Source organism: Periophthalmus magnuspinnatus, chromosome 12 (genome assembly GCF_009829125.3).
Source record: "Periophthalmus magnuspinnatus isolate fPerMag1 chromosome 12, fPerMag1.2.pri, whole genome shotgun sequence".
Classification (NCBI taxonomy): domain Eukaryota; kingdom Metazoa; phylum Chordata; class Actinopteri; order Gobiiformes; family Gobiidae; genus Periophthalmus; species Periophthalmus magnuspinnatus.
In genome coordinates, this window is record NC_047137.1 from 9026570 (window position 1) to 9170748 (window position 144179).

The 144179-nt window shown below is 38.4% G+C and overlaps 6 protein-coding genes across 6 annotated transcripts; 4 read left to right on the forward strand and 2 right to left on the reverse strand.

The window, feature by feature from the left end:
- The first annotated feature begins 27425 nt into the window (after positions 1-27425).
- skor2 (SKI family transcriptional corepressor 2) lies at positions 27426-38655 on the forward strand. Its single transcript, XM_033976270.2, has 8 exons — positions 27426-27576; positions 28728-30612; positions 31038-31101; positions 31622-31699; positions 34625-34690; positions 35533-35631; positions 36905-36972; positions 38592-38655. Exons 2-8 carry the CDS (start codon positions 28756-28758, stop codon positions 38646-38648), a joined length of 2289 nt encoding a protein of 762 aa, XP_033832161.1. The 5' UTR covers positions 27426-27576; positions 28728-28755; the 3' UTR covers positions 38649-38655.
- A 1848-nt stretch (positions 38656-40503) lies between these two features.
- ier3ip1 (immediate early response 3 interacting protein 1) lies at positions 40504-41865 on the forward strand. The gene is made up of 3 exons (XM_033976269.2): positions 40504-40654; positions 41274-41375; positions 41472-41865. The coding sequence occupies exons 1-3, from the start codon at positions 40564-40566 to the stop codon at positions 41525-41527; spliced, it is 249 nt and encodes an 82-aa protein (XP_033832160.1). The 5' UTR covers positions 40504-40563; the 3' UTR covers positions 41528-41865.
- Positions 41866-44314: 2449 nt separating this feature from the next.
- hdhd2 (haloacid dehalogenase-like hydrolase domain containing 2) lies at positions 44315-51938 on the forward strand. The gene is made up of 10 exons (XM_055225614.1): positions 44315-44373; positions 46677-46787; positions 47423-47525; positions 48543-48648; positions 49494-49578; positions 49663-49828; positions 49913-49963; positions 50303-50366; positions 50445-50605; positions 51610-51938. The coding sequence occupies exons 2-9, from the start codon at positions 46687-46689 to the stop codon at positions 50546-50548; spliced, it is 780 nt and encodes a 259-aa protein (XP_055081589.1). The 5' UTR covers positions 44315-44373; positions 46677-46686; the 3' UTR covers positions 50549-50605; positions 51610-51938.
- Positions 51582-60918, reverse strand: katnal2 (katanin p60 subunit A-like 2). The gene is made up of 16 exons (XM_033975901.1): positions 60865-60918; positions 60331-60401; positions 59422-59588; positions 58745-58781; positions 58166-58259; positions 57997-58050; positions 57113-57217; positions 56953-57039; positions 55414-55512; positions 54139-54202; positions 53937-54055; positions 53651-53742; positions 53194-53304; positions 52634-52799; positions 51792-51894; positions 51582-51721 (listed from the first exon to the last, which is right to left on the reverse strand). Exons 1-16 carry the CDS (start codon positions 60916-60918, stop codon positions 51582-51584), a joined length of 1563 nt encoding a protein of 520 aa, XP_033831792.1.
- Positions 60919-61875: 957 nt separating this feature from the next.
- On the reverse strand, positions 61876-65714 carry sigmar1 (sigma non-opioid intracellular receptor 1). The gene is made up of 5 exons (XM_033976326.2): positions 65464-65714; positions 65288-65339; positions 64111-64259; positions 63926-64018; positions 61876-63230 (listed from the first exon to the last, which is right to left on the reverse strand). Exons 1-5 carry the CDS (start codon positions 65606-65608, stop codon positions 63001-63003), a joined length of 669 nt encoding a protein of 222 aa, XP_033832217.1. The 5' UTR covers positions 65609-65714; the 3' UTR covers positions 61876-63000.
- Positions 65715-66023: 309 nt separating this feature from the next.
- On the forward strand, positions 66024-117378 carry galt (galactose-1-phosphate uridylyltransferase). Its single transcript, XM_033976320.2, has 11 exons — positions 66024-66199; positions 67099-67268; positions 67730-67805; positions 67883-67931; positions 72274-72403; positions 74451-74507; positions 86905-87027; positions 95461-95593; positions 97617-97700; positions 115727-115881; positions 116457-117378. Exons 1-11 carry the CDS (start codon positions 66169-66171, stop codon positions 116541-116543), a joined length of 1095 nt encoding a protein of 364 aa, XP_033832211.1. The 5' UTR covers positions 66024-66168; the 3' UTR covers positions 116544-117378.
- The last annotated feature ends 26801 nt before the right edge of the window (positions 117379-144179 follow it).

The following is a 144179-nucleotide window of genomic DNA, read 5'->3' on the forward strand; positions in this document are numbered from 1 at the left end:
GGAAAACACAGTGATTTAGGAAAAAAATATGTTGCGCTTTTTAATGCTATAACTATAGTTCAAATGTAATTATACACAAGTAAATGGACAGTGACATGTAAACCACATCTGGTAGCAGGGTCTTGTCTTAGTATTGTAACAAAAACAGTCAATATACTGTAAATATTAAAGTTACATTCTCTAGGGCAGTTTATATAGTAGTATTTGTACACCATAGACTCATACAGATCAGTAGGGCTGTAAAATCTATCACAACTGAATCAAAAACACAATTCAAATGGCCACAATTAGTCTCTAATTATTAACTTCCTCAGAAAACAAACAAAACATCCTATCTTACTATGTATAAAACCTGCAATACCTGTAGTTTCAGCCTCTACAAACATCTTCTGAAATGCATGTACAGTAGTTTTGCAGTATATTTTTAAAATGTAAACTTGCGATATAAATGTAAACAGAATCTTTATATTAAAACATGAATCTCAAATCTTATCACAACTGCCCTGCTTGTCATAAAATTCCAATTACATAATTTTCCAATATGTTCAGCCCTAATCAACAGGTACCTTTCTTAGCCACTTTCACTTGACTGAGTATTATCAAAACTAAAAACCTAACCTGAATCATATTAAACTGAAGCCATAGGAGGAGAAGGTAAAGAAATATTAAAGCTACGGGTTGGGGTCAACTCTAATCCCTCTCTCTCTTAATGTAAATAAGGTCTAAGCATCTTATCCTGCTCATTTGTGTAATGGGTGACTTAAAGGAGGCCTTCTGTAATCTGCTTAGCACATTGGTTTTAAAAATATAATAGAAATGTGTTTCTGTTTTTACAACAAAATGTAACATTCTGGATTCATAAGAGTCAGTTTAAATCTATGTGATAATAGGTTGCATTTGTATTTAACACTGAGCTGGAGGACAGGACAAAAGTCTATGGTGGAACTTGCTGTTGAACTGTCAGAACTGTCAACGTCTTCTCTGTCAGCATAAATAAAAGTTTTTCACAATAGCCTCAGAAAGTGTGGTCATTATTCAACTAAAAGTGTGATTGTTGTCAGTTGAAATGACTTTAAAATGTGGAGCCCATCCCAAACAAAGGGTTCATTTTTCTTTCATATTTGTCTGTAGGAGATTCAGTAAATCTCCCATAGAGTTACATAGACACACCATCTGAGATTATGACATTATCAAATTCTAAAACGTGAACTTGACCTGCTGTTTAAATTTAAGCCATCCCTTAATTCCTTCCACCGGATGCGTTCTCAAGGTCCCCTTCAGTACTTACCTCCACAATAACTGTAACTGTGCTTTTTAATTCCAAGTGATGGTAAGTAAAAATAACCTTAGCCTAATATCTGGAGATTAAATACATCTTTCACAGAGTGGCTTAGTCCTGCTGGGCCGATTTAAGTTCCCTGTAAACAAAAGCAATACACGCATACGGATCTTTCCAATGCACTTATAATTACAGTGGCATAAGAGTACTTCAAATGATTGAATGTGGCTTAGAAAATACTTCTAGCTGGGTCAGAAGTATCTTCTGATCCAGCTTTTTTGGCCCGCCTGACCAAAAATTACTTCGCTTGATGAGAAAAATGTGCTTTGGTATGCGCACATTGTTCATAAAATCTGAGCGGTTCTCCTGAAATCACAAGTAAATGTTGTTAGATTAATCCTAATGGAGAAGAGATTAACGAGAATAATTTATCTTACTTTAATTATGCAGTGCAAATTAATATTATCCAAAGAACTGAGCATAAAGGATGATAAGAGATTTAGAAAGAAATGAAAGAAACATTATAAAGAGGGGAAAGGGAAATCAGGTGTCAAATGTATGATTTTTTTTTTCTCCTTAATTTTGTCTTCCAGATGGTCGATACTGTTCATCAGAGATTTACTCCAATAAAAACAAATTGACGTTATGGAACTAGTGGGGTCGGTAAGAAATATGAAGATTTGAACCAAAATTATAAGTCCGATCATTATTGGGGTGCAGACAAAAGCACTAAAAAGTTTTATGGCATGCCCTAATTTCCGTCTCTTGTCAATCTTTTTATTTCAAATCAAGTCTTTTTGCCACCTTGCTCACTGATTTTTTTTTAAATCTTTTTTTCTTTTCATGAGGCTCAACGGTGACCACCCACCACAAACTAATGACCGCAAGATCGATCATTTCATTTAAAATCTGTTTCTGAAAATTTATAAACTGCTAAATTTGACAAAATTAAAGTTTTAAAACCACTATCTGTTTTTATTAACCAGGAGATGACAGATGTGAAACCGCTTCCCCCCCTTCTGTCACCTGGCCTTTGTTCTGGCTCACCCGTAATCTCTGTTCTTCTTCTGTCAAACCAAAGCTGGCACACCATCAGACAGCATAGCAAAAGACGAAATTTAAATCTGTGGACACTGCCTTATATTTATCTGAAGGGAGGGGCCAGCTACAATTTTGTCTTTTGCTGTGGATCAGACCTGTGAGGGATTACACAGATATCAGACAGCAGTAACCTAGATAACTTCTAGTGGTGAAGTTTGAGAATGCAACAGGGGTGGGCCGGCCAATCTAAAACAGCTTTAAATGTGTTTTTGAACAGAAAACCACTGCGTCATGCACCAATAAATCGTAAATTTACTTCCACAGCAGGCTTCATTTTAGGTATCATACTTACTTTTAACTATCAGTCAAAACTATACAAACTTCCGCCTGCTCATCTAACAACATCATCCAACATTAATTCTACTGCAGCAGCACATTTAAACACAGCACAGTTGTTAAATAAGTACACCAATGGTCTTGAACAGGTCAGTTTTTTGAAGGTCCACAAAGAACATTCAATGACATGCAAATGACTGATATTATGGACAAGTAATCTATAATTTGTATGATTTAAACTGAAAATAAAAACAGGGAGAAGAAACCTGGAAAAATGATAAAACGTTGATGACTAAACGCCTTTGTTTGCATTCTACGTGCACTGGTGTGATTGCAAAGTGAACCAGCAAAGGCAGCTCAGTTAGTTAGTTAGTTAGCAGGGGAATCGGTGAGTACTTAGGCCCCAATTATCCACTAAATCTGCCTCTCTCTCTAAATGAGATTATTGCCACACGCCGAAGCTGTGGCTCCCATTGGGTTCCATTAACTTTGATTACTCCTCATTATTTACTTACAGCTCTGCCACTGTTATTGGTCTCACACAGTAAGGAAAGAAGGGAGAGCGCAAGGGGGTAATGCAAACATACGGAGATACGCATGTGTACACAGTTACAGCCAAGTGTAAGTAATAAAGACTACAATCATAAAACAGTGCTGCTATGCATTCCAATTAAATGCAGCTAAATGCATGTTTGGAGAAAGATAAAGAAAATATGTGGTAGGAATAAGACTGGAACAGACAGTGTGAGAAATGAGACAATTACTTTGAAAGAACCAAATGAACTGCCAGAATATTAAAACCACAGTGTGTAAGTTTTTAGCCAAAAAAACAACAAAAATAACAGTATATTTTTAATATTTTGATTTGTTTTTATTCCACTGAAAAACATGCATCTTTACTGTGAGCAGACCTGCATGAAAATGTTGTACCTTTGGCTATAACTTTCACAGTAAGGCATAAAACATATCTATGTCCATGGAGAATATTCCAAAGTGTGGTTTTAACTTTCTGCTTCCATGAAATCAAGCAGGTTATGTTCCATCTCCAGCAAATTACACCATGTACCTTTAAATTTCAAGTCAACACCCAAAAAGTTATGGAATGTTAATTTTTATTTTGCTTTTGAGAGATACATATGTGCTTCGTCTGTAAGTTCACACTCCACTGTTATTGGTTATTGGCCTCATGTCACTCATTTTGAGCATGACAATGGTTGACCAATAGGTGGAGTGTATGTGGAAAGTAAGCAGTACTGCATGTGCCTAGTTGACCACAGAGCTACAGTTAACTGAAAAGTACAGGTTAATGTGACTATTTGATAGTTGACATCATTACATCATCCACAATAGCTTCCACACAGAGAGAGGCATCACAGGAACACATCATGTCCTGGAGTGGAGTTTGTTGTGTGACTGGAGAGCCATTCAGTTTGTTTGCTGGGGCCATGCCTAGTGCTTTGTATGCTCTAATGCCACTCATATTGTACACCTCTCCAGAAGCCAAATCCATGTATACTACGTAATGTTTTATGCAAAGATTTTACAATATCAGAGATCACTGTTTGAAAATACCTTTAAAACTTTCCAACACCAAGAAGAAATACCAGGAGAACAAAATCTTTTGAGGAAGAAGTGTGCTCTAAGGCCTAATTTCACTGACATTGTCCCTCACCTAATTGCAAAAATCCCTCCATCTCTCCTTTGCTCCCTGTTGTGCAGCTCTGTAGCGCTCCAAGGTAAAAACCAAGTCGGGTGCTAATTTCATTTCGGTTTGTCTTAGGACAACTCTTAGATGTTTAATTCTATCCCAATTTCATGTAATCAGGCGAAAGGCTTCCCTAGAGGGAGGCTGCGCAGACCAGGGCTAACCGTGTGCTATTTGCAAATGTAATTGGTCCACCTCTATTCTCCACATTGTCACTCTTTCATTTTATATTTCTTTATCCTTCATTATCAGCGCACCTTTCTTCACATATCCTTCCTCTGCCCGCCCCTTTAGGCGACGCTGGTGTGGTTGTTATTGTGATTTCATATTTTCTTCTCATCTCTACCTCTGCAGCCTCTGGACATTGACTACAAAATCCATTATCATTTGTATATTTTAATTATGCAAATGAGGATAGCTCAGCTGGCCTGTTGGAAGCTGCAGGGGAGGAAGCAGGAACTCCATTGCGGGTGATTACAATTCATCCGCTCGTCTCGCTTTAATTGTAACAAGCTAATTACCTTGTTTCCATTTAGTTTGAACAATGCCAAAAAGAAAAGGGTGCAGTGATAGCTTTGGCTAACTGCTGGAACGAAGCTAGCTGGCAGGCAGTGGATAAAGGAGGGGTGTACGAAAAAGGGAGTGATGACTTCAATGTGAACTAAAGACTCAAATAATTTCACATTAACTTGTATGGGTATATATATATATATATATATATATATATATATATATATATATATATATATATATATATATATATATATATATATATAAAATTTGTGTGTGTGCGTGTGTAATCACATACAATACATAATACATTTTGACTGCAATTAATTGAGATCAAAATTCAGTCATCTGAAATCATCCATGATCAGCTTGACTCTTTTTAATCAAGAGGCTCAGTGTCAGTAAAAGCATGTTGTTTGGAACTAAGAAGTCAGTGGAATAAACTTGACTATTTATTTGTTTTAAATGGCAGTTATTAAAGTGTATTTTATGTTTATAACACATTTTTTTTATTAAATCAAATAAAAAAAATGTGATCAATTAAGAGAGAAAAAAATAAAAATAAAATCTTTGTCATAATGTCCAGCCCTGATGTTGACTCAAGATATAAAAAACAGGTTGCATTTGTCTTCATAGTAACTACTAACTACTACTTTACCGTGTAATGTAACTGGTAAATAAATATAAATACCTTTCAGAATCAGAATCAGAAGACTTTTATTGCCATTGTCAGTGAACACAACTCACAAATTAGGAACTTGCTTGGGTGATAAAGTGCAACATAAAAACACTGAATAATAATAATACAAAAAAGTAGAAATATAGCTATTATAATAAAAAATACATGCAACAACACTCTCACCTTTCACTCGCACCTATATTCACTTGATAATTTTCTCCTAAAGACTCTATTTTAACACATGAAAGGGGATGCAGAGAGACTGTGAGCAAGCAAAGCTGTGGTCAAACGTTTCTGATCAGCAATTCAAGCAATATATTCTAGCTATAAGCAACCAGATGTGCAAACAGGGAACATACCCTTACCTACCACACCACAATCTGTAACACCTTGTCAAACATTGTCCCACATTGTTACCTATTCTTGCATGGCACATACTTTTCGTCCAGCTTTAAAGGCTTAAGCTGTGTTCAAATCCGTCTGCTTTTCACCGGGTTTGCGTTTTTGCCAGAGGTGCTCATATTGGCTCTGTTCAGCGGTTTCTCACTGAAATGAGTCCAGGGCTTCTGGGGATCAAGACCAGGCCTCGGCTGAGCAAGATCTCATTATCTCTGCGTGTTCCTTTGCGTGTTCGGCCTTGTACATATGAAGGCTCCACACACGCACAGATGTATTCACACATGCACATAGCTTGTCATGGCACGCTGAGCAGCAGGAAGACCCCATGTATGTCACAATGAATACCACACCGAGCGGGACTATATTACGCCTGTTTAAATTAGATTAGCTATTTCGCTATTCAAGTTAAAAGGCGCTAAATGGTTACGCTCCAAGGGTTACACCAATGAAAGCCAAATGTATAAACTCTAATAATGTTTATATGAACTCATTATAAACCAGGTATACAGTGGGAAAGGGAAATCAAACCATTTAACATAATTAAGTTCCAAAAATACTCTAAGACCGACTTACTTCCAATATATACAAAAACAAAATACAAAACTGTAGAGCTACCAATAAAAATGAGTCTGTGGCACATTTGAGTGATTTCACGTTGATTTGATGTTTTTACATGAAAAATCTTTGTCAAGGGACAACACATTTTTATGGTTGATGAGCACCTTATTATGAGATATTTGCAGACCCAGAGTTTAGACCTGTCACAATAATTACTGTATCGACTTATCGTTCAGTAAATGAAGGATGGAACTATACATTTTGGAGCTCAGTATTTGTACATGTATTCATTTTTGTTGCAAGGAGGGGTTTCTTTTGCTATTTTTATACAGTACAGCTGCAACTGCAGAGGGTTGAATAAGTAACTTCTATGGCTAATTATCAGTTAATTTTGCTATTTATTTGTTGCAGCTCATGTCTTGATACTGTCTATTGAAAAAATGTTTACTGGGATTATTTATTTTTATTGTGTATGTTGCATTAAGTAGTTTCAATATTATTGTTAATCGCGAATCAATCTTCTGGTCAGTTTTTATTTTATATCAGTAGACCTCATATTTCTATTTTTTGGGTAATTTTTAAATAATTGAAAAAAAATTTCAATTTTTGATGCTGTGTGCATCAAAAATAATTTTGATGCACACAGCGTCTTACGTGATTTCAGCAAAGAAGCAAAAGCTATTCTCTTTGAAAGTGACAAAAACATGAGTTTAGATGTCCTGACACAAGTGTGTGGAGCCTGTGGTGTTCAGGGGCCACTTCAGACCACTGCACTGTCCACTGCTGAACTCAGACTGTGACTCTGCGCTCTGAGCACCAGGGGCATGCACAATAAGCACACTCTGTGTCCAACAGGGGGGACCTGTTAAACTTATTTATTTTAATATAATAAATGATTTAATTTGTAACAATTGTCATTCACTGTTGATTAAAAAAACAACAACATTTAATTACTATTAACAACACTGGCTTATTAAAAATAGCCAAAACCATTAGGGTTTGTGCAGCAAATAAATGTTAATAAAAACAGACCAGCAACAATGCCATAATATTATTAAGACAATCTAAAAATAAAAATGTTTTGGATAAAATCATCCCAGTTATAAAATGACTTCAATAAATTATCATCAAATCTTTGAATCATTGTGAAAGAATACTGCCTTGAAAATGCCTCTGAGCTTTTAAAAGTGACCTACTGAAACCTATACCTGCCTGTCAATGAGCAGCTGCTGGAATCTTCTCCCACCTTGTTCTTTCACACCCACTTTGGCTGCCATCAGGGACAGAGATGAAAGGTATTTGAAACTGTCTTCCTTAATCATTTCCCTGATCCCGTAGGACATGCTGTGACATGACAGACGGAAGAGGAAGGAAGGAACGAAAGTAGGAAAGAGGGAGGGACCAATGAAGAGGAGGAAGACGGACGAGAGAGAATCATGTCACACATCTGTCACATGATCTCTGTCACACCCACTGACACAGGTAAAGGGACACCAAAAGTACCAAACGGTTTAGTTACCAAATCAATTACTTTTTGAACTTGCAGTGTCTTTTTCTTCGTGTGACAGATTACGTAGTTTTGGAAATTATCCTGACATACAGTAACAAATGCAGGTTTCCTATGAAACTTGGTCTAACCTTTTTACACCCACGAAGTAATGAGAGACTCTGTCCTATGTCACTGTCCATGGTACTGAAAACTCACAACACAATGTGAGTTACAGAGTCTCTGATTTACATAACATTTTAATTGAACAAATAGCAGGTTCTATTATGTTTTATTTAATCTTGAGTTGCTTGTTTTGTTTTACTTAATGAATAAAATTTCTATATTTTGTGGCTGCAATAACAATCAGATGATAATTGTGAAACACACAAAAATAATTTTTCACAGATCCCATTTCTCATTTAACAGACTGTTGTTTAGCAAGGTTTATAACTTTAATCTGGAACTGTTCAGACACATAAACTAGCTAAAGTTTGATCATGTACTGTATATAACACAATTGGATTTACAATTCAACATTTTGGGACATATACGGTTTTATAGAACAGTTCCAGTGAAAAGTGCTAACCTATACCAATGATCATACTTTCTGACCCAAGCATTACTTACATCTGAAAAGGTCAAGGAATGGTTAACTCTATACATTAAAGCCGGGGCCAGTAGATCTTGTTATACGCGTGGATTACAGATTACACTGTGCAAATGTCCCTCTTTAGCTGTAAATACCATAAGGTCCTAATGTACCGACACTAAAGGAGACTAAACGAGACTGAGTCCATGTCGCTTAAACACATCGCAGTCACACATCCTCATCTGGGAACAGCTGTTGTGGATTCAAGCCTATTTGACCTATATGGACAGCATTACAGCAAATCACCACTTGTGTACTTGTGTTTTATACTGCTCTCTTTTTACTTTCAAAATGCACTGCCATGTAGGGGTAGGCAATGCTGACAAAAAATAATATTGTTTTTTGGGTTTTTTTTGCTTATCACGAAGCAAATATTCACATTGCATTTCATCAAAATTGTGCTAAAATATGTGCCTTTTGTTAAGGTTCAAGTGTCACAAATAACTGTAAACCACAAAACTTGAAAAATATCTCCTAACCGTTTGTGCGCAATACGATAACTAACACCAGGACCAAACTTCAGTCAGATCATTAACAAGATATTACACTTGTACGAGACATTAATTAACACATGATATTCAGATCACCATGTTACCTTTTATTGTTTTGCTATATTCGCCGAAAACAATGTATTTAAATGTTTCATTAATTTCACTTTCTTCTTTGACACTCTCAGTCACCCCACTCTTTGCTCCCTGCGCTACGTCACTTCCCCTTCTGAGAAACTACTGCATTGTATCAGGTTTGTGAAGTTGTAGTATAGGCTTGTGAGCTTTGGATAGGATTGTGCTGCTAACCTTAAGTGGGGTTTGAATACGGCCCAAGAGAGATTGCAAGATTGCTCAAACATGCATGAATATAAAAGCTCTTCATACATTTTTTTGATGAGGGAACAATGTTATAACATGGTCAGTTTTGCATGACACCCCCTTTTAGTTAACTTTCTTTGCTTTGCTTTTAAGCTGCTTTGGCTGTCCAGACCAAATCCTTGCTTTATTGTTATAAAAATGTATGTATGCTTCTCTTCATTTGTCCTTGTGAATGGAAATATGTTGTAATAGACTCCATATTACCAGATAATAGGAAGAGATTATCTGTGACGCTTCAGTGTTCACAAAGTGTATGTGCTCCTCAGTGTGTCCCTGGATTAATTGGGGGCAAAGTATGAAGAGGAAGACACAGTTAATAATGAGGCAATATTTCACACTCAGGAGCATTAATCAACTCTGATGTAATGGGAAATTAAATGTTTGTCGTTTGATTAAAAAGGTTTTGACTGAACTAACTCCCAATCAAGGCACTAACTGAGAATATTAATTTATGTTAAGTGTATTATCGAATCAGTAAAATGGTTTGGACCAATATCAGCAGAATATATTTCAGCCCTCATGAACCAAGTGTTTCAAGCACATTAGAGAGGCTTAAAGGTGTTATCAGGACAGGCCCATATGGAACTAATCCCACATCTCTGACAGAGGCGTGGAGTCAAGTCTACTTTCTGACTGTAAGCTAAATGGTATGATGAATTTCTTAACATAATGCTGATATGTGTCTTGCTGCTGTGGCCAATAACCAAGACTTGCAGATGTCTTGAACAATATTCTAAAAGTAAAGTTGTAGTAAAGTTCACAAATTAACTTTTTAACTTTTGTAGAAGTAATTAGAAATGCATTTTCTTTAAACCCACAATATGTGACCTTTTAACCACAAATATAATAATAATAAAAAAATAATAATAATACAATAAAGAAAGAAAAACAAAAGCATGTTTTTTTGTTGTTGTTTTTTTTTTCCAGACATGTGTCCTTACTGTCAGCAGACTTCCATCTCCACAAACCTCACTCTTATTTGACCTGGACGAGGGCTTGCTAACTTTGCTTGCTAACTTTATTTTTTGTGTAACCTCATATTGTGCTGTGTAGAAGGTGCAAAAGCTCAGAAATTTAACATCTGTTTGAGCGACTGATACATAGAAAATACATGTGCATCACTAAAGCCAGAGAAAATCACAACATTTACTTTACTTAATCTTGTACTCTTGTATCTTGTAAGTGTACTAACTGACAGCTATCAGTATATCCAATTCAATGCCAGATTATTCTCATAAAATGTGATGATGAAATAATAAGTCTTCAAATCTTGGTATGTGGAGGGCATTTCAAATCGCAGAGATGAAAGAATTAATATCCTTTGAAAGACCGGGTGGGGTTTAGAGGCTGGGTGGGATAAAAGGGTGAGTAAGGTTTTTAAAAGGAGGAAGAGATTTAAATGTGTCATTTAGAGATCAGACTATCAGCGGATCATCTTAAAACGCTGACTTTGTACTATAATATATGTGCTCTAAACAAACACATCACGCAAAAAGCCACCTAAAAAATGTTATTCTCTTCTCAATTGGATGCAATTGTGTACAAATAAATATATTCACTTACTAAAAACATACCTACTTCATTAAACAGCATCTAATACGATATAACCAGACCCTCAAAGACTGCCTAACCCATACTGACATCTAAAACTAAAATCAAACTCAATGGCACCTTGACCAAGTGCCTTCAACAGAACACATGAAGTAGTTACACAGCCACTATTCCAACACGGAGCAGATCTGCATTCACTGCCTTATTGTCCAGCGTCTTTGGCCTGGACTTCATCTCAGGGCCATCTTTGAGTTTAGTTTTGTGCCAGAGAAATGTACAACACCAGCTTGATACTGCAAACTGTTGCTTTATTTGCCCAGGAACTGAACACTGATAGATTTGGTAGGCTTGAATCCTTAATACACACTTGGGATATCTAAAATATTATGTAGAAAAAGACGTGTTAATAATGTAGCATTATGGTAAAATGTTGAGAAGTAAAAGCTACCTTTCTGACTTTTTGGAGCACACTGTCCAGGAACTGACCCGAGTTGCCCTGGTTGCCCTACATCTGACTCCTAAACTACAGCTGCCTTCACTTTAAAAGATGGATTAAAGTGAGCTGAGATCATAAATATGTTTGTGCCTGGGTGGTTAGTGCTTGCTTTTCTGAAATCCCTGCAGCGCGTTACACTTACTGAAGCTGTGCGCTAAGTAAGAAGCACAGAGTGTAAAATTGACAGATGGGGCTGTTTGGGCATTCTTAAGTGCTCAGGGACTTGGCTTTAGTTTGGGTGGGTCTCCTGTCATCAGTGCTACTTTGGGTAATGATGACAGCTGCACTCACTTATGATTTACTTTTTAAAAACAGTTATCCTCTGCTGCCCAGCCGTTTTGTGGCCTCAGTCACCCTCATTCGCTCTGAGAGATCTGATAACGAGCAACATGTCGATGTCTAAATCTAAACCTTAAAAACATATGTCGCCAATTAGTGTCGTACCCAGAGGTTGCTGCAGTAATCCCAGTTTTTGGGCTGTTCTGATTGGCTGAAAAGTTTAATCATGGGGGCATTAATACAGCACAAAAAATACCAAAAATGCACTTCAATCTGCAAGAGGCACACAGACAAAGATACACCACGGCTTTTAAAAAACAGATTAATATCCCCAAATTACCAAAAGCATTTCCACATGAGTAAACAGGAAGTGGTTAGTTTGAATGTTTGTGAATATGGATGTAATGCATTGAAGCTGTTTTTCTATCCTCCGTAAACTATGCAGCATATTTTTAGCGTTTCTGTGGCATCAAAAAAAAAAAGTTATAATCTCATCATGATGAAAATTAGGATGCTAGGAATGTGTTGGGAAAGTGAGGAATGCACTTGAATCAGTTTAAAATCTGCCCACAAGTCTAAATGAATGGTACGGTATTCCTAATAATAAAATAAATGATAGTTGTATATTTTGAATTACTATAACGTGCTTGAATCCCAATGAACGACACAGAAGTTTCAGGTGAAAACAGCCTGACTGAAATTTAAACCAGCCTTTAAGCTGATTTTTGTCCTTTGCCTGTGCCTGAACCTTTACCACAAAGAGGAACTGTATAACATTGATTTGAAAGACCTGTATTGTGTTCTCAATGTGGTCTGATATCTGTGCTACAACATTATTCCTCACAATTAAATCCCTTAATGATGCCCCTAAATGTAATCAAAATAAGAAATAAGCATGGTTGGCTGAATACTGTGTGAACTGAACAGTGAGTGGCTGATGAGGTTACACTAAAACATGTTTTTACTTTTATGATCATGAAACATCTGGCGTTTGGTTGAGAAAAATAGATTTAAACTAATCCAACCAATGCATCAGAAATTCTTATGTTTATATTTTTATTTGACTAAGTCTTGTGTCGTCACCATCAAACACAAACCAACGCTTGGTTTAAGTCCATTATCAGCCTCAGATCATGTCTTTTGCAGCCTGCTGCTAATCCTTTGGTTCACACAATACACAGAGGGGTATTTAGTATCACTGGGTCAGAGCTGTGGCACCAGGCTGAAAAATAACAACTGTACCAGAGGAGCTGTTTTCATGTCAAGGATTATCACATCACAAACAATACAGATGCCACACTCTGATCAGTGCTGCTGGCACTCATCCTGTTTAAGATAACACCAGGCGTGCGTGTGCTGTTTGTTCGGATTAACAATGCAATGTTTGATTTGAAAGGCCTTTCAAAAGTAGCAAAAGAGATAAATAGGACTTGTTTTGCCCTAAAACAAGTGCAATTTAGAATTGTCAATAAAGGAACCATTAAACCATTAAGAAATAACAACATCAAGTAATAAAAGTAATAGTGCCTTACAATTGTATTGCGCTTCATAAGCTTGAAAGCTTCTCAAAGTCATTATTCACACACTTCACTGGTGGTAAGATATTTATGTAGCCACAGCTGCCCTCAGGCAGACTGACGAAAGCAAGGTTGCCAATTTGTACCATTGGCCCATTCCATCTCCCAACCAATTACTTGCTTACTTATAGCACACTTATAGCTTATAGCTAAAGCTGTGCTGTGCAAATATTGAAATCCAATACATTTATTTTTAGATTAAACTTCACTTTGATTCACTAATCCTACTATTTCTGATATGCAAAATACAGTGAGCCATAGAGTGATTGCAATGAGATGGCATCCCAGCTCCCTTCCTCTTGAGTCTCCCCCTGCCACTGTGATCCAACTAAACCTCTCAGACAAACACACACTACACAGAGCTTAAGTCCACACTCTTCTGCCAAACAGACCGCTAATATCTTTGTTATTTACACACCAGAGCAGATAGGCAGCTGAGCAATAATTATTTTCTGGAACAATAATTATTACCATTTAATTGTGTTGTTTACCATTTTGCCGGTGGCCCCTCTTTGAAAGCCAGCCTCTATCTAAAATGGCAAGCCCTTGAGCAGAACCACATTTAACACAAATATCAAATAATTAAAAACCTAATAATTGAAAAATAAAAGTGAGGCAATTATTTGAACAGTAATTGCTAGGAAAAGATATGAGTTAGTTTTATTTCACAGACAGTGTTGAATAGGGAAAATCACATGTTTCTAGATAACAGTTTATTGAGACACAAAAAATGTAATTGCAAAATATGCTATGTGCTATTGTAATGGATATAATAGCTATAGACCGTAGCAGTAGTAGGACGAGTAGTAGCAGAAATAGTTGTAGCAGCAGCAGCAGTTAGCAATATACTATGACAACAGCATGGGTCATTGGGCTAGGACCTGAAGACTAAGGACGTTTTGTACAGAGAGTGGCAGTGGTGAGACTGCATGTTGCTTTACCATATTCTGAATAATATTAAGTGGATGAACAAGACAAAAAGTTAGACATACTATACTAATGAGTGGCCATTTAAAAAAGTTCATCGAGTGGTTCACAGTGATTTTGCACAATCCGACTAGTTCAATTCAAATAACTCACAACCTCCCACAGTTCAGTTGCGACCAGTTTAATAGAGTCCAAATATGCAAATAGTTTAGAAATACGTTGAGGTAGACGAAAAAAAAGTGAGGTGCGAGGCAAAAGAGGTTGGCTACAGTGAGCTACCAACCCTGCCTGACCAAACCAGGTGCAGTCTTCAGATTAAGGCTCGAGGATTATTCCATAGTTCGCTACCAAGGAACCAGGGCCATAGATTCAGTCAGTGTGCACATAAATCTAAGTTTAGGTAGGAATCAATCATTAGCTATTGTGACTCAGTAATAGTAATACTAGCTGTATCATCAATGAATAATTACCACAATCTCAATATCATGTGACATATAGTGCAATAGTAACTACCGGTACTTGCACGAAACAAGTTCATAAAAGTGGCACAGTGCTAGCCCTATAGTGCACAAAGGCATTGGAGCACCAAATTCATTAGCACTCATAAATACTGAATAAAGGCTTTAAAATGCCTCACAACAGTGTTGATATCAAGATACAAGTTAGACAAAGACTCGACAAAAGTTTTGTATCATTTCAGTAAAAAGTCCAATATTAACCAGCCATTGAAAATGAATGGAACTAGGCAAGTGTTAGCATAACAATCAAACTCAACAATTCAGCTTCACATCCCAGAACCAAATCTCATTCTCGATGCGGCAAGAATCTGATAACAGGTAACTATGGTTAAACAGTGAGTTTAACAAAGCTGTTAAAGCAAAATTCTTCTTCTTCTAATGAGTTCCGGCAGGCAGTACACTGGTGTGCATAATACTGTCCTCCACCGACCTTGTGCTTGTGGAATTTTACAGTGATCTTTATAGTGGTGAAATGTTATCCCCTACAATGACAACCCCAATACCGTTCAACTTTATTAACTTCAACTTTATACTTCACACACTCCTTGCACCAGCCCCATAACTACTGTGTGTTGCTGCTGGGGAATACTGGGCCCTGATTAGACACACCGAGTCATGTGAGCATTGAACACAGAGGAGAGGAGAGATAGAAACAATAGAGCATCTGCGTTTTTCACCCGGGTTACACTCTTCTGTTTACTGGTTCTACAAGTAAACAATAAAATAATGGATTATAATCAGGGCAGTAGCTGATATGTTGTTGTGGCTATTGTGTGTATAGTATAACTGATCTCTGTAGGTTTGAGGGGATTACATACCAGATCCCAGGATTACACAATTAAAGCGTGGCCAGCTTAAACTGCTCAGGACTATAGCAACATGGAGGCGCTGATATGCAGCATATTCAGATAATCTATGACATAACAATAAATAGCTTTCTGCATGAAAGCAAAAAACATATTGTGAAGTGCTGTCTATGCTCTGTGGTCATGTAGCCTAAGTAACAGGCCAGACGTCAAATTCTCTATGGCCCTGTCCCAATAATCACACTTACACACTTGCACATTTCAAAAGTGCATTCATGTGAAGTGTCTAAGGTATCCCAATTGTTTAGAATGTTTTGATCCACACTTCCAGCAAGTGTGGAGTGGTGCAGACTTCAGGTAAGTGTATTCCCCTTAATGCGTTTCACTGGAATTTTTTCCAGTGAAACGCATTAAGGGTAGCCTACCTGCTTGTAGCCTACCTCAGGTATTATTAGCAACTTAACAGAGAGCACTAACTGGATATGATAGAAAAACTGATAATATTTTGAATAAATATCTATAAAACATTAACACAGTTCTTATTTGTTTACAGCCAATTTAGCAAATGATTAAAACAGGGCTGGGGCTAGAGCTGTGGCTTTCAGATTAACTGAACTGTAGTTTTAGCAGCATCTCTGATAGCTGTTTTGTGCTACTTGGATGTTTACTCTACCATGCACAGTACATGACTCATCTCAAGTGTGGACTGTCCCAGTTCTCATGTTATTCACCCCTGCATACTTGTGCACTCACACACTTCATGCTCTTTGAGAAAATGGACACTTCATTGAAGTGTGTAGTGCACAGTGAGGGTACTGGGACAGGGCCTATGATAGCAGGTGAAATATCAGTTGGAGGAAGAAAAAAAAAATAGATTTTCCTACCATATCGCCCAGTCCTAACTTTTAGTAGTGATTAGTGATGTTCTCCACTGAACTGAAGTATCCACCTATCAACATGTAGCACCAAAACATGCATTAGATCAGGTAAATATGGAGAAAATAGCCTTAAAACACTTCTGATATACTGTTCACGTGTTGGGCTTTAGGTTATGTTTAATAACATTGCTTTACAAGACCTATAACTCACTGTTTACGCTGAAAAAAGTTCCAACCACCAAGTTATTTAAAAATTTAAATTGTGTTAGTATGTGATATTTAAAGTGCAGAAATGCCATCCATCAGGGGCAGACTGGATACAAGTAACATTAAGTTAGACTTTATTTTCAGCTATAGATTAGTCAAACATTATTCTTCACTAATGGGGCGATATTTAGTTTTAACCAATCATCACAGGGGCAATTACACATCCATATTGCGATGATTAAGATCTTGTTTAGTGCGGTTATTGATGTCCATCCCTCTCTCTCTCCCTCATAGACTTCCTCTGTCGACTCCATCCAAAAACTCCACTCTTTTTCCATTCTTTCCCCAGCCCTCTTCTCACTCCCTGTGCAGCCTGGTGATTAAGCAGTAGATTAACCTCCAGTGCTCATTAATAATGGAAGCATAGAAAAAGCTCTGGTTGTTCTGTTTCCTGTCTGTTGCACTAATAGAGCCCTTTTACATGCACATTAACATACTCTGTGTTTACTCACTCAAATGGGGAGTGATGCTGCACAAACAACATAGACAGACATTTCTATGTGTGTTAAGATCACTAAAGTATGTTTACTTTGAAAAACTTAAAGAGCGGGTATTACACTTCTATGGGGTGTTAATTGCTAGCACATAACATATTTATATCACCGTGTTACCTTTTATTGTTTAGTAAATGCTGTATTCGCTGAAAATAACATATTAACACTTTGACCCCCTCACCCCCCACCCTCGCTCTCCACACTAAGACACCCCCTTCAGAGCAATACCACGTAATAATTGATGTGATTTCTGCTAGTGAAAATACGGCAACTTCAGGTCTGTGAAGTTGTAGTGTATTGTTTTGTATCCTGACTTTGCTTGTGGGTTGAGTTTTGGACAGAATTGTATTGCTAACTGTAAGGAGGGTTTGAATAGGATCCGTGGCACATTACTAAATTACTCAAACATGCATGGATGACATCTAAAACCTCTTCGGGCATGTTTTTGATGATCGTTTTGATGATCGTTTTGATGATTGTGATAACATGGTAGAAAGCTCAAGAAATCTATCCCTAAAAATCCCCTTAAAATCAAAGATGGATCAGAGATAGAATGATTAGTTTCTGGTGTGGCTCTGGTACATTGGCTGCTACTGTTATATGAAGTACTTTTTCCTGAACCAGAAGGGATTAAACTTCTGTCCTACAATCAGTAGTGTTGCCTCTATTTAAAGGTTCTATAACAGATTTTTACTGTCTTAAAAACATGAAAAAAGTTTGCAGTGGTCCAAAGTTATTCCTGACTTACCTTATGGATTCTGAGTTTCCTAATTATTTATACGTTTACAAGTGCTTTTCACAACTCTCAGAGACCAGAGCGGAGTTTTGCCGTGACGGTGAAGCTAACATCAATTATATGTTAATGCACACTTCCTAATTATCAGACAATAAAATGCTCAAATACATGGGGTAAATTGGGTGCAGGGCCTTTGACAATGAGATGCCAGTGCCATAGCTGGAGTTCATTGACAGGATTTTATGCTGGATGCCCTTACTGTTAAAACGAGCTCCTTTAGATCTATAGGAGCAGAATTCCTGACCTCCCACATCTATAAAACCACATTTGGATTTGAGCTACACTGATGGCTGTGCTTTGTAGGTGTACTGCACATTTAATATAATACTATTTAGTTTTATATAAGTGATAAGTGACAACGCAAAAAATCTCCAGAGATTATAGATTTGAGCCCACCAGTCAGAGGAGCTTGTACCTTATTCATTTAGATGAGTCACCTACAGGTTCAATTGTGGGAAATGGCAAGAAACTAATCGCCCATTCAAAATCACTGTACAAAGTATATGGGCACTTTTCAAACTACACACAATGTTGCATCAAATGTTGTTTATAAGACGTAGCTCTTCAAATATTCTTTCTACATTAATAACAATAAAGATAAGAAGTCTTTTTTCCGATGGTCCTTAAAATGCGTGCGCACAACCCAAACAGTCAGGGTTTATGGGAAAGCATTTGTGGTAATTCGTTCAGAAACCATTTGAAGATGTACAGTCGGCTTAAGTGCCAATCGGATTTTTTTGGTGACTTTCCATGATTTTATGTGCCATATAAAAGGCTGCAGTTTGCTCCACAATGGCCTATTTAAGTTACATTACCAGCAAATATTCCCCAGTAAAGTAAATTAAGCTGTGATACTGTGAGATCATCTGGGTTAGTTATCTTCTCCCCGCCGTGATGTGCAGTGCGTCCCCCCACAGAGAGACCAATGATTCAGACGGACCAGACGTAATAGACTTTTACAGAGCGCCGCCCCAATGAAAATACAAAAATATAACAAAAAAAAAAAACCCAAAAAAACAAAAAACAGCTGCAGTGTTTGATAGTACTGTCAACTGATCCTAGAATATGCACAGCTGATTTTAGAAATATTAAAGAGGGGGGATTTTATTTCTATGGGGGATTAATTTCTAACACATAACATATTTAGATCAATGCTATATTTGCTGAAAACAACATATTACCTTGTTTTATAAGTTTTGTTTTTGAAGCTCTAAGTCCCTCCTTTGCTCTCTGCACTAAGTCACTCCCCCTTCAGAGCGCTATCACAACACAATCGGCGTACTAATAAAACTACTGCACATCGCATCAGGGTTGTCAAATTGTCGTGTACAGTTTTCTACCATGCTTTTGTATATTTATGGAGAATTGTCGGGTGGGAGCGATGACGTAGGCTTATGGGTGAGTAGTGCACGGGAGAGATCGCTAAATTACTGAAACATCTGAAACCTCAAGTATGTTTTTGATGGACAACGTTATATCCAGAATTGTTACCAGACTGTACATATTATTAAACAAATGCATCATAGCTATGAGTTAATAACAGCATTTCTAAGCTTTCAGAGGCCAAATTGAAGGTTTTCTGTCACGCAACTGCTACAACAATTAGCATGCTAACAGTGCACCAGCATCACTTTCTGGTTTTCGGACAACAAAAACACTTATAACTTGATGTAGACAGCAGACAAAACACAGTGGTCCCATTTTGACGTTAACAGCTGCATTAGCAATATATCTGTATAAGCAATGTTAACCCTTGGAACCATAAAAATGTTTAGTGTAGACATTTGATTGACATTTTACATAAAGGTCAAAAACAATGTACTGTATAAATATATTTTAAATGAACATTGGTATAGAAGCAGTTATTTCAATTGCACAAAAAATTCCAGTTGCTTGTTTTTATCTATATCTATATATGTCCTTGTAGAAAAGTGTAAATTCACTCTGGATACTTATAGAAAAGTCAGACAAGAGACAAGAGACAAGCAGACAAGACTGAGAAACTATTGTGTGAAGACCATGGAGATGTTATTGATTTGCCAAGAATCTTCCACAGTTTGTCATTTTTTATCAATCTTGCATTAATTCTATGACATGTTTTTATTGCTCAAAACTACCTTAAAATACATTCAGCTCTTATTATATGCGGGCTTGCCTCTCCACTGATCTGATTTATGACGTGGTCTGGGGGCATCACCAGTGGCATGTCCAGACCTTTTTCACTGGAGTGGCCCAGGGGTGGCACCAGAGCTGGTCAAATTTTTTAAAGACATAATATTGAAAATTCAACTCTCATATAAATATATTTATCATGAATAAATTATCTCCATGGAGAAAAGCAGGTGGCAAACCCTCCATCAGAAAAGTTACATAGCACCTTTATTATGATCTGTGTTTTTCTTACTTCATATAAAGCATTGAAATCAACATCCACCAAAGGGCTTTCCCATACTCTATCACCTATTTTTTGTTTGGTCCGGAAGCTTTTATGGACTTAAACATTTTAATGAACCACTTTACATGTTTAAGTCCATCAGGGTGGTTTCCAGAAAGATATCCGGGCCTTCCCACCACAGCACTCGGGCACATAAATAAGACGCTGTACCGCTGTACGCTCAGCCATCAGCTCCATTATAATGAGACAATAAGTACTCGCACCACAATTGAAATGGGCTTCCACTTTACATACAGCTTAGTGTCTATATTTGACTGTTTCTCAAGTCATAACTGCCTAACTAGACTTAAGAGTTTGCAGATCACTGTAAAAGCACATGGTGGTACATGTTTGATGGAGCTATTGAAAATGTGTAGCAATCAGTATTTTCTAGCAAAATTACAGAAATTGTTATCTGTAATAAATATCGACAGGCATAAATATCCACAAATAATTACATGTATATCTGTATTTATTATTATTGATGTCTCTGTTTTAATATGATCTGAAATACAGCATTATTAGGTATGTTGTGTTGGTCATACTAGTGTTTCTCAAAAGTATCAAAAAAAAAAACAAATCTAAAACTTATATAGAATCTATATACCCATTAAAGCAAGTATTAATATTGAAAATAATTTTTTTTTTAAAATCACATAACAGGATAAAATATGACCTTTCATGAGCAGTTTCATCTTGAGCTTTATCAGAACTCGCATAAGACCACATGGTGTAATAAACAAATACTATTATTTTGTGCTGAAAATTACAATACTGTCTAAAAAAAAGAGCTTTTTAAAATTATTGCATGTATCCATTTTGGTATTCAGTGTTCTTTAGTATTGAAACCAAATTTTAATATGGTGACACTAGGTCATTTAAAGCTTTACCATCCAACTTTTCCAGTGGAGGGTCTGTCGCCTGCTTTCTCTGTTATTGCTTGGAATGTTCCACAGTGTGACTTCTAAATATTAATCAGTTCACAATAAAAATACATGTTTTGTTTTTTTCTAGGAATGTAATACAATTAAAATGACTGTAACTGAATATATGCAGTATATCATGTTTAATGCCCTACTGTCAATTCCAGATAAAACAATGCAGTTTCCATGGAGACGGACAGGTGGCATATCCTCCATTGTGCCTTTAAATAAACTTCATAGTCATCATATTAAGCAAAAACAATCCAAGTAACACAACAATATCAGGGGGTCATATCAAACTGACAATATTTGACCGATATCATTTGAACTCTAAATCTAAGCCATTACTGCTCCATTCCTCTGTTACACTGGAGTAGTCAATGATGATGGCTGTGACACATGGTCGATGCACAATGGATTTTAGCCATGATCCATTGAATATGCACAAACAAGCACACAGTAGCCTCTGACCCTGGCTGCATTTAAAGTAGACTGTAGCGCCCAGCAGTCTGTCTGCACCAGCGCTAATTGACTATAGCTGCGTGTTCACTGTTAGCGTCTCATTACTCATTCCACTTAGAATAACTTCCACAAGTTTGCTTGAATTCTGGGGTCATTATGAGTCAAGCAAGCCTTTAATTACAAAGCTGATCAAAAGTAAGTAAAGCTGATGGCCTGGGTTGAGTCTACAGTAGTTTTTCATTCAATTCTTCACCCCATTCCATTTCATTTGTCTCTATACACTAATGGTTTATATTTCCATCATTTCTTTCATTATTTCCCAAATGGATTAACAATGAACAAAATGACATGACTTTTTTATTCAACGGTTCCCAAACTTTTCTTGATATCACTTTAAGCTACAAAAAATGTATTTGCCTTAATAAAGCATGAACAATTAGAAAGCTTAGTATCGTCTTAATTAAGGGATTAGTGTGTTACTCAGCCTGAATCATTCTTAATAAACTGTCTGTTCATATGAATTAAGTCTTTGTTCATTCTTTATTTAGACATGTTTATGACACCTTTATATAGTGCTTTTCCACATTCAAGGCACTCAAAGCGCTTTACATGAAGGAACCACCCATTCACACACACATTCACACACACATTCACACTCACAATCATTCACCAGTGTACGCAGACACTAGAGGCGAGGTGGGTTAAGTGTCTTGCCCAAGGACACAACCACAACATTCATCTGTGTGAGCTGGAATTGCACCGCCAACCTGTGGGTCAGTGGATCCGACAGCTCAAACAATGACATTTACATCGAGAGTTGGATGTGAACCGCCAATCTTCGGATCAGTGGACAAAAGCTCTACCAACTACTTATGTGTCCAAAATCATTAAAAACATAACATTTACCTTAGAGAACTTTATATTCAAATGCTATTCAGTTTGACCTTCTTTTAAATCTTATATTCCAAGTACTCCCTGGTAATTCATTCACTCATTTACCCTCAGAGGTCTTGACACCCCTGTTTGGGAAACACTGTTCTAGAAGTACAACACAGACAAAATAGTTAGCGCCCTTATAATTTATTTCCGTTAGGTTTTGGACTCACCAGCAGTGTTTGTGTCTTGTGTTTCTGTTTCCAATGGTTACTTGATCATGGAATTTTTGCTTTTGATTAGAAAAAGAAACCAGGACAATTATTTTTTCTCCCACCATCGATACACTTGTGTAATAGCTATGTAAATTGGTCAAACTGAAATGAACCAAATGACAGATGGTTGTGAAAACTAAGTTGAAGCTTTTGAACCAAACTACTTCTCTGTATAAATTGAATCAGATTACAAGTTGCATGTTAGTTTAGCCAATCAAATAGGCTGTTACACCCACCTCCAGAGGACTTATCCTTTCTAAACCTTTGCTTATTTATCATTATTTATTTTTTTCTGTATTTTAACCAATCACAGCATTCGTTTATTTCATCTTTAATCGTCTTAATTAGAAAAAAACAAACAAACATATTGGCCTACAAATAAAATTAAGCAATGGTCCACCAGGTTCCCATTGTATTCAAGAGGTAATTAAGTGATTACAAGAATTTCCTCCTTCGTGGTTTTACACACAATAAAAAAAAAAGTATTATAATATATGGGGAGACATAGCCTACTTTAATGAATACAGAAATGCAATCTCAAGGGAGCATTTTAGGACGCGGAGGGCCTATGCTAAGCAGCCTGCACGAAGAAAACACCAAGCTTATCCAAACATTGCATCACGTGATTTGTCCAAAGCGATCCTTTTTTTAATAATTCACTCTGGCTAATGTTCCACATCTTGATGAAATATGGGAGTCTTTATTGGTCGGTCTGCTGTGCTAATTGGTACAAGCGCCGCGGGCAAACTCACATCCAGCCAAACGGAGCACTGCGTCGTTCACAGCTCTGGCACAGGCACAAGGAGGAGTTAAATGTACGTGTGACAAGCAAAGAGACACTATTACGTCGGCATAAAGATATTCTCTATCTCGTGGCATTTGAATACGAAGTTGCTGTAAGTTAAACGAAATCAAAACGGCAGATTTGAGCACGTGGTTGTCTCGCGCTATCGTTTTGGCCCGCAGCTGACAGCATTAACCCTGTCGTGTCACACACTGCTTAAATCACACTCAAATCGATCTTTTGCATTGTTTGACTTTAACAATAACCAATAACAAAAATAGCTATCCACCCGAACAGCAGTTTGGAAGCTTAGTGCGTAACGGATTTCGTGCGCTTTTACGCAAACATCTCCAAAGCCAGTTTTTTGTATATTGACCTTTTTTCCCTAATTAAAATGATGGGAAATTCGTGTTCTTATTCTATCAATTGGGTTGAATTGTGTGTTAATTTGAGTAATGCACTGTAAATCTTGATGAACTTAAGGCTACATTCGGCCGCAGACATTAAGTAAGGATTAAATCTGGGGAAATTCAGGGCGACTCCGCACCATATTGCAGCCTACATCTGCTTTTAAATCCACAATAAATGAATACGAGCGCTGATAACTGTCCAGGATTGGCTTATATTTCTAGGCCTATAGACAAACACGATTTGACACACATTTTAGCAAATAGTTTTCATTTCGGACTCAAAGTTGTAAATCTAGTAATCCACGAAATACCCTCTATCCATATGCCCAATATTAAAATACGAATGCGGTTGAGATGAGGTAGATGGGGTCTGTATTGCGCGTTTTCCAAAAGCAGCTGATGCATTTCAATAAGGCAGCCTAATCACTCACCCAGGGCATGTTTCATTTATTGACAGATTTGATGTTAAATGTCTCAAGCTCACTTAGTGTTGTAGCTCTTAATTTATTATGTTTGGAGCTACGTCTCTCTCTCGTTTGACCCCGCCAGGTCACACAAGCAATTCTTTTTTCAAACGCATGATTAATTTCTCAGTAGGGCAAGTGTCTAATGCGTTATGAAAAGAGAGAAATCGGTTCCAAAGGGAGCTAGTAGTTCCATTGTACTGCGATAAAAACGTCTTCTTGATTTGCCTTGGATAACGTCCCTTAAACGTTTACGCGCACTGTATTTCCAAAAATTACATATTGGGGACAGGAAGGTGCTTGGATCCTTGACCAGTGCTCGTGCATGGATGGGGACACTTAATTTAGAAAAAATAATAATAATAATAAATAGATAAGACGCTCTTGATAAGTTTTTTTTAAAGTCTTTATTTAATGAGAGCAGAACATTAAATACAAGGATTTTACGCATTTTTCAAACTAAGTGATTAGCCTATGATACCTGTATTTTTAAATCACAATTTTTTCAGTTGTCTTTTATTAGCCATTTACGTCCATTATGTAGGCTACATTTAATAAATCCTGGGATTAACCTATATGCCCATATTTGTCTCTATTGTGACGTAACAGAGCCGTGCGCGCGTTGTAAGTGTGTGTGTCTGTTTGTGTCTCGGTGTGTGTGTGTGTTTGAGAGAGAGAGAGAGACATCGGCACGGCTCGTGTCCCACTGCCGCGTGCGCTCCGGTGGCAAAACAAAAGCACTGCACGCACTGACTGACAGGCTAAATTGGTTTTAAAAGGGAGCAGATGGGGCTCACTCCTGCCTCCGCGCTGTTACGCACACGCACGAGCATCCACGCAGACTCACCCGCCGATTGAGACGTTCAAAGCGTTATCAAGTTTATGGACAAAGTTAAGCAAAGAGTAAATAAAATGTGCCTTTTCGTGGATACACAAAATTAAGAATCATCCTGTTTTACGCACAGTTTGCACAAATCCATATGACACCTATTATATGCTAATTACAGACATTTTTTTCTTCTTCAAAACAAACCGAATAAAAAAAGGTTTACATTTTCAATCATTACGCAGGCCTGTATTGCTTTGCTAAGTTCCAGAAAAATATATTTTTAAAAATTCAAAGTGAAAAGTGACATTTGAATGTGATGATAAAAGAAATAGTTCTCACAGATGTCATTAACCAAACTGATGTTGGTGATAATAGATACGAGAAGCTAGACATATATTTATTATTTCATAGGCTACATCTTTTTTTTTCTCTAAAATTTGGACATTTATCATAATTCAGAACAACCCCTGAAATGAATATCCTGTTGTATTTGAAGCATTCGTTCTGAAAATACCGTGAAATCATTTCCTCTTTGACTTCTGTTTTTAAAGAAGAGTCATCTCAGGAGACCATGCCCACACCGCCTCTCGGGACACCTGGCTGGACTCTCATTTTGTGGGATAAAATTTTTTTATTGGTGGGCCCTCTTCAGGTGGATTTGAGCGGCTGGCTGGGAGCTCCTCTGACCCTCAATTACATCGGACCATGGGGGGGCTCCGGTGCGCCTCCCGTTGCCTTTTCTCTCCTGGGAACAAGCTGCATGTGTGGTCATAGAGTCGGGTTTCCTCCAGAAGCAGCAGCAGCAGCAGCAGCCTTCTTTTCCTGTGCGTGCTCTGTCAGACAGTCACATCATACTGTCTGCTGCCTTTGCATCTTTAGCTCCATGCTGAGTTTGTGCAAGTCCTATTTTAATTAACAATAGTTTTTACATTGCACGAGTTTTTTATTTAAACATGCACATGGACTTTTTATTAATTTGGCCTCAATTTTACAATCATGTTTGGTCCTGTGCTGCAATATTTAAACACTTACAAGTCAAACTCAATGTCATAATAGCCGTTTTTGTCTCTATAGCCTTAACAATTTCAGTTTGGGTCTACTTTTTCATGAATTTGACAGCCTTACGTGACAGTTGAAAACCAAAATAACAGCGTATTATAGGTATTTATTCTGATAGTCTATGTATTTTTTTTTTCTATGTGGTGTTCATATACATTTTGAGGACTCTTGCTTGATATTTTGTTGTGAATTGTTAAGTCCTATGGCAACAGTGGTGATTTTTCACTCTAAAACCTATGGATATGTCCTCCATTTTAGTGTAATTCGTCAAATGTCAAATTAACATTGGATTATTGTGTCTCCAAAATGGATATTGGAACATTTCATTCAATCAAACAACATAACAAAACATTTCATAGGCCATCGTATTTTTTTCTTATCATTTTGTCACGATGTTATCCAATTACAACTAAAATGTAATGGAACTTCTAGTGTGTGCCCCACTTTGTACGTGCGTCAGATTCCCTTCCCCACAGTCCAAAGCCAAACAGTCCGGTTTGGATGGGTCAGGCGTAGGGCAGTCTCGTACATAAAGAGAAGAGGTCGAATTAAAAAAAAAAAAAAAAAAAGTGGAACAAAAGTGTCCGTTCGTGCGCCCTGTAGCTGGTGGGCTGAGCTCGTGCACGCCAATCAAAGTGAAGACGCGGGGGCAGGTGAGCGCGCATGGAGGAGAGGGAGGGATTAGTGCGCACTCGGTTCCTCTCACAGGCGAATAAAGGCTCGGGAGCGCGCCACTTTACTCACATCTCACACGCAGCTCAGAGCGCGGACCAGAGCGAGCCCGGCGCCCCGTTCACTTTCCTCAGCTTTATCTCGATATTTGGGCGAAGTTTGATCACTTTGTTGCGCGCGTAAAGATGAGTTTGCGGCCGCAGCTTTGGATACGTGGGACGCGCTCTTGACCGGGACCGTTATAACGAGGCTGTGACACTTCTCAACACTTCTCTGGAGTTAACAAAGGTTCGTACCTCAGCCTTCTGCAATGTATTGTCATTTATTGCGATGTCTTTTTTTATTTTGAAGCCTACGTGCATTGATTTTATGAATAAACCTCAAATTGCGCCACGTGTTTTCAAAGTGTGTGCGTAACCGCCAATAAAAAAAGAAAGAAAGAAAGAAAGAAAAATGTAATTGAAGGCCCTCTCCGGACAGCGCGATCCAAAACTGCTACACTACGCAGTTTTATTTGGCAGCATTTTATCGCAAATTATTCCATCTTCATTATTAATGAAATGGCCGATTTATTTTAAAATGTAGCCTAGTGCTCAAAGTAAAAAGGCGTCGAAGCAGCAAGAGCACTGTCATAAAAATACTGTACTGCGTATTTGGATGGTTCAAGAACAAATATTATATTACGCATTACGCAAAGTTTTAAAGTGTTCCAGGTTCGGCTCGGTTTTACGCAGATAAAATTAATTACGCAGATATAAGACAAAAATATAAGTATTTTGTAGACCTGAATTATATTTGATATGAAAATATGGGACAATTTCCAAGATTTTTAGTGGGTCTATAAATAAAATAGATTTACAGCTGTTAAATATTGCAGTAGGCCCATAGATCTGGGATAAGCATTCGACATAGATAAATATAGTTTAATAAAATTTTGCACGCACGCTACATATTGCTATTATCAAATGGATTTTAAAATGTGGGCACTTGTAAGAGTAAAAACCTACATAAATAAATAACAAAACATCCCTGAAATAATTTTGATTACACATGTGTTAGGTTTTTGTAATTGCTTTATATTCTTTTACATATATTAGGCCTATTTAAACTAGATCTGTTGAATTATCTGAATTCAACTTTGATTTAAAGAGAATGTAATAAGTCCACTTTTAAATCTGATTAAATATGTGACTGTTTTAATACAAAATATTTTATATTTATTGTACTTAAGTTTTTCATGTGTATATTTATTTTTTTAGTATTATTATTTTTTGGTATGTTAAAATCCTTGCATATTGTTCAAATATAATCAGACTTTCAACAAGTGTTTCATGCTGACAATTATAAACACTTTTGTAATGTACAGAAGTGTTTCTTAAAATGTGTGTATGTGTTCAGTATATACATTTTTATATTCATATTCTGTCTGTTTTGTCCAGGCTGCTCTTCACGTCGTCCCTGTCTGATATGGATAAGACGCACTTATCCAGCCCAAACGAACTAATTATGACGACTGCAACAGGCCCATATCAACCGGAGCCCCTAACCCCACCCCGTGGCACCCACATGCACTCTTCCTCCTCTTCTCCCCCATCCTCCTCACCTCTCAAGCCCAACCAGGTGGGACAGGTCATCCTCTACGGCGTCCCAATCGTATCACTCGTAATAGACAACAACGAGAGACTTTGCTTGGCACAGATCTCCAACACCCTCCTTAAGAACTACAGCTACAACGAAATCCACAATCGGCGCGTGGCCCTGGGTATCACGTGCGTGCAGTGTACCCCAGTCCAGCTAGAGATACTGCGACGAGCGGGTGCCATGCCCATCTCATCACGCCGCTGTGGCATGATCACCAAGAGAGAAGCCGAGCGCCTCTGCAAGTCCTTCCTGGGGGAAAACTCTCCACCCAAACTCCCAGACAACTTCGCCTTCGACGTGAGTCATGAATGCGCCTGGGGTTGCCGTGGTAACTTCATTCCGGCACGGTACAACAGCTCCCGGGCCAAGTGCATCAAGTGCTCGTTGTGTAACATGTACTTCTCCCCCAATAAGTTTATCTTTCATTCCCACCGCACTCCAGAGTCCAAGTACATGCAGCCAGATGCAGCCAACTTCAACTCGTGGAGGAGGCACCTGAAGCTGAGTGAGAAGCACCCGCCCGAGGAGCTGGTGTACGCCTGGGAGGACGTCAAAGCCATGTTCAACGGGGGCAGCCGCAAACGCGCTCTCCCGCCCTCCGCCCATTGCTCCTCCATGGGCCCGGTCAAGTCTCTACCTGCCTCTGTCATGCCACACATGATGGGGCCAGACCTGTCTCAGAAAAGGGCCCGCTTCGACGATGACGAGGACTTGGACAGTGATAGTCTGTCTCCTCGTAAGACGCCTCGTAGTTACCCCGTTATCCCTGTGCCCAGTAAAAGCTTTGGCATGCTTCAAAAGTTCCCTCCAACTTCATTGTTTCCCTCACCCTACCCATTCCCTGCGTTTGGCCTGTGTCAGCAGAAGAAAGAGGACAGTGATGTGTCAGTGGGTCAGAAAGGAGCGGGCCTGTCTGGTCTATTGTGGCCGGGGCGTAAGGACACGTTCTACCCTCCTTTCTGTATGTTCTGGCCCCCCAGAGCAGCAGGAGGGATCCCTGTGCCCACATACCTGCAGTCTCAGCCCAGTGCCCTCTCTCTGACAGAGAACCCCTCTCTCAGACAGGCCTTTTTAGACCTGTCTGATCCCTCTGAGCCTGGTACAGGGGTGGGCTCCACCAACGCTGTCACTGCCTCTATCAGCAGCAGCAGTGGCACCAACACACCCAGGTCTGGACTCTTTGACCCTGACTGCCCAACGGTGACCTCTGACCTTCGACCTGTAACATCAGAGGGTTGGCTCAAACTTCTAGACACTCCTACACTACAGAGCCGAAAGCCGAGTTATGGTTCTGCGTTCCGGCCTGTGGTAAAAGACGCTGAGAGTATTGCGAAGCTCCACAGCGGAGGAGGTGGTACAGAGGAGGAGTTTGGAGCAGTGAGTGGGTCGGAGCGCCTGCACAGACTTTCTCCCAGCAGCAGCTGCAGCTACGGCAGTGAGAGCGCCGCAGAGCCCGGAGAGAGCGAGGAGGAGGGGGAGGTGGATGTGGAGTCATCCAAACAGGACGAAGAGGAGCAAAGAGGCGCTCCGTACCTCCCTGTGGCCCAGGACAGAGGGAAGGACAGGGGCATGAGCGCGGTTTATCCCAGCTCCTCCCCTCTATCGTCCTCTGAGCCTGGCCTGCCCGCCTCCCCTCCCGCCAGCTCTTCCCCTCCCCACCGAGAGGACCCTGCATACAAAAACGTAAATATACCCCCAGGCCACTTGAGCTAATTATTATTTAAATGGTGCTGCAGTCAGGCAGTGATATGATCTGCATAAGCAGATTGATAGGCCGCGTGCTCCCTGTAGAAATGAAACAGTCACCCCACTTTGATCCCAGCTAATAGGCCCTGTGCAGCACGGTGTGTTTGTTCTTTCTCTGTCACTGGAGCCTGTTAGGGCAACTCTAATCTTTAACCTGTCGACTCCCCATTAGCAGCACAACTACTGCAGTGCTGAACAACAGTTTAGACAACAGCAGGTTTAATTGTCCATGGAAACACTTGAGTGAAGCTATTCAGGAAATACATTAACAAACGTATGCACCAACATTATAATTACGTTTTTACAGCTTTGTAGATTTAAATGTGGCAATGCAATATTAAGCTTTTACTGTTTCCTTACAGGTACATAAAAACAGAGACGAAGGACTCCCTGCATATGCTACCAAAGACAACTCCAGCATCACAGGTAAACACATGATTCTCCATTTTATTTTTAATAAAACCAATCGAGACAACTCTTATGAAATCATTACCAAAAATATTACTTCATACCAAATCATTTATGTCTTATTCAAAATGCATGCAAGCCGTACACTTTTAAAGTTTAAAGTTTTGTTCAATCTCCCATTTATACAATTTTACAGCATATTCAAATTTCATAAACTATTTCAGAATGTCCTCTTTTCATGCCCTTTTCATGTTTTCATCAAATGTTTGCACAGTTTTTTACTCGGTGTCATCAGACAGCATTACAAAACCTATCCGGGCAGTTACACACTATCTGTTCCATCAGATAGTGCTTCATATTCCTGTGACATTTCATTTGCCGACGTGTGTATGTGTGTGTGTATGTGTGTGTGTGTGTTGCGCCGTACATAAATGGTTTTCTCATAGCAGCGGGCACACTTAGTTATCTCTACTTGTGCGGATAACCGGCTCACCAATGGGCCTTACTGATTCACTCTGTGCTGTTTGCGTTTTTGCAGATGAAAACAAAGACAAGAGTAGTTTTTTTGTGACTGAGAGTGAAACTACAGCGCCGGACTACTGGAGAGAGTCGTCTGGTAGGACTTTTTTCAAAATGTGTTTTCATGGTATTTCAAATTCAAGTCCACTTTTTTATATAGCGCATTTTATAAACACGCAGATTCCAAATATTGCACAGAAACAGTAAACAGTACGACAGCAAAATAATAAAAATAGTAATAATTTGATCTCTCTAGTTCTAAAAAAAAATTAATAAAACCAATAAAATCTTATAGCAAAAAAATCCCTAAAAAACCCTAAAATATCAATTAATAAAAGTAATCTATGCATTAAGTAAATAATAATAAAAATAAATAGATTGTGTATATGTTGACCGTATGGTGGAATCAAACAAGGTTGTCGCTGCATATGAGAAATGGATGAAGAAATGGATACTTGGATAAATATAAGTTGACAAAAAAAGATAATAATAATAATAATAATAATAATAATAATAATAACATAAAAATAAAACTGCAAAAAAAAAAATAATAATAATAATTTTGAACTGACTAATCATCATTATATCTTGCTTTTTCATCCAAAGTTTGAAAAAAAAAAAGTATGTGGTTAAGTGTGAAGTTAGTTAAGTAAACAGCTGATGGCGACTAAAACCCCATTGCTAATAATTATTCTATTTATTCAAGCTTGATTACCTTGATCTGAAATATGTATAACATTTGGAAGTTTTTTCAACAGTTACACCTCATATTGATTAAACAATCCCTGTATATTGACGAACGCCGGTGGCTAACAGGATCAATTACTTTGACTAATTCATAGCTTCAACATAAACAGCATTACCTGTACCTTTCACAAATGATACTTTCTTCCTCCAGAACAGGTAAAAGTGTGCGGGGTTTAAAGTGTAGAGACAGATGAAGCTCCAGGAGGACGGTGTGTACACTGTGGCAGCGCTGTTACTCTTCAGGGGGCCGTTAGAGTTCAACTAGCAAACATCATCTCATCTCCATCTTAGACCCGTATCACCACAAACATAATAATTGGCTTTCTCTCCTGTTCGCCGCCAAACAAGCCTTCCTCGTTTGAAAAAGATCGCCGCTTATTGCCTTTTTATATCTGTCAGGAAGACATTAAAAGTGCTTTATGACATCTGTGCCAACATTTATATCTACACCCCCCCCCTCCTCTTCCTCCGACACGCGCCGCAATGATCCCCGCGCATAATGTATTTCGAAAAATTACACGAAACAAATTAAATGAGACCACCTTTTCCCCTGATTGCCAAACGTCTCCCTGGGCGGTGGGAAGCTCTACGTGATTAGAAGGCCTTATTCCTCCGAGTGGTACCCCCCTCCTCTTCCTCCTACCCCCAGCCACTGTCTTTAAACTCTCCCTCTGTTTCTAGGGAGGAAAAATAATCTAATTTTCCATTTATGTAATGCAAACCGCCTTGGCTTTGACTATTCACGGTTAATTGACTGTCAAACGAGGTTGTTATCCTCGGGCACTGTCTGCAAATTTGCTTGTCAAATGAGACAGAGAGAGAGGAGAGAGAGGAGAGCTGCTCGAAATGAGAGAGGGAGGGAAAGAGAGATGCATAGGCAGACTGAGGGAGGTATAGAAAGAGCAGAGGAGCGGCACTCATTCGAATAAAATAAACAAACAGCAAAGACCCTACACATCCAACTGTGTGAAAAGACGAGACGACACATTTAAAATAACTTGTTCTGTGATTGTCGCTTTATTCAGATTGATAAGACTATGCAGGACTTGCTGAATTCTGGATGCATTGATAATAATAATAATAATAATAAATAAATAAATAATAATAATAATAGTAGTAGTAGTAGTAGTAGTAGTAGTAGTAGTAATAATAATAATAATAATAATAATAATAATAATAATGATAATAATAATAATGATAATGATAATGATAATAATAATAATAATAATAGCACTAGGTAATGTGGTGAAGTGTCTTGCCTAAGGACACAACAATAAAACTTGGTCTTCGGGTTGGGAGACTACTGCTCTAACCAGTGCAACAATTGATCAATAATATTGCAATAAAAAATAAATTTAAATAAATAATAAAATTCAAATTAAACCTTATGTATCATCACTTTTTCACTTTGATTATGTATTTATTTTTATTTACTTTCAAATATGGGGCTGCAGTGGTTATAGTGGGAACTGTTGTTGTGTCCTTAGGCAAGACACTTCCTCCACCTTGTCTAGTATGAATGTGGTGAGTGAGCGTTGGTAGTAGTCGGAGGGGCCAATGGCACAGATTGGCAGCCTCGCTTCCGTCAGTTTGCCCCAGAGTCGGGTTGTCAAATGTATCAAAAATCTGAAATTAAAATAAGTATTGAAACTAGATACTTATTTGAGCTGGTATCAACACTAAAAATTTTACTTTTAGTTTTAAAATAAATAAAATGTTAGCTTTACTGAGTTTTAGTGTCATTTTGAGCTTTATCAGGACTAGTATTAGATCTCATGGTAACATAAAGAAAGTGCTATTATTTTGTGTATGAAAAAAGAAGCATTAAAAAAAAAAAAATCATTATGATATCGTAATCGGTACACAGTATTGAGTCAATTGCTTAGTGTCAAAATCAAGTTTGACATTTTAGTATTGTGACAACACTACCACCGTCAAGTGTGGACTGAAGGAATAATACAATCTAAGCCGCTTTGGGTGTCTTGAAAGGGGCTATATAAATCCACTGCATTTGTTATCATTATTTAATTATTTGCAGAAATCTGCTTTTACCATGAAGCACATATTTAGGTCCAAACAACATGTTCATTTACAAAAGCTCTAACCGGACACATTCTCTGATATGTTGTGGAAATGTACTGACACCTACTGGACACAACGGGAACTGACAAAACTGTAACGAGCATTTATCTTTAACTGTGTAGTATGGATAATGTTCGTGATAAATGCTTGTTGAGATAATGAGTCTAATATTCATGTTCGTATGTATTTGCAGGTGATCAAAGCCAAGGAGCCTCATCTCCTGCCTCGATGAAAAAGGATGTGGAGCATATGGAGAAAGGTACAAGATGACGTGTAGTAGTTTTCAGATTTTTAAACGTGATGATGTTATACTCCCAGATGAGAGGCAGGAGCCAGTTTTCCCAATTGATTACACTGTACTTTGACATAAACTATCCAAAAGGCAAATTCACAAATGTTGAACCTGATCATTTCTGTTATTCACTAGACCCAAGAAATTGCTGTATTACAACAAAAATCTGCATTCGAACAACATTAATTTTAGCTGTCTCCATCTATAGTAAATATTATTGGCCTATAGAATGTTGCGATATCATCTGAAACCCAGCAATACTTTTAAATAAAGCTGTTGAAATGTTTTGTTCATTGATAAAATGCAGATAACTGAGCTAGTTTATCTCTGTAATTACTGGGCCTTTCCACGTAAAACAAAAACTTCAATATAAAGTTCAGTATTTATTGTCACAACTGAAATTATTTTGCACTATACTATTCTTTGATAATTGATTTTATATCAAAATGTAAAAAGATGAATAATGAATTTAAACATTTGTACATTTTCTGTTTAGATTAATATTGCCCTCTATCTCACATTTTGACATCAATTTCAGGAGCATGAACCTTATTTTTCTTAGTGACTACATGATGATTTTCAGAAAAAAAGTTAGAACTTATCGTTGTGTTTGTATAGCGCAATTTGTACACAAAGCACAGAATAAGAAATGCATTAAAATCACAACACAAAGAAAAAACATTCAGTCATATGCACAGCTAAACAGAACCGTTTTGAGTGTGAATTTAAACATTGTCAAAGTAGAGGCCTGTCTCACATCTTCAGGAAGACTAAAGTACTGGAAGACTAATACCCTTGTGTCCTTTTAGAGGAGCTTCAGAAAGTTCTTCTGGAGCAGATCGACTTCAGACGCAGACTGGAGCAGGAGTTTCACGCGCTCAAGGGCACTTCACCTTTCCCTGTGTTCCGTAAGTCCCTCTCTCCTTGGACACTACGTTCTAAGGGCACTCTCTTTTGTCTAGTGTACTTAACAGGGACTTTGAGATTGATAATAATAATTTTTCAGGTCACAGAAGTCCATCTATACTATAAAAAGTAACCACAAATGTAGTGTGTCTTTTTATATGGCTGTTTATGTCATATTATTTGTGTTTAAAGGGCCTGTACCTGATTTAAATTTATTCTAGTCAAGATAAATGCTCGTGCACTGCATTTTACATAGTGTTTTCTCAGGTTCCAATACTATGGCTTTAAATATATGTATATGTATGTATGTATTAAATGTGTTATGTAGCTGTTATTCATATATCAAGTAGCTATAATATTTGTATTAAAATCTCAAACATTCTGAGACTTTCTGGACCAGTAAATAGTCTTACTACATCAATTTATATGCCAAACCAAGATATCGGCAGAAACAACATTGTAGGGCCAATACCTGATACAGCAAATTTTCAGAGATTGGCACCTATATTTGATACCACCATCTGTATTAGTCCATCCCACAGACTGTATAAAGAAGTGGACTAAGTGAGTGTGATGCCACCCATAGCGTTTGGCTAGCAATAACAGTGCCGAATTTGGAGCCAAGGTTTAGCAGGGGCCTGTTTCTAACGCCAGCGGGAGCGACCTTCCTGGTTGTTCTGTTATTAATGTTCATATCTCAATTTATGGATAAAATAGCCAAATAAAAACACCAGGATCATATAGGTTAATATGAACATTTTAAAACCAAAATGATGAGCCTGACAGCAGCAGTTATGGAGAGAGGGGGTAACAGTTTTTCAATAGAAAGTGAATTGGAACTAGAGTCAATGGAGCCGTAACACAGAGTCCCAGACACATGATTTTCAGTCATGGTGCAATATTGGTAGTAACAGAAATACTAGTAGTTGTTTGTGTCTCATGGTGCTATATCCAAATTGCATAAATGACTAACTGGGCTGCAACGGTTCAAACTAAAACACGTTCCTGATTCGTGGTTGAAAATCAGGTACAGGCCCCTTAAGCATTCAGAAAGTTTGATTTAATAAAACTGGTTACATAATAAAGAAGTGACAATGAAGGCTTTCGCTGTTGTTTGTCAGTAATCGTACAATTGTCATTTTTCTTCTCACAATAATACTAACACTAGTATGATACGGCGAGATCCCTTTGTGCTAAATGTGTCTTTTTCCCCTTTTCTATATATAAGCAATCCTGCGCAGAAGAATAAACTAACTTTGTAATCTATAATTTCAGATAATTTCCAAGACCAGATGAAAAGGGAGCTCGCCTACAGAGAGGAGATGGTCCAGCAGTTACAGATGGTGAGACGGCTGCGCTAATGATGTGTTGAATGCGCACAAATATTCTCGATCTCTTTAAATGCCAATTAAAGCACTAGTTTATGGACGTGTGAAATAGAGACAGTTTGCCTCAATAACCAGCCCAATAATGATTTTAGTCAAGAGCATAACAGCACCTAATTATGAAGCACATTTCACATAATTGTCCAGAATCACCGGATGAAAAAGGAAGATGGGAAAATGTGGGATAATGTTATACACTTTAATAAGCTATTTAAAGAATAGCACATTTGTGTAAAAAAAAAAAAAAATGTTTATAGAAATACCTTAAAAACATGCTTTCTTATTGTGATCTGATTTATAACTTGACCTGGCATCACCTGATTGTTCCCATGGTGATAGATAATTTTAATCCCATAACATCCCAGACAAAGCAATAGCAATTCCATGAAGACAAGCAAGAGCAGGTAGCAACACTCGATAAGAAAAGTTACATAGTGCATAAGTACATAAGTGTCGTGTTTTTTTCTTCAGATATTTTAAGAACTTATTGATATTTTCATTATTGACATTATACTAGATGTTCTAACTTGCATATCTTTAAATTTTCACTATGATCTTATATGATACATCACTCACCTCTACTCAAAGTCCTTATTGTTTATATGTCTATCGGTACAGTGGTAGAGGCATTCCTAGTTTGTCTTTCACGGGTGAGAGGCTTGTCCACAGCTTTGTGAATGTTTGGGTCCACATCAATCACAGGAGCAGCTGCAGACGGGCTGTTTGTCTTCACTCTGCGACACATGCCACCATGGCTCCTTTTACGCATATGACCACATCTGGAAAACAAGCATGCACATACTCCCAAAATAAACACAAACTGTCATACCATTTGTTTCTATTCAAGTTGATTTGCATGATTTTTTCATATAAACGATAAGGACTTTGAGTAGAAGTAATGCATATATATCTACAGGATGATATTAAAATTATTGTTGAATGAAAAAGTCAATGAAAAGTATTGTACAGAGTGATATCTTTCCACTTTGCTGGTTAGAGGTACACTATAACTTTTCTGATGGACGTCGCTACCTGCTTGTCTTCGTGCTAATACTATTGCTTTGCCCGGAATATTCCACACTATGGCATTAAACTTATCAGTCTCCATGGGAACTATGAGGTGATGCCAGCAGGTCAAGTTACAAGTCAGATCGCAGTAAGAAATCAGGTATACTGAACAATAGAAACACATGTACATGAATACAAGCAAGATAGCAGACAAGCACGAGTCAAGCAGGTGAAGAAAGGTACACAGTGAAGCTTTAATTACAGACTTTCACTATTAGTGCGATACATGGCACAGGCACATTTTTGATGGATTTCGAAAATATAATCTGATTATTACTGCAGAAAATAAAAATAAAATTAAACATGCAAACACACACTTAGTTTACCAAACCATACCAAAAATGAAATGTGTAAATTGGTGATTGCGTTAACAAAATGCCCAAAATGTGCATATAGTGTAAAAATGTATTGTAAAATGTATTCTCATGGGATTGAATGTGCCAGATAAGCACTTGAAATATACATTTTATATAGGCACTTTTTAACTTTCATATCTCTGCTCTTTTCAGATTCCCTACGCAAATATGATCAGGAAAGAAAAGATTACTTCACATTTGAGCAAATAAGTATAAGGTATATATATATTTGTTTATTCAACAGGTTACACTCATGTCCTAGAATTTGAATATTTGATTTCAGATAAAGGACGATTCTGTCCAATGCTCTGCCCACAAGCTTACATCATGCTACCATGTGACAGTTTTCCATAATAATACAAAACTGTATACAACTTGACAAATCTGATGCAGTGTGTAGTAGTTTTATTAGAGGGATTCATGCTGATTGTGTTATGATAGCGCTCTGAAAGGGGAGTGGTTTAGTGTGGAGAACAAAGCGTGGGGTGAGAGCGACAAAAATATTTAGTGATAAAACGTTTTTGGCAAATAGAGCATTTTCAAAATAATAAAAGGTAACATGATGATCTAAATATGCTATGTGTTAGCAATAATACCCCATAAAAGTAAAATACCCCCTTTTTAAACTATGGGGATTATAGAATGTTGTAATATCAAATAAACGAAACCTACCCATCAGTTTCAGAATGATAAAAAAAATTAAGACCGCTGCCATAGCAATTAACTTTTTTTTTTAATGAAATATATCTTTTGAATGGGATAACAGGAAGCTGAAACCCATGATTACACAGCCTTAAATCCTGTAGTGCCATAAATGTTGATAAAACAATTGATTCTGATCATCCATTCATTCCATCCTTTTTATTATATTTTTACAGACTGAGGAGGACACATTTAACAAAGATGGCTCAACACTGCAAGATTTGTGTCCAGTGACTTCAAATGAGATCATTATTCATTATTTGAACTATACAGATTTTATACTTCGATATACTTTGTTAATAGCCCTGTACATAGCCCTGACATTTTGGTCTAAGGCTTGTGGATTGAGATTCAAAGCTTTACCAAAGCAGGACCAAAGTGTTACAGATAGTTGAATACAGACTACAAAAGAGACCCACAGCTAGAGGGACTTGGAGGGTTGTATTGCCCCCGGACTGCTGCTAACTCTGCTGTTCAGTATCGGGACCGTGGATTGACTTAAAATAAATGACAAACTTTGACTTTTGCGATCCGTGGGTGGAGACACATCGACTTTGAAATGCCAGATGAAGAACAAAACAAATCCAGAAGAATCAAAGAGCAGAGTAATCTGGGACATCTCCATGTTACAGTGCAATAAAAGCTGTTTGTATAGTGTTACATGATAAAATAATGTTTTATCATCACAGCCAGTATTAATATTATCAGTGCATGTTTAAACAACTCATGGCTTTATCTGTCTCAACATCACTGTTTGAGTTTTGTAAAATAGTATTGCTCCTGTAAATATTTCAGTGTACAAAATGTCTCCTGTGAAATGAAACTGTAGACCACTATGTGTTAGGTTGTTTGTTTATGTATCAGGGCTCAAAACCCTGATTGTGAAGAATTATTTATTATTATTTATTCAATGAAAAAGACATGGTGCTGCTGCTAATGATGTTAATAATGTTAATAATGGTACAGGCATATTTGTCAGAAAGAATAAAAAGATAAATCTCATGTTTAAAGCTGAGTCAAATGTCTTTTCTGACACTGCCCATGCATATGTATTATGTTCTTGTATTTTCTAATTCTTTATGTGGATACATTAAATGTCTACAATAACCATACTGGTTTACATGATTTATTAAGTGAAGAGTTTACTTATTAATTGCATAGAAAAATAAAGCTGACAGACTCAACAAATAAATAAATAAATATCATAATGTTCATTTCAAGCGAATTAAAAGTTATAGTATATGCAGAAATTATCTTTTTTTTTTTTTTTTTTACTAAATCAGGCATTGCGACCTCCATTGCTGGTTTACGGCAGGCACTTCTAGATCAGTCAGTGGGAGGGCCGCCATCGTTACGACCTCCATCGCTGGTTTACGGCAGGCGCTTCATCGGGAGTGGCGGAGACAGGAGCAGATTTGCCAGCATGGCGTTTACATTGTACACTCTGATCCAAACCGCTATTCTCTGCACTAATGCTATCGCCGTCCTGCACGAGGAGAGGTTTCTCAGTAAGAGTAAGTACAATTTTAGTTGTTTTTTATGGAACAGAAACGATGCACAAAGCTAAACGCTAGCTTACTTACCCTGTGGACAGACAGCTGCTGAGGTTGCTGCTGATGTGGCTACAATCTAGCACCACAAATATCAAAGATGTAACTCTTTCTTTTGTATTTTAACTTCTGTGTTGTTTTCTTTCTGATAAGTTTTACTTTGCTGAAAAATAAAATGTTAGCTGGTCCAAGGAAAAAAGACTGGATGAATGCATTGAAGCCATGAATAGCAAAAGAAATACACTGATACTTTTTTGTGATCAGTGTTGTCTTATTAAGAATTTATGCTTGAAGTGAAAAGCGTCTTGTTTTTTTTTTTTGTTTTTTTTTTTTTTTTAAATCAGTTTAGGATGAGAGACAGTAGTAACATCTTTTTATAAACATTTTGCTTGACTCTTGTGTATGCAGTGGATCGCATCATTAATACATGATGGACAAAATGTTGCTTAAATGAACTTAACTGCATTTCTTGTCATTTGTATCTCATTTATGATTTTATCAGGGTTTACATACAGGGTTTAAATACGTGTTACCCTGTATACAGTGTAAAGTGCTTGAATTAGTGTTATGTCTCTGTGTGCAGTCGGCTGGGGAGTGGACCAGGGAGTCGGAGGATTTGGGGATGACCCGGGAGTCAAAGCCCAAGTCCTGAATCTAATCCGCTCTGTCCGGACTGTCATGAGAGGTGTGGTTACAGTGTTATTTTTTTGTACTGAGCCCTGTGTAATACAGAATTCTGCCAACATAAAAGACTAATAGTTTGTATGTGCTTTCTTCACAGTGCCTCTAATTATAGTGAATTCTGTATCCATCGTTCTCTTGCTGCTGTTTGGTTGACAGCAGTACAAAATGGAAGATCTTATTACCCAAGACAGCTGTCCATTCGATTACCTCATGGAGCTATGAACTTTGTGGGCACAATACTGCACATCTGTACCTAACGAACTATGAAATGTATTTTGGACACTCTGGACTCTTGCTGTTGTCTTAGAAATAAGAGTGAAAGAGTGAAAAGGGAACAAGAGTGTCTCACAGAACGGCTTATTATCCAGATTTTGAAGGCAAACATCGGAGTGACACAGTTATGGAAATGAGCAATACTGTCATACATTTCCACAGTATTTTACCTGTTTTGTTTTATTTTTATAACCAAAATTAAACATGTTTACATTTAATCAAGTCATTTCTACTAAATACTAAATTGTTGTAGTGTTATACAGGTAGAACAAGTACTAAATGCACCATATGGAGTCAAATGCAAAAAATAACACATGATATGAATTGGGGGGAGTGGGGATTACACATGCTTTTAAATGCATACTTCACAAATATTTATTAACATTTTGGTTCTAAAGCTAAAGGGTTAGAGGGGTGAAGGTAAATCTGCTAGAATGAAAGCATATGTTTAGCAGAGAGATTATTTGTATTAAGCCACAATGAGCTGCCAGTTTGGAAAGCAAAACAAACAGACAGAATAAATGCACTGAATTTCCCCCAGACAACATTTAAATCTGACTTGGGTAGAAGATGTTTTGGGACACAACTCACTAAATAAATAAAAAAAACAAAAAACTTCAAAATAAATAAAATGTTATAATAGATAATTGATTCCCATATTTTGTTTAAGTTAAGAAAATATTAAGTAATCTGTCCATATCCATCCAAAAGCAAGCAAAAGTGTAATTGAATTTTGGGATGTGATGAAACATTTAGCCCTGCTGTCTTAAAAAGAACTTGGATTTGGACTGGCTGCATAACCAGTATTAAAGGACTAGCACTAACTTTTCTGGTGGAAGGTCACTGTGGAGTGTTGCTTTGCCTGGAATGGAAAATTCATTGTATGGCTATCTCATTAACATATCTGTCTCAGTGGACAAGCAGGTGGCGCCAACAGGCCAAGTTATGGGACAGATCTGTGGAGAGGTGACTGCTCATAGTAAGAATGCATGTTTTTCAAAGTATGTTTGAGCAAATAAAACAAATGTAATTGAACAAATGGAAAATAGAAAAGATCAGTGGTCTCCAAACTTTTCACCAAGGGTCACATATAGAAACCATTCAGTTCAATTTAATTATATAGCACACTTAAATATAACTTCAGCTGACCAAAGTGGTTCACATAAAAAGTCAATAAAAAACAAATATACAGATAATACAATACACAGGTAAAGAACAATAACACCAATAAAATGCCAATAAAACACCCAGATATCCTGTGTAACTAGTATTAAATGCCAGGGAGAAGAGGTGGGTTTTCAGTAGCCTGAAATTGCATTAAAAACTGAGATGATCTGACAGGAAGAGGGAGGCTGTTGCATAGTCTGGGGGCTGCCACAGAGAAGGCTCTGTCACCTTTGTTCTTGAGCTTGGCTTTAGACACAGTCAGCAGGAGCTGGTCAGCTGACCTCAAGGCTCTGGGTGGAGTATAGGGTTCCAGTAACATATTCAAAGTGGAGGGCCCAAGGTGGTCAATACAGTCAGTCAAACAGATGGATGCATTTTACATAGTTCTGACAGACTTTCCACACTTTTAATAATGGTTGGAACTTCAATTTCAGCCATATATCACAGTGCAGTGTGGTGTCATTGAGGTTACTGGGGTAGAATTACTCTACCACTGCTAAAACGACTACTTATGATCAATTGGGCAGTTCAGTACAAGGTCACATTTGGCTCCTGGGCCGGTTTGGACAAGCTTGGAAAAGATGGTATAATGCCATACTGTAAACATACAAACAAAGGTCACCTTTACATTTTTTATAATGATCCCTACCTACATTATGTTAGTAATTTGCACTGACTGTGTCTATTTAAAGCAAGCAGTAAACAGAGGACTTTGATCTTATCTAGGTTTTTTGATGTCTTAAAATAAATATGTTGGACACAAGCATATGCAAACTAAATACCAAATATGTTAGGAGCAAAAACAAAAAAGGAGATTATCAAATGTTTTTCCTCCATAAATCACAGACAGTGCATAATATTTTGTCAAACCCAAAAGTCCACACAGTGTTATTCACAAGGAGCATGCAAAGAGGATTGGCCTTGTGTAGTCTGGCTGCAGGTCTGAGCAGGTTATCATCAGTTTGATAATACCCCTCCTCTATATTAAATCTATTTGCCCTCGCAGACCTGCTAATGCTCCACAGCTGCTGCTTGTTAGTGCAATGGGACACATATGTTTTCTATTTGTATAACAAGTGATTATTACAGTCACTAACCCTCTTATCTGATTAATATAATAAATGAATCATAAAAATGCAGAAGAGAAAGTGAAACATTTTTCTTGTGGTATATAGTCTTCTAGTCTTAAAAAAAAAAAAAAAAAACTCAAACAAGAAAAAAGTATGTTTGAAAAATACCACTAAATTTTAGATTGGTATTTTATATGAATTGAACATTTTAATTACAAGTAAAAGTACAGGTTTCAAAATCTACTCAAAAAAGAACAACCTTCCCAAAAAACTACTCAATTACAGTAACGTAAGTGCTTGTAATTAGTTACTTTCTACCTCTGATAATACTAATAATTTTACAAGAATCATGAACAGTACATGTTTCCAAAGAAGAGGCATAGGGGGCGTTGCAAGACGTTTTGCTTCTAATCCACAAGAAGAAGAAGAAGAAGAAGAAGAAGAAGGTGTAAACAGGAAGTAAAAGGAGCTGTGCAGCTGCTGATAAAGGTGAGTTTTTTTTAGGTTTTAATTGACCAAATCTTTAAATGCATTTTATTAAAACATGCAAACGATGATATTATTAACTGTTTATCTATCCACCGTCAAACTGAGATACGATTCACTCAATAGGTTTAGAAATCATTGTGTTTTAACCTAATATCAAAGAGCCATAGCGTTCAGTTATTTTATTAATTTTATTTATTGCATTATTATTATTATAATTATTAATTGATTATCAGTAATGTATTATAGTGTAGCTCTATTCCCCTGACATTATGAAGAAATAATAATTGCATTGCTTTGCCTCCAAAGCTAAGTGTCTGAATTAAACAATACAGCAAAATGCAACATATATCCCACTGTTAAATCCTGTAGGCTCCATATTGGCTTACTTACTTTCTGTTGACAAAGAACGAAATGGTTACAAATTGTGAGGTGAAGGGATTCTAGTCAACATTACTATTAGTACGACTACAACAACTGCTAAAAACTCTTTTGCCTGAATGTAGAGTTGAAAAATACAGATGGCTGTTGGTGTCATTTCATGGGGTCACAGAATTATTTCAGATGCCCTTGACTCACATATATCAAACTCAGGCCCAGGGGCCAAATCTGACACGTGTTGTAATTATATTTGGCCCGTGATATCATATCGAATGTGCATTAGAGCTGGCCCACCGGTATATAGCACTTGCACCATTAATACTAATAATCCCAGAATGCTTTGCTAGTACACTGGCGCACAGTCGAGACCAGCAAGCGCCCTCCTTTTCTGATGACACTCATTAGCAACCAAGCTACTAGACACCTCGGCCAAATGAATTACTGCAGAGAGAAACATAATTTATTTTATGTATTTAAATAATAAATGCATACTACTGAAGTGTCTGTTATTTCAAATAAAATTTCTCATATGTTTGTAATATGAAGCTTGAGTTGTTCCAGATTTTTCAATACATTTTGAGTTTGGCTGTCAATTTGTCTCCGTTTTAAATTTTGGTCCACTAAGTTTGACACCCCTGCCCTAGAGGATATGGGGAAATATTTAAAATTTCACACTTTATATGAAAACTTAACTGGGATTAAAAAAGGAATTAAACCAGAAGTGCCATGATACTAAAAAGGAATAGACTCGATACTGCTACTACTCAATACTGATTCCGATACCAGGATGATAATCAAAAACACTCTTTATTTTGACAATACAATATGATTTTAATTATTAAATCGTAATACATTATTTTATATTATCATGTGACCTTAGATCTGTGTAATCCATCATCGTCTAGGTTCCATAGCGGTCCATGAGCATATACTAGTCTATGTAGTCTTTTACTTTTTCTGATACAGCTCAAGATCATTCTAAAGCTATTCAGGAAAGGTTACATTTTTAGTATCGATACCTGCTCAAATCTAGTTTTGGTAACCTACTAGTTTTAGTATTGATTAGTATCTGATTTTTGATACTTTTGACAAACCTAGTTCTTAGGGTCTGTTCACATTTTACACCACATCTAAACTGGGACTAAACCTGGGCTAGACCTGGACTGAAAAAAGACATCCAAACTAAACTAGGCTCAAATCAGGACCAAAGCAGGACAAGCCTGAGCACCCTAAGACCCTTACCACATGCTCCCACTGATAACTAACCAACAGAAATCCAAACATGTCTAAATAATGGGGGATTGTACAACCACTAACCATCAATCGCCAATAAATATGATCCCTAAATCTGTATTCTAGTCCAGCCTTTGAGTAATCCTCTCCGACTGTGACCAACACAATAATCTGATCGTTTACCCATGTGAACTCTGATTATGGACTTTTATCTATGAGGGAATCAAATTATTACGAAAGATCAAGTATTTTAAAAAATCTACCAAAGCTCCCTTTCTAATGGTCATGAAAGAGGTTTATCAAATCCTTATCAGAATTTAACACAATTTTAACTTTGTTTTATACGAGGAAAGTAGATATTCTCTTACGCAATAGCCTACTTATTGTTATTTTTTTAATAGATGCATACTTTGGTGTAACAAGCAATCCTTATTTGAAATCCATTTTATTAAAATTTTTCACCCCACAGCTTAACGTTTTTGCAAAAAATAAGAAAACATACACATATTTTACTGATACATATCTTGCATATCCACTCGGGTTATCAAAAAATCTGATACTAATTGATACTAAAACTAGTGTTGAAACTAGATACTAATTTGAGCGGGTATCGATACTAAAGAAGTCACGTTCACAGTTTTTTATTTTAATGTCTTTAGCTGATTCTAATATAAAGTATGTGTTTTATTCAGATCTCTCAGCATGGCGGGCAGAAGAGCTCTGAAGGCTGTGCTCATCGACCTCAGTGGGACTCTCCATATAGAAGACACCGCTGTCCCCGGAGCACAGGAGGCACTCAGCAGGTAAGCAACAACATGATAAATAATACATATACAGGAGAAAGAGGAGTGGATGCTGATGGATGAAGTGAACATACTAATTTACATACATACTTAAAGTGCATATGACAGGTTTTCATATTTTTCTATTTATTACTTTGTTTGCTGGGTTTGTACCTGTAGTAAATATTTATCAAAGTTTTACATCAGTTGCAGTTTGTGGAAAAATAGTTGAGAAGAAAGTACAAAAATAACAACATCAACACTGAACATTCCATCCAAAATGCAGGATAAATTTACACAGATGAACACATTTTTCTGGCAGCTTAAACATTCATGTAACAACATAAAAGTGCTGTCATTTATTTGTATTTGTCTAATAATGACTATTGTATAATTTAGACAAGTTTTGGCTCTTGTTGACATTAGGGTCACTAGGTATCAGAACTGTAAATATCACATCTGCGGTCCATTTCCAAGCAGGAAGTAAAATTATGAACTTCACCAGAATTTAAAAACTAGACAAAACTTGACAATTTTTAAAATAAAATCCCAAATATAATGATGTTAACTATGTTTTAGTGAGAAAGTACTCTAAGCTGTCATATGCACTTTAAACAAATAATAAAAGCGTTCATGTTTTTATCTGCTCTTGTAAGGTTACGGAAAGCGTCTGTTGCTATCAAGTTTGTGACCAATACGACAAAAGAAAGTAAGAGAAACCTGCTTGAGAGACTGCAGCGTCTGAACTTTGACGTCCAGGTAAAATTGTAAAGTATGCTTCAGTAGTTCTCCAACCTGGGGAGCAACACAGATTGTAAAGTTTTGGACTGAGAAGATGGCCAAGCTAGTCCTCGATACAAACTGGCGGAGACTGTTAAGTGATATTGTCCAATGGAATTCAAGCTTCTTTCACTAAAATGGCATTTTATCAGATTTGACCATTCTTCAACACTTTGAACAAAGCTGTTTTATAAATTCATGCTTAAAGGCAAAATTGATTCTTGTGAGTTTTAGCCATGTAGTAATGTTGTTACTGCCTCAAAAACATACCTGGAGTTGTGTTTTGTTTCATTCACACATGTTTGAGTAACCCTACATCTCCAAAACTCAAAATGCTCTGTTCCTCCTTGTGATGTCATGAAGCAGTCATTTTCAAGCTAGCAGATACCTTTTACCGTTCGGTCAGTAGAGGCAGTTCCAGGGCTGGAATCATCCAAACAATTGTAGTGAAAGTGTATGGAGTTTAAAAAACCCCACATTTGAGCACTTCCTGCATTAACGCGTGACAATCACAAAGTGGAACATTGTGTTTTATGTTTGAGAGAAGAACTCAGCCTAAATATACAGAGTTTGTGTGTTAAACATGTGTAAATGAAATGAAACACAACTCTGGATAGATTTTTGCTGAGGAAACAACATTATAACATAGATTAGTAATTATCATAATATGGGCCCTTTAAAAAAGCTTTCTTTAATGTGAAATATTTTTTGTTCCCTGGTATGTCTTTAGTATATCAGGAGGTTTGGGCAAAGTCCATGCTTGTGCTGTCTGTGTCTATTGAACTGTAAACATTTGGATCCAAACTGCTGCGATGATGTGACTCTTAATAATCCCATAGGAAAAAGTTGCACTTGCATTGTCTCAAGATATGCTGGGGAGGGAACCAAGTCTGCTAGCTTTTTGTTTCTGTTTTAGCATAGATGCATTTTGGCCAAATTCTTTTAACAATATGCTGCGAAGTTTTAGGGTTTCAATATCATACGTCTTGTCCACAGGAAAAGGAGATCTTCACTTCCCTGACGGCAGCGAGGAGTCTCTTGGAGCAGAGGCAGCACAGGCCCCTGCTGCTGGTGGAGGACAGTGCACTCGAAGACTTCACAGGTACAAGCCCACCATGTTTGAGGCAAAGCTATTCTTATGGGATTATGTTTTTACTTTTCTGAACCAGTATTTACATATTGATATATTGCGTTAAACATCTGGATATAATAGTAATGGTAATAATGCCAAACCGTCCTTGATTATTTTACAACTTAACAATCATAACAAGGAATGATAGGGAAAGTTTGTATACTTGGTGAACCAAGCCAAAGTAGACAAGCCAGATTTATATTTTATTGAAAAAGCACATTACACACTCCAATGTACTGTACTGTTCGGGTGCAGGAAACACAAAATGACAAACCTTCACATCAGCTTGTCGGCATAGGATCACATACAAAAGCAGTTAGATTAACAACACATAGTTACAAGAACAACAAAAGGTGTCAACTTTGAGCTAAACAGAAAATATCACATCATTACACTACAGATTAAAATCACAATGTTCTTGCTTTTCCGTTTCAGTTCATTACGAACTTAGAATATTTGGGGCATACAAGGGACCATCTTTCTTCATACTGTAAAACTGACATAGCATTTCAAACATAACATCATTTCATTGTTAAAGCCATCTAGGACTGTGTTACCTAGATACATGGCATGACAGGGGATGGCAATTAAAAAAAATACAAATTGATGAATCTCTGACCAATATGACCACACATTCCCGAAATATTGGCACCATCAATCCCACATCTCCAACAAAAATCACCTATTCCCTGATATATCTTCTTGGTTGGTGTAATGAAAAATGACACAATGTTTTTCCAACATGCCAAATATTCAACTTACCCTAGTTGTAGCTGATTGTTATTTGGTGCCATCTATCACTTCTTATGTTACAGGTATTGATACTTCTGACCCAAATGCTGTTGTCATCGGACTGGCTCCTGACCATTTTAACTATCAGACAATGAACAAGGCCTTCAGGTAATGCAGGCATTTACATACCAAACCTACCAAACTAAACAGTCTGTGGTTATATTTCATTCATACATTTATTTTACTTTGCAGGATGATATTGGATGGAGCTCCTCTCATCGCCATCCATAAAGCCCGGTATTATAAACGTAAGGATGGTTTGGCTCTTGGTCCTGGTCCCTTTGTGACAGGACTGGAGTACGCCACAGACTGTAAAGCAACAGTAGTGGGGAAGCCCGAGAAAACATTTTTTACCCAGGTAACTTTTGTATAAATGTGTATGAATTACTGTATGTTGTAATGTTATAGCATCATATCTATGTACACAGTTCTCTTTCAACAGGCTCTTTCCGATTTGGGCTGCAGTGCCTGTGAAGCTGTCATGATAGGAGATGTATGTATGCTTTAGGGATTATTTTCATTACTTTTGCCTGAAATTGCAGGTGTGTTTATTGCCAAAACATTAATTGTGAGTGGGCTCACTTCTCCACCGATCAGACCTGTAACTTGGCCTGGTGGTGTCATCTGCTTAACAAATTTCCTTTTAAAGACAATAAAGGCTCAACCTTACCTCCATGGAAATATATACAGTTAATGCAATACTAAAAAGCTCATAAAAGTGAAATTTGGATAGTATGTCACCTTTAAATTGTGAATGTTCAATAGTGTGTATAGTGTATGTTATTTTAGTTATGTGTTCTACAAGTTTCCACATGTAATCTTTGTACTCTAGGATGCCAGAGATGATGTTGGTGGGGCTCAGAATGCAGGAATGTTTGGAATTCTTGTTAAAACTGGTGAGTTATAAAACATTTTTTGTTCAGTAATTCACCTGTAATAATAATTAATAATAATAAGTTCCTTTTGTCTGTCAGGCAAATACAGAGAAGGAGATGAGCACAAAATCAGCCCTCCTCCTCACCTGACCTGTGACAGTTTTCCAGACGCTGTAGAACACATCCTCAAGAACCTCCTCTAGCCTCATTATAAACAGCTCGGCTCACTGTCATCACTGAAGTGAAAAAGAATATTAATGGTAAGATATCTGATTAACATCAATATGCATTTTATCTGTCGGATTTTTGGCTATTAATGTTTGGGGCGACAATGGCTCAGTGGTTAGGGGTCCACCAATCCAAAGGTCATGGGATTGATTTCTGCTCTTTGTGTCCTTAGGCAAGACACTTTATCTACTTTGCCTAATATGAATGTGGTGTGTGTTGGTCGGATTGGAAGCCTTGCTTCCGTCAGTCTGACCCAGGGCAGCTGTGTCTACATAGTAGCTTACTGCCACTGGAGTGAATGGATAATATACTGTAAAGTGCTTTGGGTGTTTTGAAGGGTGCTCTATAAATCCAATGCATTATTATTTTTATTTGTAAGCCAGACAATGGAGCATGTCAGGCACTCACCAGTTCGATTACGGGCAGGTAAAATTTCCATACATTTTTCCCATAGAAAAAAGGCACATTGGAGACTGCTGTTAACTATCCGTGGGTTTCAGAATAATAAAAAAAAATTGCACCGTTAACATAGCAATTAACACATCAAAATAAAACATATCTTTTGAATGCAGAGATGTGCTCAAAATGTTGCTTGTAAAGAGAAAGTTGAAACCCATGAATGAATACCTTATTTCTAAAATTGTATAAACCCAACATTACAAAACAAACTTGGCACAATTTTAGGTGTATTGGGAAAAATGATTTGATATTAAGATTTAATTATTGCATAGTTGACTTGCTCTCTATTACTGCAATTCAGTCTATTTAAGTCAATTTCCTTTTTTCTTTTACTTTTATTAGGAACAAGGAAACCATGTCCCATTGTTGTCATTAAACAAAACATGCTTTTAAATTATTAAAATAGCTCCCATGACAACTCCAACGTACATAATATTTTACATTCACATTTACTGTATTAGGCAGATCATTCAGTATTAAGATTCTGCTGTCATTCATTTTTTCATTCAGTATTATTGCCTGTTATAGTTTCAGTCCATGTACAGTCCACTACACAGACTTGTATTCCTTTTCCCAGGCCGTATATCTGTCCATAAGGCTCCTGGCTGAGGGCTTGATGTGGGCGAGTACTTCCATGAAATCAGCCGTGGTCACAGTGTCTAAGCAGATGGCAGGAGTGTCTGTATCACCTGTGGAGGAGTGAGCATGTTTTTATGAATGGACTGGGAATATTGTTGATCGTAGATGTGTAGTTTGTACCATTGTGAATTGATTCAAGAGCATCAAAGATCTTCCGCACAGGTCTCATGGAGGCCTCCTTACAAACCAATGCAATGTCCGAGCCAGAGTAACCCTCCATCTCCTACACGACAACGTTAGAATAATAAATGCATCTTTTTCTTTACTACAGTTGTGTTTGCACTTTTATTTCCCAATTCTCAAACTAACTCAAATATAACAATTTTGGGGGAAAATGTTCTATACAGTATTAAGTTGCAGACAAAAACAAAGTTATATGTGTTTAGTATAGGACTGGGACAAAATTGAAGAAAGGTGCTTGCAAGATTAAGAGTTCTCGATACTTGTGGAGAATAACTACTTTTATAACACAATTGATGTCATTTTATATATATATATATATATATATATATATATATATATATATATATATATATATATATATATATATATATATATATATATATATATATATATATATATATAAAAATGACAATTAAAAAGCTAAATCATCTGATATTAATCGGAGTGTGCATGTGACCACAGCCAGTGTGTCCATAATTACAGTTAAAGCTTGACAAAGTTGTTCAGAATGTGATTTATTTTACACATTTTATAATTGAGTCAACTGTGTTTTTATATGAGGTTAATAGCCATTTGTGACCACCAGCTTTCAGAAGATCAATTTCAGTTTTGCTTTTCGTGTGAAGTTATCTCTCTATCTCTCTATCTCTATCTAATTTGAATAGTTAAAACACAATAATAGGTCTCAGTGCAGCATAATGGCTAAATGGTCATTTCCAGTCACAGGTTCCCTTATGCACACCTGGTTGTCCAGCCTTTATTCTTTCTGTATGACTGACCTTGGCGAGAGTCTGATAGTCCAGCTGAGTGCGCAGTTCTACCCCTCCCTCGGTGGAGCGGAATGGAGGCAGCCAGTGTGAGACCATGGCCTGTCGAGCCAGGGATGAGGGGAAGCCCACCAGGATCCTCTTCTCCAGCCTCCTCAACATCGCATGGTCCAGCTCCCTACAACACATAAACCAACATCTGGAAAATGACTGCACTATTTAGTCATTTATTAATAACTGTCTGCCTATAGCACATGTTTATATTTGCATTTATGTGTTAAATTAATTGTGGTTAGTAGTATGATTTCAATTACCATATATAGATTTGGAATGTACTGTATTTTAATTAATACAGCGTTGTTTTTTTTTAAACAGAACTAATGTTTCAAACATTTTCACTTACATGGCACTTAATGCTTAACTCTTCATAACCCACAGCACTATTCCTATCTTAAATAAATAAATACATATATTTATTGTGTGTGTGTATGTATATATATATATATATATATATATATAATTATATAAAATTATATATCACACACACAAAAAAAGTGAGTGCTCTGATTTACCATGGCAGGTTGGAGGCGGCTAGCACAAACACCAAGTCGTCTGATCTGGCCAGTCCATCCATCTGAACCAGGAGCTCAGCCTTCATCCTGCGATTGCTCTCATGCTCCCCTCTGGAGAACAACACACATGTTACTACAGACAGAGTAGGAACATAGAGATCTGAGCTAGCATTAATGTGGACCCATTGTGCAAAATCAACTTTTTTGAGTTTTTAACCATGTTATAGTTTTCCGTCACTATTTACACCCTCAAAGTTGTATTTGGCATGATTCATGGAATCATTAACCAATCTTTATATTTTATATTTTATACCGATGTCAGCTCCAACTGGGTACCGTAATTTTCTAATGCGGAAGTCAGCTGACATGTTTCTTTTATTAAGTCATCAACAGTTGCCATAGATTATAACTTTAAAGCAGACACAAGCACAGTATGTCTTCTTTAAGATTTACTTACCCCATAGTGGACCCTCTTTGACCCATCACTGACTCCAGTTCATCCAGAAAGATTGTGGATGGAGCGTGATACCTGGCTAGATCAAACAATACCTGCAAGGACAGAATTCTAAAGTATTTGTGTACAGAAGTAGTTGGATAAAGAAGCCAAAAACATATTTAAATAAGTGCATTGTTACTAAAAAGAATATTTCACAAGTAGAAGTAAACATATGTGATCCAAACAATTACTCAATTAAAGGTAAAACAGCATCTTATGTCAAGTATGCGTGTATGCTACAGATTACCCGGACTAGTTTCTCCGAGTCTCCTCTCCACTTGCTGATGATGCTGGAGGCAGAGATGTTGAAAAAGGTGGTCTTGCACTCTGTAGCTACAGCCTTGGCCAGCATAGTCTTCCCTGTACCTGTATCACAGAGCAAGATGTATTTAAAATATTGATTTATGTTGTATGTTTTATCAAAAAGTGGTAAAGAAATGTATAGATACCTGGAGGCCCATAAAGCAGTAAGCTTTTCCATGGTGACAATATCCCGGTAAATAACTGGGGGTACTGTAGACACAAAGAAATATATGAAAACTCTGACCAACAGCATCCCAGGAGAAGATAAATATAATGCCATAATTTCATCATTCCAGGCAAAGCAGGCAAAGCATTTCCATAAGACAAGATGCCCCACCCACCACAATAACGGTACATAGTGCACCTTAGGAGAGGAGAACCTTGATTTGAACTAAAGACCTTTCTGATGTGAGGCAATGGCACTAACCAACATCTGGTACTGGTAGTGTGACCATCTTGAGAATGCCCAGTTGAATCTTGGAAGCTAAGCAAGACTGGGCCTGATAAATAGACCTACCGGTACTTGGACGGGAGACCGCTGAGACCAGATGCCACAGTGGGGCAGCAGTGGCTTTCATACTGTTTGTCAAAACGAATGGGGGACAGTGGATGATACAATCTGGCATGTTTCCAGCATGTATTTCATGTTCATTAACACACACTGTCCAGACCAAATAAACACACAATCATGTTTATGTATTAGATAAAATAATGTCATTGATCTTTGATACTGAACATACCGTTTTCATTTAATGGTGTAAGGTGGTAAGTATTATAGACCAATCAATTGGAATTCAATTTATTTTTCTTGTCCTGGCGATTCATATCAATCCAACATATTTTTACATAAACAGCATTGCACTTCTTCTCAAACAAAAGAAAAGCAACCACATACTTTGGGTTTAATAACCTTATACTCTGACACATGCATTTTAATTTTCCCAATGCCAACACCACAATGCTGAACCACTGATTACTCTGTCTTAAAGGCGCACCATTCCTCTATCTACCCCCTCACACAGATGAATACAAATGCATGCATTCTCCATTCTGACCTTAACCCTCCGAATGAACAATAATGCCGGATGAATTTGGGCATTGCGGGAACGCTGTTATTCAATAAAACTGCACCGAATGGAAAAGATCGGCACATCAGTTTTCATCTCTGGCCACAAATGTCAAAGAGGATGCAGACCGCCTGATTTGCTGTCATCGTGATAGAGATTTGACGCCCCTGTCTACATAATACATCTATACACTTCTATCTATCCATCTGTGTATTATACCACCAGATATGGATTTCACGTCAGGCTAAAGGACTGGCTTGACCCCTCTGGCCCACTGTAGCCCTTGCCCCAGCTAAAGGAGATGTATTCAGAATCGAAGCGGGCCAAATACCAGTGTTGAAATAGCGCGCACACCTTAATGGGGTAGACGACGGCCTCTTTGACTAATCGCTTAGCGTCTTCCAGGCCGATGATGTCCTCCCAGCGCACGTTCGGGCTGTGCAAATAGATGTCCTAAGAGACACACACACACACATAAGCAGAAAGTTAGGTCACTGGATGGGGGGCGTAAATAGGTGTCCTTTAGAAGGGAGCAAAGCGTAAGAGAAATAGATAGAACATAGAGCTTCATTAATACAGCAGATCGATTCATTTTCAGGGAAGATTTGTGCTGCTCCCTAGTGCTCAGGCTAAATATTACAGTGAATAGTCAGAGGTGGGTAGAAAATTGTACTCAAGTAAGACTAACATTATTTCAAAATAATGTTACTCAAGAAGAAGTACAAAATGGTGGTCCAAGAAATTACACAAGTAAAAGTAATAAAAAGTATTTGGGAAAACTAATACTGAAGAAAGAGGAACTGCAACATCTGTAACATCTGATTTATATGTTGAGGCGAATGTAAGTTGAAGGATAAATATTAAATAATGCACAAAATCTGGTATTTTCAAAAGGATAGACACAAAAATGAGAAAAATAAAATCATATCTGAAGGAGCGGCTCAAAAAATGCAAATATTCAAATAATTTCAAATTGTCAATATAAAACTTTTGTCACTTGTAGACTTACTCCCAGTGGGAAGAGTAACCAAAACTTTTATTCAAGCAAGAGTACTATTATTTCAATAAAAATATTACTCAAGTAGAAATAAAAGTATGCTGCTAGAAAAGCACTCTGAAAAGTACAATTTATTTAGAAAATTAACCAAGTAAATGTAACTGTAATGTAACATTGCTTAAAGGTGCACGATGTAAGTTTTCTTGTGAAGGTTCTATCACCTGCTTGTCTCCATGAGGTAATGTTATTTATATATTTTTTGGTAAGTTCCACAATAAGGTATTAAATGTATCTATCTCCATGGAGACAGGCGACAGCAGTAGGCTAAGTTATAAGTTATGCTTGTGGTAAGGCACATTTTTTTCAGTAATAAAACACCTGTAATTAAATAAATGCATGAAATATAAGCCTCAATTCCACACAGTGGAACATTCCATACAAGGTAATAACATCTCCTTAGAGAGAAGCAGAAGGGGACTGTCCACCAGAAAAGTTACATAGTGCCTTTAAGTAAAGTTTTTGATGACACCCATTTTAAATACAATTTAAAAGCTTGTGTTTTTTGTGTTTTGAAGATTTTATCTTTACTTTTAAAATGTAATATATGGGATATTCTTCATAGTACATAGTTAGTTAGTTCAATTGTCTAATTACATCAACAACACTAAAAGATAAATCCATACGTCCCATTTAAGTCATAACCAAGTCATAACTTAGTATTTGAATAGTATTTCCAAAACATATATATGGACAGAGGCTCACTGTTCTCTGCAGTACTGTATTACTTCTAAGCACATGCAAAATACCCCCACTCAATGATATAGAACACTTTGCAAACTGCATTTGTTTTATACATAAAAAAAATGAAAGTAATATGTGTTAAATATTATATTTACCCTACTGATGATGGTAGCCAGTTCCCTCATTTCTTCAGTTATCCCAGAGAATCCATTTAGAGGCTTCAGCAAACGTTCCCGTGACATCTGGAAAAAAGTTTGAATTAAATGTTTTATGTAAACACTTTATATCAGCTTTAATGTTTGTCACATTAAATACCATTTGTTCTGTGTCACTGATGCCTTTGCTAGCAGAGCAGAGGTGGAGTGAGAGTGCTGATGGATAACCTCCTCCTCGCTCTGAGACACCGGCCTGGACAGGGTCCTGTACAACCAGTGATAGAAAAGAGGAATGAGAGAAGCATTCCTGCTGTGCCAGCCAGAGACCAAGCCAATAAGTCAGCAGTACCACCAGCAGCAGCACAACTACCACAACCACCTCCCCCAGCGAAGGAGTCATCACCAGCAGCAGAACCACCTCCCCCAGCGAGGGATTCAGCAGCACCACCACCTCCACTTCCACCAGAGAATAAGTCAGCAGCACAACTACCTCCACCTTCCCCAGCAAAAGATTCATCACCAGCGTCACTTTCTCCAGGGTCCTTGTGACAGCCCCAGCATCCCCATCACCTCCCCTGCCCACAGACCAGCCCTGGGTGCCCTTTGCTACATTTGAGACTCTTCACTCTCCTCCCCACCTTCACCCATTGCCCTTCCCAACCATCTAGAAAGCCTCATCAGATCAGGAATTAAGATGGCTCCCCTCACACCTAATATAGTGTGATCAACAGTTCTGGCATCTCTTCCCTGTGCAAAACTGTGCCTGTTTCCTCACCAAAGACACTCCCAGCTATCCCCTCTCATCCTTCACTCAAACACACAAACACGCTAGGACACACAGGTCCTCTGATGTCCCAGGTAATACCAGGGTGAGGCCAAGTGATGGAGCTGTATCTGCAGTTACACCATGTAAACTAGTTATCAGAAGGACATCCAGCCCTACAGAATTAATCATGATTAATTACACTCAAAAAACCTGGATCAAAGAGCCCTGCTCTGGTCTGTGAGCCACTGAGCTCGACTTTTCCTCTCATAAGCACATACACACATGAGGGGCCGGTCCTGCTCTACAGACAGCATGATGAGTCCGAGCTCCATCTGAATTTTTTATGTAAAAAGAGTTAAAGTCTGCAAACTGAAAGCATAAATTGAAAGCAGTTTTAAATGCCAAGTATATAAAACAAAAGGTAAACTGTATTCGTATCTGTCTTACATTTGGCTGTGCACTGGCTGCGGTTTTCTTCCCTGAGCTTGGATGTTGAGAAGACGTGATTTTAGGCAGAGGCTTTGGTACTGAGCAGGTATTCCTATAGAAAAAGAGACACAAAAATATATTAGTCAATGAATTTATACATGTAAAATAAAGAGACATTTTAGTAAGCTCTTAATGGTATAATACCATGGTATGGTATGCTTTGTATTTGCACAACAATACATTAACCAAGACAAGTCATAGGAAAGATGCTGGTCCCAGGTTGTAACATGAATGCTAATTTACACCTCTAGTCCCAGAGCAGGTTGGTGAAAATACTGAAAATACAGATTGAATGTACATAGATAACTTGACCACAAATGAATTAAAACAGATATTACCTAGGGTCACATTGTTCAAATACCATTCTAAAACCAACATACAGCCAAATACATAAGCACCTGCACTCTTACCCGCTCCACTTAACCTCTTCCACCCCCCATCAAGGCTCTATACATGAACGCGCACACACACGCACGCACACCCCCACACACCCCCACACACACACACACACACTAGTAACACAGAATATCACTGTACCTTTTAACACTAGAAGGCTTTCCACATCTGTTTTCACCTTTTGATAAAAAGGCAAATAGATGTAGATTAGATAAAAAGAAAAGTTAGTTAAAAAACAAAACAAAACAAAAAACATTTCTTGTATGTTACATTTTTTTGGCTACTAAACTGTGTATATATGTTTTAATAGTATTGCCTGCTGTTCTATGTCTTTTTTTGCAATCTTAGGACAAATCATGTATATTTGCAGCTTTCTGGTCAAAAACTGTCAAAACTGAGTGTGTTCTGTCTCCAGTGGCCACTATCAATTACAAGTACTATGTGACACCACACAGGGATTAAAGACAGGTGTTTCTGCTTACAAACACCTGACTGCAGGGGTGGAGTTTGAAATGTTGATGCCTGTGAGACCAATCAAAGTCTTCCTTATACCCCCAGAGCCCACTCCTCTCTGACACTTTTCTTTAGCCCAGAGGCACTGTCCAGTTTAGCAGCTCTATTTGAAATGTGGCTTTCTGAGAAGTTTAGGTGTTTAGTTACACTTTAAACACCTGGCATGTACACAAGCCAACTGACCAAATAAACCACACGTTTGCTCTTCTCTCACAAACACACTCTCATTCGGTGTGTTTGTGAGTTATATATAATATCTGCACATACAGTCACACTTCCTCAAATTTCCTAGCTACTAATGTTACCTGCTTCTGTGACCTTCCTGATGAGTTTGGGATACTTCTGGTATTTAACGTAGTGGTAGCTCTCGTACTCCATCAGCACCATCTCCAGGTCGATGTTGTCACACACCTCAAACCTCCTCAGGCCCAAGTTTGTCTCTTGGTCGAGAGCCAGGGCAGCTTCCATGTATCTGGGGATTCATTCATGCAGACGGAACCAAGGTGGCTCATGTTTAAATGTCTGTTGATCTTCCTTTTTTCAGTTGTTCTTGACCAAATGAGCCGTACAAATCTAATCTAATAAACATAACCTATCAGTGTCCCCAGATAACAGGTAAGCATAATGGCTTGCACTTTTAATGCCATTTAAACGCTTGTTGAACACTCTCAAACCGCTACACTGTAGTGATTATTCATTCACTCCAAACTCAGTAGTGTTAAGCTACTAAGCTACTCTGCTGCCCTGTGACAGACAGAGGCGAGGGTACCAAGCTGCATCATCAGCCCCTCTGACCACCACCACCACCACCACCACATATTTGGGTTGCCAGATTCAATCTTGAAATCCAGTTAGTTTTAACGTAAAAGGACTCTGATCTGAATCTGAATCCTTACTACCTAAACCCTAGCATTAGCAGCTAATCGTTAATCAGTGCTAGTGCCGCAGCTGCAGCTCAGTGAGTGAATTCTGGAGGTTCTAAACTTTTGCATGAGGCAAGGCCTGTCCATATACCAAGAATGAGAAAAAACTTGTGTGTCCTCTATCAGCAGATTTAGACACTGGCAACCCAGGCTGTTACATTTTTAAACCAGTAAGCGTAAGATACATACTGTAGTGCAATTCCAGCCTTGTATTAAGTGTTACTGTCTATTTAGAACATCAATAGAAACCTCATGATCCAGATGGATGTAAACCTTATCCCTACAGCTTACCCTTGTCCCATGAGGTGATGGTATATGAGGACTAGAAGACTCTTCCTCCTCAAGTCTGTCCTCTGCTCCTCCTTTAACACGCAAACAAAAGTCAAAATAATTGTTAATTCTTAATTATAGTAGCCTACTTTGTTAATTGGAGGCTGATTGTAAATAAGTTAAAAAAAAAAAAAAAAAAAAAAATTCTTTCTTAATTGGCAATACATGTAAAAGTAATCCAGGATATCAAAGTGAAAGAATCGTCATTCTTGGTCCATGCCGCACGTGGTTTAGCGGTATCTAGGCAACCAGGGACGCTGTGCACGCTGATTAAGCTAATGAAATGCTAACTGTGAAGAAGTGCCCGAAATAAAGAGTTTAAAAGTTACATTTATTCAAACCAAGACCCACAAGGAGAGCATTTAAATTATTAGCAAAGTTGTTGTGAACATAACTTATTTTTAGGTATCATATTGCTAGCTCAACGTTTCATAGCATTCTGCAGAAGAAAACTACAAAAAAAATAAAAACAGGGCCAACTAGCTAGATACTCACCGCTTCCCTGGCCTCGTGCGCTACTTTCATCGACTGGTAATTTAAGCCCATCATTGTGACGTTTGTTCGCGAGACAGTCCGTTTTTTAAGTGTTTTTTCCCTGAATGTTTCTGGAAAAGTCGCAGTAACCTGTCGCACACAGTCGCTGGATTCACATGTAATACCATCCAAGTCCACCAGATGGGGGTAAAGTTTAATTAAGAGTGACACCGGATTACAAACTGCTTAAATTAAATAATCCTAATGATAGAAGATACATTTCTTACATTTAATTTTGAAATAATAAAGCTAAAAATCTTCATTGCAAAATAAATACATTAAATAATAATAATTTAATACACCATTTTTAAACCTACATTGTAGTAAATCCCTCACCTCTTCACAAAATTAGAATATCATAGAACAGTGATTTTCAGCCAGAGTGCTGAGGAACAGTAGTGCACCTTGAAGGACTGCCAGTTGTGCCTTGAAATAGTTAACTCCAATTGGAAACTTTTCCAAGTTATTCAGTGTAATAATTGGCCTATTTGGAGTGTTTTAAACTGAACCAAAAAAAGACAAAATGACCACTACTGCAAAATCCCTCCCTCGTGCCTGATAACAATGACATATTTACACTTTTTGCTCAAATTGTCGTTGTTTAATAGCCTAATGTTTTACTGAATGGCTGGAAAAGCTGGAATTTTTGAAGTACCATAATTTCCTCCACAAACAATACAATATCCTGTCTTATTCTGCATAAAAAACAAACAAACTGCTAACCTTGTAGTTTAGATCTGTACAGATGTAAAATGTAATTCTTGTATTAGTTGGTCAGTTCATATTTCATTTTTTTCTGTCAATTCTTTAAGTGCATTTAAAATGTGAAGTTTGAACAGAATCCCAGTATTAAAACAAATCACAAATCTAATTGCAATGCTCATCAGAAAAAACCCAAATCATTCAGTTCTACTTTCTGCCCATAAGATTTACACAGATAGCAACAATAATAAGACAATGACATTTTTATTTCAAAACATTTATTCATTTCTTACATGATGAACATTAAAACACAGTTCTTGTTTAACTGTCACACCCAGAGAAACTGTATTTTGGTACAAACATGTCTTTAGCATTATTACCCATTTCCTAATCTACAAATACCTGATATGTTTCACCGTTACAAAATCAAGATAAAAATCACAGAGCGGATGAGGCAGTTTCAGTAGTAATGTAGAAAATTAAGACATTTAAAAACTATAGTGTTTTCTCGACTAGGCTGGTGGTAGCGTGGTAGCGCCCTCTTTGGGGTTAGTGCAAAGTATAAACATTAAACACTGAAGACTGAAGTACTTTCTAACTTCCCAGCCAATTTTTTCATAATAAATAGTTATAGTTTGTATTATTCGTGCAGGTTTTGGTTCAAGACAAAATTAGATGTGATGAGACAAGGCGTATGCAAATGAAGTCTGCGTATGCAGTGGGAGCTGAAGTTGGTACAACGAGAAATAAATGTTCTTGCAAAAAACAAAAATGTGGGGAAAAAAATAACAAAAACTTAAAATCCTCTATCAAATTGACATGCGACAACAAGCTATAAAAATAATTCGAATTTTTAATCACAAATACATTTTAATGTAAGTGCATTCTATAGTTTATACCTCTTAAATCAGGCAGTTTGACAGCTTTATGGAAATGCATGTCAATAAAAACAAAGGAGCACTATGCAACTTTTCTGGTGGAGGGGCCGCTACCTGCTTGTCTCCATGGAGATGTCATTACTTTTTCTGGAATGTTCCACAATGTGACAAACTCATTTACCATCTCCTGGCCAAGTTACAGGTCAGCCCATTCACTGTAAGGATGGCCATTTTTCCAAGGGATTTGTGAGCAATAAAAGCACATGAATGAATGCTAGTTTAATGCTGTACTATCACTATTTCAATCAAAGCCATAACATCTCCGTGGAGACAAGCAGGTGGTAGACCTCTCCACCAGAAAAGTTGCATAGTACACTTTTAAGACCAGGAAACGTTTTCAACTGACTGAATCTATTGCACTTACTTTTGATTGTCTACAGTTGTATGTAAATCATTGTGCACAGACTAACTTTTCCAATGGAGAAAGTCCTTCCTGATGCGTCAGTTTTTTCGTACCTCAGAATATCCCGGCCTCTGTGAGCATGGTTGCCGTCTCAAGCATGAGAGCTTTGACATAGACCCGTACAGTGTAGAACATGGTGACAAAGTCCTGGGTGCTGAACAGAGTGTCTGCAAGAGCGAAGCCCAGTGTGGAGGGGATGAATCCTCGGCCGTACTCTACCATCCACGTGCCTGCGCTCCACTGCACCGAGGTGGCCTCCCCCACAGAGTGCACTATGAAGTCACCTGGGTACACAAGTGCACAACATACATGTTCAAAAGGGCATTTCTTCAAAATAATTCTAAACACTGAATTACAATCAACTAAACCTGAATCAAATGTATGTTTATGATCTCAAATCTGTCAAACTCAAATGTCCTCTAAAAAAGAGCTTCTCTGGGGTGATGAGATCCTCAGGATATGGTTATAACTTCTCTACTCTACACATCCACAATTGCATCAATTTTAAATAATAAAATGAGACGGTACAATGGTCAGCCATTGTAAGCCACTGTGAGGGACTGTGTATATTGATTATATTGATGAAGTCTCTGAAATGAATCAATCATTTCTGGCACTGAACTTTGTACCAGTTTCATGAGGATAGGCCTAGTAATTACAGAGATATTGAGCTATTGTTTTCACCTCACAATAATTATTTCCCCAACAAATGGACTCAGAAACATCTTATTGAAGGAGAGAAAGGTTCAGTTAAACTGTGTCTGATCATAAAACCTGCATCAGTGATGAATGTGAGCATAGCCTGCAGTGTCAATGTTAATAATGTTGACTTGATTTTCTTGTTTTAGATGTCAAGTACAAACTAAGTATTTAATAGAGTTGCAAACTTTTATATTTGTTATGAAGCTGCAGCAGTTCTTTCAGTAACTTCTATTGATCAACTGAATTAAACAGTATGAAGCATTACACAACCACTTGCCAGGGTAGTAGACTTCACTCTTGGTGGTTCCCTCCTTCCACTGCCTGAATGTACCAGAGATGACAGTGTCAGAGATCTCCGCCCAGTAACGCCCTACAAAATCCAGCAAAAACAAACAAAACTTTACTATTTATGTGCAAAATGAAAAAAAACCCTAAATCTACTTTTCCATTGTGGTCCCATACCTGAGTGTCCACCTGTGTCCACCGCAGTGCCAAACAGCAGGAGGTACTCTGTGAGGGAGGCATGCAGCAGACACATGGAGCCCATCCAGCCGCCCGCATTCACAAACACCCACTGTAAGTCCTCATCAGGGAGAATGTGGCCTGGGTATCTGTACAATACACATGCTCTCATTAAAAATGTATTTACTTCCATATAATTGTAGAAATGTTAACTATGCCCTTGATTTTATTATTATTTTTGAACTGAATATAAACAATATATTTTTTAATATATTTTTTCAAGGAGAATCAATTCTTATAAAGCAGTATGGATAACAAAAAAACAGCTGGTATGGATAGTATAGATACTTAGAATTGATTTGCACATCCCCAGTTTAGTAAACTAGTTATTAGAGAAAAGATCAACTTACTTGTGTGAATAAGTAGTTCATTGTAACCCTTCAAAAACAACTAGGTCAAGATTTATGTGGGGAAAATCAATACAGCAAACATCCCCACAAACAGAACTTGGGTTTTACTAGTCTGGTTACAATGATTTCATTCTCAAACAACTTTTCAAGCAACTTTGTCCTATTTACACTTGTCACGCTACATTTTCAAAGTCAATATGACAAAGAACTGCACAGACAAGCAACTGAATAACTTAATGCCCAATACAATGGGGAAAACAGAGCAGGTTTTGAAAGTGTGGCTACTTTGACAGCGCTTAACCCAAGTCACTGTGCTGCACACTAGCTAACAATTATGCATTGTACATCTGCTTTGATTTAAATTCACTGTCCTTTTCACATGTAAAGCTGGGGAATTCCATTGCAGGAGATGACTACTGCCTCCAGAAAATTACATACTGTACCTTTTCTTGATTCTTTTTGTGGCACTTACATATGTCTTTATAAACATCACACTTGTAAATTGATATTCACTTTGCATGTCTCCAAAACAACATTGATAATATAATAATTTGATATACTGCCCAGTACCCACCTTGAGCACCCAACACCAATAAAAGGCAGTTAATTAGTACAACCAGATGACCTTTGGCACATTTTACTTATTAGAACCCACATAATACCTTGCCAGTTACTTTTGAGTGAGCATTGACAAGTCTAAAAAAAACTGCAACTTAAAAACACACAGCCTTACTTTACACTTCTGAATGAATGAATAGTTAGTGTACCTTTTCCTCAGCTCCACCACCACTTTAGAGAAGGCCTGCTCATGATCCTGGCCTAAAACACACGTATGGGCACGTGAATTAAGTACAGCAGGACATAAACAGCAGATTTATTCAAAAATACTTAATCAAAATGCCATTATAAGTTGCAAATTCCCACCCTCCATTGACATGCTCACCTGCGTACTGCTTGGCTAATTTGGCAATGTCCTCCTTGTTAAAAACGTGTTCCTTGGTGGCTAGCCAGTACTGTATGAGAAGCACGGATACTGCGAGCACCGAGAGCAAAACTAGCAGCTTTAGGAGCAGTCTGAGCACGGACATGGTACAAACTAGACGAACAGATGGTAAAGTGAAAGAAAAGAGGGAACTACATGTGGACACAGGCAGTCTGCAGCGTTACAAACACGCCACCAGGCGAAAGCTCCACTGATAGAGGCTATCTGGTCACGTGGGGGCGGGATAACGTGAGCCAGCCAATCACAAGCTAAGAAATCCGCAAATAGGCGGGGATTACGCGGGGTTGCCAGAATGCGTAACAAATTTAAGGTTTTAGAAATTTGTTTTAAGGAATTTTAAATGAAATACATAAAAAACAAAGTGTATACTAATTTACTTTTATTATAAGGTATGTTAACGTTGCAATTCTGAAATATTAAGATAATAATTACGATTTACAAGGTTTTTCCAATTATGTTTAGAAATGCGGATTTGTCCAACCAGACACCCCTGATTTTCTGTCCAAAACAGGAAGCAAGCGCAGAAATGCCATGAGAAGTGCTGTTTAATCGAGTTAAAATAGAATTAAAATGCAATTTATTTAGAATACAGTAGTTTATTATAAATCCTATATATTTAAAAAACAAAACAAAAAACGAAACACCATGAGCAACCTAGAGGAGTTTGATCCTAAAGGTAAGGACTGTTGATGTAAAGATTATATGCAAACTTTAGGTTCATTTTGAATTTTGAATGGACTTGTGTGAGTGTGAGCAATAAAGTCGTTTTGTTACGGTTCATGTGATCTGCCAAATGTAAACTGAAGTATAGAGTAAGAACTAGATTTACATTTTGTTTATATTATTGCTAATCATATTTTTTATTGTTAATTATAGTAGCTTTGTCTGTTCAATTCAAGAATCACCCAGTTGTCCACTTTAGCAAGACACATCCTAATTGACTGGATTTGTTGCTATATAGCATGACTGCTCAACTGCTCTATTATTATTTTATATTATTTAGAAATTATGTTAAAAATAAGAAAAGTGCATATTATAGGTTAAACTACTCAAAACATAATTAGCATAATTGCTTTAAAATGGAACAAAAATCTAGATTGTCTAGATTGACAGCTCCATAACTTCTAACTTTATCATTTTACTTCAGGGCTGAACATGGATAAGACATGTAGAGGTGATTCCACGATTAGACTAACAAATAAATTTCAACATTTTTATTTTGTTAAATGAAGGTTTAGACTTTCAGAAATGAAAATGCCTTCCTTGCATAACAATTGTCCCTGCATTTTAGATGGAATTTTCCATGTTAATATCATAGGTAGAGGTATTCTGCTTTAGAACTCAGCGCTACTTCCTGTATTTTTTAAACTGTTCTTTTCAATCTGACACTTGACTGATATAAAACTATGATGAATATTTACCACAGTTACTGTCCCACTAAAAGAATGAATAATTACAAAAACATGAACTTGACATTTGCCTTTTAAGCTTCAATGCTATATTCTCTTAGACTGTTACTTTCTGTCTACACATGTAATGCATTTAAGTCCCACTGAATTATGAATCTCTATACAGAACACCAGCACCTGCGGTACAACCCCTTGAGGGACAGTTGGGTATTGGTGTCAGCCCATCGCATGAAGAGGCCCTGGGCTGGTCAAGTGGAGAAGCCCCCCGAGGAGCACATCCCCAGATACGACCCCCACAACCCCCTGTGCCCAGGCAACACGCGGGCTAATGGAGAGGTAAGTGGAAAGAGCACGTTCAGACTCAAGTAAATGTACAAAAGATTACTGCTGACATAATTGTACTTAAAAGTGAAAAGCATGCAAAAAAACTTCTATACTACTAGTTACTTAAATACAGTTTTAATGGCATTTTAGTCCAGTATTTTATATATTAAAACAAAAAAATATTTTATAAGTGAGTTTAGTTGTATTAAATCATAATCCAGATATGTCTGAGCTCTGACCTCTGTGCTTATGTCTACACAGAGAGGAGCTGATACAGTGGTGAGACAGCTGTGAACAGAGACTTGTGCTCTACTCAGTAACACTATGATTTTAAATGTTACAAGTACATGCATAGAATTTGACCCAAATACATGCTTAAAAATCTATTAAAAAAATATACAAACAAATTGACACATGAATAGTGCACTTGAAGGTTATTTATATTGGTTTCCCTTGTCCTTTTCTGTGTCCAGGTGAATCCAGACTATGACAGCACTTTTGTTTTTCCAAATGACTTTCCAGCTCTTCAGCCCGACGCTCCAAGTCCTGGTGAGGCAGATGTGTTATGTGTACAAATATTAAGTTGCCATCAAAATGTAAATAATTTCTTATCTCTTATATTTTAGGCATTGATCAACATCCTTTGTTCCAGTCTAGATCTGCTCGGGGTGTCTGGTAAGAATATGTTTTGGTTTTGAAACAACATGCTTGTAAATATATTTAAATATATGTTACAGTCTAATACTTACAACATTTCAATTGAATAAACTACAACACTTTATTATTTAGGAGCAAATGCCAGCATATGTTGAAATCAACTGGTTGGAGGATACTGTGTCTGCAGTACTTAATTACACGTTTTGACCAGCAGATGGAGATGTTGCTCCATCAATGACTTAAATCATTTCTGTGCCCTCCTAAATGCTTTTAAACGCTTGAACAATAAATGTAGAATATGAATAAAACATAAAAACTACTTACTAAAATTCTCAGGGATACACTTGATTTACAATCACGTTAATGTATATGGATCAATTATTACATTAAAGCCCAAAAGAAAAAAAAAACCCAACATATTCATGGGTTTCAGAGTGATGAAATATTCGCACTGTTGCCGTAGCAATAAACTATTAAAAACAAAAAATTTTCTCTTAACGGTCAAAAGTAACCAAGAAACCTATGGTGTTATTTTAACTTTGTGGCAAACCATTACAACATTTCAAATAATTATTAAGTAAACTAACACTTCACAGCTGCACTATTTATTTCTATGGTTACAAACAGAAAAAAAAAACAACAAACCTGCACCTGCAAGTTAAGCAAATCAATCTGAATCCGCACCTGTTCTCCCTCCTCCCCTCCTCGATTCATTTATAAATGTGCTTGTGGCTCGTACTTAAAGTTTAAAGACACTCTCCAACATTGTGGCATTGCGGGAATACGAGCACGACTTTGCCTGACAGCACTGTTACACAATCAATGAATAATAGATCAAACCCAAACATTGTGCTATTGAAATCCCCAGTGTAAGCAAAGATATAGCCCTGTCAATTAATGCACCCACCAATATTATAGAAATATGACTCACAGTCCAATGATTTTGTTTTCTTAAAGGTGCTGTACCTGATTTCACAGTCTTGAAACAGGAAAAACAGAACTAGAACTGTTTAAGTGGTCTGGTATGGTATTCACAACTTACCTTATGCATCCTCATTTTTCAGCACTATGAGTTTATACTGTATTTTCTGGAATTCAAGTCACTTTAGAGTATAAGTCGCACTAAAAACTCCGCCAACTGCAGAAGTAGATGAACCGCTGCGTTCTCTTCTGCGTGGCTGTCATACTGATACACAAGTCTACAGTTCCCTCGTGCGGTTGTCTGTGTGACAATAACGAAGGTGTGAAATTATATATTTTAAGTATTAGTATAGTATATATATAGTGTATTTTTAGTATTAGTATATTTTTAATCTGAGTATAAGTCACATCAAACTATGAAAAAAAGTGCAACTTAAATGCGACAAGTGCTTTTCAGAACCGGAGCGGAGTTTTGCTGCTTAAAACAACTAGCATGCTAACCACATACTTCCTGAATCGCAGACGATATAACGCAGACTTATTTTGACCTCAAGAGCAACAACAATACCAATTCTGATACCACAATGATAATAATAAAAAAAACAAAAAAAAAAACATTTTCTTTAGATATTAGAATGTCATTTTCAGCATTAAATGGTAGTACTTTATTTATTATTTATTTATTACTTTGTGGACTTATATTTCTGTAATCCCGCAGTCGCCCAGGTATGTTCTATCGTGGTCTATTTTGATACAGCTCAAGATCATTCTAAATCTGTTCAGGAAAAGTTCATTTCTGTCCTGTGAATGCGACTTCTAGTTTTCTACTTGTTTTAGTGTCAATTAGTATTTTATTTTCAACCCTAATCTGTACTGGGGAAAGACAAATTTTGCTCAAATGTATGAAAAAAAAAAAAAAAAATCTAATACAGGCCCTTTAATTGATGAGATATTTGTGTTTGTTTACAGTACATTGTTAGCCTACACAGTCTGAGGGGACATTTTGGTGAGGAGTGCATGCTGTCTCTTGCCTGCAGTGACATTCACGCAGCCAATTAGAGGACAAACAAAAGGGAAGTGGGATTTTTGGGCAGACTCTCCGGAGATTTGAGCTGAGAAATTTGAAATGACGAGCTGTTGTCGCTGTTGCTTGGCCTTTTGCTGTCTGCTATCAAGAACAATAGCCACATATACTTGTAGATTTCAAATGGAGAGGAGGCATGTTATATGTTGCAGAGGAATAGGGTTAATCTATTGAGTAGTGCAGATTTTGAACAGGTGGTATTACATTTTTATGGGGTATTAATTGTTAACACATAACCATGGTACCTTTTTTTGTTTTGGAAATGCTATATTTGCCGAAAACTATGTGTTAAAATGTGTAATTAGTTTCAGTTTTGTTTTTGACCCTCTGAGTCCTCTTCCCTTTGCTCTCCACCATCCTCTTTCAGAGCGCTATCACAACACAATCGACCTGCACTTCACTAATGAAACTACTGCACATCGCATCAGATTTGTGAAGTTGTAGTGTATTTTTTGCATCGTGCTTTTGTATATTTATGGAAAACTGTTGTGTGGGACCATGGCTGGCTGACATCAGCTTGTGGGCTGAGTGTTGCACAAAATTTTACAGGGGTGTGTGATTAGGGCCCTTTAGAGATCACTAGATGACTCATGAATGACATCTAAAACCTCCTCAGGCATGTTTTTGATGAAGGAGCAATGCTATAACATGGTAGAAAACGCCAAAAATAAATTTTGTATAATACCCTCTCAGTAATAAGCAATGTAAGTGTATTTAAAAGTATAATAATAAGCTACAGGCACAAATTTCAATTAGCAACACGAATAAATGTAGAAGTAATAATATGAGCTGTGAAGCTAGCTTTAATAATGACAGTCTACATGATTTGCATCCGAATTTACATGCAGTCTTGTTTGTTATGTGGGTGTATCTCCCAAGGATTCATGGTATCTGCTTACAGGCTTATAGAAGGAATTCCCCATATGGCAATGTTTGAACATTGTTAACAGTTTTTTAATTATAGGGTTGTAAAAGTCTCAATACCAAAACTAGTCAGTATCAATTGTGAAGAAAAATGAAATAAAATAAAACAAACAACCAAAAACCCCATGATTATATTAAAAACATCATTGTGGTGTTGAAATTGGTATTGAGTACAGAGCCATTTCCTAAGAATCGAAATTAGTATACTAACAAAAAAGCCTTTATAATTTGGTGATATAATATAATTCTTTATCCTTTATTTATCCAGGATAGTCCCACAGAGATTTGAATATAATTTCATTGGAAACACTAGGAGAACATGCAAACTCTAGAAACAAAGGTCCACACAGCCTGGGAACCAAACATAGAACCTTCTTGCTGTGAGGTTGAAGTGCTAACCACCCTGCCACTATGCTGCCCTACATTTAGGAATGATGATATCAGTAATGTAATGAGTTAATTGGCTATAATACAGTATGTTACTGGGTTGCCTGTAAAAGATACAATAGTTCAGTTTTGCTTTGAACATAAACAACAAAGTCATGTTCAATCTTGGATCATTCAAAAGCTGTCTGGACACACCTGTCAATGTACATGTGATGCCCCCTTACTGTTACACAATACTACTTACCCCAAAATACAAAACACACAATCTATATGACTGTCTCTTTATTTGTCACACCTGAAAATTCAGTAATCACATCCATCTGATTATGGATTAAGTGTGCTAATGCATAAACTAGATTTTTGAACTAGTATTTTATACAACAAAAATAACAGTATACACCTGCCTGCAGGAAATAATCTGTAGCCTAAATCTGGACTATAAATCGCATTTTTTGGAGAAATTTTGAACAGGCTGAATAGCATTTAATAGCATTTTAACCTAACACATTTACTGGTATATTTATTCAGCTACATGAAGCATAGAAAACTTACTGAATATGTGTCTGGTATGTTAACATAAGATATTAACAGTTAATCAGATAACTAAAGCATAAAAAACAAGCTAACATGTTTACTCTCGATCTCACTCCTAATCACTAAATCCATTGAATTCTTCATCCTCCGTGTCGCTTCTTAACAACTCCACCAACTCCGGAAGTATATGAAGCGCCACCTCTGCGTGGCTGTCGTACTGGTGCACAGGCCTAGCATGCCCTTGTGCAGTTGTCAGTGTGACAATAATGAAGATGTGAAATTATATATTTTAATAATTTCACATATAAGTTGCATCTGAGTATAAGTCATACCCCTGGCCAAACTATAAAAAAAGTTTTTTTAATTGTAAGACAGCTTTTTGACACAATGTCGTAGGAACTGGGGTCCATCACCTGCTTGTCTCCATGGTGATGTTATATTCCCTTTCATATCGCTTTTCTGTAACGTTAAGTGTGACTAACATATCCATCTTTTTCATCCCTTTCTCAGCAAGGTAATGTGTTTCCATCCTTGGTCCGACGTCACCCTCCCGCTCATGAAAAAGGAAGAGGTTGTCAAGGTGATCGACAAGTGGGTGGAGCTAGTACAAGAACTGGGAGCCACCTACCCTTGGGTCCAGGTAACTTCATTTAATTACTATACTCAACACAATTTTCAAACCCTAGTTTACTGAAGATGAATGAAAATTACAGAATAGAGGGAAGGTTGGGTTAGATTGTACCGAGTATTGATAAGACAGCAAGTTGACAAAGCTAAAAAAATGTGAGACAGATAATACAAGTCCAGTATTTTTTAGATTTGTTGGGCGTATTTTGGCTTTGGGGAACAGCCACAGTGAGTAAAATGTATTAATTTCAGTTGAAGGCAATGAAACAGAACTAGTTCATTTTAAGCGGTTTGCAGTGGTCCAAAATTATTCCTCACTTACATTAAGCGTTCAGAACGTCCTAATTATTCACCGCAGTGATTTATAAGCACTTTTCACCACTTTCAGAGGCGAGAGCAGAGTCACACTTTGCCATCACAGTAATGCTAATAACAATAGCTAGCATGCTAACCACACACTTCCTGTTTCTCGGACAATAAAAGCAGACTTATTTTCACCTCAAGAGCTGCTTATACAATATCTGTACTGGGGCAAGACAAATAAAATCTGGCACAAGTTGTTTAATTGAAAATGAATAGAAATAGTAACTGAAAACTACAGATTCAGATACAAAAATATTATCCATTTCATACTATCTCTAATTTGCCAAGACAAAAGTAAAAACTTCTTCAGCACCAAAGACAGCTCCACTTGTTGCCACATTCGAACAATACCCACTTTAGAGACCTTGTCCAATTCAACCCATTTAATGAATCCTTTTGTGTGCCGTGCCGTGCCTAACTGTGAACAGGCACTTTATCATTCATTAAGTGACCTTTCCTGGAAATACTTAGTGATTTTAAAAGTACAAGTGCCAACACCACTCTCTGAAAGAATTGTGCTACTAAGAGGTGTGATAAAAAGCTGTGAAGAAAGGCTGCTTTTAAGGAACACTGGATCCAGCTCTTAATAACAAGGCACACATGTATAAGACAGTGTAAATGTTGTGAGGCTACCCAAGCCTAACCTCAAAAAGTAATTATTGGAACAATTACTGCACAGACTGCTCAAACATTTGTGCACCAGATGTACGCCTCTCACCTCGTTTTGTTTTTTATTTACTGTATTTATTTTATTTAATGATGTTTTGAAGGCCACCGTCAGGGTGTTTACTGTAGACAAAATAAAAAAAAGAAAACAACACAATGTCATACTTAGCTGAAATATATTTTAAAGTTGCACAATGTAACTTTTCTGGTGAGAGTACAGCAGCTGCCTGGAATGTTCCACAGTATTGTTTTAAACCCATGCATCTCATTTATTTAAAGGCGTTGTACCTGTACCTGATTCTTACTTTACTGTGACAGAAAATCTAACAACAAGTAGCATGCTAACGTGCACTCCCTGATTATCTTACAGTAAAATACATAATTAGATTAGACATTAGGTATTAGACAGCACATAGCGGGTGTATTTTGTCTTTAAAAGCTGCTTATACAATGTATCTGTACTGGAGCAAGATACATTTTGCTCAAATACTTTTGCTGAAAAAAATGTAAAAATAAATCAGATACAGGGCCTTTAATTATACGTGTTTTATTACTCTACAATACTTTGAAGAAAATGCATTTCACTGATCTGATTTGTAACTTGGCCTGGTGGCATTCCCTGCTTGTTCCATAAAGATAAATCCATTTAGCGCCTTATCGTGGAGCATTCCGGGCTCCATCAGAAAAGTTACACGGTGCACCTTTATGCAGCTGTCTTCTTGGCCCATTACTGATCATACTGGCAAAATTCTTCAGCATATCAACATTATTAATTTTGACCTAACAAAACACTAACAAAGCTCCTTGAATTAAGTAGAATCATTTTTACTAATTTTGGCAGATGAAAAGACATTCATAACTGTGAGAACAAAAAATTCAAAGAAGCAACAATCATTTTCTTACAGTAACGGCTTGAGGTTTAGAATGAACATACTTTTCCAAAAACAATATTTTTTGTGCAACACTTGACTAAAATAAAAATGCAATATTTGGAATTATAATTCTCAGTAAATTTTCTTCTCTTCTTTCAGATCTTTGAAAACAAAGGTGCCATGATGGGCTGCTCCAATCCACATCCTCACTGTCAGGTACAACATACACATATAAATTGGGTTTATTGGGTTTTCACTTCCATACTTTTTGGGGACGTTACATAGATAGATATAATAGATTTTGATTGATTCATTTCCTGGAGACTAACCTTAACTATAGTTATGCCTTGCCCAACCTTATTCTAAATCCTAAACTTACCTATTTTAATCCATATCTGATCTTTTAAGGAACTGTATGTAGCCTGTGCTCTTACCTTTCTCACAGATTAAAAAAAAGGTACTATAATCACAACTGAACCTGGGTTGCCAGTGCCTTAACCTGCAGATAGAGACACATACAGGATTTTTTTCAATCTCAGTATGTGGACAACATACAGTGAAACCAGTTTACATACACTATATAAAAAGACACATACGCTCTTTTCCTCACTGACTGACATGAAATCAGAAATAATTTTGATTAATTTAAAAATCCTAACTGACATAAAACAGGAACATTTTTGTCTATTTGCAAAATGCCAAGACAGTGAGAGAAGGACTTTTGACAAGTTTTCATTATTTTCTTCAAAGTCAGATGTTTGTATGACGTGGGTGAAATGTTTTGGATATCCTTCCACAAGTTTCTCACAGTAGTCGGCAGGAATTTTGGCTCATTCCTCCTGATAGAACTGGTGTTACTGAGCCAAGTTTGTAGGCCGTCTTGCTCGCACATGCCTTTTCGGGTCTGCACATACATTTTCAACACGATTGAGATCAGGGCTTTGTGATGGCCACTCCAAAACACTGACTTTGTTATCCTAAAGCCACTTTGTAACCAGTTTGGCAGTATGCTTCGGGTCATCATTGTCCATTTGGAAGACCCATTTGTGCCCATGCTTTAACTTCCTGGCTGATGTCTTGAGATGTTGCTTCAGTATTTTCACATAATATTCTTTTCTCATCATGCCATCTATTTTGTGAAGTGCTTCAGTCCCTCCTGCAGCAGAACAACCCCACAACATGATGCTGCCTCTGTATTTCACTGTAGGGATGGTGTTCTCAGGTTTTTTATGTTCCTTTTGGAGTAAAGGCTTCTTCCTGGCAGGGGCCCCTTTCAGCCCATGTTGGTACAGTACTAGTTTCACTGTGGATAATGACACACTCTTTCCAGCTTCAGCAGCATCTTCACAACATCTTTTGCTTTTATTCTTGGGTTGATATGCACATTTCAGACCAAAGGACAGGCTGATGCAAGTCCACCATTCTCTTCCTGATATCTTGACTCATTTCTTTTGACTTTCCTATGATGGTACACAAAGAAGCAGTGTGTTTCAGGTGTGCCTTCAAATACATCCACAGGTGGGTCTCTAATTAACTCAAATGTTGTCAATAAACCTATATGAAGCTTCCAAAGACATCACATAATCATCTGGGTTTTCCCAAATTGCTTAAATGATTAATAAGCTTACTGTATATAAACCTCTGACTTTGAAGAAAGTACTAAAAGAGGTCTAAAAATCCTTCTCTCATTATTCTACCGTTTAGCAAATAGAAATAATTTTGGTTATCCTAACTGACCTAAAACAAGAAAAGTTCTGATTTCATGTCAGTGAGAAAAAAGCATATGTGTCTTTTTATACAGAGTATGTAAACTTCTGGTTTCAAGTGCATACGGCAGCAACAGGGGCATGATTGGTTTCAGGTGCTGAGGTTTATGTAGCGATGATTCAGATCAGAGAGAGTCCTTTTAGGTTTAAACCAACTGGATTTCAACACTGAAAGTGGCAACCCAAATGAGAGACTCATGGGACTCATTTTGCTTTCTGATTGGATAATGCGAAACACCAAATTTGAACACAAATGACTTGGCTATTATGTCCAATGTTTTTGTAATTAAGAGTACATCAGCATTACATCAGCATCAGTAAGAGCTACATTTGATTTCAACATGTCTGCCTTGTATCAACACAGTTAGGTTATCTCTATGGAATTTACCATCTTCGGTGATCATTTTTAGTCCCCCACAATTAAATAAATATCCTCCCACACATACTACACTACATATAATTAATCCATTTTGTTATGTTTTTTTTTTTTACAAATCTGTGAATGCATAAAATCATTTACGCCCCTTTCCACCCTTTCGCACCTTTTTATTCTACTCCACACAATAGCTCCAGTTTGCACGCAAGATCCAACAAAGAAATCAAAACGTGTGAGTAAGGACTTACTTATAATTTTCCAGCTCGGCAAGCCTGAACGCGGGAACGGGAGGGCATCCAGGCTCCTCTGTGAATTAGCAGAGCATCGGTGTCACTTTCACACTGGGGGTGCGAATGGCTGTATCGTATTATTATTCTTTGTTGTTTTTGGGATATGCAGAATCACACCTTCTAAAGTGCTTTGGCGGTGACTTTCTTTGCTTTGTGCCACTGCCTGGATTTGCATAATGCAGAAATCATCTGTGCACTAGAGCCAGAAGGATGATCTGCTTTAGTCCTGCAGGGGGCAGTGTGTGATCAAGAAATGCATTGCAGAGGGGCTTGCAATGGATCTTATGCATAATCTTTAACGTTATTCAGAAGACGTATATGGATTCATAAAACATTAGTATTTTCATCGTTTCAACTGAGGATTATTATAAGACCTGTGGGCAACTCTTTATAATGACTGCTTAATTAATGCATTAGGGTTTGGAGTTAGGGTATTAAGTAGTTACTAAGCGTGAATCTTTTTAATAAACTATTTGTTGATTGAAAATTACATTTTTTTTCAGGCTTAAGGGAAATTAAGTGTAGTTATTATAAAGTGTTAACTATACATTATTAGTTAGCAGGTTGGAAGAGTAGACCCGATATCATACACTTTGTCCTTTATTGTGTACATTAATATCTTACAGTAATACTAATCAGTAATATTAATTAGCTTTAAATTACATATTATTGTCTTTAGGATAAAATAAGTAATTCTAGTTTTCTGATCTCTGCAGTAACTAAAATGTGGGACGATTTCTGCAGTTTCATGCTTCCGAGACCAATTTTCTAATGGAATAAATAACCGGCTCATACTCTTTCTTTGGGCACTGAACTCTGTTGAACAGTCACATTTACTTTAATTAGAATATTTTATCACTTCTCCCAAATGAGAGAAAGTCTTTCACGGGCAAAAGTTTTAAGTTGACAAAAGCAAATTAGTTGAGTTTCTTGCACCTTGTCTTTAGATATAATGATATATTTTTTTCACCCATTTGCTTGTCAGGATACACTTATTTCAAATCATAAATCAGATGCTGTGTCCAAATATTTATTCAGTGCTTGAGTTGTATATTCATCAAATATTTTGTTTTTACTCTTGAATAATTCCTATCAGTATTGTTACTTTGACTTGATAGTAGTAGTATAGAGTAATATATAACTTTAGTACTTTTTTATACTCTGCCCATGTCTGTCAAGCTTTTACCTATAGTTTTTGCTTAGTTAAATCCTGGTGTATATATTTCTATAATCCATTACAATAGACTGTGCACAAACACAAACATCTGCCTTTCTGAACACAGAAGTGTGAAGTATTCATTTTATTTGTATAGTGTTTTAACATGTTTTCCACCACTTCCACCCGCAGCTCTCTGTCCACTGCCTTATCTTTAAATATTTATACTTTTTAGCATGACTCTGTAAAAAGCCCATATAAAATTGGACAGGCAGTAATGATGCCAACAGTGAGGTTGCCGGGCGCTGTTGTACACAGTCTGTTAAAATGTACTTGTTCTTTGTAAATATAAGCAGATTCTTATCTATAGCGAAACCTCCCAGACTTCTGTTTTATGTGGTCACATCCCTAAAAACAAATTGTCATGCTAGCTTTTCTTTCTTCTCCTAACTGTGCACATTTACCTCACTTCAAAATATCAAAGTCAGTCCAGCTCAAAATGCCTTACTTATATGTGTATCCCACCAACCCTCAAACTCCTCAGGCCAAAATGTTACAAGCATACATCTGAAACTTTGAAGAATAATGAACAGAAAATGTTAATCACGGTTCGGAGGCATATTTGGGCTTCAGATAACTTTGGTCTCGCAGGAGCAGAGCCGTATGTACTTGGAATAGTAATGTGTTCTTTTGATATGGCTGGCCCTCACTGTGTTCTGCAGAGCGATCAGTCTGTTTATAATCAGTGGACTCTGGAGGAGAGATGTTTACTCCGTATGATCAGTGTGAAGAAGCAAAGGTTACATCAGGTGGGAGGCTTAAAGGTAGTTTGTTTAGAAATGTTAAGGTTAAGTGGTCACACGGATGCTTTGGGGGTAGGGGGAAACAGAGCACACAGACACTGGCAAAACATTAACTTCATGATCCGTCTGAAACAGGATTCAAACTAGAGATAGATATGTCAGCCTGATATTAGGTCTTTTTACCACAGCAGCTACTGGCCCTAAATCTCCACCAGAGGCCAATATTTCATTTGGGCCAACCAGCTGCCTAAAGCTTTATTTGAGCACTTACTGTGAGTGCAAAGAGGACACTGCACAAAATGTGACGCACTGTTCTCTTATCCAGTTTGTGGTAAAACAGCATTGTGGATGAGTTTTTACTAAATAAAAATGATACAACTTGGGGGAAATAACAATATCAGCAGATATCAGCCATTGGTTCCTCTGGATTCCAAACAAAACAAAACAACATATCGATTGATCTTGGATTCAAACCCTGGCACCATGCACTCCTTCTATTTTAAAATCTTAATCTGAGATAGTATTATAGGCTGTACATATAAATGGGCATATCTAACCCGCTAGTCGCTGCATTCCAAAAATGAAATGAGTACACTTCTGGCTCCATCGACTGGCTTCAAATCACTTTCTGTTGTAACTGCTGCTATCAGGCTCATCATTTTGGTATTAAAATGTTCATATTATGACCCTGTTTTTTTTATTTTGCAACTGTCCTTAAATTAAGATTTGAACATTAATAACAGACCAATGAGTAGTAGTGCTAATGTAGCATTACCTTCAACAGCCTCGCTGCTGATTGGCTCTTTGGTTGCTATGATATTTGCGATTGGAATTCCTAATATGTAACTCAGCTCCAGATTCACCCCTATTATTAGCTTGATTTGGTGGGAGCTGAACTCTGTGGGTGACACCACACTCCCTTTGTTCACTTCTTTATGCAGTTTATGGATAGTACTCCCACTTTGGCTTTGGGTCATTACGGACAGTTTGTTTAACAGACCCTACGGGCGCGCCATCGCTATACTTTTTTTGATGGCTAGGATGCATTGACAACCTGCCTTGGACTTATTCTTATTAGATAAGAAACAAAACATGGTTTAAGAAACATGAACAACTAAAACATGTAATTTTCATTCATTGTTTTTCCTGGAACAAACAAAGGCTAGTGCTCCGGCCTCAGATAAACCAAACATTTGGCCATAATTTCTTCTTGATTATTTTGACTGTCCTTTTTACTATAATTACCTAGAACGAATGCAAGCGTCTGGTAATGAACAAACTCTGATTGAAGTAGTAACATAAGATGCTGCTCCTTGGGCACTTGGACTGAGCAGAACAATCTTAAGCAAGTTTTGTTTTGTCTATGGATAGTTCTAGTATGGTCTGGATTTACAAAGACTGACATTCTATGCCAACGGCCCCTCCAACCACTTCCCAAACATCCACGTGTCCCACTGTTTCTTTTTGGTAACTGCTGCAAATTTGACCTTCCAAACACAACTTCCTGACACCATAAGTACTTTGGCAGAGCTTTAATGTACGGCACAGATATATCGACATGGCCACTGCTCCCGATGAGCTGTCAAAGGATGGATTAAATGCAAATCTACAAATACAGTAAAAAAAAAAAAAAAAAGTTTAATACTTACTTAGTTAATAGCTTATTTGAATGTTTAAACACTTTCAATCATGCAATCTGAATAATTTATCCAAGTATCAAGGTATCAATTCTCATGCAAAACATATTAATACTCCAAATTCCTCCAAAAAATACAGATTTCAGATAAAGTTTTGGTCAGTATTTTTGAGACATCATTTATTTTTTATTTCTGCATATATATTTAATTTTTAGATCAGTTCAAACTAGAGTGGAGCAAAGATATTGATGCCAAGGTGAAACTTTTTATAGTAGTAAAGTTTCAATGCGTTTAACTAAAAAAAAGGATCGGTAAAGGATCGATATTGCAATACTTGACATAGTAGAGTTGGTATCAGATTGAAAACAAAAATGGGTGGTACTTCCCATCACTACCACTAGGACTGCACAATTGGGAAAAAATGTCTAATTGCCCTTTTTTTTTTTTTGCAATTTATGTTTTCTAATAGGATTCTGGCCAAAGTTCACAATTTAAACACACTTCCCCAAATTGACAAAAACATTGAAGTATGAATTACGAAATTAATACAAGAATCACATTTCAGAACATGTTTGTATAGATCTAAACTAGAGGGTTAGCAGTTTTGAGTTTTTTGTTCATGGAGAAAATCATGCTCCTTGATTACGGTTTGATTGCGTTTAATTTTGCAGCTTTAACTACCACCTAACAACACATGCTGATTAGTATATTTCAAGTTCCACTCTTAATCTTCTATCTCCTCCAACTTTACCTGTAAACTTCTAATCAATCTGCCCACACATTAAACAGGTGAACAAACACGGGCTGAGAGCTGCAGTCTGCTGGCTCCTCTCTCTGCCATGAAAACCCTCTGTATTTACACACGGGCTGCACACGTCTGCCAACTCTCAGCGCCTCCAACAAACCCGAAGCCAGTATGGGAACTGATCACTGTCAATAAAAAATATCCCATTGTGATTTGTATATTTTAACATGGGGTACAGGGTAAATGCCCGCTCAGACCTTTAGCTTTAAAGTCCTAGTAACTTTTTTTTCTAAGTAACCAGAAAATAAACCAAAATAAAATCCTTTCTTTTTTCATTATGGATGTTTTTATTGCACTGAAAAACAGAAAAAATGTGTCCTTACTGTGAGTGGCCTTGTATCTACATAAACCTGACTCCTATTTGGCCTGGAAGTGGGCCTCCTCTTGCTCGTTTCCATGGAAATTTTGTTTCTTTAGCTATGATGATGATGAAGATATTCCACGTATGGCATGCAACTTAATTATCTCCATGGAGAATGTTCCAAAGTATGGTTTAAACTTTCTTTTTCCATGTAATCATAAAGTTGAATTTCACCTCCCGAAAGTTACATACTATCACTTTAATATTATAGGAATGTATTATTAATGAAAATATTCTTATGTTTCTATATATCTAATGAAATGAGTATCAGCTTAATGTAAAATTAAAGAAACAATACGCAACTTTCTGGAGGAAGCATGTCACCTGCATGACTCCAAGGAAATTGAAATTTTAAAACATGCTTTGGAGCATTTACCGTGAACATAAATTTTAGTTTTAGGCTGTACTGGGAAGATTATAGCTGAAGGAGCAACAGTTCCATGGAGACAAGCCAATTAGATGCAAGCCAGCTCACAGTAACACAAGTTTTTAATTACCCTACATAAAAACTGGCTTTAAAAAACAAAAAAACCTACCTGATAATAGCTTAAAAAAGTAAAAGTTGAGGCATGGACAAGCTAAAGGAATCATATGTAAGATTTATCAAGTCAAACATGGATTTGACTAATAATACTGCTACTAATAAAATACACATAAAAGTGCAACCATTTACATGTTGAGTTTTGGTCCTGAAGCCAATTATCTAATCAGAGAACAGAATGATCCTTCAACTGAAACCAATTTGCAATAAATAAGGGCTTAATAAGATATCAGTAGGAGTGCATGCTAACGTTAAATAATAGGTCTAAGGGTGGAAGATATATCAAAAATTGATAATATCTTTCTTTCTTCTTTATTTGTCAGGGACCATGTACAAATTCATGAGTCTTACAAAAGAAAAGTTGATTTGTACCAGATTTAGCTACTGCTGCTTTCCATTTGCAGTCTCAGGGTAGGTTCACACACATTAAAAATACACATCTCATTACAATTGCATTATAAGACTAACTTATTTCATCATTAACATTAGCAGTCAGTCTGTCTGGAGGCTGATTCCACTGTCTGATGGTTTAAAAATGAAAAGGCTGACTGAGGAAAACGCGGAGATCTTTTTGGAACTATGTAATTTCGGACCACAGACCACTGCGTTATTAATTTTGAATAGGTGTCTTAGATTTGATTGCAGAAGTAATTGTCCAAACTGAGCATTTTGTATTTACTTAGGATATTACAATGGCGATAACAAAATTATTTTATTAATTTTTTTAATCGAGGGACATTAATGCCTGATTGTAGCTAGATCTGAGAGATTTGAGCATGGTCTCATTGGCCTGAAACCACTGAAATTGTTGTTTTAGAGATATGCACAATCTAAAAATGACAATCAAAAGAGCTAATTACAAATGAAACTAGCAGAAACGTCTAGCTTAATCTCCCAAGTTCATAAAGTGAGTTTCCGTACTTTTGTGTTTACTTTTATGGTCCATTCTCATTTTGTGCGATACTTGAACCTCAATCACTACATGTTTTAACACACTCTTTTTTAAAAGCATATACCTGATGCATAGTTAAACATCATCTGAATATTGTTATCAACATAATGTACACAAAAAAAAATAAAAAAAATCAAGGTATTCATTTTGTCCTATGTATAAAATACTATCAAATGTACTGACTGGTTAATTTAGTCAGAAAACAAGTTGTTATTGTGTATGCAGGAGATGTTATATGAAAGTAAGAGAATATGTAAATAAGCAGAAATGCAGTGCAGCGATGGCTAATCAATATTCAAGCTAAGGTCCCACACTCGGCCGAGCATGAATATATGCTGCTTGTTTTGACAGTGTGGAGTCCAACATTTCTATCAACACAAGTGGTGACAATGAAATATTACCACTCAGCTTCTGTCAACGAGGCAGATAATGTGCAATGGGCAATATCTGAACAGCAAAGATTGCTTTGTATAACGGCATATTGTACTGTGTGGAGGTCTGATTGTGAAGTGACAGTGATATATAACTGAAATAGTTTGGCTATTTTTCTGAATATTAAGATTGATACATTTGCAGACTTATTCACAAAAAAGAATGTATTTTTGGAAAGTGCATTTAAGGGTCTGTTCCCATTTTGTTTTTTACTTTGCTTTGTTTTCATGTAATGGCTCTGAGACATAGTGAGCTTCTGTGTTCATACTTGTGCAGATTGTAACATGTTTAACATTTTAGAATGACTCAACAAAAACCTCCTAGAGGTAAAATTGGACAGACGTAATGACGCTAACAGTCAGGTTGCCGGGTGCTGTTGTGCACAGAACCCATTAACTAAAATTTGTTTTGCTTCTGTTCAGATATATTGTAAAGGCAGCTGCTAGAGTCAAAAAGACTGTTGTGTTCTCTGCATCTAAATAAAAAAGCAGTTTTTGTGGCATAATGTTGTTAGCATGCTAGTGTTGTTAAGCATTACCTCTGGCCTCTGAAATTTGGGAAAATGCATATAAATTAATTGCGGTGACTAATTAAAGAATGAGGAATAAGTTTAAGTTAAATTAAAATGAACTAGTTTAGTTTTTCATGTGTTTAAGACAGTAATAATTAGGTACAGTGTAAATGATTTTGGATTTGACTTTAAAGCCAGTTTAATAAGTTTTACATTTGATATAAGAAATTACACATAAGATCACACAACATAAACCATATTTTCTAATATTTGTTTGTTTTTGCTTTTGATGTTATTGAATCCCATAATCGCTTTCTCAGTAAATAGTACCCATTTTTTAGAATATAAATACTGTATATTTTCCCAGCATCCATTGGGTTACTATTGGAAAGGTATTTTGGGTTTCCTGTATTCCATACATACTGGGACTGAAGAATTGTTCAGAGTTAGTGCATGATCAGCTGGAGGCTTTAAAAACTAGCTTAGCACAGGTTAGATAAGGTCAGTGGCTGTTAAACGTACCAGCTATGATTTAATTTGTTGTTTCCAAGTAGCACCACATCTAAACCTAGGCTATATCAGTCCTGTACAGGGACCAAAATGGCCTGAAATGAGACTAAACCAGGGCTAATATGGCTTTAATGGTCGATGTCCAAAACTCATACTGTGGTCCAAAGCAAGAAATACGACAGAAGTGATTTTGCCAAGTTTTGGACATTGGACATCTGAATGTTTTTTTTGTTCTGTTTTTTGAAGTTGCTGCTCCTTACATTTGCACCTCTAATGAAGACATGGGTGTGTGTTTGCTGTTTCTGCGTTGTCTGGTTTTAAACCAAGACAAAGGTAGTTCTAAGTGATGATTAACCCAGAAGGAAGGACAAAAACATGGATATATTTGTCTCTAAGTAAAACAAATATTCAAACTACCACCAGTGGCAGCCCGTGTACCACCAGTAGTACACATACCACGATTTGAAAAACACTGGCTTAGGTATTATAATAATTGTATGAGGAGTGGGTGCCAGTTTTGTATAACATTGCTCTTGAATAAGTTCAGTGGGTCAACTCTTTTTTATCTAAATGAAGTAGAAATTCTAACACTTGAATTAACAGAATTACAGAAAAACTTAACATTAATGTAGCTTTTGATTGAAGTACCGCCAAGTGGCACACGGATTCAAGCGTTGCTGTAGAATTCCCTGCAGGTTGAGAGCACTTAACCTTTCCTCTCGTACTCAATGGAGACTGGTCGTATCACCATGTCTGACCTGTCTGGACATTTTCACAGCATCTTAAAGAAAATGAGGTCAGGAAAACTCAAGCAAGAGCTAGCCACCTGCACCCTGCTCCACTCTTCTTTATACCGCCTGAGAAATAGCGCATTACAAGTGTTATGAGCAATACAAGCTCTTGAGACCAGACAAATGCATTCATAGCTAGATCATAAGTTGTCCTTGGTCGATTTTTACAGTGAATAAAATACATTAAGTGCACTGCAAATAAACGATATGAATGCCCCGATGTGCATTCTGCGGCGTCAACAGCTTTGGAGAGTGAGATGGAAAGAATAAGTGAATAAGTTTGTTCATCCTTCAGTTTTTGTGCCCTTTTGATGAAAAAATTGAGCAAATTGGTTATATAGTGCACTTTTATTGCATATAAACTTACAAGGTTTGTATTTGTGGTGATTATGTCATTGAATGTTTGCGAAGAAACTATGGCAACCTGAATGAATGGATTCTTTCAAACTTTCATCACCTATGATTTCACCTATCTTCCAAACTTTCATTACGATGATTTAGTTTGCCAATTCCAAATATTCAGAGTGCATTCAAAATAGTATTACCCAAGTAGAAGTACAAAGTTGTAACATCTGTTCTATAGTTGTTGAATTGAATGTTGAATATCTACAGTTGAAATCAGAAGTTCACTTACCAAAATCGGACTAAACTTTTCCTGTTTTAGGTCATTTAGGACAATTTTTCATTACTTTCTTCAAAGTCAGACATTTACATATAGTAAGATTACTATGCATTTCAACAATTTGAGAAATGATGATGTCATGTCTTTGGAAGATTCTGATTGGTTTATTGACAACATTTGAATTCATTAGAGACGGACCTGTGAATGTATTTGAAGGCACATCTAAAACGCACTGTTTCTTTGTGTAACATCATGGGAAATTAAAAAAAAAAAAAAAAAAAAGCCAAGATATCACGAAGAGAACTGCGAACTTGCACAAGTCTGGTTCATCCTTGGGTGCAATTTCCAGATGCCGTGTTCTGTGTCCCAGAGATGAACGTGCATTAGTCTGAGATGTGCATATCAACCCAAGAACAAAAGCAAAAGACCTTGTGAAGATGCTGCTGAAGATGGTAAGAGTGTGTCATTATCCACAGTGAAACAAGTACAGTACTGACATGAGCTGAAAGGCCACTCTCCCTGAAAGAAGCCATTATTCCAAAAGAAACATACAAACACCAGATTACAGTTAAGAGATATGTTCTGCGGTCTGACAAATCTAAAATTGAACAGTTTGACCATAATGAGTATTGTTACATTTGGAGGAAAAGGGGGAAGCTTGGAAGCCTGAGAACACCATCCCAACTGTGAAATACAGGGGTGGCAGCATCATGTTGTGGGGTTGTTTTGCTGCAGGAGGGACTGGAGCACTTCACAAAATATATGGTATCAGAAGAACTAATATTATGTGGAAATACCGAAGCAACATCTCAAGAACTACCCACCTCTGCATTCAGTCTGAACTCAGTTGGCGGTGTGAACTCTCAATATGAATTCTTAAACATTTTATACTTTGTATTCTTTTAATGAGTAAACATAACATAAGACTTTATAAACATATATTCTTTCTGTGTGGGGTAGCCTTAAAATAACTTGGTGCCTATTCAATTATGTAACTTCTTCTTTCCAATTACCTATACCTAGAAACAGAGCTGGTTTTGTTCCGTCTTTGTCTTATTAGGTTTGGGCCAGTAACTTCCTGCCAAATGAGCCGGCTGTGTCTGACCGCTGCCAGAGGGAGTACTATCAAAAGCACGGAGAGCCTCTTTTGCTACACTATGCCACACAGGAAGCTCAGAGGAAGGTAGGAAGTGCACGTATAAATATATAATTCTTACATTATAAACAGTTAATGATGTTGTAATAGAAACATATGCATCTGAACATTTGCAGCATTGCATTGAGCTGTTCCTAAAGTTTAGAATTATTTCCTTAAATTCGATAATTAAAATAGTTGCAGGCTGGAAATGTTTTTGTATTATTAATTTAACAGGGGGAAGGTTGAATTTGTAGTTCAACTTGTCCCCAGATACGAGTTCATATCAAATATAGCTTTTACTGACAACAATTGTAGGTCCAAGTTGTTGTGTGTTAGTTCTCTAGACTATTATCTAATTAGTAAACAGAAACATTCTCACATGAATCTCTCACTTGCACTTGCAGCCAATGATTAATCAGTGCTAGTGCAGCCTCTTCAGCTCAAGGAGTGAATTCTAGAGGGTCTGAGTCTTCAAATATATATACATATATACACACTCAAAAGTGTGGACACACCTCAAAAGTGTAGAGGCACATCTTTATTTAGTGTCTTTTGTTTAGTACTTTCTACACTTTAGACACATAGGAAAACATCAAATATATGTCAGATATGTGGAATTATGTAGCATAGAAAAAAACACTTTAATAACACAACTTAAGTTGTTTTATATTTTAGATTCCTCAGTGTATTCACCATTTGGTTTGTAGACAGCTGCAAACCCTCGGCTCTCTCTCAATGATCTATAATGAAGTCTTCTGAAATGGTTTTCTCTTCACTGGTGTGCCCTGTGAGGATTAGAAAATGCCAAAAGTGCAAATGAGTGATCAAAAAGCAACGGGTGGCCATTTAAAAAAATCTAAAACATGTTTTGAGTCTCTGTTTACTACATTCCGTATGTGTTCATTCATAGTTTTGATGCTTTCAACCTTGCTTTTAACCTACTGGTTAATCATTGTTAATGGAGACTAGCCACACCAAAACTGAGAAGGGAAAGAGGACTTTTAGCTGTTTTGCTTCACATAAAGGCTCTGAGGAAAAGCAAAACTGGATACTTTGGTGACACAATTGTAATTTAATAATTTGGTAACAAACTTTTATACACCTGCACCTGTTTTTAATGTTAAATAATGTTGTTGTTTTTTGTGCCTGTATTTTAAACAGGGCACCCATGAAAAAGAGAGCCTAAGTGCTCTCATTGGATTCCCCTGTATGAATAAAGATAAAAAAAGAAAGATAAAGAAATGGGATTCTACAATGTGTAATGAACATAAAGGCAAACCAAAAATGAAAAAGTGTGTCCAAATGTTTGACTGGTGTCAAGTGTACATTCACTTGAGACATGACAATGAAGGAGGCCTAGGATATGAATCAGATTTTAATTACTGGATTAGGTTAGAGCTTGGTATGGCATGTTCTTAGGAGCACAGTTCAGAATTTGGAAACTTTGTTCATGAAACTTATTATTAAGGAATTTTATTTGCCAGGGACAGACATGCTGCTAAGTTTTAATTTCAAATGTCTTCAATCCCATTCTTTCCAAGAGAGTGCATCAGGCTAAGCAGTATATTGAATATGTGCTATTTAGAAAATCCACTACAAAGTATATTATATCCCCTTAAACATTATCCAAAAGTTTAAATGACTTGACGCCCCTGCTGTTTATTCCCCCCCGAGTCTCTCTCTGTCTTCATCCTACTCACATCCTCAGTCTGTCGTTCCGTTAGCCAAGCGTGTGATTGGACAGGCTAGGTGCATTAGCATTAGCATAAAGCTCCTGCATCCGTCTCCTGCATGAACATTAGCCAAAGTAACCGCGTGTGACATGAGAAAATCAACTTTTCCGTCACTTGAAAGGACTTCGCTTCTGACGTTCTGCGGCGGAAAACGTAATTTATGTGACAGTTAAGCTAATGCGCGTAGCTCCCATTGACAAGTTCGGTACAAAGTATATTAAATGCACAACACCACTCGCATAGGCAGTGTATGTGTGTTACTTCCCCGGTGGCTGCTGTAACCGTGGGCGACAGAGGCTAATACAGTGCTCAGCATATTAAGCGTGTTGGTAAATGTCTTATTAGTAAGCAGACCTGGGGTGGGAGCCGTGAAGAAACTTAGGAAAGGAGAATTAAAGTTGACAGAAGCAGGAGTGTTTTATTTTGCCTTACTTCCACTTGCAGTGACATGACTAGCTTATGATGGTTTAAACTTAATATGCATAATCTAATCCCTTATTCATAGCTAGCGTTTGAACCAGTCCAGTGACTTTAGAAATTGTGTTCTCGCCTCGTGAAATATGAAATCATTTTCTCTTTTCTTCTTGAATACGATTAAATACTTTTAATGAGTGTATTTTTTCTGTTACATTTTCAAATAACAATCAAAATGTGCACCGTGTAACTTTTCATGTCATGGGCGTGCAAATGCTTGTCTCCGTGGAATTGTTATTACTTTGCCTAGAATCTTCCACTGTGCGACTTCAAAGTATATATCTCGCATTTATGTAATTAAGAGTGTTTTTAGTGCTTAAGCATACATTGAAAAGCATGCATTCTTACTGTGAGTTTGGTCGCCTCTCCACAGAGCTGACCTGTGACTCTGCTGCTTAGTGGCATCGTCATGTTGCCTCCATCGAGCGAGATGAGTTTAATGCCTTATTTGTAGTTTGCAGATTCTCAAATGTGATTATGTTATACCCTCAGGTGGGGGGCAAAAGCCAGATTTTCATATTGATCACATTGTACTTTGCCATGAAATATTCAAAAGGTAAATGCACAAATGTTGAATCTGATCATTTCCTTTAGTGACTAGACTCAAGGACTCACTGAATTAGAACCAAACTCTGCATTTTAACAATATGCATATTCCTTTTAGCTGCCCCCCAACTGTATTAAATATTACTGACTTATAAAATGCTCCTGTGATGTCATCTGAAACCCAGCAATTGTGGAATATTCCAAGCAAAGCAGCAACATCTCCATGGAGACAAGTCGGAAACAACACCTAAAAATTTACACAGTTACAAGAATAATTTTAGTTTATTTATTTTGTATGCATTTTCAGAGCATATTTTGTACTGAAAGTAACAAAATATCCTGTCTTATTCTGTACAATTGGGATGCTTTGAAATGTGATTCTTGTTTTAGTTTGTCAGTTCATATTTCAGGCCTTTTGTCAATTCTCCTGGCGGCGTTTAAAATTTGAACTTACATAATTATTTAAACATAAATCGCAAATCTAATCATAATGCTTGTCAGAAAAAACACAATTAGATATTTTTTTCCAAACCATTCACTCCTAGTACCACAGTGAGGCAAAATCTGTTGTGTGCAATAATGTGAAAAGAAGTAGGGAAATAAGTTTGCTTGAATGTCCTGATGTTCTCAATGACCTTATGATGTGATTAATCGCACTCAGTTTGGACATGGCATTTAAACTCTCCAAGTAGCATTTAATCATAGCGCTAACTCTTAGAGATATGCACAAATGAATAGCTTTTAGACATTTTCATTTTTCTCTATTTAAATTCATGCAACACTTGCTTGTCTATTGTAATGAACAGTAGTAGTCCTGATATAAAAACCTATTTTGTACCACAGTATTTTATTCCAATCCATGCAATCACCCGGGACAGTCCCAGTTTTGAGCCCTGTGTCCCCTGTTCTAGCAGATTAATCCAAAACCAGTGATTTGTTCCAGTTTTGCATGTTTGAAAATGAGCATAAGGCCAAAATATGTACTCGATTGTACTGACTGAAGGCTCTCAGATAATATACTGACTAACAACAAGATTGAATAAGTCATGAATGGATTGAGTGGATTGAATGGATTGAGTGCATAATAATATTTCTGATTACATGCTCTTTTCACAATTTTATTATTACCAAATACCCCAACCCAGATGTGTCCGAAACTTTGAAACTATAGTATCTTGATTTGAAATGGCCCAAAAAAGAATCTCTTGAATCTCTTGAAATTCACCGGATTCCTTTGAGTGCCCAAATGCACTTATCCCACTTCAGGAATGCTCAGAGAGGCGGAGTAGACTTGATACGCCGCCCTTGATTCATTCAGGGACATAGCGGATACCTCCTCTGATGGAAGCTAGCTCCAGTGAGGATAGCATTTTAGCTTTACCAGGATACGAAGCCTCTCCAATCTCCTCTACTCCAACTCGTGGGATCTGACCTTTATGAAATCACGGCAGAGACATTTCACCTCAAAGAGTATTCCATTCCGCATCAATGTTTCTTATTTTGGGTCTGCCTCTCTGACCCGAGGTTAGAGCTGCAAATTGGCATGGCGCACTTTAAATTAGGGCTTTATCTCCCAGGCGACACTCCTGACTTTGGAACAGAAACTTTCCAAAGCTAAGCGATACAGTGCGTGCACATTAGCAAACGCAGCAGATACGTTTTTCGATTAGTCTTAAATCTCAAGAAAAAAATGTTAAAAATGGATTTACATAATACATTTTCAAGAATTTGTGATTCATATGAGTGTTCGTGGTTGTAATTACAGGTAAGTTTAAGGTTTATGTTCAGCTCATTTTCATAATAATAGCTCAAGTTTCATAATAATAATGGTAACAATAATAATAGTAATGACTCCTTGTTATCTTAGCCTGTGTCATCAGAGGTATAATACTCCCTACAACAAAAGCATAGCCAGACTGGACTGTACTAGACTGGAAAGCACCATCCCAAAGTCTTGATTGTTCATGTCTCCAGGCGCTGGGTCCAGTAATGATGATAAATAAACTTCTCCAGTGTTAAAACTCCAGCATCGTACCTCTTCTCTTCAACTCTCGAGCTACTACAGTTTATTCTGCAACAGATATTCTTTACCACATAGCTGGTTAGCCTCTGAGATGTCTTTGAACTCTTAATATTTGATTTTTTTTTTAAGTCTATGGGAAAAATTTACTTCCACTGAACTTCCACTGTCGAGGTCCATAAGTTGCATTCACATTTTAGACTCTGACGATGGCGTGATTTCAAATGGAGAGCGGAGGTGTATGTAACGCTATAGGAGATTTTCAGTTTTTGAAAGGAATATCTAAATTTATGATCCACTAATGTTGTCGCTTGCCATTATTTGTCTCGGATTGGTTCCACAAACTTCCACAATCACATCTTTCAGGCTCAATAATGGGACCATTTTCTGAGGCTATTGTGGAAAAAAAATCACTTTTGTTTATTCATGCAAACAGAGATGGTATTGAACTTTGTGCCAGTGTTTGTTCCAAGTGGATAAGCCCAGTAATTACAGAGATATCACACATAAACCAGGTCAACACTTCTCCAATCTGACAAACCTCAAATTCTACCATAGAATTCGTACTTGACCTATTAGGGTTTCTGCTCCCAGGTGACACTCCTGACTTTGGAACAAAAACTTTCCACGGCTAATTGAATGAACCTCTTTGGGATTTAGGAGAGGACATTATAGACTTCCTCTTTTCTCCTCTCCTTCCCGTGCACCCCATCCTTTTGTTTTCAATTTTCGTTTTAGCCCCGGCTTTCAATCTCTATTGTTGGGGCTTCCTTAATCCAGTTAGACGGAGGAGAAGAGGACCGGAGAACAAGAGGATGAGAGAGGCTATAAGAAGACAAAAGCTTGAAGAAAGTTGGGACCCATTTAGAAAGAAGTTATCCAACAGAAATGAGCCTAATGAGAAAACCACAGCGGTCAGGGCATAAATGATTAACCATATTAAATGTGCTTTTTTACTTATTAAAATGAATTCGTTGGCTATGCTAATTCAGCCCAGCTCTACTTAGCCATGCAAAATCTATGTAGGACGTTTGACTCGGCGCAGTCATTTGAAATCGTTACAGCTGGCGTTTTAATTGATAGTTGATATTAAAATTTTAGTTGTAATAATTTTTGCCTGTTTTAATTTGCAATGGCCACCAGTGTAAGACTTTTAGGAGTAAAATTAAAATGAAAAATAGTCATCCAGTTTCACGAAAGTACTTTTTTATCATAACTTAGTGCACTGTTATGTTTTTGTTTTTTTTGTTTTTTTTTACTTCAGTGGTCTTAATTGATCTTATTACCAAATAATAATAAAACAAAAGAGCAAAATAATTTTTAAAGTTGCACTATGTAACTTTTCTGGTAGAGTCTACACCATTTACACCATGATCCGGAATAATGTAGGTTTTATTTTCACGGACCGGCCATCTACGTGTGGCAGATAAATATGGCAAAAATAAGTTAAGTGCATAAAAAATACAACTCACCAAACCGCTGCATCAGAGGGAGCCCTGTGCTTGTTTCTTCTTTCCTTCTTGCTCATGTTTGTTTCTTTCAAAAAAACTCTAAAGATTTATCTTTTAATCCAGGGTGCTTTGTCTCCATGTGCCAAAGCAGGTTTGAAGGTTTCATTGCCTTGTTTGCTTTTCCATGCATATTATGCAGAGTGGACGCTGCGCGTGAGAGTTCGAGAGTCATCTGCAGCGACAAACCCATATTTTAAGTAGGACTCCTAGTAGTGTCTGATAAATTTAGCTTTCTTTTTCTTGGAGGTCGTAGGGTCTTCTTCTGACTCCTCAGTTGGCATTTTCCCTTTTGCAACAAAGCTCTCCAAAGACTTATGTTTTTGGCTCATTTTCACTAGCTTCTGGATCTACTTTTGGGGCGATGGGCCTGATGTGTTATACGTTATACATCATTGAGTAGGACAAGAGCAGATCTAGCACAGATATAATATATAATAATAATATAATATAAATATTGTTTGTACAATATACTTGCACAGATAGAACTACCATGATATCAAATGCATTTCTGTGGTGATTTCCTATTAGGATTTTCATTATATATCTATGGACAAGCTCATTAGCGCGTCATGAGGGACGGGCGAAAGTTGCATCAGAGAAGATTTGGTCGCTGATAAATTATTCACTGTTTTTGTGTGGCCCGGTACCAAATGCATAACGGACTTGTACCGGTCCCTGGCCCGGTGGTTGGGGACCACTGGTCTAAGCCACCTGCACCTGTCTCTATGGAGTTATAGCTTTATCAGGAATGTTCCACAGTATGACATTCTGGCCTGTTTGCCTCGTGCCTGGTGGCGAGATAGATAAGTTTAATACCATACTGCAGAACACTCAAGGCAAAGCAATAATGTCTACATAGAGACAAGCAAATGCCGTGCTCTAGGCCACAGAAGTTATGCAGTGTACCTTTTAATTGTATAATCCAAAAAAGCAAGAGGCATTTTGTAATTATAAGAGTTAGATACTTAGCCAGTGGGGAATTTCTCTAATAAAGAGAAATAGTTCATTTTAAATAATTTTCTAGAGGCCAGAGTTTGCTAACAACAACTAGCATGCAAACAGCACACTTCATAATTCTCAGTTCATAAAATGCTTTATAATTACACACAAGACAGCATACTAAGGTCACATTATTCTTTGAGCTGCTTTTACAACATGTCTGTGCTTGGGCAAAACTAATTTTGCTCAACTATATGAAAAAAAAAAAATGGGTACAGCCCCTTTAAGTATCTTTAAAGCTCCCCCATGTTACTTGTGAGTTGAGTGAGTGGAAGTTTGTTGAAATGATATCCTGAATCCACATAAATGAGCCGATATTTATTTGAATTGCTTGTTTACTTGACACGTGGGGCTCAAGAGGCTCCTGACTAATGTGATACGAAGGTCGGGTCATGTTTGTACCCACTCATCAGTTTGTTCAATCTCAGCCTTAAACACGAGCTGCATTTTAAATACCTCATCGTAATGAACCTACTGCTCTGCTACCTCAGAATACACACACATACAAGTCAGAACTCATTTGAACCAAATGATCACTTTGTTATGATCTTTATTGTAAATGAAGCGTCAGAGAAGTTTTTCTGTTTTATTACTGCAGGTTGCAATAAAAAAATATTTGTTTGTTAACATACCATGTAAGTAAAATTTAATGTATAAACTGCATACTTAGCAGTTTGGTATTTTGAAAAACACAGACAGGGCATTGTAAGCTGTTGTGTCATGTACATATATCTTATCATCTAATATGTTATTGTGGACTTAAAGATGCATTATGTTAACATTTCTTGTACTGCCTCCATGGAGATTATAGTATTTTATCTTATTTTGCATTTATAGTTGCATTCTTCCTGTGAGCGGGTGCACTTCTTCAGATCTGACCTGTAAGCTGGACTAGTGATATCACCTGCTTGTCTCCATGGTTTTGATAACTTTAATGCTATACTCAGAAACGTTCCAGGTAAAGCAATAACATTGCCATGCCATTGCCAGACAAGTAGGTGGACTACCCTCATATAGTGCACCTTTAGTGTTGTCAGCTAAACATTCCAGCTAACAATATCCGTAAGGTTGGAAAGCATATTTTTGGCCTGGCAATACCACTTTTTTGTGCAAACGTTACTTACTTCTTTTTTATTTATACAAAACTTATAAATAATTTAAATCTTTAAACTTCCTCTGTTGTTTTTTATTGTAGGAGCGCGTGGTGGTGGAAAGCTCTGATTGGCTGGCGGTGGTCCCATACTGGGCGACATGGCCATACCAGATGCTGTTGTTGCCACGGCGACATGTCCTGAGACTGACTGATCTGACTGCAGAGGAGAGACAGGGTGAGTGCCTGGGACAGCCCCGGAACAATTAGGAGCAGTTTAGACTCAGCGGTGGACACTCAAGCACAAGTCTTATCCTGACGTGATCTGTCTGCTTCTTTAAACAGGGCACTTCTAAAGAACAAGTCAGCAATTATAAGTAAACTAACAAACTAAGTTTACAAAACTGTGCCTGGCAACAGCCCATAAGATTTTTAGATATTTAGAGTTTTTATTTTAATTTTGTTTTATTATTATGTATTATGTTTTTTTATATGGTAGCATAATACATAGCCTGCCAATTTTTACTTTGCGGAATCTAAAACTGTCCAAAATGATAATTTTAAGAATAGCATGGAGTCCTGCTCCCCTTGTCTGCTACTTAATCATATAGAGTGCATGTATTTTAGTGAAGAGGGATGATAAAACGGCTGTAAGGTCTCATCCACGCATGTCCAAACTTTTTTCATGACCAAATATTGCAACTTATACGGTCAGAAGGCCACAGATACACGTCAATGAAGTGAATCATTCAAAATGTTGCATTTGACATGGGTTTGACTGAGCCACCACAGCTTTAATACAGCTTGGAAAATTTACCGTATTTTCAGTATGTATCACAATAAAATGGTTATTATTGAAGTTATATTTTTCAAAATTTGCTGTAAAAAGGTCAAATGCAGAGGGCAAATTTCCCAACAGGGACAATAAAGTGTACCTTCACCTTAAGTTGCTGTATGATTTTAATAATGTGAAATACAAAACTAGATTAATTGAATTTGTTTGCAGAGGTTCAATGTTATTCCTCATTTTCCTAACCCATTCCTAGCATCCAAATTTTTCTACTCGATAAGTTTATGAGCAATTTTTGTTTTCACTTTCAGAGGCCTGACTAGAGGTTTGTGATCATCCTCACAACAACTAGCATGCTAGCAATGCACTGACCATACTTCCTGGGTCACAGAAGAATAAAATCCAATTTTTCTCACCTTAGATTAACAGAGCTAAGTGTTTTGCTCATTGATTCTGTAGAAATCCACAATGTTTTTCAGTCCCCTGTGATATTTTTTTCCTTTATTTTTTTCCGATATGGACAGACCATGTCTAATCCACCTGTCAGTTACGTCCATTTAAAAAACAGGAGATTCACCAGTGAGCAGACTCACATCATAAAGTATTGGAGAAGTGTGTATTCTGGATTCCAGGCAGCATTTGAGCAGGTATCAGTACTAGAAAAGTCACATGCGCAGGACAGAAATGAACCTTTCCTGATCTTTGGAATGATCTTGAGCTGTATCAGAACAAGTTTAAGACCACATACACGACTACACTCAGATCAAAATTTTAAGACCAGTTGGAAAGTTGCAAGAATTGACATTTTGCACTGTTGGATATTAAGAATGTTCTAAGCAGTGTTTCAAAATGCAAAAAGAAGAAATGGAAGTGAGAAAAAAAAAAAAAAAAATGTGCAAAAGCAATTTATTGCAAACAAACATTAAACTGAAATAGGGTCATCAGCTGATCAAAAGTTTAAAACCACAGCCTTTAAAAGCCCAAATCTTTGCAAAAATGGTTGTTTGCAATAAATTGCTTACTCTTTTTTTTTGTCTCACCCCCATTTCTTCTTTGTGCAAACAGTGCAAAACGTGAAAAGTGTGAGTTTTTGCAATTTTTCAAATGGTCTTAAAATTTTGATCAGGAGTGTATATGCCAGTGTACCACTATGCAACATACCTGGACAGCTGAGGAATTACACAGCTATAAGGAAACATAGCAATGAAATTCTATTGCCTAAATAAAAGTTTGTTTGTTTTTGAAATTATTATTATTATTATCAGTATGGTATTGGCATTGGGTATGGAGTCTATTACTCAGTACTGAAGTCGGATTTGAAATTTAAATTTAGTGACAACACTACTTATTGGGCTATGAATAAAAACTAAGATTAAACAGATAACTTCAGTCTAGTCGTAATCTTATGGCTGATTGTTGTATTATGTAAGTTTGTCTCTCTGTTTTAACTTTTCTTTTCTCTGGTTGTTAGATTTGGCTGACATCATGAAGCAACTCCTGACTAAATACGACAATCTGTTCGAGGTCTCTTTCCCCTACTCTATGGGCTGGCACGGTAAGGCTGGCAAACAAGAGAAGTGCAGGCTTTAGAAACTGGAAAAGTTATCTTCTGTAGAGTTACACAATAAAGCACTAAGCAGATGGTGAATGAGATTAAAGTCAAATTCTACTCTACGCATTTGACAATCTCCAAACTTACCACAAGGGAGCAGAGTGTTTCTAGTGCAAAAAGAAAAAAAATATACTACCAGTCAAAAGTTTGGGAGGCCTTTCTCATTTATTTTCATGAATATTTACATTGTCAATTCACACTGAAGGCAAAAAGTGTGAAATAACCCAAAAGTTTAGTTTATTTAGTTTATTTTACAGGGGCAAGAGCAAGAGCATCAGTCAAAAATATTGAAATGCTTTGTACCACACTAGAGCCAATTTCCCTTAACAAAAACATGTTTATTTTAGATTCTTCAAAATAACCACCCTTTGCACAGCATTCTTCTTCTTCTTGGCATTCCACTAATGAACCCTGACATGGTAAACCTGTGAAATGAAAACTATTTCAGGGGACTTCATCATGAAGGTCACTGGGTGAAGGCCAGTGGATTACAGCACTGTCAACAAAGCAATTTTGAGTAATCTCAATCTAAAATATAAAACATTTACAGTTTTGAACTTTTTTCTTCTTTGCTAGATTATCTCAGGTTACATTTTCAGTATGTATCTAAAATATAGAAATTAGTAAAAACATTAAATGAGAAGGTGTGTCCACACTTTTGATTGGTAGCGTATATGTGTAGTGGGTAGATTATTTTTTTGCTTAATTTACTTTTTTTTCTGTAAATGCCTTGCTTTCAGTAGTATTTTCTTTCAACATGAAAGATAAAAAGGTTAAACTAATTTGCATTCCTGTGTTTTTACAGTTCATACACCTTGAAAAAACAAATTCTTCAATTGCTTTAGATAGCATCTCTTGCAGCGTCAGTAATAGCCATGTTGCTAATTTGTCATTTCAAAAAGCTTCAATCCCATATGTTGACAGTAGAGGGAGTTAGGCACCTAATGTAGATGTTCAAAAAGATACTTATCCATACAGTTTATTATCTTATTTAATGTTAAATCCAAACACAAATCTATTCATGAAAAAGTCAAAATACAAAATTATAATCTGGGAATTATTTTTAAAGTGGTATATAAGTTATTATTTTACTACATTGAAATCACATAACATGTATTTTAATGTTTAGAGAGGACTCCAGGCTTGATAGTGAAATGCAATTCGAAACACTCATGTTCATTTGGAGTGGCATAAGAGGCGGAAACGGTCTGCTCTGATTTACATGATGGAAATGCCTTAAGTGCACATGGTAGAGCGATGTCTACTTTAATGAGACAGCGGTCAGGCTTTCTTAAGGAGCTACTGCAGGGAATTACACTGCTACATATGAACAGTAAAGATTGCACTAGACCATTCTATGCTCATCTGTGTGCATGTTTGACACTGGTTAGGTAGACCACACATTATTCGCTATTTTGTCTTTTTTGGTTGTTTTGAACTACCATCAGTGGTATAATTTATTTTGATAGGCTTGTTAAAAATACATAACTTTTTGTCTCCAATGGGAAGGTTAGCTTGGATTTTAATAGCGTTTTCCTTTAATATATTCCTCCCATATTTTGTAGAGCGCAATAATCAAAGTCAGCTGAGCATCTGAAAGTAAAGCCTCCCATTATTTTTAAGAATTTAAAAGCTTGGTAGAGGCTAACAAGCTGTGGTGACTAATGTCCATGACGCAATAATTTTCTGTTTAAGAAATCTATTTAAAGTTAGAATTTGGCTGAATGTTTTGAACACATTGATGTTTATAAAGTTTGCACTGGCAATCTTCCTCATTATCCTCAAGGAGAAAAGAGTATTGGAAATTATGTGTACTCAAGTAAAACTACAGTTACATGGCTAGAAATGTACATGAAAACAAATACGGCTACCAAAATTTGTACTTAAGTAAAAATATAAAGTACGCATGAAAAATACTACTCAATGTACTAGTAACTTGTACTGTAGCTTTTCAGAACAGGTTTTTAAAACCTTGATTAATTAAGCAGTTTAAAGCTGAATTAAATTATTTAAGCTTCAACCTCTTATTCTTTGAGCATTGACCAAGCTGTTCATTGGGATGATTTGGACTTAGAGTTACATGAATAGTATACTCACTTACCAGTACACATACTACTCAAAAAGTACAGTTATCCCCAAAAGAGCTACTCAATTACTGTGACATGAGCAATTTTCAACCCTTGATAGTCACCACATTACATCTGATTAGCATCCCTTTGGCTTTCAAACTCTTAGAGGTGCTATACCTGATTTTTACTGTCTGAAAACATGAAAAACAGTACTAGTTCATTTTAAACCGTTTCCAGTGGTCTAAAGTTATTCCTCCTTGCTCCCCCTTACTTTATTTATTCTGAGCATCTTAATTATTCACCACAATGATTTTATGAGCACCTTTTAAATTGTCAGAGGCCAAAGCAGAGGTTGCAGTCATAGTAATCCTAACATCAACGAGTATGCTAATGTGCACCAGACAGCAAAACGGGACTCTGGGTTCTCTCTTGTCTGATCACCTGTTTAGCCTTGAACTGTACCATACCGGCCCCAGACCCCGGTCCTCTTCGGACCCCTCAGATGGGGCAGTACTGTTCACTTTAGACAGTGGAGACACTTATTTTGACCTCAAGAGCTGCTTACACAATATATATATACCAGGGCTGGACACATTTTGCTCAAATGCATAGAAAAAATCAGGTACAGGCCCTTTAATATGCCATTTTACCATAAAGCAAAATGCACCTATTTTTCTCCCCAACAAAGTATATTATTAAAGTGCGTAAAATGACATGCATCTAGTTTTAGAAGCATTAAACATTCATGCTCTGAACTGTAGAGGAGTTTTTCTGTACTTTCTGTCTCTTTTGCATCAAACACAAAAGTTGGCACTGCGCCTGTGTTTCAGTGTCACAATAAAAAGTGCATCTGAACTGGGTCTGCTCCTCTGTTCTGATCCTCACCGATTGTACCAGGCTTCACAGATGTATTCTCTTTGCAAAACAGCACCACACACAAAATGAGACACACTGAGAACAGAACAAAATGTTAGCGTGAGATTATTAACTGTCATGATGTCAGTTTTCCCTGTCCTCCCGTGCTCTCTCCCCCTCCCCTACCTGTGTGTCTGGAGCTGGGTGGAGTGCCTGACTCCTCCCGTGCACACCTGGGGTGCATCAGCCTAATCACCACCACCTGCTGCTGAGTACAAGAAGGCTTGGCAGTCTACACTCGGTGCCAGACCGTCCGCGTGTAAAACGTGAATGTTTCTTGCTAAGCTTTGTTATATGGTACTTTCCGGCAAATGCTCATTTGGATTTATGCACCCTCCAGATTCCTGCCTCTACTCGCCCAGCTCCTGCCGCCACGTTCCAGTCCCGGTATCGCTTCCAGCTCGTCTTGTCTCCTGCTCGTCTCGTCTCCTGCTCGTCTCGTCTCCTGCTCGTCTCGTCTCCTGCTCGTCTCGTCTCCTGTCCGGTCCTGGTCTCTGGTTTGTCACCCGCTCCCCGCTCTGGTCTTCGTCTGATCCGCCTGCCCTGGTACCGCACCTGCTTCTATCCCCGTCCTGGTCCTGTCCTGCCCGCCTCTACCTGCACCGCACCCGCCTGACCCGTCTCCCGCTCCCCGGTTCCTGTACCTGCTCTTGTGACCTGTTTAAAGACTGCATTTTCACCGCTGTAAATAAACACTGTTAAAACTGCTCTGGTCTGCATCCTTTGGTCCTATCCGCACCGTTACGACAGAACGGTCTGGCCACTATGGACCAAGCAGGCTCAGATCCGGACCAGATGCGCCGCCTCACGCACTCTCACCCCGAGGCGGTGCTGGGTCAGCACGAACAATCCATTCGAACTCTATTGGAGCTAAATCAGACATTGTCCCAGCAGGTGGCACAGCTTAACCACCAGGTGGCCGCGCTCCTCGTCACCCCGCCTGCTGCAGCTGGAGCGCCACCATGCCTCCCGGAGCCGAGAGGCACGGATCCGGAGCCGTATGCTGGACAACCTCACCTCTGTCGCGGATTCCTGTTCCAGTGCGAGTTCATGTTCCAGCAATGCCCTTCTCGTTTCAGCTCGGGGGCCACCAAGATCCGATATATATGTGGATTACTCCGGGGCAGAGCTCTCCAGTGGGCAGAGGCGCGCCTAATGAAGACGTCTGTGGATAGCCTGGATTTTAATGAATTTGTGTCCACGTTTAAGCTGGTGTTTGACCACCCGCACTACCAGGACAATGCTGCCTCCCGGTTATTGACTCTCAGCCAGGGCTCCAGGACGGTAGCGGATTATTCCATTGAATTCTGGACACATGCGGCGGAGCTGGACTGGACGGACAGCGCGCTGCGGGCTGTGTTTGTGCGGGGCCTGAACGAGACTTTGAAAGATGAATTGGTTTCCCGGGACGAACCCCCCGACCTGCGGACCCTCATCTCCCTCACTCACCGTATAGACAACCGCCTACGGGCTCGTCGCCGAGAGAGACGCCGGTCACCGGTCCCGCCGGAGCCACGCGCTACCCCGCCCCCGCCGGATGAGCCCATGCAACTCGACAGGACCCTTGTGTCGACCGAGGAGCGTCAACGGAGGCGTCGTCTGGCCGGGGCTTGCCTCTACTGCGGTGAGCGCGGACATTATGTGGTCACTTGCCCAGTTCGGCCAAAAGGGGGGGCCCACCAGTAGCACTGGGAGTACTGGTGGGCGAGCAACACATCCTGGACTCTTCTAATAGACTGCGGCTCAGCGCCACCCTGTGCGTTCGCACAGAGACCTTATGCGTTTCCGCCCTTATCGACTCCGGGGCTGAGAGGGACTTTATTGATGCCCAAGTCGCGGAGCAGCTCGGGGTCTACCTGGAGCCCCTCGAACGCCCCTTAAATGCCCAGGGGCTCAATGGACGTTTTCTGGGGCACATCACTCACATCACAGAACCTGTCACCGTGATTCTGTCCGGCAACCACCAAGAGAACCGTCAGTTTCATGTCCTGTCCTCCTCCGCTTCTCCTCTGGTCCTTGGTTACCCCTGGCTACGCGCCCACAACCCTGTTTTCGATTGGGCCAGGGGCGGAGTTTCGGGCTGGAGTCCCGATTGCCACGCCAAGTGCCTTCGGTCCGCCCTCCCTCCGGCCGGGAGGTCCGTTCCTGTCGCTGATCCGTCCCCAGACACCCCCAATCTGTCCTCGGTGCCTGCGGAATATCACGACCTGGGGGAGGTTTTTAGCAAGAGCAAGGCCCTCTCTTTACCGCCCCACCGTCCATATGACTGCGCCATTGACCTCCTGCCGGGTGCCCCACTACCATCTAGCAGGCTATATAACCTGTCTAAACCTGAACGCGAGTCAATGGAGGACTATATCCGTGGGTCCCTGGCTGCCGGAATCATCCGCCCGTCCACTTCACCCGTGGGAGCGGGGTTCTTCTTTGTGGCTAAGAAGGACAAATCCCTGCGGCCTTGCATTGATTACCGGGGTCTGAACAATATAACCGTAAAGAATAAATACCCGCTTCCCTTACTGGACTCGGCATTTACGCCCCTCCACGGTGCGACCATCTTCTCAAAGTTGGATTTGCGGAATGCGTACCACCTGGTGCGCATCAGGGAGGGAGACGAATGGAAGACGGCCTTCAAGACACCCCTGGGACATTTCGAATACTTGGTTATGCCCTTCGGTCTCACCAACGCCCCTGCCGTATTCCAAGCCCTCATCAACGATGTGCTCCGTGATTTCCTTAACCGATTCGTCTTTGTTTACTTGGATGACATCTTGATTTTCTCGCGGTCCCCCCAGGAGCATCATCAGCACGTTCGCCAGGTTCTCCAGCGCCTCCTCGAGAATAAACTGTTCGTGAAAGCTGAGAAATGCGAGTTTCACGCAGAGGAGGTCAGCTTTTTGGGCTTCATTGTGGGGCGGGGCCAAGTAAGAGCTGACCCTGAAAAGATCCAGGCTGTCACTGAGTGGCCCGTTCCTACCAGCCGGAGACAGCTCCAGAGATTTATCGGCTTTGCCAATTTTTATAGACGTTTCATCCGGGATTTTAGTAGGGTTATCTCGCCCTTAACTAAACTCACCTCTCCTGCTTTGCCGTTTGCCTGGTCTCCTGAGGCGCAGACAGCCTTCGAGAAGCTTAAGAGACTATTTACCTCCGCTCCCATCCTGCACCAGCCCGACCCTTCACGGCAATTCATCGTGGAGGTCGACGCCTCCGACTCGGGAGTGGGGGCCGTGCTTTCGCAGAGGTTCGACCCCCACAACCGCCTCTGTCCCTGCGCCTTCTTTTCCCGGCGATTGTCCTCGGCCGAGGTCAATTATGATGTGGGGGATCGGGAGCTCCTTGCCGTAAAGCTGGCCTTGGAGGAGTGGCGCCACTGGCTCGAAGGGGCGGAGCAACCATTCATCGTCTGGACCGACCATAAAAACTTGGAGTACATCCAGTCCGCCAGGCGCCTCAATCCCCGTCAAGCTCGTTGGTCCCTCTTCTTCAGCCGCTTCAACTTTCTCCTCACCTACCGCCCCGGATCTCGGAACGTCAAACCAGATGCCCTCTCCCGCCAGTTCGCCCTGGAGGATAGCCCGGTCACCGCAGAAACAATTATCCCCTCCTCGTGTGTGGTGGCCGCGGTCCATTGGGATATCGAGGACACCGTCCGAGAGGCCCAGACCAACGACCCCGACCCAGGTAACGGCCCTCCAGATAAACTGTTTGTTCCCGATTCTGTCCGGTCTCAGGTGCTCCAGTGGGTCCATGCCTCCCGTTTCGCCTGCCATCCTGGTGCCGGTCGCTCTCTCTCCCTCCTCAGGAGACGCTTCTGGTGGCCCACGATGGACACAGACACCCGGGCTTATGTCGCCGCCTGCCAGGTATGTGCTCGGGCCAAGGCCTCCCACTCACCCCCTTCTGGTCTCTTGCATCCTCTCCCAGTTCCTCGTCGCCCTTGGTCCCACATCGCCTTGGACTTCGTGACGGGCCTTCCCCCTTCCCAGGGGAACACGGTGGTTCTCACCATTGTGGACCGCTTCTCCAAGGCCGCCCATTTCGTTGCCCTGCCTAAGCTCCCCACAGCCAAAGAAACTGCCGACCAGCTGACCAGTCATGTCTTCCGACTCCACGGCATCCCGGTGGACATCGTGTCCGACAGAGGGACCCAATTCACCTCTCAGGTATGGCGGTCTTTCTGCGACAGTTTGGGGGCCACGGTTAGCCTCACGTCCGGGTTCCATCCACAATCTAATGGGCAGACGGAGCGGGCCAACCAAGACCTGGAGTCGGCCCTACGGTGCACAGCCTCCGCCAACCCCGCGACCTGGAGTACTCACCTACCCTGGATAGAGTACGCTCACAACTCCCTCGTGAGTTCCGCCACTGGTATGTCCCCCTTCGAGGCATCGCTGGGATATCAACCCCCTCTCTTTCCCACGGAGGAGAGGGACCTCGCCGTCCCGTCTGTTCAGCGCCATCTCCAGCGCTGTCGCCGGATCTGGAAGAAGGCCAGGGCGGCCCTTCTTCGGGCTGGAGCGCGCACTAAGGCGACGGCCGATCGCCACCGTGTCCCGGCGCCCGTATACCAACCTGGCCAGATGGTTTGGCTCTCCGCCAAGACGGTCCCGCTGAAGACGGACTCCCGTAAGCTGTCCCCCCGATTCCTGGGACCGTTTAAGATCATGAGGATCATAAATCCATCGGCGGTGCGCCTCCAGTTACCCCCGTCTCTCCGGATTCATCCGACCTTTCACGTCTCCCAGGTTAAACCAGTCCGGACCAGCGACCTGTGCCCTCCGGCCGATCCCCCACCGCCCGCCCGAGTCATTGACGGCCACCCGGCGTTCACCGTCCGCCGCCTGATTGACGTTCGTCGCCGTGGTAGGGGCCTCCAGTACCTCGTCGATTGGGAGGGTTACGGTCCGGAGGAGCGATCCTGGGTGCCCAGGGCACGCATTCTGGACCCCGACATGGTGAGAGACTTCCACCGCGCTCATCCTGACAAGCCTGGGGGTCCACCAGGAGGTGGACCTTAGGGGGGGGGTACTGTCATGATGTCAGTTTTCCCTGTCCTCCCGTGCTCTCTCCCCCTCCCCTACCTGTGTGTCTGGAGCTGGGTGGAGTGCCTGACTCCTCCCGTGCACACCTGGGGTGCATCAGCCTAATCACCACCACCTGCTGCTGAGTACAAGAAGGCTTGGCAGTCTACACTCGGTGCCAGACCGTCCGCGTGTAAAACGTGAATGTTTCTTGCTAAGCTTTGTTATATGGTACTTTCCGGCAAATGCTCATTTGGATTTATGCACCCTCCAGATTCCTGCCTCTACTCGCCCAGCTCCTGCCGCCACGTTCCAGTCCCGGTATCGCTTCCAGCTCGTCTTGTCTCCTGCTCGTCTCGTCTCCTGCTCGTCTCGTCTCCTGCTCGTCTCGTCTCCTGCTCGTCTCGTCTCCTGTCCGGTCCTGGTCTCTGGTTTGTCACCCGCTCCCCGCTCTGGTCTTCGTCTGATCCGCCTGCCCTGGTACCGCACCTGCTTCTATCCCCGTCCTGGTCCTGTCCTGCCCGCCTCTACCTGCACCGCACCCGCCTGACCCGTCTCCCGCTCCCCGGTTCCTGTACCTGCTCTTGTGACCTGTTTAAAGACTGCATTTTCACCGCTGTAAATAAACACTGTTAAAACTGCTCTGGTCTGCATCCTTTGGTCCTATCCGCACCGTTACGACATTAACAGTCCTTATTATTGGCAGCATGAGAAGTATAACGCATTTATGCTGTTTTGTAACTAGTCTCTAAGAAATACCTTTTTTACTCTGGAGCAAGAAAGTATTTAGTCAGCCACCAATTGTGCAAATTCTCCCACTTAAAAAGATGAGAGAGGTCTGTAATTTTCATCATTGCTACATTTCAACTATTAGAGACAAAATGAGAAAAAAAAAAAAATAATCCAGCAAATCACATTGTCTGATGTCTGCGAATATATTTGCAAATTACGGTGGAAAATAAGTACTTGGTCAATAACAGAAGTTCATCTTAATACTTATGTTATATACCCTTTGTTGGCAGTGACAGAGGTCAAATGTTTTCTGTAAGTCTCCACAAGGTTTTCACATTCTGTTGCTGATAGTTTGGCCTATTCCTCCTGCAGATCTCCTCTAGAGCAGTGATGTTTTGGGACGCTGGGCAACACGGACTTTCAACTCCCTCCAAAGATTTTCTATGGGGTTGAGATCTGGAGACTGGCTAGGCCACTCCTGGACCTTGAAATGCTTCTTACAAAGCCACTCCTTCATTGCCTGGGCGGTGTGTTTGGGATGGTTTACTGATGGAAGGAGGTTTTCACTCACAACAATACATGCCCCATTCATTCTTGCCTTGACACGGATCAGTTGCCCTGGTCCCTTTGCAGAAAGCAGCCCTAAAGCATGATGTTTCCACCTCCATGCTTCACAGTAGGTGTGGTGTTCTTTGGATCCAACTCAGCATTCTTTCTCCTCCAAACATGACAAGTTGAGATTTTACCAGAAAGTTCTATTTTGATTTCATCTGACCATATGACATTCTACCAGTCCTCTTCTGGATCATCCAAATGCTTTTTAGCAAACTTCAGACGGGCCTGGACATGTACTGGCTTAAGCAGAGGGACATGTTTGGCACTGCAGGATTTGAGCCCCTGGCGGTGTACTGTGTTACTAATGATGATCATTTTAGGGGTGAGATCCTGCATGGAGCCCCAGATCTAGGGAGATTGTCAGTGGTTTTGCATGTCTTCCATTTTCTAATAACTGCTCCCACAGTTGATTTCTTCACACCAAGCTGCTTACCTATTGCAGTCTTCCCAGCCTGGTCCAGGAGTACAATTTTATTTCCGGTGACCTTTGACAACTCTTTGGTCTTGGCCATAGTGGAGTTTGGAGTCTGACTGTTTGAGGTTGTGGACATTTGTCTTTTATACTGATAATGAGTTCAAGGGGAGGCTCTTAAAGAAGAAGTTACAGGTCTGTGAGAGTCAGAAATCTTGCTTGTTTGTAGGTGACCATATAATTATTTTACAGAGGAATTTACCAGTTAATTCATTAAAAATCCTACAATGTGATTTCCTGGATTCTTTCCCCCCATTCTGTCTCTTATAGTTGAAGTGTACCTATGATGAAAATGACTTTTTAAGTGGGAGAACTTGCATGGTTGGTTGCTGACTAAATACTTTTTTGCCCCACTGTATGTCCCTGGCATGTTCAGAATTATATCTATTTTTTATACAAAGGGATATCAGTCTAGTCACCGCACCCTCTGCCGCACCTTAAGCCAGATTCAGACAGAACCATGCGATCACATTCTTTCATCTCAGTGACAAATGTGAAACAGAACTCATTGGTCACCCATCATTTTGAATAAAATCAAATGTATCTCATCTCAGATTAAGAGTTTAATGTCATCGTTTATTGATTCCACACAAATTTGCGATATTTTTTAGTCCCCTCTGACTTTTTTTCCCCTTTTTTTTCTCGTAAGCAGCTAATGATGCTTTGATGCTAATGGCCTGTTTGAGTTCCTGATTGGTCACCTGTCAATCATGCCCATCTGACCTTGCAGAGATTCCAGACTCATGCTTTATAATGCTTTTCCAAAATGACGAAATCTGCATTAATAAACAAAATAATAAGTACTCATAAAAGTATAATAAAGTATATAAAAGTAAATATCCATGAAATATTCATGAAATAAATACTGAGCACCATTTTTAGAAAGAAAAAAAAAGCTAATCCAAAACTGAGACTGATCAATATGTGGGGGATTTTTGCCATATTGCCCCTCCCTATCACTAACAAATGTCATTCAAACATATTTTCACCTCACTCAGTTTGATCTATGTTTCATTATATTTAGGAATGCAGTTTTTCCTGAAATTTTAACAAAATTCAGAAAAGTTCAGAGCTTAAGATCTGAGTTTGTTACAAAACAGTTAAACATCGCGGTCACCTCCCCAAGGTTATTGTGCCTTTTGGACAGCTGTTTTCCATCAGGCTGACTTGAGGCTGATATGTGTCCAGACAGTGAGGAAAATGGCACTGCTGAGCCGTGTCTGGTGGGTGAGAACCGAGGTGAGCGGGTGCACCCATGGGTGACTGATGGGTGACACACGTACAGGGGAGGGGATGTCACGATGGCTGGATGCTCTGAGATGTCCACAGATCAGAGAATGTCACTATCGTCTGGAGGTTATGGATTTGTACTGGGCGAAATCTACTGCTACTATTGACTTATGAAATAGACATACTGATTCACCCATCAAGATATCTATAGTGTTTTCCAATTAAGTTATACATAAAAAATAAAAAAAAAAACAAATAAATCAATATCTGGCTTAACTGTCTATGTAGAATTTTTACATAATACTTCAACACTTTGGTTACACAATTATGTCTCTGCAGGGTTGCCATAGCTACTCTCATGTTCCCTAATTGCATCATCCATCTGCCCCACACAATGGCTGCCAACCTTATGTACCTCACCAAGCAGATAAACTTTGGAAACCATTCTGTGTAAGGCTTTTGATCCTATAAATGTAGATGAAAATCACCCAAAACTGCAGAACCCATGAACTGACTCTTATCATTGTTTTTATTTGATCACATCTTGGATCTCTGAAGCCTGATGTGAGCCTAAGGTCCCCCCAGGTAAATTTCTTGTACTATACTTTCAATTAAATTGAAAGTTAGTTTTATTCTTTTAGAAGGAGCTTAAAAGTCTATATTTTGTGCTATCAAGTTATCAGTTAACTTGAAGAGTCCACATTTTGCCAGGTCTGCCTCAGCGACTGAGCACCCGCTGTAGTGAATGAGAGCTGTCCCACTGGTGCTGATTGTCCGCCGCCCTCTGACAATTACAGATTAACTCTATTTTCTATTTTCTCAGTGTCAAGGTGTTCTTGACTCCATGTTGTTGCATTAAAACAACGCACTGCTCCTCGTTGTTTAAAGAGGCCATATTTTACTTCTGTGGTGTATTAACTGCTAACACATAGATTCCAGTGTTACCATTTATTGTTTATTTATTTATATACTTTAATTATATACTTGGTGAAAACAAACATGTTTTTCTAAGTTTGACTTTGAAACTACTGCTGTGTACAGTTTTGTAGCATGTTTTGCTAATTATAAGAAGGGTTCGAATAGGGCCTGGGGGAGATTGGTAAAATACTATATATAATAATGATATAATAATATAATGAAATATACTATAATGTAACATGAACAATGAATGCAACTTGTCACTGTTTCCTTACTCAAATATGTATTTTGAGTCAAATTACAAGCTGCTCAACTACTGTACAGTCTATTCACTTTTTGTGTGTTTAATTTAACCTCCTTTTTAATATGAAATAAATCCTAGTATCCTCTTCCAAGTGCTTGGATATTCTCTTGGTTGCTCATACTCCCAGTGATCTACTCAACTGACATATAAAACAAGAACAAAAAAATACTTTTTAAATTATTATTTTTTTGTTAAATAAATAGGAAAAACTCAAAACACTCACTTTTTAGTTTGGTTTTTATTTGTTGAGGGTAAGGGCAGTGCTTGGAGCTGCTTTATTGTTTGTGGTGACAGGAGACCCTCCTCTGGTCCTTCCTTCATGTTGAGTTTTCTTTACCGATTTCCTGCTCTGTTGCATCCAGAACTGCTTGGACGGTTGTAGTTCAGTTTGTTGGTTGGGGCTCCTTCTCTCTCCTGATACTTCTCCATCCTCATGGTGAAGGCATGTTCACATTCAAGCACAGTGACAAACACCAGAGGCACTTCACTCTGTGCTGTCTTTTGTAGCTCTTTGGTATTGCTCTGGTCATTCAGTTTTTGTTTCAGCTCTGAAACTTCATGGCAGGCACCAGCAAGTTCATGCTTTAGGTTTCCAGTATCCCTCACAGATATACTGTAGAGATACCAGATCTCCTTGTTAGCAGTGATCAGATGTTGTAGCTCACCTTTGTAGCTCACATTCAGTCATCTTGGAGAGTTCTTGTGATGTCTTTGAGCTTGGTTGGGTCATTCAGTTTTGTTTTGTTTTTTTGTTGTTGGTGGTTTTTTTTTCAGCTGAAACTTCACAGTTGGCTCTAACAAGTTCCTGCTTCAAGTTTACAGTATCCCAAACAGATTGTTGTTGTAGAGATGCCGGATCTCCTTGTTAGCAGTGATCTAATGATCTGATGAGGCTTACTTTTGGTATCTTGGAGAGTCTGTCTTTGAGCTTTGCCTGGTCATTCAGTTTTGTTTTGTTTTGTTTTGTTTTTTCATCTCTGAAACTCCATGGGTGGCAAGTTCCTGCTTCAGGTTGAGTTTCTCCCTCACAGATGTAAGCAGTAATGTGATGTTGCACATTCAGTTCTTGGGATTAATTGACCCAGACCTGCTCGTCCAGTCGAGCTTTCACTGTTGTCAACTGGCTCTCCTCGGGATGATTAGGTGGCTCCTGGTCCTCTAGGTTCTCCTTGGGAGGAGAAGGTGGCTCCTGGACCTTTAGGCTTTTATCGGGAGAAGGTGATCTGAGGATAGGAGCTGCAGACCTCTGTATGCTCTCCTCAGGAGCTGGCTCTGGAGTTTTAGAATTTTAGAATTGAGTGGTATTGCATGAATGACAATGGTGAGTAATGGTATTTTCTCCTGGAAAGCTCAAAACACATCTAAAATGTGAAATATAATAGCTTTAAGGAAGACCAAATTTGAGCCTAGAGTCCTGATCCCACTGTGAACAGAGAGGCGGACTCTAAATAATGAATATAGTTGGACAGACCATTACACCTCACACTCCGCCAGCTTTTTTACATTTTAAAACACATCTACCTGTGAACCTGGCCAACAGTTGGATAACAGTTGGATTATTAGCATCCATTCAAAGCCATAATTTTAATAGAGAAAAACAACACCAACCTTAGTTACCTGTAAATAAACGTCCCTAAAACGCTCTCTGAAAGATTGATTGAAGTTGTGTTTTGGCATCTGTACACTGGACCAAGCGGCAGCATACTTCATAATCACGCTCTAATGACATCTTCAGAGATCAGCTAATTTGGGACGTTCACAAAGTCTTAGAACAGAAAAGCCTGGCACACCTTCCGTTGGCCCGCCATCTGTGCGCATGGTGTGCTGTTTAAAAATGGTTTAGTGTGGAAGTTGGAGGCTGATAAACACAGGGGAAGTTAGGATTTAGATAAAACTACATGAGAATAAAGGGAGAGAGAAAGTTATAAAAAAAAAAATCTAGGCAGAGAATTAGGAGAGACAGCAGAGTGGAGATGAGGGGAAGTGAACTAGAAATACAGTAAAGATTGTTTCAAAAACTAATGAAGGATCTTTGTGTTCATTGTTTGGATTTTGTCCTGGTTTGAGCCCAGTTTAGTTCTGATGTAGACTTGCTTTGGTCCTGTTATAGTCCTAGTTCAGTCTTGGTCAAGTCCAGGTTTAGTTTTTTTATGTAGTGTGTGCGAGTGTTTATAAGAAAAGTCAAGAGCAAGATTAAATCATATTGTCATCTAATAACAACAAAGCGTACAAGCTGGGATAGTTTTTGTCTGTAAGTAACTAAAGAGGTTTGAATACTGTCTTTTTTTGTTGCCTTATCAGACATTTGTATTGTGTGTTTTTTGGTAAGAGCTGAGAAGGAAGAGCTATTTCCTTTGTAAGCTCATGTTAAATAGATTTAAAATGAGATTTGAACAGAGATTTGTGTGGGTGCTCTGGCATTGGCACCTTTGCGATAGGAGGTTATGGGGCTGTCCTATGAACTTACAGAAGGAGGTGCTGCACCTTGAGCATGCAGAGTAGGATGTGCAGGTGTCTGTAACAGAGCAATGCTGATGTGCTGATGTGATTGAGCCACTGTACAAAGTTCTGATGGCAGCATACCTACTGGTGACTAACTTAATAAACTAACCAAAGCAGCACACTGGGAATGATTTGGTCACAAAACGAAATGGAGTTGATGACAAAAAGAGTACGAGGATGTGAGGAAATTCGACATTGCAACAGTAGGATTTCAGCCAGGGTAAGAAGACACACTTTAGGATAGAGCTGTAAACAGCCTCATGTCAGATCAAACCAAACTGTAGAGCAGTGCTGAGGCGATAGAGGGAGCGAGCGAGGGGCTGTGCATCCGGACGGCGCATGAACATGTTGTTTTTCAATGGACTATTTTGATATTTATTTTCACAGGAGCCACACCATGCCCGCAATTTGCTCCACTTCACTTGATATTTAGGCATGACACACCGTTACTTCTGCATTAAAACTGGGGACGAGGTACGGTCCCCGCTATTACACCCATTTAGTTACTAGGTGCAACATGAGGGACTGGAATTCTTGATGAGTGATCTGTGATGGTCAGATCCTGTTTTTCTTTTGTTTGTTTGTTAGTTTTTTTAGTAGTATTTCACCAGATAGACTACTTATTAACTTATTGTCTAGTAATCATTTAGCCGCCTCTGTTTACCTTCTACTTAAGTAACATTATTTCAGACTAATTGTAGTACAATTTGTATCTTCTCCATACAAACCAAGTCTCACTAATTGCCCCATTTAAGCCTATCTTTTCCCTTTACATCTCCATTATGTCTTCTTCATACTTGTATATGTGCATCATCCATTACTTCCCTTTAAGTCGACTTTCCACCCTCTCTCTCTCGCCTGCCTGCATTGTCAGAACGCCTATCCTCTAGAACAGCTCCAATTGTGAATAATACGCCCCTCGGGATCTTTTCTTCCTCCTTTGTGTTTTTTAAAAGTGATTTGTCCGGGCACGCGCTACAATCCCTAATCACCTCATTACCTTGTAGTAGAATGAAAACGACTCCCAGATAGAAGGCGTTTAAATGTTAAATGTGCTCTTAAATCAGAGGGAACAGGCTTGTGGTAGCAACGCCCTGTAGGGCCCATCCGCACTGGTGTAATTAAGTAACACATTGTGATGGGTAAAGAGAGGAGGCTGTTTGCTGTCTGTGCAAATAACTGTTTACAATCGCTGGGTATTGGATGGAATTATATCAAATCTATAGGAGTGTGGTGTTAGGGATGTGATGGTTTAATTTACAGCTGATGTCCTCAACGTTCCTTATGGGGGTGAAGCTACCTAGAAGCACGGCTCTGTCTGAAGTGTGTTACTCAAATTAGACTTCAATCTGAGCTTTGTTTTAACTCAATCTGACCATAAGGATTGAGTTGATTGGTGCAGTTTAACTTGACTAGTCCCTCTCAAATAACATACCAGTTACAGTTTTTCAGTTAGTCACTCTCACCCTTTTTGTTGAAAGTCAATGCTTGTATTGATCACCAGCTCCTGAAAGTGTGTGTGTTTTTTTCAGATCAACTCAAGACTTATCTGGCTGTAGAATTTGTATTGTGATAAAAATGATGCTTCATTTGATACAGGAATGCTGATTATGTAACTTCAAATGTTACATACTTTACCTTTGAATGTATATAACCAGAAATGCCCCACAGATTAGGGCTTGGTGATATAACTATACATTTGGGATCTTATTCTTGTGACAATTTGCGTTTTGGTGAAAGCATCAAATTGTGATTCCGTCATTTTTATTGTAATGCAGCTCTCTGGTCTAACACAGATAATTTTCTACATCCACTCATCCGATTGGTTAAATCCACCTATCACTCACACAGAGGAGGGCAGGCTGACCAATCACAGTGAAGTGTGAACTCTCAGAAGCTGATTGTACAAGAATTGTAACTGATGATTCGGTCTCTAAAAATCTGATAGACAGTGGCCCCTCTTTTATCGCAGGGGTTGCATTCTGAAAATAACTAGCAATAGATGAAATCCGCAAAGTAGTCAGCTTTATTTTTTATAAAATTATTATTTTGATAATTATTCTATATGTTTGAAGGCTGTAAAACCCCTCACCACACACTTTATACACTTTTCTCTGACAGGCATTAACATTTTCTCACATTTCTCTCTTGTTTAATTAATTAATTAATAGTAACTCACGCATATTTCACAGTTCCTCTGACTGCCTCTTTGTCCTGGTGTCGCTCCCCTGTAGTGTCGATCAAACATTTATGTAAATTTGGCAAGCTCAGTGCATTCTCTACTAGACACGGCACGGAGGAGATTGAAATGACAATGGTCTACAGTTCCTTAGCCAATCAGGACACAGAACACAAAGCACATTCATACAGTGTAAAAAAGCATGTAAAATCGCACTAAAGGTGAAAATTGCCGCAAAAGATGAACTGGGTTATAGCGAGGGACAACTGTACATTTTAGCCTTTTGCCCACTCTTGCCACTTACATCTGACAAACTATTTGCAGATGACACCTGTTTTTAGTTGTAAGGGTACTTAGAAACATGCACACTCCGCACAGAAAGCTAAGCCCTGATTCTGAGAATTGAAACTGGAATCTTATTGATAGGAGTTAGAAGCACTAAGCCACCAGAATGCCACCATCAAATTTATCCTGTATATTGATTTATGTTATTGATTGTATTTAAATGTCTGCATTCGATGGGTCCTCTATATTTGAGTAAGTTACTGCAGCCCTGTACTCTACCCAGAGCCCTGAGGTCAGCTGACCAACTCCTGCTGGCTGTACCCAAAGCCAGGCTCAAGACCAGACGTGACAGAGCCTTTTCTGTGGCAGTGCCTACTGCCTGTCAGATCCTCGCCGTCTGTAGCTAAATTTAAGATGAGACTAAAAACCCACCTCTTCTCCCTGGCATTTAATTCTAGGTCGATATTATATCTTGGTGTTTTATTGTTTTATTGCTCTTTGCCCTTGTGTCATATTTTCTGTGTATCTATTTTTTTTACTTCTGTGTGAAGCACTTTGGGCAGCTTAAGTTGTACTTTAAATGTGCTATAATAATAAAATTGAACTGTATTGAATCCAATCGTACTACCAAATCATATTTACAATAATATTACACCACTAACTGACAATAGAAAGCTGTATGTCATCTTCACAGAAAGGTTCCATAACTTCTTCCTGTTTTACGCAGGAGCTCCGACGGGCCCCCATCTGACAGAAGACTCCTCTCACTGGCAGCTGCATGCACATTACTACCCTCCACTGCTGCGCTCTGCCACTGTCAAGAAGTTCATGGTGGGCTATGAGATGCTAGCCCTGGAGCAGAGAGATCTCACGCCAGAGCAGGTCCACTGCACACTGTTATAAACTCAAGCTGATTTATGGTTAAAATGATAAATATATTGCAGGTGGTACTGTTTTGCACAGTTTGGATCAATAACACCTGGGTATTGGATGAACAGATAGCCAATACTGAGACATTAATTAAAGGGAGAGAAAGTGTAAAAGCTGCTGTAAACATAGCTGGGTGATTCTGTTTACAAATGCACTGGTACTGCTTTGGGTTAAGTTTATCGGTTAATGGTGGTACAGATCAATTAATTGACATGTATATGTTTTACATTAATTAAAAATAATGCATTTTTAAGATGGTTTAATTATCTTCAAATCAAGTATTTTTAAGAGCGGGGGGTACATTATTGCAAAGGCATAGACACCTAGAAACTTAATCAGTAAATAATCTGCCAGATAAATTGATTACCAAATAATCCTATCCTACACTACCCTAGACCATTTACTATTTATAAGAAAGAAAATGAATATCCAAGTGAATAATAAACAGATAATGTGTAGACTTTTAATCAGTTTCCAGGTTTGTTTGTACAAGCTTATGCTAATTGATATTTATTTTTTTGTTCTAGGCTGCTGAAAAACTGAGAAACTTACCAGACATCCATTACAAAACTAGACAACATCTTGAAGAGAAAGTAAAAGAAGCCACCAGTTAAAAAAAAAAAAAAAAAAAAATCACATGTATACTCATGACATTGACAAAATATAATCGGATCAATTGTACTTTTAAAATCAACTACAGTGATTGGATGTCTGTCCTCTTCTGGTAAATTCTCATAAAGATTTGATGTCCGATGTTGGGAAGCTCGCATACACTTAAGGCTTCTTCTATCAGCAGAACAATGCGATATCTGTGATGTAAATGAATGTCTTTGTTCACTCTATGGAAAATTGGATTCCACTTAGTCAAATGTACAAATGTTTTCTGATGCCAAGTTGCCTTAAACTAATTGAAAAGCAGTCTCAATCCATTGTGTTTTAAATTTAAAGCTGTACTATGCAACTTATCCATAGTAGTCTGGATTGTTCTATACTATAGCATTAGACTTATTTAAAAAAAAATCTGGATTCATTCAGTTATAAATGTTTTAATTGCTAAATTAACCTTGAAATACACTCATTCTTACTATGGTCGGGGTCGCCTCTCCACAGATATGACCTGTAACGTGGCGTGGTTGCATCACCTGACACTTTCCGTAAGTGTATTGTGGAACACTAGCACTATGGCAAAGGCACCAGGCAAAGCTACAACATCTACGGAGACAAAACAGTAAAGTTGCATAGTGCCCCTTTAAAGGATTGGAGCTCAATATTAAAAATGAATGTTGTGCTGGAGCTTTCAGAGCCATAGACAGAGACTGTGAAAAAATATTAAATCCATAGGTTTTGATACAAGTTGCAACAATATTTAACCCTTGTTCAATTTATGTTGTTTCCCTGGACAACAGTAGGTGGCAGTGTTGCTTAAAAATTCAACACCACCCAGCTTTTGACTGCAAATTATAAAATTAAATTGCAACCTAAAATTACTTTTTTCATAAATAAAAGTAGTTGTTTAAAGACTGTTGTTGAAAGGCTGAATTTGTTTGTCGTTATGAACGGTTAATCAAGAACACACAGAAAACTGATTGTTTGAATAAATGTGTTTTTATCTTTTAACAAATCAACTTCTTTTAAAAAGAAAATATGCTTTGGATTTTAGTTTTGCTTTGTTACATGAAATAAGATACCTTTGAAAACTTAAGGTGGAAGAACGAGAATATAAACCATTATTTCCAGATCTATTGTCTTGCCTTGGAAGACACTTCACCAAACTTGCATCTGACTGTGTGATTGTGGTGGTCGAAAGAACCATAGGTGCACATTAGCAGCCATACTTCTCTCAGACTGCTCCAGAGCACATTTTTCTAACACAACAGTACTGTCACTTTACACTGTATCAAACTTAAAGGTCACTATTTAACTTTCAGGTGGTTGCCACCTGCATGTCTCTATGGATATGTTGTTGCTTTGCCTGGAAAAGTCCAAATTATACCATTAAAATTATACATCTCTATTGACACAAACAGGGGGCACCACCAGGCAAAGTTACAGGTCAGATCTGTGGGGAGTCGAACCGCTGCAAAGTTGACTTGTGAGCTTTAAGCCAAGCTCATCAAAAACCTACCTAGAGTTCTTTTTTTTTCCATTCAGTCATAATAATAATAATAATGTCTCTAGATTATTAGTCTGTCTACATCTCCAAAGTTCGAAATGCTCTGTTCCACCTTGTGAGTCAAGTCAAGTCAACATCTACCTTGTACCTTTTGTTCAGTAGAGATTGACGATTCCAGGGCGGAAATTATTCAAATGATTCTAGTGAAGGTGTATGGAGTTTAAAAACACAATGGACATCACAAGGTGGAACAGAGTGTTTTCTGTTTGAGAGAAAAACGCAGCTTGAATATGCAAGATTTGTGTGTTTAACATGTGTGGATGAAACAAAACAACTCCAGGTATGTTTTTGATGAGGAAACATAGATCAGAAAATAGTGCATTATGGTCTTTTTCAGGAATAATAATAGTAATTTAATTAATGATAGATTATAGATAGGTCTGTTTATTGCTACACTGGGGACCATACCGGGCACAGAAATTTATTTAAATGTTTTAACCATAATCACAGGTCAGCGGTGCATCAAAACAGAGCTTGTATCTGCTTTGATCCAGTCCTGTTGCATCCAGTCGGTGTCCGCTGTTGCCATTGTTGTTTTACTGACTCTCGCAATGCATTGTGGTCTAGCAGTTTAGTAATAATCGCTGGGCACTACTTTTTACATCACTAAAAATTGTATGATCCCTAAATAATGCCCCAAGTATGGAATAGTCTGCACATTGTTTTTCAAATTTAAACTTTTCTTTCTTAATCTTGAAGAGCACTTGAACTGTATATTGTTTTTTCCTACTTTATTTTTCTCAGTGAAGCCCTCACACATTGTGCATCCATCCTGTCTCCTACCACCACTCCGTTCACCTTGGATCATTATAAAACAATTTGTATCTCCGCTGAATTTCCAATGTGACCACCAAACAGTGAGTACAGTGGCACTCTTCATTATTTATACTATTGTTACCACGGCTCTATCTCAAAGGCCTCATCCATATTAATGCCGATTCCTGGTTTGTTAGAACTACTACGCGGTTGCCCTGGTTAGCGTCGATAGAGGTCTGGCATGTCGGTGACACTGTATAACATCCCTTTTATGTTGGGGGAGCCGACTTACTTCACTCAAGTCAATATTTATCTGGCGAATTCTCCCTTCCAATCTCTTCTGAGCCTCTGTGAAGTTTAAGGCAGTGTATCAGCTTTTTACACTTTTAAAAATATGTGAAAAACAGATCTAGTTCATTTTAAACAGAAACAACAACAACTAACATGTAATCAGCGCACTTCCTGAATCGGGGCAATAAAGTGCTATATAATTAGATGCAGGCAGGACACAGCAATCTCACTTTGACCTCAAGTGTCTATATCTGTATTGGAACCACACACATTTTGCTAAAATACATGGGAAAGAATTACATTTTCATATAAGCTATTTGTACTTACTACTTGGATTGGTGAGATAGTACCTGTGGTAAATATTTATCATAGTTTTACATCAGTTAAGAGGCAGTTTGTGGAAAAAAAAAAAAAGTTGAGAAGAAAAGGAAAATACAGAAAGTAGCGGCGAGTTCTAAAACAGAATACTCCTACCTCTGTCTTCACCACACACAATTTTATTCAATTTACTAGCAAGGGAAGTATTTTTTCTGACAGTTTAAACCTTCATTTAACAAAATAAAGGTGTTGTGGTATTATTAGTCAAATTATAACTATTACTATTGTGCAAATTAGACTTTTGGCCTTTGTCAACATCATTGCTAGGTAATGGCTTTGGAATCTGCCCATGTCCAACCAGGAAGTAAAATGCTTAACTTAGCTAAAAAAAAAAAAAATTAAATTAAAAACAAAATGCATAAGAAAAGCTAGGCAGGGTTCTTAGTCAAATCTAAAATATAATTATGTTAACTATGTTTTAGTGAAATGAAGTGTCTACCAAGTCCTATGCACTTTCAATATACTTATTGCAGTCTATTTATGGGTAAAATGTGTGCTACTCCACTTTTGTATCTTAGTTCTTGGCTTAAAATGAACAACGATTTGGCTGCTTGTCCAAAATTCTCACTGTGGGTTGTTTTCAAGTCTGCTCGGGTACAGAATTATCCCTGTATTACCTAAGCCCATGCCAAACGCTGTATTATTAGATGGGCTGAGTGCTGGAGCAAGCTGTGCAATTGAAAATATGAGGCGACCGCAGGCAGATTAGAACCAACTGTGGTGCCGATAAACACAATATCAAACGTCTGGCACTGGGGCGTGATGAGCATCACCATGACAACGCAGCGACGTGCAGTTAATAAATTTAATTTGCATACAAGTTCAAGAAACAGGAGGTGGAAAACAACAGTGATCAGACAGGTTTAGTTCAGGAGAATGAACTTATGCCGTGCTGATGAAGGACTGGACTGTTATTGGAGGTAAGTGTGAAGTTTATGTTTAGACTACATGTTAAATGCAATACTCCAGGTTGTGTAAAGTAAAGTACAGTTAATTGTCCCTGTAGTAAATTTGTCCTCTGCATTTGACGCATCCTGCAATGCCGCTGGGGCACCTCATCAGAAGTGATCTTGTGCTAGTTTTGGTCAGGACTACCTAAGTTGAAGGCTAAGACAGCCCTGACCAATTACCTGTGGTGCATGTTTTGGGTTGATGGGGCAAATTGGAGTGCTCAGAGGAAACAGGGAGAAAAATCTCCACACAGAAAGGCTGGAGCGACCAGGAATCAAACCCAAAACCTTCTTTCTGTGAAGCTTGAGTGCTAACCACGCAGCTGCCAGTGAGGATCAAGTGATATACAGATGAAACCAGAAGTTAACATACACTATATAAAAAGACACTTGTTTTTGTCTTTTTTTTTCCCTCGCTCTCTGACATGAAATCACTCAACTTTTCCGGTTTTAGATCAATTAGGATCACCAAACTTATTTCTATTTACTAAATACCAGAAAAATTAGAGCAGGATTTTTTTTGGGACAATTTTTCATTTTCATTTTTTTTTTTTTTTTTTTTTTTTTAGTTGCCTTTAAACTGTTAAAACCTAAACATTTTGAATATCCTTCCACAAACTTCTCACAATAGTTGGCAGGAAGTTTGGTCCATTCCTCCTGGCAAAACTGGTGTAAATGAGTCAAGTTTGGCCACCTTGCTCACACATGCCTTTTCAGGTCTGCCCATAAACTTTCAATACAACTAAGATCAGGGCTTTGACTTTGTTATTCTAAAGCCACTTTGTAACCAGTTTGGTAGTATGCTTTGGGTCAGTGTCCATTTGGAAGACCCATTTGTGCCCAAGCTTTAACTTCCTAGGTAATGTCTTGAGATCTTGCTTCAGAATTTCCACATAATGTTGTTTCCTCATGATGTGATCTATTTTGTGAAGTGTTCCTGTCCCTCCTGCAGCATCATTTCACTGTGGATAATGACACACTCTTACTAGCTTCAGCCACAATCTTCACAAGGTCTTTTACTTTTGTTCTTGAGTTGATAAGCACATTTTGGACTGAAGCACGTTCATCACACAGAGCTCGTCTCCTTTCTGAACAGATGGCATCTTCAGGCATCTGGAAATTGTATCCAAGGATGAACCAGACTTGTGCAAGTGTGCAGACTTTGAAATCAGCCAAGACATCAGGAAGATGTCTTGGCTGATTTCCTTTGACTTTCCCATAATGTTACACAAAGAAACAGTGTGTTTCAGGCGTGCCTTCAAATACATCCACAGGTCTGTCTCTAATTAACTCAAATGTTGTTAATAAACCAATCAGAAGTTTCCATAGACATAATATCATCATTTGAGTTTTCCCAAATTGTTTAAAGGTATAGTAATTTTAAAGTACGTACAGTAAACATCTGACTTGAAAAATTGTCTATATATATATATTCTGGCATTTAGTAATTAGAAACAATTTTGGTAATCCTAATTGGCCTAAAATGTTTAGTCTGATTTCATGTCAGACAGTGAAAAAAAAAAAAAGTCATATATCTTTTTTTTATAGTATGTATGTAAACTTCTGGTTTCAACTGTAACTAAATTAAGAACAATTGCTAGTTAAGAGATCCAAGGGTCGTTAGTTTAATTTAACTCTGACCAGGACATGCTGTTGTTGTGTCTTTTAGGCAAGAAATTTCACTCACCCTGCCCATGTATATATGTGTTTTGTGAGTGCGTGATTGGTGGTGGTCGAAGTGGCTGATGACACAGAGAAGTAGCCTTGCTTCTGTAAGTCTTCCCCAGCCCTGCTGTTATAATTACTGAAAGTATGATTTTCTTTACTGAGTGTGTCACCAACATTGAGGTGAACTTGTTTCTCAGTAAGAATGCTACACATGCTTATTTTAAGATGTCCTCCCTGCCACCTGTTACTTCTGCGACAAGAGGTTTTGCAATCCATCTTTTCAGTGACTGCAAGCATTCTTTTCATTGACGTATTCTACCTTCTGGCAACAGCTAACGGTCTACCCATCTATGACCTTGTATGAACAGTATGTAAAATTAGTTTAAGTCCTTATGTAACCAGTCTTCTATAGATAGTACCTTTCTCGGGGTATAAGTACAGGGAAGGCTTCTGCTGCCTGTACCTTCCTCTTCTGATATCAGATAAAACTTCTTTTAACTCTCTACCTGGTCTTTAATTACTTCCTTCACAATTACAGTTATTATTGCTATAGTGTCCCCATAAAAACATCACAACTATCCATTTTTAGAGCCATAATCTCAGTTTGTGAGAAGAGGATTTGTAATTTTGTAGTAAGTAACAGTATATGTCAATAATCTAGTCACAGATCTAAAGTTCAGGGCTTCAAGACATTTCCACTGAGTAAGTATTCAAATAAACAAAGGGTAGGGATCACAGGCTTTTTGGTGATTTTCAGGTTCAAGAATGTGAAGATGATTCTCCCAGATGGGGGCAAGAGGCAGATTTCTCTATTGATCACATTGTACTTCAGCAGAATGTTTTGGTGTCATCTGAAACCTAGTAATGTGTCGCAATGGCCTGGAATAAAGCATCCATGTCTTGTAATACTTTGAAACACACAAGAAAACATTTTTTGACACACCTAGATACATTTCAAGTTAACTATAAGCCATAGAATACTGTATATATTCATTCTTCTAAAGTTCACAGTACATCACAGCTATGACAGTACCTCTCTTCTTATGTCACTGCTTCAGCCCAGAATATCCGCCGCATGTCCATCGCTGTGGAAGCTCCCTGCCAGTCACAGCGCTCCAATTTGCACCTTTGGAGACGCTGACCTTTTCGCTCCACTGGATCCATGACAGAAGCTTGACACTAGTTTAAAGGTTTCAATGAGGAGAGATAGGCGCGCTTTTTGCACCCTCCCCTCAGACCAGAGATAGTCCGACACATGCTGGTTGTGCGAGGAGCTCCGCCAACTCCAATTAAGAGAGCCGCAAGATTATATGTCACTGGTTGCATTTCTATCACCTTGTTGTCATATGCATTTATAACTCTTTATTTGCTTGTTACAGGAGGATTTTGATGTAAGCACATAACAGTTAAAGCACATTGTGGAAGGCGGAAACACGTTTAGCCGCATTAACGCATGTAGCAAATATAAATACTCATGTGACATAAATGCACTGGACCGGATTGGACACAGGTGATGAACAAAGCCAAAATACAGGATTATGTTCATCACCTGGTTGTTGTTGGCCCAAAATCCTCTAGCGGTGCAAAGCTAAACTAACTTCACTGCACAATTTTTAGGGTTCAAGCTAAAAACATTGTTCGCCAACTAATGACTTGCCCAGAGACACATATGCGCTGTCTAGTCTTCATTAGTGAGTAACTTGGGGAAAGTTTATGCTTGTCCAGCGTTGTGGACAAGTTGCGGGACCTCAGCAGTGATTCTTTTTCATCTTCAGTGCAGTAATTTGGCAAAGACTGAGGCAGCAGGCTTTAGCGTTGAGGCAAAACATGTCTATAGGATTTTTACAATTTAAAGAAACTGCAAACTTTTGGACATGACATAAATGTGTACAACAAACGGATAAGAGGACAGAGGACAGCTGCTCACGTAACCAGGTAACCCACACCCAGTTATGTACACCAGTTATGCTTTGATAGACGGGATAAAGTCACATTTGTTATGCGCTTTTCTGATATGAATTTCGGAAATATACACATTTGACATGGGTGGAAGCACAGTTACTGGGAGAGGTAATAGTAGGGGGCATAAAATAAGTTTAACTGTAAAAGCAGAATAAAAAATGTGATTTGGTTTGGTGTTATGACAAAACTTGAGCTGTAACATTTGATAATTAGTTTGACAAAGCTCTGTTTTGAGGTTATTAAATGTTATTTTATTCTGCAATTATACATTTTTAAAGACAAAACCTTTCTCTTTTCATAAAACTTTATTTTAACTCCATGCTTTGCTGCTTTGTTATTGTGAATAACACATTTAAATACAACTTTTGACAACTTTCTGTTTGTGAAAAGATCAGTGCTGCCTTTCTCTGTCAGGGAATCAAACCTTCAACTACTTCATAGAGAAAACGCATACATTATGACACCAAACCTAAATAAAGCGAGGTTTTAGCATCAAATCACAAGGCATAAGTTGAACAGTAGTAGGTAAGATAGAATTCTTGAGCTGTAATATTTGGTGCTTGGCGTTGTGCAACTTGATACAAGGGTCTGTTCTTTTTTCACTTTTCAATTACACACTTTAAATACAAGACCTTAATATAAAACCAGATTTTAATCATGAGTTCTGAAGTGTGTGAATTAGTGCATTGACTTCAACCATTTATTCAAGTAATGATTTGCATGCTCAACTCTTGCCTGGAACCCAGAATACACGCTTCTGCAATACTTTACAAAGATGTGAATCTGGTCACCAGTGAATCTCCTCGTTTTCAAAAAGGTGTGAATGACAGGTGGATTGGCCAATCAGGGACATGCATGGTCAGTCTATATTGAAAAAAAAAAAAAACGTAATCTTATCTGATTGCACAATCATGTTTGGTCAGGCTTAAGATGCAGTAGAGGGTGTCGGGACCAGACTGATGTCAATCTGTATAAAAAATACAGAGAGGCATCATTCTGGATTTGCCAAGCAAGCTCAACTCAAATGACTTTACCAAATGTATATTGTATTAGAGTGAAACCCCATCACAGTGCATGTCTGCCAATGGGTTTCATTTACTAGTCTGGTTTACAAGAGGCTCTGACACAGCACCTCAGTCCATCTGGATCTTTACAGGATCTACTGCTCTCTCACAAACACAGACTGCTGCTGTAAACTGGGAGATGTTCAACTTTATCTCCATCATTTGTGCTTTATTTCATTATGGCTGAAAGCTTTTACTTTGAGGCCCAATCCCAATTCTCTTCTGTATACCTACTCATCCCCTTAGCCCTAGCCCCACCCCTTCAAAATGAGGCCTAAGGGCTGAAAAGACAGCACTTGGAAATGGGACAGCTCTTGTTTTTTCTCTGCTCACTTTTTAATTAAACAACAAGCCATGAGCTGTGTGCTGTTATTCCTTGATATCTCAAACTAATTACTTTTAGTTTATAGTTATTTATTTATCTTTTTTAAACGATAATCACAATATAATTATATTAGAACATGTTACATAGCCTAATATTCTGTAATACATTATAATACATGATTATACCAGGCTATATTATTATATTATACAGGTCTATAAGGTATATTATAGGGAATATATTTAGGTTCAATTGTGTATTAATAGTAATTTGGCCTGTAAAATATTATAATCCAGCAATATGAAATATGAATATGAATTTTGCAAGATGACAACACACTTTAATGATTAGGCTACTGTACTGGAGTGTAACAGGCTGTAGTTATAGTTATTTACTCTAATGAGCTAAATGACAAGACAAAAGACCGCTATCATTCCATATTGTATATTTTCATATCAGTTTGCATCATTGCTACGTGTGTCACTGCTCCTCAGTCTGCTGCTTCTCGCACTGCTGCTGTCCACCCTCAATATGACCCAAAAGCAGAGAAAGAGAGGCTATCCCCATACAATACATTGTCTTAACTCCAAGTGATAAAAAGGAAAACATGTGTTCACTGTTCTGATTTAATTTATGCAACATCATTCAAGAAAAATTTCATCTGCATTTGGCCCAGGGACACATCTTCGGATCCTGACTTAGGAGAGCATGCAAACACAATGCTGTACTGCACAGAAAGACCCCCAGAAATTGTACCTGGGACCTTCTTTCTAATTAGTATGGCTTCTGTTTGGTCTTAGATATGGTCTATATTTTAAATGATTCCATGCTTGTAGTTGAAGACAGCCATTGTGCCAAAGGCGTGTGTCTGTTTGCTGTGCAGTAACATCAATAAAACAGTTTGATGGCCATTTAACGCTGCATGCCTCTCTGTGTTGATGAAGCTCTGTGTTGTATATTTTGGTTAAAATCATCACAGTTTGCAAATTCTCTTTGCAATGCAATACAATGCAAAACAACACTCTGAGTGATGTAAAATCACATGCTGGGGATCTATTGCATATATTTCCATGGTGGAATGTTCAGCAGTCACCATGGTGACACAACACACAGATTAGCAAACACAGCCTGAGAGGTTTTTAGATTGAAGTCTTAAAACTCAGGTTATGTGTTTGATTTTCAACAAAAAAGTGAGTGACTAAGTTAAAAAACTGTTGGCTAATGCTAGACAGTTTATACTTTATTGTCAGACTGTGTTAAATTAAAGCTCAGATTAAAGTCTAAATTGAGTAACAGAACTTCAGACAGAGCAGTGTGTACAGTAATCCTCGCACTCCCGCAGAATATTGACCACATCAGCTTTAAAGTATAAATTTGGCGATTCTACTGTCCTCTCCATGCAGTACACTAGTGTGGACATTCTGTGTAGTGTGGACACAGTGGAACTAGCTAACCCAGACTGACAGTAAAGAGGAAATTGCATTTAGGAGTGAAGATGAAACTGTTTTGAAAATCCTCCAGCTAAGGTAGTCCTGACTAAGACTAGCTCAAGATCTGGAGATGGGTCCATGCCTCCTAAGAGATTCCCCAGCGACATTGAAGGAAGGGTCAAATACAGAGGACAAATTCCTGATTCCTAGTTATTGGACAATAATAAACACTTTATAATTGAACATCTCCATGAAGATAGGTAGGTGCAGACCCTCCAGCAGAAAAGTCACATAGTACATATAAATAATCATGCATTCAATTATTTTCACAATTTCAAACAATGTCTGTCTTTGAACCACTGTCTACAACCTGCTTTTCCAATCTCCTGACTATAAATCAAGTTGACTGGAGCGAAAGGCCTTTAAACGCAATAACCCTCCACGCCATGCGCTAGTAAAGCATCATTTAATTAAACCAGGAATATTACTGCGCCCAATCGCCTGGTAACCGCCCTTGTTACACCTCTATAAACTCAAATCTCACTAGGCATAAAACCCACACAATAAACTGTAAAAATGGAGGAGAGAAGAAATCACCAGTCTTGTTTAAAAGCAGCCGACGTTTGCTATCTTGATTCTAGGTTTATCGCTAGTGGGCTTTTGTGTATAAGCCTATATCATTATCTTCCGAAAGTACGTTTTGTGGCACATTGGTGATAGTGCAAGACGTATCTGGTGTCTCTGTTGCACTTAAGGTGAGACACTGCATGTGAATAGGAAACAATATTACATTTTGAGATGTCAATTTGGCCTTTCTTCTGTGCTTTACTTGCACAGAAGAAAGAAATACATATATTGTCGTACTGTAATGTGTACTGTTTTTCATCAGTTAATGTATTCAGACAAAATAATGCATTTTATGTGTAAAACGGCCAAATTTGTATATTTTGTGATTTAAATTTCTTACTTAATTTTGTTGACGTATTTGATAAAACACACACACAAACAAAGTAGATTTTGAATATCTTTAAATATTAAAATATATTTGACCAAATTCAGGCTTGGAGCATTTTGTGGATGTAAGTGTTACTATAAAGTGTGATCCTTATGGCCCTATGAGAGAAAAATGCATTTTGAGAAGACAACCTTTGAAATTACAATGTCCAATATAAATCTACGGATGCAAGTTGATTAAAGCCGTAGTATGTAACCTTTTTGCCAAAGACTGCCAGACTGGACAATGGTTTTCTTTGCACATGGAAGCTTATATACTGATAGAGAAAATGACCAAAAAACAAAAGCAAAAAAATAAAATAAAAATAAAAATATATAGTTTTGCCTGTAGTGTCTCCCCTTGAATTCAGTAATTTATTTTTGGAGATATTTGGAGATGCCACAACAGATCTTTATCCTGTTTATCATCCGAATGCTAACTGATTACGATAATCCAGGGGCTTTAAAAAAAAATCAAATGTGAGATGCTAATAATATACTTTGGTGCGAAGTGGGTTCGCTGATTCTCAACAACAACTATGCAACTCCTCCATGGACTTAGTGCTAATCGATCTTATCTTTCTCAATGTAAGAGAAGAGGGGAAATAAGGTAACAGATGTGTACAGGGAGAGGGGGATTATGTAGAATGAGAACAATAAAGGCAAAATAATATGGGGAGATAGGAGAAGGGAGGGTGTTATAATGAGTAGTGAAAACAAGTTGATAAAAGGTGCGAAAAAGTTGTGGAAGTTAAAGTCAAAAGGTTATATCTGGAGGAGGAGAGAGATATATAAAACTAATTTGCATATTGTTTTGTATGACTTAGCAAAACAATAGTTTAGTTCATACTAGTTTTTAGGTCAAAGAATAAGAAATATCAATAATTTTAAGTAAGAATTATGTTTGACATTATAAGTACTTTATAACCTCATAATTGGAGGAACTATAATATGGACATGAGTAATTTTTTGCATAATCATTCAGGCCCTAATGGCTGCTCTCACTCCTATTAGCACACTGGCTACCAATATTGTTTTCCTTGCTTTGATTTAGATCTGAGAATGAAGCTGTAAATAGGAGCTCAATGATGATTCCTGCTTAAAGAATGATTGTACTTCCTAACAAAAATGGCCTCTTTAACCCCCCTCTCAAACCATGTATTTTCTTTGGCTAAGATCTGTATCTCACTATCTTCAAACGAGTGGTTAGTGGCTTTGTGATGTAGATATACAGTAGACTGAGGTCCTGAGCTGTTCTTGCGATGGTGTTGGGACATTCTCCTATGGAATGTTTGTTTCTCCAATATAACGCTCACTGCAGTCTTCACTACCCTGCATGGAGTAAATCACATTTCTTTGTTTGTGGCTCGTGGTTTTCCCCTTTGGGTGAACCAGTTTCTGTCTTAACGTGTTTGTAGGGTTGAAATAGACTGTCTGTATGCTGGCTGAAAATCCTCTGAAGCGTTTCAGCAGCTGTGTATGGAATAGTTGCACCTTTTCTCCTAGGTTCAGATTTAGTTTAATTCTATCCTGTTTTTTGGATCTCTTAGATCTATTGAAGGCCCATTTTGGATATCCACAAGCAAAATAATGGAAACTATAGTGATAGTTAGTATGCTAATATGTGTGATCCAATAGGGGCCTGAAAGATTATGCAAAATATGACTCAGGCACAGATCACACTTACTGTAGTTCATTAGACATAGCTAACAAACAAAAACTCTAAATCTAACAAACAGGTGTGTTAGTTGCAGTGTAGTTAGCTCCTCCCTTCAGACAGACATAAGGCAGAGTCCACCAGTAGAACTGAAGAAGCGGCAAAACATCTTCTCTAAAACCTATTGTCCATTTGGGAGAATTTTATTTTTCTCTTACTATAGATCATGCCTGGATGACTGAAGAATTATACAGACAATGTATTAACATGTTTAATAAATTTCACTTTTGTTTTTGACAAAAGAGAGTCCCCTAACTTTTTGCTCCCTGTGTTAAGTCACTCCCCCTTCAGAGCCCTATCACAATACAACCAGTATGCATCCTGCTAATGCATATCGCATCAATGTTATCATGCTGCTGTGTATAGTTTTGTATTATGTTTTTGTATATTTATGAAGAATTGTCGTGTGGGATCATGGATGACATAGGATTGTGGCCTGATTCTTACAGGCATGTTTTTGATGAGGGGACAATGTTCTACATGGCAGAATGCTAAAAAAAAAAATCCGTTTAGCATCATACCCCCTCTTTAATGTCCTCTGATTCTTCCTCCATTCCTGACGTTGTCCTTTTGGAACCTATCTTAGCAAGCTACAGGGCTGAAGTGAACCAGAAATATACAAGGTTAGGTCCATGACCATACTTGGTTAGAACAAGCTTTGCTTTGCTTTACTCTTCTTCTTTACTTTTTACATTTCTGATCTGTGATGTATCTTTCCAGGTAAACTTTGAACTAAGTGATTTCTGAGACTCAGAGCAAGACGACCTTGTAAACAGGATTAATGAAACAAGCTTGAATGAAGTAAAATACAACTCCAGGTAACAGGGCATGTCTCCAAAGGTCTGACCTGTTACTTGCACTAGTGTTTAATGGCATACTATCCAGGAAAAGCAATAACATTTCCATAGAGACAAGCAGCTGGCAGGTCCTCTACAAGAAAAGTTACACAATGCATGTTTAATGAGTCAAAAACTGCCATTAATATAACAAATTTCTACTCATATTATGCAAAACATTTAAGGTGTACACCCCCTAGTGGATAGCTCTGTAAACAATCTGCTTACAGCTAAACATCTGTTCTGACCTTCACTCTCCTGCTGTTATTATTACAACAGTAGTCATCCTCATCATTGCACGGCGTCCATTATGGGTCTATGGAGAGACAGTTTCACCTCCGAGCCTTTTGTTTAGTGGCAATGTTTCTTTTGGATAACAAGCCTGTGTACAGACAATGTGGCATTATTGCTGCACTTTTATTATAAAGTCACATTGATTTTAGCTGGGGCACAGTTCTGCTTTATACGCCATCAGCAGTAAATGTCAGCTACCAAATATAAGCTGTGCCTTTGTCAGGTCTGTATCATCACAAGACAATAAGACATTTGATATAGGTCTAGCCAATATAAAGTGGCATTCAAGCTATAAGTTTATGGTATTTATTTTAATAGATACGGCTGTAAGCGAAACTAGGCAGTGGATGGATGGCAATGCACAAAAGGTCGAACAGGACAGATTTACAGACAGATTGTTGATGATTGTTAGTGAAGTAAAGAATGAGCTTACCAAGCATCTGATGTACTATTCTCCAGTAGATACTATAGAGAATAAAAGTGGTAAGGGAGTGTATCTATGGCTCTGTTGTGGAACACGTCTGGTGCTCTTTCGGACCAAGTTAGTTAAGACGGACATCTAAGATACTCCACCTGAAATTCAGTGTGCAATGAGCCATGGGACAAACCAATCGGTCTGAACCACGCAGGGCACTGTGCATGTTTTTCATGAACTCTAATGGCCCGGTGCAGCGTCTGCCGTGATGCGATCGCTGTATTGGACTGTTGCGGTGAAGAAGGAGCTGAGTGCAAAGGCAAAGCTCTTGATTTACTGCTCATTCGACGTTCCTACCTTTACGTATAGTCCCTGATTCAGTCCTGGGTTCGATCTTTGGTCCTACTCTCACCTTTGGTCATGAGTTTGGGTAATGACTGAAAAGACAAGATCACAGATACAAGCGACAGGGTTGAGATAGGGTGAGGAGTTCAGTCACACGGGAGAAACTTGGGCTAGAGCCATTGCTTTTTCCACGTCTGGGCATGTCCCACCAGGAGGAGGCCCCAGGAAAGACCCAGGATACGCTGGAGGCGGTATGTTTCTCTGCTGGCTTGGGAACATTTTGGGATCCTCTGACCAGAAACCCGGCTATGGATAAGAGGCAGACGATGGATGGATGACATATGCAACATAGTGAATGAAGCTAACATTAACCTTTGCAATGCCCCGCAGTGGATGTGGTGTCCTGTGCATAATGTGCATAGTCCACTTCACTGGGAACAACCCTGACTCCTACTTCACCTGTTTTCTTTGTCTACGAACTGTGACCCTACCTGTCATCCACCTCTTTAAGCACATTTAGTGCCCCCCCCCCAATGTGCTAACCCAAAGCCACAAAGTCATTCTGTATTTATGAACTCCCATCCCACCCCCTCCTCCTCCTTCTCCTCCTCCTGCATTCCAGCCGTGCACTCTACTTGACCAAGGACAGAGGAGAGCTGCTGAGTCAGAGTGGACAGGAGGTGGCCATTTGTCACAGAATCAATGAGAACACACACAGAGACAGGGCATCGACAAGAGAATCATTTCACTTTGTAAGTACACCACCCACCTGCGCTGCTCTGCCACTGTAGTGTCGCTTATTATTGAATGTGGGATGGGTCACGGCTGAAGCTAGAGTAGGAATTCTGCAGCTTCACAGTGTTGGAAGTACTCATTTTAGGTCCTAGTTCTGTATTCAAGATATTGTGGGAAAAGGTAAACATGGATTTCTGAAGCCAAAGCACAAGGACTCCCACTTGGTGTAAGGCAGTTTAAAGCTGCACTATGCATCTTTTCAGGTAGATATGCCATCTGCTGTTCTATATGGAAATGTTATCTCTTTGCTTAGAATGTTCCACAGTATGGCGTTAAAACTATCCTATGTTAAAAAAAAACAAAAACAAAAAACCCCCAAAACTCTAAAGATATTCATTCCTCTTTTTGAGTCGGCTCGCCTTGCCACAGATCTAACCTGTGGATCATGTGCGTCAGCTGCTGGTGTCCAAGGAAATAGATAAGTTTAATGCTATACTGTGAGACATTTCAGGCAATGAAATAACATCTCCATGGAGGCAAGAAGGTGATAAAACATTTGATTTATTATTTGAAGGTAATGTAATTTGAAGAACAAAACATTAAATAATGCACAAAATATTATATTTTCAAAGGATAGATAGAAAAATGAGACCAACTAAATAATATCTGATAGAGCAGTGCAAGGAACACAAATGTTAAAATCATTTCATACTGTCAACATAAATCTTTTGTCACTTACTCACAGTGGGAAGAGGAACCAAAACTTTTCCTCGAGTAAAAGCACTGTTACTCCATAAAAAAAATATTATATTAAAGTAGGAGTAACTATATGCTGCTAGAAAAGTAATGCCAGGTAGTAGATCAACCACCAGTAAGTTACATAGTGAACATTGCTCATGTCCATTATACTGCAGCAAAGAGTAACATGACACCAAAAAATTCAAAAACACATCTTAAAACGTCTTTAGTGGTCATTTTTCCACTCTGTCTCTCCAGTGTATCCCCTGTCTGCACCTCCTGCTAATGCCCATTACAGCCGAAGGGAAACTCTTCACTTTACCTCATCTCCTCTCCTCCACCACAACCGCCCCATGCTGCTGACCCGCTCCCCCACAGCCGACCCCCCCCCACCCCACCCCCACCCCCGTGTCCAGGATGTTTACTGCAGCTGTGGAATCTTTATGATGGCTCTCCTCATGGGACAGTGCCTTCAGGAGGTAGACACCGGAACAACAGGAAGCCCCCACACCTCAACCTGAGACATGTCCTTATCTGTTGTCTAGCACAATTAGCGTCCGGAACAGTGTGAGGAAGTGAGACAAAGCAGTTTTTATGAGAAGCCTGGAGAAGCTGCAATGTAAAACAACTGCTGTGTGGTGGAGAGTACATATAAAGGCACTGTAACCCCATCTGAAGTTATACATCAGAAGACAAACATCAAAAGGCCCTTTGGCTTTGGTAGGGCTGACACTTCATATTCTTGCAGCAATTCTTTACACGTAACTCAAGTGGTAGTTTATCCTTATATACGAGCAGTAGTTAGAGCTTTTCCATTGGTTCGGTACACTTCACGCAGGTCAGTTTGGTAGGGCAAGCTCCATTTGAGATGTGTCTCCATGCTCCGAGCTTTGGGTCAAGGTCTTTGCAATGTGAGACAATGATGTCACCCAAAAATTCAAATGTTTTCTTAATAAATAAAATCTCAATCATGCCAGATTTATACTTTTTAACCCTAAAACCGATCTCAGTGATTCACTAAAAGACGTTTAGTAATTCTAAGTTGCTTTGCTGGTGCTGTGAGACGTTGCGAGCATAGGGTGACCAGATTTTCAAAATTCAAAACTGAGACACACCCTGGTTGGAATGTTTGGTATAAATAAAATTGTGAAAAAAGTGTGTAACATTGTCCATTCTTGATTCACTTGTGTCAGTCATAACTGAGGGACTTCTGTTGCCTTATGCTAATTTTCAATATTTACTGTTAGTGTGTATCAAATTGGTCAAAAATGGAGACACCTGGGATATTTCCTGTATAAAAGTGGGACAAGTCAATGGTTTTGGATAAATCTGCTGGGACAGGGAATACAGAGGGCAAAACTGGGACTGTTCCGGGTAAATAGGGATGTCCGATCACCCTATTCTAGCATAAACACTAAACTACTTCTGGTTTATCGTCAGCTTTTTCTGAATTTATTTTACTTCTCTGCACCTCTACACAGCAATTTAAAATGTCTTTGTATGTCAGTGTCATCCCTCAGTCATCCATGAACTGAAAAAGCAGCTTGGAACGTCAGCGAAACATCTTCACTCCTACAACGTTTTGTCCAGTTGACAGATTTAACTTCAGCTTGTACTAATTTCTCTGTATGATGTGGTAAGTTTGGCTCATGTTAGATGGATTATGCACTTTAAATATATTTTGATATCTTTACGCGAGCGCCATCCATTGATGAACAGAAAACAGCTGTTGCTAACGTGCTAGCTTTGTTTGACGAAGCATCTTGGCTCTACATATAACTGTAAATATGGTAGTTTGTCAAGATCAGGTTAGTGTTACTTCATGCGCGCTCTCATTCCGTACCTACCCACTCCAAAGCAATCAAAATCGAAACAAGACTATTGTCTAATCTACGATGTTTGCACTTTTAGCAGGATTTATATGCCAACGCAAACAAGGCCAATTGAGTTAACATTACAACTGCTACAGCCAACAATTTGAATCCTCACAATCACACTGCGCTTGCTTCTAAGTTCACAATCAATACACCTTAATATTCTCATGAACTTTCTCTAGACCTCTCTTTGTCAAACGTTTGGTATGACTTTTCCTGGTATGATTTGTGGCCGGCGTGTCTCATCAGTATTCCTCCTGGACAATGGAGGGAGAATTCTTCGGCTCACATCACCAAGCTATGGGAGAACAAATCCATAACAGTCAGATGAAAGACAGCGATACATGCTACCGCGCACTGCTTACAAATGCCTGTACTTGTGAAGGTATTATGAAATCTCCTTTGACAAATGTAGCCCGTACGTGTGTGTGTGTGTGTGTGTGGGTGTGCGTGCGTGTGTGTGAGTGGAAGTTGTTTACATTGCAGGGTGAGTTACAGGGAAGTCAGGGGAAGTTGATTTTTGGACTAAACAGAGCGTGAAATGGCTTCTCCAAATCTGATGTCTTGGGATTTTGGAAACGCTCCTCCCAGTGCACTCGCAGTTTACTGGTGTGATGTTTAGAGTGAAATATGTGACAAATAAACCTGGCATCTTGTTCAAAAATCAGCTTTTATTAGGTTTTTACATTTTTGGGAATTTATTTTTTATTTTTTTCTCACAAACATCTTTTTTTGTTTGTTTGAGTAATCCCATTTGGTGAGATTTTCAATAATAATTTTCAATAGATTTGTCTGCTACTTTTGGCCATTTGAACATGCGTCACTCTCCGATGTAAACAGCAGAGGGAATTAAACTTGTATTTGTATTTGTCTATGTATTTGAGAACAAAATTTGTACAGATGTATTGTACAAGCAGCTAATTTCAAAATAAGTCCACTGTTTACTGTTTGCAAGTGTTTTATTGTTCGATGATCAGGAAGCGCGCCTTAGCATGCTAGCGGTTGTTAGCTTTACAGTCACGGCAAAAGTCCACACTGCTCTCTGAGAGTTGTGAAAAGTCTTTATTACTCAAAAATAACCTTTAAAAAAACATATATTCTAACTTGACCTGCAACTTTGCTTGGTGGTGTCTCTTGCTTGTCACCATGGAGATAGGTCAATTTTACAGTTCCATACTGTGGAACATTCCAGGCGAAAGCAAAACTCCGCTCTGGTCTCTGAAAGTAGTGAAAAGTGCGTGTATACAAATCACAGTGAATATTTAGGATGCTCGGGATGCATGAGGAGGAATGAGTGAGGATTAAACTTGGACCACTGCAAATCGTTAATGCAGTAGTCTCGTTTTTCTATATTTTAAAGAGAGTACAGCAGGTTTAACTTAGGCTATAAGTAAATTCTAAAAGACATAAAATAGCAGTGTGTGTTCAGTTGGTGTCGAACAGTATTTACAACATTACAGTAGTGTTTTTTTGCAAAGCGTGTCCCAGCACAAGGAGTGAGTGATGCAGTGTGGAGGCTGTCAGTGCCAGCAGAGCATTCTATTAGCTGCCTCATTTACCCCGGTTCTGGTCAGGTGGGCTGTGAATGTGGGACTGTGTGGATGTGAACTGGCACTGACAGTGAAGTTTTCTCGAAAGAGTTTTAACTGAAGGTTTCTTACACAAAAAAAGGGGGGGAGGAAATTGAAATTAAAGGATAATCATGGGGATTTGAAATGTTTAAACCTCATTAATGCCACTGATAATATCTCGGATGGATGACTCACATAAGGGAGAGAAATCTTTGAAATCTGTTCAAAAGACTGGCTCACTTTTATCTAGTGATTTGATCTTTTAAAAAACCTAACCTTTTTTTTGCTTGTTTGTTTTACAGTGGAATAAAATTTGTGATTAATGGGAAAAAAAAAAAAAAAAAAAGAATTAATCATTGAGAGAAATTACTGACTTAAATTCTAAAAGATTAAAGATTATCTAAAGTCTCGATGAAGCAGGCCTTTACTTGTTGAAATATGCATGTGTGAATAAGACTTCAGGACAAAGTATGCATCCTACACCTGCCATGCCAGATAGGAATGGACAATGTATTGGTGGCAAGATGTCGATCTTTGCAGAGGCAAGATTGATATGTGTAGCACTCATGACTCAAGCTTTTGCTGAAAAAAAAGTGAGTAAATGGTGGAATGAAACCTTAAGCTGCTTGGGGGAAGCGTGACAACAGTGGCACAGGCAGAGAGACCAAATCCGGTTGAGAGAAAAGCATAGACATCTTTCCTGTTCACAAATGCACAAAGCGCCTCCTTCTGCACGTTTTTCCACAAACAAATAGTCTACATTTCTGACAAAATAGGCCAAACTACATCTGTTTGCTCAGCCATGTTTGTTTTGGTCATTTTGGTACTTTGCCTTTGGCTTCCACTCAAACCAAAATACTACCCTGTGATTGGTCCAATCTCCATCCCACTGGTGGGCTCAAGATCAAATACAGACACAGGAGCTGTACAAGATGGATTCTCATGAGTTTGTGCTTTCACACAAATATTGCACAAATACGGCACAAATATTGCAGGCCATGTGTCATTCCTGTTGCCCAACCAGCCAGTTAGTTCTACATTCTGTTCAAATCCAGAAGCGTCTGGAATCGGACCATAGAGTGTGACAAACCTCTGTCCATGAGACAGTCCAAACACAGCTGCTAATTTGTCACAAGTGTCAAATGGAAAAGAAATATCTTCTCGAAAAGCCTTTTATCTGAGATAAACAAGAGTTTGGTTCTATAACTATTGATTCTGCAGAAATCTGTGCTGTTTCTCAGTCCTCCTTTTTCCCCTGTTTCACTCTTAAGCCACAATATTTATTTTGCTATGAACTGACTTGTGTCTCTGATTGATTAATTCACCTGTCCATCACACCTGTCTGAAATCGGGGGAAACAGGATATGATTCCAGATATGATTCACATATCTTTTTAAGTTTTGTCAAAACCTGTGTTTTTGGCAAGCCAGGGAATGATTCCTAGTTTGTAAAAAATAAAGCATAAAAGTGGGATATATGTTTACATAATTATCATAAAATACAACTGATTATACTGTATTACAGATAAACACATTTTGTCATTATTATTTCATTTTTACAAAAGTGAAAAATGAATTTGTGAACTACACTACCAATTCTGCTATGTTACAGACGCACAATTTACTGCCAAACTTTACTGTTCTCTGCCTATTTACACAAACACTTCAGTCCAACTAAATTTAGTCCAACTAAACATTTACTCACAGAACACAAATTCATTCTGTACTCCCCCCATGTTGGATCATCTGAGGACACTGCGCTTCATCTGAGTCTATTTGTTAATTTGTCGATTTCCCTACAACCCTTTCAAGCAACTGTTAAAGTGACATTGGATGACATAAATACATTCAGATTCAATTAAAACGCTCAGTCGCAGAATTTGACCTTTAAAGTGCATCTGACAGGTTTTCATGTTTTTATAATTATCACTTAGTTTGGTAGGATAGTACGTGTGGTAAATATTTATGATAGTTTTACATCAGCCAAGTGGCAGTTTGTGTAAAATCAGTTTGGGAGAAAAGTCCAAAAATACAGGAAGTCAGTTCTAAAACAGATTATGTCTGCCAGAATGATATCTGTGTACTTTTTATACAGATGGATATCATTCTGGCCCACACACCCTCGTTGAGCCGGAACCGAACATGATCGTACAATTATATTTGCTTTCTTCAGTGACAACAAATGAGCTCATTGGTCACCTACGATTTGCAAATGAAATACAATTTCTCTCACCTGAGATTAACATTTTTTTTGTCTTCTGTGATTTTATTTTCCTTTCTTTTCTCCTCATAAGTAGCAGCGGGTTTGACTAGTCCATCTGTCCATCTAGTTCATTTGAAAATGAAGAGATTCAGCCGTGACCAGACTCACACTTTCATTAATTATTGAAGAAATGTGTATTCTAGATCCCAGGCAATGTCTGCAGAAATCTTCAACACTGAAAATTCCATCCAAAATGCAGGGACAATTTACACTGGAATATTTTTTTTCTGACAGTTTAAACTTTCATTTCACAAAATATAGATAGACTAATGTGCAATGTGGACAAGTTTTATGGTTGCTATGTAATAACTATGGAATTACCTCTACCTATGTCTGCTTAACGTGTCTAACCAGGAAGTAAACTTATAAACTTAATTTATTAACAATTTGGCACATTGGCATATTATGTTAATGTTAATTATATTTTTAGAGAAATTAGTAATCTAACCTGTCATATATACTTATGCCTTGTTAGAATGTTACTACCTCATCAAAAACATACTTGGAGTTATGTTTTGTTTCATTCACATATGCTTGAGTAAATCTGGTTTATTAGTCTGTCTGTTCAGTAGAAATTGGCAATTCCAGGGCTGAAATTCTCCAAATGATTCTAATAAAGGTTTATGGCATTTAAAAACACAGTGGAGCACTTCCTGTATTAAAACATGACATCAAAAGGTGGAAAAGACTGTTTTCCGTTTGAGAAAATAACTGTAAAACATGTCCAGGTATGTTTTTGATGAGGAAACAACATAACACAGATCAGAATATGATACAGGTCCTTTAAAAGTTATTCTAAATGTAAAAAAAAGAAAGAAAAAAAAAACTTTATTACAGCTGTGTACACATTTCTTTTTATTTTATTCCAAGCATAAAAATCCCAGCGTGGATAAACATTTGCCGATCTGTTTAATGGGACATTTGGATATCGGGGTTGCACGGTGGTTGGCAGTTTTTATTTCCAAATGCATAAAGAGAAACAACTGCTTTGTCACTGGGAACATTATGTATATTTTATGCTACAGCTGTCCAGACCAAACATCAGACAGTTCTGCGTAAATATGGGACGACTCGGCCTGTTCTGTGCCAATGGAGATGGTACAAGTGTGTGTGGTGGGCAGACAGGGGAACTCAGCACAGCAGCAGCTAAAAATCTATTTTATTATGCAACTTTATGGCCTGAATAAGATTAATAACAATATAAATCTGGTGTGTGAGTGAGTGATTGGTGCTGAATGAATAATGCACAAAATTGTATAACGACTTTGAGCATTTGTACACAAACACTGTGGGTGAAATTGGGTTAAGTATCTTGTCCAAGGATACGATGACAGTATTCATCTGTGGTACCTTGAATCGCACCGCCAACCTGTGGGTGAGTGGATCTGACCACTCAACCAATCATGTTTATGTTGAGGGCAGGATTCGAAACGGCAGCCTTCGGATCAGTGGACAAACACTCTACAACTGAGCTACTGTCACCCGCTTAACTACGAGATGAGAAATCATGCTTAAAGAAGTTTTATATGTCATCCATGTGTCCAAGCCAAGTCACTTACGCTCCTGCACGGCAATTTTCCATAAATATACAAAAACATGATACAAAACTATATACTACACCTTCACAAACCTGATGCAATGTGCAGTAGTTTCAATAACGGGGTACACACTGATTGTGCTGTGCTCTGAAGGGGTAGTGACTTAACGCTAAGGACAAAGGAAGGGGGGCTCACAGTGTTAAAAACATGACGGAAACTAATCAAACATTTTAATTCAGGGATTTGGAAAATATAGCATTTTCAAAATAATAAAAGGTAACAGTGATCTAAATATGTTATGTGTTAGCAAATAATAACCCTTTAACTTAAATACAGCATTTTACATTACGCAATAATCATTATCATCGGTGTAGTAAGGTAAACAACTGCAGGAATGTTTTTTAATGATGGACCAATGCTATCACACAACTTTAAAAAAACGTCCAAACACATTTAGCATAAAACTTTTAAAATCAGCTTACAAGTGATGGCTAAAACTGGCATAGACTGTACAACCAAATCAGTTAGATCCCATTACTTTTGCCTGCTTTACCATCTGCAGTTTGAGTTTCCACTGCGTTTTTGGCCCTGTGCCCTCCTTATATCTGGGCTTGTCTTGCTTCGGTGCCAAGTTCCTGCCAGGCAGTGACAAAGTGCCTCCATGTGGATAATATTTGAAAAGAGGTGCTATCCGCAGGGCCAAGGTCATGCTAGTGGCACGGACATAAGGCTAATACTAATTAATGGGAAAATATTGTCCCTCGAGTCCTTCAAGATTAAACAAGTGATTTTTTCCCATGTGAGTTGGTGGAGCTGTGGAGCTGTCCAGGGTGCTGAAGTGGAAGAGATTTTGTTTGGATACAAATTGTTCTGAAAATGGTGGGCTATAATGAAATGTTCTGTGATTGGATTTGCACAATTATGATAATGTGTTATTATGAAATTAAATGACAAAGAACAGAGGATTGTGCAGATACAATTTATGAATCTAAAGTAAGTCTAAACCTCTACTGATGTTTCCTTAGCAAGGACCAAACCACAATAATGGTATATGACAAATATATTTATTGATGATATGAATAGATGTCGAGGCTGGGTAGAGACACAAGATGGGGGGCTCTGTGTCTCGATTCAGGAGGTGAGGTCTTTGGACTGAAGAGACACGGGGTGGAGACAGATAATGTTGCCAGGATAGGCTTGTGATTCACTCCTACAACGATTTGCCCAGTTGACAGATTTAAATTTCATCTTTTGCCTTGTATAAATAGGGCTTCTAAGTAACTCCATATAATGCCAAAACATACATGTCAGATAAGATCATACTTTATTGTCATCTGAAATTTGTTTTGCAATGAAACTGCACCTTCATCACACAATACAAGGACATTACACACAGACATATGGGACAATTTAACAAAGACCATCTTCTATTCCTATTTAAGTAATGTAGCTCATATGATTCTGACACAAATATTTCATACTCGTACCCACCTTGTCAATTCCCGCTGAGCAGCATGAAGATGTGAGTCTGGTTACCGGTGAATCCCCACTTTCAAATGGGTGTGATTGATGGATGAGCCAGTGAGGGACATGCATGGTCTGTCCATATTGGAAAAAAAATAAAGGAACAACCATTGGGGGGCTGAAAAACATCTTATTGATTTCTGCAGAATCAATGAGTGAAGCTATAAACTCTGTGAGGTAAATTTGATTTTATTTGTAAATCATAGGTGACCAGTGAGCTCCTTTGTTTCACATGTATCACTGAAAAAAAAGGATCTGATTGCATGATCATGTTTGACTGGGATTGAGACGCAACAGAGGATGTGGGGACCAGACTGATACCAATGTATGTATAAAAATATGTGCATTAAAAATACAGAGAGATATCATTTAGGATTTGCCAGGTAACGAAAACCAGGTTCCACAGTAACACTACAAACATTTTAAATTCAAATACTCAATTCAATTCCTATTTGATCTATTTATAAATTATAAATTATTCCAAGTACTCTTTGGTAAATGCTCACATACCCCCAGAGGGTCCTGTACCCTTGGCTGCCAGTCCACTCCATCTGCCCCTCTGACCACAAACATTCTCCATTCACAAACCACATATATAGATGTCGAAGTAGCGTACCACAGTAATCCTCACCTAAGGCTGCGTGTTAATCTTAATGTCTGTCACCTTAAGAGACCCAGAAGGTCCAAAGCCAATATTCTTATAGCGGTGTTAAATACAGATAGGCCAAACAAGCACAAACACAGTGATATCCTGCTCATTGATTTTCCTGATGGCAGAGTTCTGGTAGAGACACAGGTCAAGGTGAATGTGAAAAGCTTTATTTACTTAAGACCCCCACTGAACCGGGGCCAAGTACTGCAGGCTGCCTGTGTGAGCAAAATCTATCCTCTGAGCTTTCAAACAGGGTGGTCGCTGATAAAGCTGGCTTTACTTCTATGGAATATTAATTGCTAACATATAACATATTTAGATCACCATGTTAACTTTTATTGTTTTAAAAATGCTAAATTCACTGAAAACAACAGATTGTTTTCTAAGTTTCACTTTCCTTTTTGATGCTCTTTGAGTCAAAAATTTACAACACATTTGGCGTGCGTTCCTCCAATAAAAGTACTGCACATCACATCAGATTTGTAAAGCTGTAGAGCATTGTTTTGTATCATGCTTTTGTATATTTTATTCGTTGGGAAAACAGATGACATAGACTTGTGGGTGGAGCATTGCACAGCTAACCATAAGGCTCAGGAGAGATCGCTAAAAATACTCACACATCTAAAACCCTTTCAGGCATGTTTTTGATGAGGAAACAACATTATAACATGGTCAAAAGCTCCAAAAAGTCGATTTTGTATAAAACCACATTTAAAAAAAAATAAAAAAATGTTTGCATGAAAAACAAAACAAAATCTATGAATAAAAAAAATAATAACTCAATGTTGTTCAAGCTTTTATTTAGCATTGGCGAATATTATGGCAAAATTTGGTTACTTAAAATCCCATTCCATTATTTCCTCAGTTCCCACACTGTTGGTAAGCTCCTACCTTAACCACAGCCTGAATAAATCCTTGGATTTGTAACGCTTTATTTATCACTCCACTCTTTCTGGTGGTAATCTATTGTAGCCACAGCTCCTCCGACCACCACCAACACTCTCACACACCACATTCATACTGGACAATGTGGGTGAAATGTCTTGCCCAAAGACACCGCCACTGTATGCACTAGTTCGAGTGGGAATCAGTTCGCAAACTTTTGATGGAGCCACTGAGCCACTCCTGCCTCACTACAGCACTCCCAGTTCTGATCAGGCTTAGTCTTTCTTAACTTCTGAGAGCGGAAAGTGATTGGGCATTCTCAAGGGCCCCTTCACACTTACTATTGTCTGGAAGGCTCTGTGCATTTTTGAATAAAGGGTGCATTTACACACCGATGAAACATGAAAATTGGGATTAAAAAGCAGGACTAACCCCGGTACTTAATGTGGACTAGATCAGGACTAATGAATGACTAGAACAGGACCATCCCACGGAACAACGACAAGTCTGAAGTATCCTAAATCTGCAACTGTGCTCATGGCGTCATCATTCTAGTTCATGTTTACATCTGATTTTAGTTAAATTAACTCTCACCAGGAGAAGGCAGTCTGTGCAGTATCAGGATGTTGGACAGAACCACCCATCCATCCATCCATCCATCCATCCATTTTCTTCCGCTTAACTGAGGCCGGGTCGTGGGAGCAACAATCTAAGCAGGGACTCCTAGACTTCCCTCACCCCAGACACGTCCTCCAGCTCCTCTTCACTCAACTTGTAGGAGCAGCGACTCTACTCCAACCTCATCCCGTGTGACTGAGCTCCTCACCCTATCTCTAAGGAAGTGCCCAGCCACCCTGCGGAGGAAACCCATTTCGGC

Coding starts and splice junctions, on each gene's coding strand:
- katnal2 (XM_033975901.1), bottom strand. CDS start 60,918: ATGATGGGCTTAAATTACCAGTCGATGAAAGTAGCGCACGAGGCCAGG. Junction 58,260..58,744: donor AAGCCTTCTAGTGTTAAAAG/GTACAGTGATAT, acceptor CTTTTTCTATAG/GAATACCTGCTCAGTACCAA. Junction 54,203..55,413: donor CCGTCGTCTACCCCATTAAG/GTGTGCGCGCTA, acceptor TTGTGTCTACAG/TACCCCCAGTTATTTACCGG.
- sigmar1 (XM_033976326.2), bottom strand. CDS start 65,608: ATGTCCGTGCTCAGACTGCTCCTAAAGCTGCTAGTTTTGCTCTCGGTG. Junction 64,019..64,110: donor GGACACAGGTGGACACTCAG/GTATGGGACCAC, acceptor TGGATTTTGTAG/GGCGTTACTGGGCGGAGATC. Junction 63,231..63,925: donor GAGTGAAGTCTACTACCCTG/GCAAGTGGTTGT, acceptor TTGTGTACCCAG/GTGACTTCATAGTGCACTCT.
- hdhd2 (XM_055225614.1), top strand. CDS start 46,687: ATGGCGGGCAGAAGAGCTCTGAAGGCTGTGCTCATCGACCTCAGTGGG. Junction 46,788..47,422: donor GCACAGGAGGCACTCAGCAG/GTAAGCAACAAC, acceptor TGCTCTTGTAAG/GTTACGGAAAGCGTCTGTTG. Junction 49,964..50,302: donor AAGCTGTCATGATAGGAGAT/GTATGTATGCTT, acceptor TTTGTACTCTAG/GATGCCAGAGATGATGTTGG.
- ier3ip1 (XM_033976269.2), top strand. CDS start 40,564: ATGGCGTTTACATTGTACACTCTGATCCAAACCGCTATTCTCTGCACT. Junction 40,655..41,273: donor GGAGAGGTTTCTCAGTAAGA/GTAAGTACAATT, acceptor CTCTGTGTGCAG/TCGGCTGGGGAGTGGACCAG. Junction 41,376..41,471: donor TGTCCGGACTGTCATGAGAG/GTGTGGTTACAG, acceptor CTTTCTTCACAG/TGCCTCTAATTATAGTGAAT.
- galt (XM_033976320.2), top strand. CDS start 66,169: ATGAGCAACCTAGAGGAGTTTGATCCTAAAG. Junction 74,508..86,904: donor ATCCACATCCTCACTGTCAG/GTACAACATACA, acceptor TTGTCTTATTAG/GTTTGGGCCAGTAACTTCCT. Junction 95,594..97,616: donor GACTGCAGAGGAGAGACAGG/GTGAGTGCCTGG, acceptor TCTGGTTGTTAG/ATTTGGCTGACATCATGAAG.
- skor2 (XM_033976270.2), top strand. CDS start 28,756: ATGGATAAGACGCACTTATCCAGCCCAAACGAACTAATTATGACGACT. Junction 31,102..31,621: donor AGACAACTCCAGCATCACAG/GTAAACACATGA, acceptor GCGTTTTTGCAG/ATGAAAACAAAGACAAGAGT. Junction 36,973..38,591: donor TGGTCCAGCAGTTACAGATG/GTGAGACGGCTG, acceptor TGCTCTTTTCAG/ATTCCCTACGCAAATATGAT.